Genomic DNA, 115,384 nt, shown 5'->3' with positions numbered 1-115,384 from the left:
GAACCTTGGTATCCTGAATTGCAGGTGGATTCTTTACCAACTGAGCTATCAGGGAAGCCCCCAAATCCCATAGAATCTACCAAAAAAACCCTAGAAGTAATAAGTGATTTTAGCAAGGTTGAGGGGTACATGTGTGTTAGTCGTTTAGTCGTGTCCGACTCTGTGTCACCATTAACTGTAGCCTGCCAGGATCCTCTGTCCATGGGATTCTCCAGGCAAGAATACTGGAGTGGATTGCCATTTCCTTCTCCAGTAGATCTTCCTGACCCAGGGATTGAACCCGGGTCTCCTGCATTTCAGGCAGATTCTTTACCATCTGAGCTATACAGAAGTCCAGGACTTCAAAGGGATATGAGAAAGCTTTGGGGGATGGAAATGTTTATTATATTGATTGTCATGATGTGTATATAGATATCAACATTTATCAAACTGTACACTTTAAGAATGTGCATTTCAATTATACCTGAGTAAGGTCTTTTAAATAAAAAGATTAAGTGAAGAAGGAGATCGCTAACAGGGACGGAAAAAATCAATGTCTGAAGGCTCTGAAGAGGTTGGGAAATGACCAAAGTGAGCAGTCTGTAATCAGAGAGTGGGACACTTGAATCACTGATAATCGAGGTGGGAGAGGGCAGTTATAGGAGATGACAACACCTGGGAAGTGACCAGGGGAAGTGGATAGCTGAGGTAGAGGTCATTTTTCTGCCTATTGCATACTCTGTTCTTTTTGCCTGAGCACAACCTCCCTCACTCTTTGCCTGGCCAAGTCCTATTCATCCTTCATGGCTCAGCATTCCGATCCCTTCACCAACAGCACCTCAACTGGCATTCCTGTCCCCATCTAAGTTAGGTTCTTCTCTAATGCAATCTTGTAGTACTTGCTTTTCTTAAGCACCTAACACAGTGATTACATATGTATTTCTGCAATTCCTTCAGTAGTTCTAAGCTCCACAATGGCAGAAACCACGAATAGTTTCAATTTCTCTTGTATCTCTAGCATCTGTGGTGATGCATTGCTGTTGTTGTTCAGTCACTCAGTCGTGTTCGATTCTTTGCGACCCCATGGACTGCAGCACACCAGGTTTCCCTGTCCTTCACTATCTCGTGGAGTTTGCTCAAACTCATGTCCATTGAGTCAGTGATGCTATCCAACCATCCATCCTCTGTCTCCCCCTTTTCCTCCTGCCCTCAGTCTCTCCCAGCATCAGGGTCTTTTCTAACAAGTTGGCTCTTCGCATCAGGTAGCTAAAGGATTGGTGCTTCAGCCTCAGCATCAGCCCTTCCAATGAATATTCAGAGTTGATTTCCTTTAGAATTGACTGGTTGGATCTCCTTGCTGTCCAAGGGGCCCTTGAGAGTCTTCTCCAACACCACAGTTCCAAAGCATCAATTCGTTGGTGCTCAGCCTTCTTTATGGTCCAACTCTCACATCCATACATGACTACTGGAAATACCATAGCTTTGCCTAGATGAACCTTTGTCAGCAAAGTAATGTCTCTGCTTTTTAATAGGCTGCATCTCTGACATTTGGGGCAATGCATGGTTAAACATACATCTTTCACATATTCCAACTCCAGCTTGGCTTCCTGAAGGACCTGAACTGACACATTTCATTTGAGGGTAGAGAGAACCCCTCCTTCTCCTCTTTCATGGCAAAGGTAGGAGAAAAGCCAAAACACTTGGTGACCCATAGTCAAGCATGTGTCTCTACCAGGGCCCAGAAGCACACCAGAAGCTATTTCTAGAAAGACATATAATCTCTGATGCTGATGGCATGGCCTTCCTTCAGAACCCCAGGGACCAATTCTCTTACAGGGGCTGGCCTTGAACTTGACACTGCCCATTACTGATACATCTGACACCATGAGGACTGTCATAAAGGATGGTCCACACAACTGCTTCAACTGCAGCCTGGACCTGCTGCAGGTTCCTCTCCTGCACCCCAGCTCTGAGCCTTCTGCATCATCATATGGACTGTAGCAATAACCCTGCTGTCTTCTTTGTGGTGGAGGATTCAAGATGCAATTATTTGACTTGTACTTTGGAGGGGACATCCCGGCATGCCTCTGATTACTGAATTCTTAAAAACTTCACTGAATTGTCAGCTCCCTGGATTTTCATAGGGTTTACTTCCCATGCTCTTGAGCACATGTGTCTTACAGACCCCTCTTACTCATCTTCTTCAATCGATATGATCATGTCAGTTTAACTGATCTGAGTGACGTTCTATGGGCTATCTAGATGATCCACATCTCTTTGTACTATGTTATGAGGTCGGGTATGATGTAGGGCAGGCGAGTTAACATAGCAGTGTAGTAAACTTTAAATACAGATGTCTGTCCATATGATTGTGAACTACTTCACATCCTCTTTCTCTGATTGGTTGGAGTAGAAAGGAATGTACTCATCAAATCAATGGCCACATAATATGGACCTAAGAGCTTATTAATCTGCTTGAGCAATTATACCACATCCAGCACACAGCATCCGCAACTGGAATTACTATTTGGTGAAGCCTGGAGTATACAGTCATTCTACAGAATTCATCCAATTTCTGCAGTCAGCAGACTAGCAATGCAAATAGAGATATGATGGGGACCACCACCCCTAAATTTTTAAAAATGGCTCTAATCTCCGTCATGTCTCCTGTGAGATTGTTTGTAATTGACTCTCTTGGTTGTGTGTGTGTGTGTTGGTGGGGGGGGAGGTGGGACGGGGTGCGAGTGGTATGCAGTTCCACAGACTTGCACATAACTTCCACCAATGTACAGACAATGAAACACCACCTAAAATTTGGTTTGGGTGTGGAGACCAATGACAGCCCCCCCCACACACACACACCCCACCGACATCAAGAAGTCAAGAAATGGTTCATTACTTTCAGAATCAAGTGTTCTGAAGAGAGCAGGACAAGCCTCTCAACCAGTTGTGAAGTGACTTTTGAGAGCAAGGATTAGAGAGTGGCCTGGGATTTTACCATGGAGGACAGGTGGGGCCAAAGTGAGAGTTCTTACATGTGGTTACCAGCACATATGGTTCTGATCTCCCTGTGGTGGTAAAGGAAGGAGCACCCAGGCTTTCTTCCCAGTTTACCCAGATATCACGCACAAGGGGGAGAGGAAGAGCTAGCTGAAAAAGGAAAGGCCAAATTCTACCAATGATAAGGGATGGGAGTGGTACTCTTCCCTGCACTGCTGGGGCTCTGGGAAATGGAAGCTCTTAGGGCTGGAAATATAAACCTCAAAATAGCCTGTGCTGTGCCTGGCCTTAATTCAGGGAGAGCTTTTGCTAGAAGAAATAAAAATCAAATAAGGCAGAAAAGCAGAACCTGACTGTAGAAAGGAAGACAAGAGGCATAACCATGTTAGATGTCTAAATAGAAGAGTCGGTACACTCGCATAAGCATCTGGGAGGCAGGAGGTTAGATAACAAATAGGACAGTTGAAGAGGCACCTCTCACTCATGGCTGAACAGACTGCTTGAGCACCATGCCCACCAGGCTCACCAAGGCCTTAGCAGTAGCAACTCCCCACAAACTGGAAGCAGTATATATTGTGATCATAGTAACACAGGTCGCAGGCTTAAAAGCATATCTCTACAACTTGGTAACCAGGGCAATCCTCTCAGTTCTCTTCTACTCACTTTCTACCACTGAAAAAGGAAAGGCGCCACTGCTCTGCAGATTGGACCACCCAACCGGTCAATCTCCCACCTTGACCTCTTGATGAAGACGCCCCCTCCCCCACGGAGCCCCAGCGCCGAGAGCAGGCACGTCTGCCAGGGACCCTCAGGGTTGGAGGTTTGAGCCGCCTTCCCAACATGTCCATGGGTCCTGGCCGCGGGCAACTCTGAAGACCAGCGTCCAGAGACCACCAGGGCAGCTCGCCAAACAGCCCCTTTTGATCTTTGTGGGCACCCAGCTCCCTTCCTCTCTCTCGCCTCCGCCTGCACGGTGGTGATGGTGCACTCGGGTTCAGGGGGCCTGCGTCAGCTCTAGGCCGGTGGGACCACCCAGATCTTCCAGGCCATCGGGGGATGGGCAGCGAGAGCCCATGGCGCCAGGATGGCCATCGCCAAGATGGGCGGCCAGGCAGAATTGTGATCCTTGCGCGCCATCTGGCGGCCGTCATGGGAACCGCCGCCGAGGCTTCTCGCGCCTAGGGTAGCCGGCTATTCGAAGCGTGGATGGTCGCATTTCCCGATAAGCACCGCGACGGAAGGTCGCGGCTGCAGGAAATGGCGGCGCGCACAGGCGCCGGACGCAAACGCGCAACCTCACGGAGCACAGACACGCAGGCACACGGAGGATGGCCTCACGCCCGAGAAAATGTCTCCGGAATCAGTAGTGCCTTCCACCCTGGCGAATGCACTGCTCACAGAGGGCTCTGGGGGAGCCACAGACCCGGAGTCAGCCTCTGGGCAGGAAGGGGCCATCGCTGGGCCCCTGTTTGCAGCCTTCTACTCACAGCACCGCACCCTGCCTCCTGCCTGCTCCCAGAACACAGGACTAGTGCAGGGGAGTGGGACAGGGAGAGGGTGCCCGTGCCTCTCAGCAGGCCACCCTGCCCTGGACTCAAGGTGGAGGACAGCGCTGCCAGCCTTTCCCCACCTCTGAGGAAAGGGGGCTGTGGAACTCCTGCTGGCCCACCCTCCTTTCCTTGGACATCACCCCACCACCCCGCCACCCCCTTCCCCGGGTGCCCAGAGCAGGGCTGGCCGCTATTGGCCAGCAGGGGTAGACCAATCTCAGGAAGGTGAGCAAGTACCCATGACCTGGAATCCTGTGCCACACTCCTGACAGTGGCCTTTGACCTCACACCAGGACCTTTCTATGGCTGGTTGGTCCTTGGGATGGCACACATGACCGCTCTGTGTTGTAGCCATGCATTTCGGGAAACAAACTCACTCAGAAGGACAATGCAGATAGTGAAGTGCAGTTTATTACACCAGCAGGCCAAAGGCAGAGTCTCCTCTTAGCCAAGGACCCCAATCAGTTTTTGTGAAAACCTTATATACCCAAAGTGTACGTGCCCAAACCCACCTCCCCAAATTCCCTGAAACTAGTCTGAACAAAGGAAGAGAAAGATACAATCAAAGTTAAACCATGATTCATATGCCTTAAGCCTAGGGAGTTAACAGTGGACAATTATCAATAGGCCTGTGGTCATACCCCAATAAGCATAATAGAAATTATGATTCTATTTGGTTACACAGATAATTAGGGTATTCTTTTAGGCAATGGAGAGTCTAGGTATGAGCCCTGGAGTTCTTCCATCGGGGGGCCTGGTTTTCCAGTTGGTATGTCGTTTCCATAGATACTGGGCATATAGCTCAAAGTCCACAGTCAGGCCCAAGATGTAGTCCTGCTTTCAAGATGTAGCCTGTTCTGTCTGTTTCCTCCTTCATCTGAATCATCTGGGTGCCTGGAGTCCCCACAGAGCTGCCAGGGATCTGGAGCCTGGCGTCCTACCTGCTCACCCTGCCCTCCTCCCACATCTAACCCATTTATTCCTGGGGCTCCCTGAGGTTCCTGGGAACCCAACCAGCCACAGTCCCTGCCCACAAATCCCTGTCGCCAAGCTCCGTCCAGCCCAGGGGGCCACACAGACCATCTCAGACCCTGCCAGGACCACACCGCAGTGCCAACTCAGGGTACCAGTCCACTGTACCCCCACCCCAGGCAGCCCCTCCCCTCCACTGTCCAGAGCAGCGACGAGACAGCTGAAACTTTCAGGAAACTTTATTGAAGAGCAGCACTGACTGAAACCATTGAAGACAGGGAATGACAATGCAGAGAACTCCTAACAGCCACAGATCACCGTCCTGGGCCCCCTCCTCCTCCCAGGGTCCCTAACGAGGTGCCCGCACTGCCCCCACGCAGTGGCCCTCCCTCCCCCCCCCACACTCTCCCTTCCTGAGGGCCTCTCAGGCAGTGTCTTGCCAGAAAGGTGGGCTCTGGCAATGCCCAATTCCCCCAGGGCAGCTCCTCCCACTTGGGCCCACATGCCCTATGGTGGGCACAAGTCAGTCACACAGCAGGGTACACTGCACCAAGGACGCAGAATCCCGAGGAAGCACAGGTTGGCCCAGCAGAGCACAGGTCCTGGGGGGCTCCTTGAAGCCCCACTGCAGCCCTGATGCAGATCTTCCTTCCAGAAGTCCTGGGGTGGACACTGGCCAACCCCTTGTCCATCCCCTCCTTCCCACCAGTTCCTGAGGGTCGGCTGGGGTGTCTCTGCACCACGGTGGGGGGAACTGTTCAGAGAAGAACGCACGCACATCTCCAGGAGACCAAGAAGAACTGGGCCTGAATCTGCACCGGGAAAGCACATGCTGAGCTGAGGACTCAGGACCACAGCGGGTAGGGCCTTGGCTGGTGCTGAAGCTCAGGGCACGTGGCAGGGTCCAGGGGTGGCTGACTGGGTAGGTGGGGACACCCGGCCCAGGTTCATGGGCACCTCGGGGCTCTGCAGGGGATGGGAGGGGGAAGTGGACAATGGCTTGGGAGTGTGTGTTGTTGGGGAGGGGAGAGGGGACTGGGGCAGGGAGGGGTTCCTTGAGACATGGGTCACTAGGGGGCCTACAGGGACACATCTGGACTTCCCAGGACAGGGAGCAGCCTTCCCCAGCGGGGGTGCCCCTTTGAGGGCAGGGGGAGGCCCAGGCACCATGACATGGCCCTTAACGTCTCCCAGGCCAGTGTGGGCAGCAGCTGTTTGAAGGCACCCCTCACCTAGGCATGGGCTGCCCACTCAAGGCTGTTCCCAGTTGCAGGCTTTGGGACTGACCTTGGCATTGGGCTTTGAGTGGTACTTCTCCAGGCAAGTCCTAGGTCTCCAGTGACCAAGCTCAAACCTAAGCAGAACAAAAGAACCCTCCCTCCCGCCAATGAATTCCCCTCCTTCTCCTCTTCCTCCCTCTCCTCCATCCCCCTCCTCCTCTTCCTGCACCCCCTCCTCCTCTTCCTCCTCTTTCCCCTTTTCCTCCTCCTTCTCCTTTTCCTCCTTTGGAACAAAAGTTTACACGCACACCCACTCACAGCAAAGCCAGTTGTGGGGTACTGGCCCACCAGTTACCCAGGGCCCTATCATCACCTCACAGTCTTTGCTATCCTTGTCCCTATAGTCCTTCTAGGCTGCAGGGGCCCGGGCGGGGGAAGACTGCTTGTAGGCTGGTGCTAGGTACTGTGGGCCTCTGGGTCCTTGCCCCTCAATTGCGGAAAGGCTCCAGGGTGCTGCCTCCCTGGGGACTCCCTAGGGCAGTGGAGATGATCTTGAAGACAGGCTGGATCCTGCGGTCTCCCCGCTGGAGCATCTCACGTCTGCCCCACAGCTCTTCCTTGCCAGATCTGGCTCCTTGTGGCAGAGAGGGACTCCAGAGAGGCTCCTCTAGGCCCCACGTGGCCTGGGGGACCATCAGCATCATTAGCTCAGAGCCCACGGGGTGGGCGTTTGCAGGTGGCTAGAAGCCAGGGCCAATGACAGAGCCCCCGACTACACCTTCAGCCTCTGCTATATTGGGGTCTCTGAGGCACGGGCACCCCTTTGGCTGCACCTGATGGCCCCCTACTTGGGTCTCCTGCACCTCCCTGAATTGATTTTGGCTTGATTTGTGGAGCATCTTCTAGCTGGTAGAGGCTGAGGGGACTGGACCTGGCTGCCCTGCTCCTCTGCCCCACTCAAGGCCTCCACTGTTTGCGTGGACTGCCCTTCTTCATCCTCTGCTATATTGGGGTCTCTGAGGCATGGGCACCCCTTTTGCTGCACATGATGGCCCCCCGCTTGGGCCTCCCACACATCTCTGAACTGATTTTGGCTTGGTTGGTGGAGCATCTTCTAGCTGGTAGAGGCTGAGGGGACTGGACCTGGCTGCCCTGCCCCTCTGCCCCACTCAAGGCCCCCACTGTTTGTGTGGACTTCCTCTTCCCCCGTTACACTTTTTCTGTTGCCTGCTAGCAGAGGGGGTGCCTGGATATGTTGATCCTATGCTTCCTAGGGCTTGGGGTGGTTCAATGGCTCCAGCCTCTCTCTCGTTCGCCAACTCTTCTGCTGCCAGCTAAGGCTTGGGCCTCGCAGGAGGCTGGTTCTTGGCCCTAGGAAATAATGTCTGGCTGTGGCCTTCCTCCCCAGTGTCACAGCTGAAGGACAGCCATCTGCACTTCAGAAATGGGACGATCCCTTCTTGGATGGTCTGAATGCTGCTCTCAGCAAATGACCCTGCCTGCTCCATGACCTGAGGGATCAGGACACTGTCTTCTGATGCCCTGCAGACCCTTTCTGCTTGACTCTGGTTCTCCTCGGTCACTGCCATGGTGGCCTCACACTCCTCTTCATCTCGAATGACCTTCATTAACTGCAGGAAAGTGGGTGCACACTCTCACTAATTCAGTAGCTCGAACTTGCCCCAGAGGGCAGTGGTCATGCAGGCTTGAACTAGGATGTGTTTCAGGCAAATTGTGTCTGTGCTTCTCACTGACAAGGGGCTGTGCTGCACTGCTTTCTAAATCAAGGGCTCTAACCGTACCACAAAACTAGAGATGTTCTCTCCAGACTTCTGGAAGGTCTGGGCTAACTTAAACTCTAAGGTTCTATGGTCTGCTTTAGCCCCAAATATCTGGTTCAGGGCCTCCAGGCACTCCTCCACTGCCATGGAGTCATTGCTGGCCCTAAGCACCCGCATGATGGACTGGGCAGGGTCACATAAGCTCTCCAGCAAACGCAGCGTCTTCTCTATCTCAGACACCTGCCATAGCTGCATCATCTCAGTCGCCTGCTCTAGCCAGGTTTCAAAGCTCTCTTCACCTGGGCCTGGGAGAGTGTTTCCCGAAAACATCTTGAGTTTTCAGTACCACAGGCATTTTTTCAGAGGCTGCAAGACTGGTTGCCTGACTTGAGCCAAGCCCTCCATCTCTGTGTCCTCAGAGTGAGTGCTGTGCCCCAGGGTTTTTGCCACATCTACCATTCTTCAGCCTTCATCTTTTAGGAAGTACTTCAGTCTGTTGATAAATTCCTCATCTGGGCTATGGGGTTTCACCACAACTTCCCAGGTACCTCCCTTTCCTAGGATCCAGCTGGGCCCTGTAGCATAGTTGATGGTGTCAGTCAGTTCAAGGAAAACCTGCCTTAGTGTGGTCTTCCCTTCTGAACATTGTGCCCAGCAGCCTGAGGGACTCTAAGCCTCTCCTCAGGGTCTCTTTAATTTTCACCCCACTATACTCCATGGGGATCCCTACGATTAGCAAGGCCTTCCTAGGGTCCAGGTCCATTCCTCTGCACCAGTCCTCCAACAGTCACAGCCATTGCTCCCAGTTTCTATGGACTGGTCTAATACTAAGGGCAGTAATCAGCTCACAAAGTGTGACCAGGAGTCTAGGAATTTTGGGGCAATGCCAAGTATGAAGGCAGAATCATCTCTGTTTTCCACAGTTTATAAATGCAAATGGAATGAGAACATCATTAATGCCCACCCTCCCAACCCCCAAAACCCCTCCACTACTCCCCTCCCCTTTCTGGTCACAGATATTCAGTCCCTGCTTCCCAGGGCTTCCCCAATCATTTGGTGGAGGGGTTTCTTTAGGCCCAGCTTCCCCCACCTCATCCGTACCCATTTCTCTGGGGCAAAGGTTAGAGGACGAAGAGGTACAGTTCACTTCTTTCTCAGAAAATGCCTGACGGATGAGAAAGATAACTGGAGCTCTGCACAAGGCAATGAACTGATGGGTGAAGAGAATGTGTGACAAGCTGTAATATTGCCATGGATACTGAGAACAGCATGGGCCTTGGGTTTACATCATAGAGGGGTGTCATGTGGTAGGTAAGGTTAAGGAGCAACAGGTGATGTCACTGGCCTCTAACCAAAGAAATAGCCTTTGTTGCAGGGGATGGAAGATAGGGGGTGGGCAGCAAGGATCAAGAGCTGAAAACAGGAGCCTATGGTTTCCAGCTGTTTGGAAGCTAGAATCAGAGGCAGAAAAGGGACCCAGAAAGGGTCTCCAGTGCCACACTGCAGGAACAGACGACTCTGACCCTAGGTGTGACCCTACCCTGCAGACCCTGTAAACCTTGGCAGGCAGCCCTGCCACTCCTGCTTTTTGCCAGGGTTGCAGAGGCCTCTTCCGCCTCACAGCTGTTCACCCAGCTGGTTAGGGATCCAGTGGCAGTGCAGATGCTAGAATTCCACTCACAGGCAGCACCAGACCTGCCCTCCAGCGCTTCACACAGGCAGTTCTTGGTGCTGGGCCGGTGGACACTGCTTCATTGGATCTGTTCCAGGGAAGGCCGAGGTTCTGCCTCACAAGCCTCTGCTCAGGCTGTGCCAATTCTGAGTCTACAGAAGTGCTCACAAGCACTCTGGTACAGGGCTACAAGAAACTACTCAACTGGTATTCCGCGCTAGTGCAGTTAAGATTATTGCTGCAGTGTGCGTGCTTAGTCGTGTCCGACTCTTGCGATCCATGGACCATAGCCCATCAGGCTCCTCATTTTTCAGGATAAGGATACTGCAGTCAGTTGCCATTTTCTCCTCCAGGGAGTCTTCCCAACCAAGGGATTGAACTCGCGTCTGTCTGCATCTCTGGCGGATTCTTTACCGGCTAAGCCATCGGGAAGCCCTCAATTATTACTCTGCCCTCAAGTCCAGCCCTCTTTTAAACCGTAATCTGCCTGAAATGCGGGAGACCTGGGTTCGATCCCTGGGTTGGGAAGATCCTCTGGAGACGAGAACGGCTACCCACTCCAGTATTCTGGCCTGGAGAATTCCATTGACTGTTTAGTCCGTGGGGTCGCAAAGAGTCGGACACGACTGAGCGACTTGCAGTCCCTCACTGGCTCTTAAACCTTACCCGCTGTCAAGTCCCACCTCCACCGAAGCACAACCGACGCCTTAAGTCCCACCCCTGAAGCCGAGCCTCCCTGCACGTTTGACACAGGTCCCCACCAAGCTCCACCCCGTCCAAGTCCCACCTCCAACGAAGCCCCACCTCCAACTGAGCTCAGCCCCTGATGCCAATCCCCACCTCGATGGAAGTTCTATCTCTGCCCCCACAAAGCCCCACCCCTTCCCGTGACCCAACCCCGACTCAAGTCCCATCCGTAACGAAGCCTTGCCACTACCTAAGCCCGATCCCTGCCCCCACTCAAGCCATGTCCCCACCTCTTCCCAAGCACAATGCGTGTCCTAAGCCCTGACCTCACTCAAATCCAACTACTATCCCAAAGCCTCCGCCTTCATTTCCCTGTGGTCCCCACCCTCACCTAGGCCCACCTTCCTAAATCCCTCCACCCATTTACACACTCTCTACCTCAAATACCCCTCATTCCAGAGCAGGAATAGGTCTGATCAGTGGAAGTTGGTAGAGGCCAGGAGAGAAAGGGCTGAATGAAGCCACTTTCCCTCCAGGGTAAGGCCCAGAGCTACCAGTCCCGACAGCAATGGCTGTGAGCAGGTTTAGGTGTGCAAGAGGTTCCCTGGCAATTCCGAGGCTGGTCACAATGTCTGAAAATGGCACGTTACTGGTGCCCGCCAGACCTGATCGCACGGTACTGGTGCATGCCAGGTCTGATATAGTGGGATCCCACTTCCAGGGGATCTTGATAAAAATGCAAGTTCTGATTCAGGAGGATTGGAGTGGGACTGAGATTCTGTGTTTCTCCTTTCTAGAAATCTGGGTGATTACTGAGCAAGATACTTGCAGAATCCTCTTTAAGTGCAGGTATTTCCTATGTCTGAGAAGGGGAACACAGGTCTAAATATGCCTAACTTCACTAGAAAGTACTATTGAAAGCCTGTTAAATCAGTCTCCTTCCCATGCCAAGAAAAGGTGGTTACCTGCTAGTATCAGAAAGTCACAGACCCCCAAGTGGGGCATTTTACCTGAGGGCTCTCATAACACAAGTCCACTGTGGCTCTGTGAAGCCCCCACTCAGCCACATGGCATTACAGGTATGATAGGTGACACGAAAGGTGATACCATGTGAAGAGGTGTTCTGATTGCCATCCTAGAAAACAGTGGAGGTTAAGAAACATGTCTGACAACATATTTTTTTTTCTTTTCTTTTTTTTTAAGTAATTAATTTATTTTTTATTGGAGGCAAATTATTTTACAATATTACGTTATATTGGTTTCAAGTGTATAACATAACGATATTTGCATATGTTGCAAAATTATCACCATGATAAGTCTAGTTATCATTTATCAATGCACGTAGTTTTTTTTTCTTGCAATGAGAATTTTTAAAAATCTACCCCCTCAGCAACTTTCAAAAATACACAGTACAGTACAGTTTTATCACCTGTAGTCTTCGTGCTGTACATTACATCCCCAGGAATTATTTATCTTATATTTATGTTTATGTGTGTGTGTATATGTATATAATACTTCAGCAGTATGTAAACCGTGAACTCCCAGATGTTCAAGCAGGTTTTAGAAAAGGCAGAGGCACCAGAGATCAAATTGCCAACATCCGCTGGATCATGGAGAAAGCAAGAGAGTTCCAGAAAAACATCTATTTCTGCTTCATTGACTATGCCAAAGCCTTTGACAGTGTTGATCACAATAAACTGTGGAAAATTCTGAAAGAGATGGGAATCCCAGACCACCTGACCTGCCTCTTGAGAAACCTGTATGCAGGTCAGGAAGCAACAGTTAGAACTGTACATGGAACAACAAACTGGTTCCAAATAGGAAAAGGTGTACGTCAAGGTTGTATATTGTCACCTTGCTTATTTAACTTATATGCAGAGTACATCCTGAGGAATGCTGGGCTGGAAGAAGCACAAGCTGGAATCAAGATTGCTGGGAGAAATATCAATAACCTCAGATATGCAGATGACACCACCCTTATGGCAGAAAGTGAAGAGGAACTCAAAAGCCTCTTGATGAAAGTGAAAGAGGAGAGTGAAAAGGTTGGCTTGAAGCTCAACATTCAGAAAACAAAGATCATGGCATCTGGTCCCATCATTTCATGGGAAATAGATGGAAAAACAGTGGAAACAGTGTCAGACTTTATTTTTGGGGGCTCTAAAATCACTGCAGATGCTGATTGCAGCCATGAAATTAAAAGACGCTTGCTCCTTGGAAGGAAAGTTATGACCAACCTAGATAGCATATTAAAAAGCAGAGACATTACTTTGCCAACAAAGGTCCGTCTAGTCAAGGCAATGGTTTTTCCCGTGGTCATGTATGGGTGTGAGAGTTGGACTGTGAAGAAAGCTGATCGCCAAAGAATCGATGCTTTTGAACTGTGGTGTTGGAGAAGACTCTTGAGAGTCCCTTGGACTGCAAGGAGATTCAACCAGTCCATTCTAAAGGAGATCAATCCTGGATGTTCATTGGAGGGACTGATGCTAAAGCTGAAACTGCAATACTTTGGCCACCTCATGCGACGAGTTGACTCACTGGAAAAGACTCTGATGCTGGGAAAGGTTGGGGGCGGGAGGAGACGGGGACGACAGAGAATGAGATGGCTGGATGGCATCACAGACTCTGTGGACATGAGTTTGAGTGTACTCCGGGAGTTGGTGATGGACAGGGAGGCCTGGCGTGCTGTGATTCATGGGGTCGCGGAGAGTTGGACATGACTGAGCGACTGAACTGAACTGAACTGAACTGACCCTGATGGTATTACCTAATTAGATTATGAAAGCCCTTCAAGGAGCTCCGTTATGATGGTTTAGAGATAATTAAGTGCTTTTTATGAATTGAACACTCTTAAAGTTCTCAGGAATTAATGAAATTTAATTTACTCTCACACAATTTTATTTTAGCAGTAATTATGTTTTATATATACTATGTCAGCCTTAAAGATAGTTTCCAAGATCTTTTGCTAACTTAAAACTTGACACTTATACTAAAATAACTATACAAGATGTGCAGGATACGTTTTTGTTAAGGAAAAAGAATAATTTTTTCCTAAAGTAAAATGACTGGTTGTTCCAGAATGAAAAAGATGAAAGGGCAGGACAAAACCTGAATGGATATGGTTCTCAGAAAAGGGATTTTCTTTCTTGTGGTCAAAGCTGGCTAAAGATCAACAGGTTTGTATATAATATTTTAAAAACTGAGCTATGATATCAAATAGTACACTGGTGCAAAACTAGAATTTGATTTTCTCTGTTAAACTGGAAACATTTACTTAGATTTTTGGTAGTAAAATTACTAAGGTTGTAAAATGTTTTTTCTTTACTTTTTGAGTCATCTACCTAGAAATCAAAGATTCTTTCTTATCAGAATAATTTTCTTTGCTTTATGTTGACTTTATCATGGCCTTCAATAAAGCCTTGTCAATTTTGAAAGAACTAAGGTTCTTTATAATTGCATTTCATTCAATATGTAATTTCAAAATATTTTGTCACTTTGGTTAAATAGACAAGTAGTGTTCGTTATGGACCTATTAGCTTATTTAACCCAGTGTTCAAATTTCCTGACACCTCTTTTATTTTACTTTCCCCACACTCAAATCCTAAGTGATATATTCTTTGATTTTTTTCCCCTGCCATGCCAGGATGCTTCTGGTATCTAATTTTCCTGACTAGGGATTGAACCCGGACCCTTGGCAGTGAAAGCACCGAGTCCTAACCACTGGACAACCAAGGAATCCCCCTGAGTGATATAATCTTTATTCTGAAACCTTATTTGAGTTTTCCCAGAGAGACCCTGGAAAATCACAAAGGATCTTTCACCTTGTAAAAATTTTATTTGATATATTGAGTTTCGTGGGAGGCTTTGCCAAATCACAAGAGAGGCCTAACCTTCCCTAGGATACATTTATGTGGACAAAATGTTATTGAAACGAATGTTTCAAAAACAGTATGAATTTCCTGGAAGTTTGTCAGTGCCCTTACTGTTTATGATATGTCCTGGTGCTGCTTTGCCTGATATTAAACTGTTCAAATTCATGCAAAGATGGAAACAATAAAGGAACAGAAACAGCAAGGACCTAATAGAAGCAGAAGATATTAAGAAGAGGTGGCAAGAATACACAGAACTATCCAAAAAGGTCTTAATGACCCTCATAAGTCATAAGTCATGACCCACGATAGTGTGATCACTCACCAGGAGCCTGACATCCTGGAGTGTGAAGTAAGTTGGGCCTTAGGAAGCATTACTACATACAAAACTAGTGGAAGTGATGGAATTCCAGCTGAACTGTTTAAAATCCTAAAGGATTATGCTGTTAAAGTGCTACACTCAATTTGACAGCAAATTTGGAAAATTCAGCAGTGGCCACAGCACTGGAAAAGGTCAGCTTTCATTCCAATCCCAAAGAAAGGTAATGCCAACAAATGTTCAAACTTCCATACAATTGTGCTTATTTCACTAGCTAGGTAATGCTCAAAATCCTTCACTTCAGGCTTCAGCAGTACATGAACCAAGAATTTCCAGATGTATAAGCTGGATTTAGAAAAGGCAGAGGAATCAGAGATCAAATCGCCAATATCCATTGATCAAAGAGAAAGCATGAAAATTTAAACACACACACACACACATCTACTTCTGCTTCATTAACTACACTAAAGCCTTTGACTGTGTGGATCACAACAAATTGTGGAAAATTCTTCAGGTGATGGGAATGGCAGACCACCTGACCTGCCACCTGAGAAACCTGTATGCAGGTCAAGAAGCAATAGTTAGAACCGAACATGGAATAATGGACTGGTTCCAAATTAGAAAAGGAATATGTCAAGGCTGTATATTGTCACCCTGCTTATTTAACTTATATGCAGAATACATCATGCAAAATGCCAGGGTGGATGAATCACAAGCTGGAATCAAGATTACCAGGAGAAATATCAATGACGTTAGGTATGCAGATGATACCATTCAGATGGCAGAAAGCGAATAGAACTTAAAAGGCCTCTTGTTGAAGGTGAAAAAGGAGAGTGAAAAACCTGGCTTAAAATTTAGCATTCAAAAAACTAAGATCATGGCATCCAGTTCCATCACTTCATGGCAAATAGAAGGGGAAAAATTAGAAACCATGATTTTATTTTCTTGGGCTCCAACATCATTGTGGATGGTGAGTGCAGCCATGAAATTAAAAGACATTTGTTCCTTGGAAGGAAAGCTATGATAAACCTAGACAGCATATTAAAAAGTAGAGATATCACTTTGCTGACAAAGGTCAATATAGTCGAAGCTGTGGTTTTTCTGGTCTTCCCTGTAGCTCAAACAGTAAAGAATCTGCCTGCAACACAGGAGACCTGGGTTTGATTCCTGGATTGGTAAGATCCTCTGGAGAAGGGAATGGCAATCCACTCCAGTATTCTTGCCGGGAGAATCCCATAGACAGAGGATCCTGGCGGGCTACAGTCTGTGGGATCACAAAGAGTCGGACACTATTACTACTATAGCTTTTCCAGTAGTCATGTACGGATGTGAAAGCTGGACCATAAAGAAGGCTGAGCACCAAAGATTTGATGCTTTGAAACTGTAGTGCTGGAAAAGCCTCTTGAGAGTCCTTTGGACTGCAAGATCAAACCAGGCAATCCTAAAGGAAATCAACCCTGAATATTCATTGGAAGGACTGATGCTGAAGCTGAATACTTTGGCCACCTGATGCAAAGAGCTGACTGATTGGAAAGGACCATTATGCTGGGAAAGATTGAGGGCAATAGAAGAGGGGGGCAACAGAGGATGAGATGGTTGGATAGCATCACCGACTCAATGGACATGAGTTTGAGCAAGCTCTGGGAGATAATGAAGTACAGGGTGGTCTGGCATGCTGCAGTTCATGGGGTTGCAAAGACTCAGACAGGACTTAGGCTTGAACAACAACAAACAGTGTAGTGTTATCAATCATAATTCTAGTTATCTTTTTAAATGTTGCATGCCACAGAAACAACCAAATTTCCTTGTCAGTTGCATTATTTTTGTGTTGAACTCTCATCAGATCTTTAACTATGGGCATTTTAAATCTTTTGTCTTGCACTTATGCTTCCCCAAAAGCGCTGGCAATCACCTACAGGCCACAATGCTTTATCTTCAAGAAAAAGGGACTATCTCAGACCCTCAGGAACAGGACTTTGCCAAATGTTCTGAGGCACAAGTTTCTGATGCCATTACTTAAATAACTTTGAAATCCTATCACTGCAGTGAGCCAGAGTTTCCAGAACTCTAGGGAATAAGCTGATAGATTCATGAGGCTGCTAACCCCAGACTGAGCAGAATGAGAATTAATTACATTGGACTTAACGAACTGATGAAGGATGATTATGGGTTTTGTTTGGAACATTGCTGATGCTTTCATGCTCTATATTCTGGATAAAAGAAACCCTTTCTCATTTATATTAAGCTATCTGTAACTCTTAACAATATATTAGGCACCCAGAGGAGCAGGTCAGCAGACAGGAGTTCCTGGGCAGTGGGGGATGGGATGAGGAGGGAACACAGGGAGCATTCATGAGTGGGGCTGTGTTCAGAGGATGTTCAGAGAAAAAGAATCCTGCAGGTGTCATTAGATAATGGACCTGGCACACAAGGTGCTTCCTGGACTACAGCACTGTGCAGAAGGTGTTCAGTGTGTATAGTGAGGAAGGCCTGCAGCGGGGATTTTTCATGGGACAGATGGCATGGTGCAGAAACCACTCACAGGCAGGGTATACAGTGCAGAGGAAGGCTGGGTGGAGATAGCATTAACAGGGTAGCCCATCAGAAAAGCAGTGCCACTCTTTCCTAAGCAGGAAGGGTTGAGAACAGGAGATCAGTGGCTTTCACAACCAGTAGAAGGTTGGAGCAGTGAAGGGGAGGGCGGCTGCTGCTGATACACTAGGAAAAAGCCCCCAGTGATTTCAGCTGCAGGCAGGACTGTCATGGATGATTCTCAGGAGGTTTCTGAGAAGTTACTGGGAAAGAAACCAGGTATAACCTCTTAGTGAGACTCCTTAGTGCCCAGTGCTGCTGCCAGAGAATAAAGGCTTCTTCTTCTCTCAAAGTACTCTAGTAGCTGGATAATCAAACCTGGAGGCACTTTGATGAGGGATTCTAGAACATGTAGTTCCTAGGACTATCCCATATATTGAGTAGAAAATGTACAAAGGGGCAGAGATGTGGCCTAGTGCTAACAGCCAATCCAGCACGGTCCACCTCTTTGACCACACATCATCCATAATACTCTTCTCTCCTTGATTTTCTGCCAAATGGTAACAGTAGCAACACCATGCTTCTGCTTAGCATGATGCAACCATTCCTCATACAGGTGAATGCACTTCTGTCTTCTCCAGGAAGGCGGGATGGCAAAATCACAATAGATACACTCTCATTCTCTGGGGGATGTCTGTTCCTTCTCCAGTTCTTCCATAATTGCACTTTGATATACTGTACTGTATAGGTTAAATTATATTATTAAGTACCACCCACACAATTCAAACACAGCATTTGGAAATGGGAGAAATAAAAAATAATGGGCATGAGATTCAACCATATAATAACAAAGCAAGACAAAATATGTGTAGCTTCTATAGTTGTTATTTTGGCAACTGACCATGAGGTCATACTCAGTATTTATAACTTCCTTCTTCCACTAGCACTTCAGTTCCCTATGATCTAATTTTGTTGATTGTGGTTGTTTATGTGGCGGTAAGATACAAATCTTTATTCCTAACCAATCTGATCCTTTATTGATCCTGCCTACGTGAGTCATTATAGTCATCAGTTACCTTATATTATTTGATATGGGAACACTAAGAGACACTTTCATTTTTTTCTCCTAGGTTCCAGATATGGTCCCTCTTGCCTCCACAGTGTAGTAGTAACTCAATTCCCCCTCAATAATCAGGAGCAGTCAGCCAGCAGGTAAAATAACACCTGTCTTGTTTATTCAGTGCCAAGAGGGGCCCCAAATGACCAGGTGGCAATCTCAACTTCGAATTCAATATAACCACTGTTGGGTCCCCTGGTGGAAGATTTCCTCCACTGGGAAATTCATGGGGAAAAGATATTGTGCAGAAAAACAGGACAAGAGGAATGTGTTGTGTGGAAATTCACAGGTGGAATACATTCATAAGTAGAGTCCCCCAGAGGACCCCATGTGGGGTGTATGGGTTGGAGGCCCTCATAGGTGTGGATCTGTAAAGGGGAAGGAGGAATAGCAGAGGCTGAGTATGGTGATCAACTGGCTTGCTGGGAACCAGCTCTGCTAAGTCATTTTTCAAAACAACACTACCCTATTTGGGTGGGGGGTGGTGTTTGTGTCACTTACTATCACCAATAGAGTCCTAGAAACATCTGGTTAGGAGCTATTGTTATAGTTCTTGTCCTTTGAATTAGTAAAGTGTCTTCTTCAATTCCTAATGGGACTCACGTGGCCAAGATGGTGACTGAGGCTGTGGTGAGAATGTAACCACAGGGATACTAGTTCAATATCTACTGATTACTGGGTCCCAGCGTCCCTGCTCAGTAGTGGAGGGATTTCTCTGACATGTCTTCTATCTTTGGGTTGATTTGCTGATCAACCCTTTTTGGCCCCAGGTGGGATCAAGACATAGATGGCATGTAAATTATATTTTTGGGTACAAAACTTGGAAGCATGGATCACCTGATATGCAGAATGGCTGTTCAACAGGATTCTGACAGCTTGGGCCACTGGCCCTAATGAACAAGATGAGAAGTCTTTCGTGTTGGTACACATCTGGAGGAATGGGTTGGGATGTGTGGTTGAGGGGGCACCTTTGAGGAGGGTGTTTGAGAGATGTCTATTCAGAATTACTGCCAGAGTTGATGGGAACAGGGGTGTTTAAATGGGAAGAGTTGACAGAGGAAGAATCCAATAAGCATATTTACATAATTTAGAGGCTAGCATACAAGAGAGGGATTATAGATTATCAGTGGATGATAGTTAAAGGAAACAGGTTGTAACTGAATTGAGCAATGCATTTCCAGAGACCGAATGGGCTTGTAAGGGACTGTGCTCCTGGTCATTGCAAGTACTCAATAAGTACGAAGCAGCCACCTATCAGCAATGAAAGGATGGACCCAAAAGAATAAAACATTACTCATTAAGATCTGATAGGTCTAAAAAATAATCTGACAGGTCTATTGAATAGGAAGGAACTCCAAAATGGAAGGGGGATATATGTATATGTATAGCTGATTCACTTTGCTGTACAGCACAAACTAACAACACTGTAAAGCAACTACACTCCAATAAAATTAAGTTTTTTAAAAAAAAGATCTGACAGGTCTAGAATTGCACACCTCCAGTGCATGTATGCTGCTGCTACTGCTGCGTCACTTCAGTCGTGTCCAACTCTGTGTGACCCCATAGACAGCAGCCCACCAGGCTCTCCCATCCCTGGGATTCTCCAGGCAAGAACGCTGGAGTGGGTTGCCATTTCCTTCTCCAATGCATGAAAGTAAAAAGTGAAAGTGAAGTCACTCAGTCATGTCCGACTCTTCGTGACCCCATGGACTGCAGCTTACCAGGCTCCTCCATCCATGGGATTTTCCAGGCAAGAGTATTTCTAGATAATGCTGAGCTTTTTTTTTTCTCTTTATATTTGATACTTCTTAAAAGTATTTATTTGCTTTTGTAAAGAGAATGGCTTCAAGTAATAGGAGAAAATTAATCACACAGTCAAATGCACCAAGTTATTACAGTTAAAAAAGGAAACATTAACATTTACACATGAAGTATCTCACCATTTATTATGTTTGTGTACGTTACTGTGAGTCAAGCAAGTATGATTAAAAATTCTAGGCAACTAAAAAGAAGCAAAGTGTAATGCAACTACCTCTCTTTCTTAAGTCTGCAGAATTGTGAGCCATTTCAACCATGAAAGAGATTTTTTCCGATTAAAATCAGTATCTTGCACATTGGTTCTAAAACTCCCTTAAAGGCAGAGTGTATCTTGAAGGTGGGGAAGCCAGCCTATCTTGGACCTCTTTCCCTTTCACTAACTCATTCAGCACCAATGTGTCACTCCCTACCATGTGCTAAGTCCCAGGCTGAGGGCTAGTCTTGAGGAAAACCAGCTCATATTTTGTGTCAGGACATGGCATGCTGTGCCAATTTTCCCCTCCAGAGCAAATCTGATGCACATCCATGTAGATAAATGGAATATTCTCTGATCATTTTGCAAGAAAGACAAGTCCACCATCCAATGTGCACAGGGCTCAGAAACTGGACAGAGATGGAGAGACATTTTCTAATTAAATCAAGAGAAGGGGTGGTCCCAAGATGGTGGAAAAATAGGATGGGGAGACCACTTTCTCCCCCACAGTCTCATCACAAAAAATATTATTTGAATGTGGAGCAACATCCACAAAACAACTTCTGAACGCCAGCGGAGGACACCAGACACTTAGAAAGGCAGCCCAATCTCTTCGAAATCAAGAGAAAAGGCCCTCATTTTTAATCAGAAAAACTGTCAGTTTGTCCTTTTGTGGAGCTTACACAGTGAAAGTAAAAGTCACTCAGTCGCATCCTACTCTTTATGACTCCACGGACTACCCAGTCCATGGAATTCTCCAGGCCAGAATACTGGAGTGGGTAGCCTTTCCCTTCTCCAGGGGATCTTCCCAACCCAGAGATCAAACTCAGGTCTCCCGCATTGCAGGCAGATTCTTTACCAGCTGAGCCATAAGGGAGGCCCAGGAATACTGGAGTGTGTGGCCTATCCCTTCTCCAGTGGATCTTCCTGACCCAGGAATTTGCATTGTAGGCAGATTTTTTACCAACTGAGTCACCAGGGAAGCCCAATTTACACAATAATCCTGGTCCAAAAGGTGGAGGAGCCCAGTTGCATGGACCTACATCTGTCCAGTAGGCTAACAGGAGTCCCTGTTTCAAGTTCCTGGGGTCTTGGTAGTTGCTGCTAGCTTGGGACAGAGTCTGAACTGCAAAATGGGATGTCACTGAGGGCCCTGTGCTCAGATCAGCGAGCCCACTGGAGCTTCCCCTGGGTCGACAAGCTCTTCTTTGGGAAGATCTGTGAGTCAAATCTCTTCCCAGCTAAGAGTATTTCAGTCCAGAAGCATTTTCATGGAAAAGGGGGATGACGGGGACCAGTTTGGCTCTTCTTGTATTTTACCCAGAATGCCCAGAGGACATCCTGGAGGAGGAGTACAATTTCCCACTTGCCTCTCTTTGTAAAAGTGTGCCTCAGGGAAGGTCTGAGGGGGGCAGGTTCCCCGGGAGGACTAGATTAACCTCCACACAGGCTCAGGACTATGGTTACAGTTACTGGAGAGACACAGCAATGGTTCTGACCACTTATCTGTGCCTCAATATCCTCATTTTCAAACTGGGGAGAAGAATACCCTCTGCACAAGATTATCATGGGGATTAATGCCATCACTCTGTTACAATGCCTGCTATGTAGTAAGGCCTCAATAATGTTAGCTGATTTTCTCCCTTCATAATCTTGCTGGAGTCTATACACTCTAAGACCTTCTTTAGGGGATCCCTGTGTAAAGTTTAGGGGCTGGAAATTGAGATCAAAGGTATCAATCAGCTATCAAAATTCAGACACGATGTCCATTTGGTGAGTAGGCTCTTCACAATTATATCATAGAGAATTTAAATAAACTTTCTAATACATGCCCACATGCCTGTGGGGAAGAACTCAGCTATACTGAAAGGTAGGTAGGAGGAGGTAACTAAAATCTGCTATGTAAATCAATTGAAAGCAATGAACTAGTAAAAGAATATGGAAAGTTCAAAAAATATATATGGCAAATAGACAAGCTAAACATTAGCCTATGTCGATCCCTAGCATTCAGTGTCTGCAATTTACCCACCAGGGATCATTGACATTCTTTAACCTGGCTCCTAAGAAGCTTCAGGGGGGTCTCCTTCTGCTTTCAAGTCCCAAAGGCACACTTAGGCCACCTAAACTCATCAGGAAGCTGACCAGTCTTAGGGAAGTCAAAACAGAATTATGGTTCAATGCTCTTTGCTTAAACCTGAAGTAAGATCATGGTTGGGAAGTGCTTTTTCAGCTATAAAAGGTACACACACAAGGGATTATCATAACATCATCAAGATAAGCTACTGGATATAAGCAAGTTCAACTTAAGAAGGGCAAAAACATGAACAAATCAGAAGCATGAGGGAAGAAGTAAGGGAAGAAGAGCCAGCAACTTGGGGCAACTGGGGATAGTCAAACTTGTCCAGGAGTCATCACTTTCTTCTCAGCCTGGAGGAAGTAAAAGAAAATAGAAGTATCCATGAGATTGGAAACACACACCCAATCCAATGAGCAGTCAGTGGCTCTTGGGGAGGGCGACTGCTCCAGGCATGGGAAGTAATAGTCCGGATCAATGTTTCTTCTGGATAAAAGGCAGAACAGGCTCGAAGGTGCTGGAAGGCCTGGTGGCTAACCATTCCCATCCCTTCAAGGGAGATACTCTGTCCTGTGCTTCTAGTTGAACAGGTGCTAAGGAGGAGGGGCTGCCAGGATCACCAGGGCCCATGAAGCTCAGACACTGGGGTCAATTCCACTGGTTTTTAGCATGCAAACCTGTGTTCAAGCAGAGTTGACAACGTGGACCAGAAGCTGCCCAAGCACCAGGATAGCACCATCACTTCCCACATATGCCCACTTATCCTGGCCTTTACCTGCTGCTGGTCCCCAGCTAAACATCTTGTTTTACTGAATACCTTGGCTATTGAGTCCTGATCTCATGCTATCTGAGCAATGGTGGAGGCAGCCCAGGGGACTGTGGCAGAGAAGCTGAATCTAAAGTCCTGGGTTGAGGTCTTGGTTGTGCCATCTACAAGCTAAGTGCTTCTACATGTCCTTTTCCTTTTTAGGTCTTTACTTCCTTGTCCCCAGATGGGCTAATGACCTAGCAGTGCAGCTAGGGGGCTTAGCTGAGCTGCTGCATGGAAGGTGCTCCTTGAGAGAAAGAGACAGTGGCTTCTGCAGCTTGCAAATGTCCATGGGAAAGGTCTTCATCTGTACCACTTAAGACTTCAAAGTGTCACATGGCATAGGGACACAAGGACTCAGGCCCCCTGAACATAAAGGCTAGGAGAGATAGCAGTGCCTCAGGTCAAGACTCAGGAAAACACTAGGGCACATTTCTACCCCCTAGTAAATTTCCTGCTGCTTGCCAGCACCCACCTAGAACAGCTTCTCATAGCATTTCTCACAGTGGATGGTATCACGGTGAATGAAGATCTGATCCAGAAGCTCACCCATTGGTTTACTGCAAATCCCACACTGAAAGAGAAAACAAGCTAGAGGTCAACATACAAGTGCAGCAATCTAAATGAGTGGAGTGGGCAGGCACCAAGCTGATGACTTCGAAGCAGGCAATTTAAAAATGACATAAACAGAGACAAAGCCGAAACAAAAACAAAAGCAACAGTAAAACAAAAACAAAAACTAACAGGCAGAATGATCACACAGTCATTAGGAGCCCAGGTTTCAGAATTGGGCCTGAGTTTGAGCCCTAAATTGACTGCTCCTTAGCTGGCTGAGCTTGGGTGAGTTACTGAGGCTCTCTTTCCTCATCTATTGGAGAGCTTTAATTGTGATGTTGAAAGTGAAAGGAAGGTGATATGAAGGCGCAATGAAAGGGAAGGTGATTTCAGCAGTCCAGCCCCTCTGGCCTGCCTCTCCATCCAACTTCTAAAGGATGAAATGGCTATCCATCTGCTGCAGCCTCTCCTGATATGAGAGGTTAGAGCAGAGAGGCCTGCAGACAGTCTCAAATAAGAGGAGACCAAGAATCCCCATATGTCTGGGGCTCCAGCTATCTCCAGGCACACCCTGGACAAGCCTTCTGCTTCTGGCTGTAAGTAGTGGCGATCAGCTGCTAGGATCCCTAAGTCCCTCTGCTCATTCTCACCCAGCACCTCTCTGACGTCTTTCTTCTTCTACATTTCAGTTCCTGTCTCCTGGCCATTTTTTCACTGTAAATTAATGAGCCCTCTGTCATTTTAGTTACTGTAGGCCAGGGCTTGAACTTCAACTTAGCCAACTAGTGGTGGTGATGCATTTAGAGGATAACCTCTGCAAACAGAAAAACAACAACAACAACAACAACAACCCCGGCTTGCAACGTGCCTCACACTGTGGAGAACAAGGAGCCTAAAAGGCTGTTATGATGCTGTGGATATTAAATGTCCTCTCTTTATTCCTAAGCATAGCAATAGAAACTAGTGTTTTAAAATGTTATGCCAATCTAACAGAGGTAAGATAAACCTCTGACAAAGGACAGTGACAGATGAATTTATACAGATGAACCTGAGCAGTGGAATGGCATTTCCTGGGAGGCTGCAGAGTACAGCTCAGACAACATTCACTCTGATATTGGAGCCAGGATTTTGACCCTCAGTTCTGAGTGGCTCTGTGATCTTGTGAAAGTGATATCCTTTCCACCTCTATGTTCACGGCCTCCAGGGGTGGGTCTCAGGCACCCTGCCCACATTCTAAGAATTTCCCAAGAATACCAGGTCTCACTGTTTTGCCACAATTCTAAGTTCACCTGCCCTGTGTGCAACCCAGTCCGGCAAGTTTAAAATTCCTGCCACTGTGGGCCTCCTCCTCCCATGCCTGCCAGCCTCCTACTGGCCTCTTCATTCGTATTCCCTCTGCACGCATGATGGATACCTGTTCAGCCACCTGGAAAATACCCCTAGACACGTCTTCATCTCTGACTCCTGACCCACCTCCCTCACAAAGCCTTACCTGGACGCCCACCCACTCCAACTGTACCTTTCCTCCAACACTGGGCTCTGTGGCACCAAATGTGCCAAGAGTTGCTTAAGTAATTCTGCTCTGTGTTTAACAGGGGTGCTCTGTGATTAAGGTATATAAATAAAAGTTGAAAAAGTACTCTAGGATTTTTTATTTAACATTCTTTTCCTCTGTTAGCCAAGTTCTAATTATATAATATGGTATTATTAACTACAGACACTGTGCCGTGTAGAGCTCTAGAACTAACCCATCTTGAGTACCTGACACTCTATCCTTTGACCATCACCTCCCCATTTCACCTCCTCCCCAAGCTCCTAGCAACCACCGTTCTACTCTCTTCTAAGGATTTTGCTATTTTAGATTCCTTGTATAAGTGGTACTAAGAAGTGTTTGCCCTTCTCTGTCTGGCTTACTTCGCTCAGCACAATGTTCTACAGTTTCATCCATGTTGCTGCAAATGACAGGATTTCCTTCTGTCTGTAAAGGCTGGATCATATCCCATTTTAATGCATATACCACATTTTCTTTATCCATCAGTCACTGCACATTTAGATTGCTTCCATGTTTTGACTGTTGTTGACAATGCTGCAGTGAACAGGCAGTGCAGAGACTGCAAGAGCCTGATTTCAATTCCTTTGTGTATATACATAGAAGTGGGATTGCTGGATCATCAGTTCAGTTCAGTTCAGTCGCTCAGTTGTGTCCGACTCTTTGCGACCCCAATAGCGTAGCCCAATTTCTAATATTGTGCTTGACTTGGTGTCAGGATAATGCTGGCTTCAAAAAATTAGTTTGGAAGTGTTCTTTCTTCTATTTTTGGAAGAGTTTAAAAGGATTGGTATTATTTTTTCTTTAAATATTTGTTAGAATTGCCTGTGAAGACCTGGCCCTGAGGTTTTCTTTGTTGAGAGGTGCTTGGTTACTGATCTAATCAATTTATTATTGGTCTCTCCGAGCTTTCAATTTCTTCTTGGTTCTATCTTAGTATGTTTCTAGGAATGCATCCATTTCTTTCCAGTTATCCAATTTATTGGTATTTAATTGTTGATTCCAGTTCTAATAACTTTTCACGTAAGTTCAGGAATCAGGAAAACAATGTTCTTTGGCAAACCACATGTCACAGTCTCTCCCTGCACCTCTACTCCTGAGTCAATTCTGCATCCGCGTAGATGAAAGGGCTTCCAACCACCTAGCATTTTGTCCCTTTCCTCCAATGTTCTGGGCCCCTCTCTACCTCAGCCACTGCTCTGGCCAGACTCTCTGTCGACCAGCAGCCTCAGCATTGTCTGGACTTGTTAGACAAGCCAATTCTCAGGTCCCACCCAGATGTACTGAGTTAGAAACCTTGCTGGGGCCTAGCACTCTATCTTAAGAAGCCATTCAGGGGATAGTGAAGTGTGAGTCACGTGCTCCAGTGTGAGAACTGCTGCTTTAGACCTCAGCACAACCAATAAGTCATTCGCCCCTCTCCTTGATTTCCATGTCCTCCAACTCACTCGGATAGTCTCTGCCATCGCCTCACTGTGATTGTTCCCTTGGGCACAGACTAAACCATGCCAACTCACCTGGCATAGCCTCTGTCCCAGTAAATGCAAGTGTCCCTGTTTCACCTCTGTGGCTGAGTCTGACTAGGGAATAACACACTACATGCTAACTGGTCTCCAAAGGAATGCACGAGTTCTCCCCTCAAGCAGGCTCTGCAGGGCCCATCCACCCTCCTTGTCTCTGAGACAATTTTCAAATCCTCCCCTTTCTTCTCAAGTGTCCAACACTCCTCCCCACCCCTCAAAGGTGATCCTGTTTTCTCATTCACTGAGAAAAACAGAGACCACTACTGAAGAAGGTCCTCATCCTTCCACCTGCCAACCTGGGAACCTCTCCATAACGACCCACACATTCAGCTTTTTCTGTCCCTGCCATGTGTTAACTGGGACCCATCTTTCTCTTCTCCAGATGTACATCAGGATCACCATCAGCATCCGTTTCTCCTGCATCATCAGTGTCTGCTTGCTACTCTTACCACTCCCATCAGCATAAACCCATGCCTGGCACCTCTGCCCCACTGTCCAATTGCACTGCTCTCTTATAAAGCCAACCCATCAGGAGAGTGTTTCAGAGTGACTCTGTCCATTCCCATATGAGCCCACTCCAGTCAGGCTTCTATCTCCATTACCCCACCAAAACTGTTCCAACTGAGGTCAACGACCACCATGCTGCAAAGTTCAAGGGTAGTCCTCAGGCTTCATCCCATTCGATCTCTCAGCAGCCACCGACACTGGTGACCACTGTACTCACGGGAGAAACTGTGTCACTTGGGGCATTATATTCTGTGTGACTTCTCATCCTCCTCTGTAGACCCCCTCCTCTTCCCAATCTCTAAATGCAGGAAAGACACAACGGCTCAGCGTCAACCCCCATCCCCACCTACTCACACCCTAGATGATTTTGTCAGCCCTGGCCTTTCCCTGGAACACAAATGCACATATCCATATGATCACAGGAGCTCCCCATGCAGCTCTCCTTGGAATTTCATTCATCTACACCTTCCCTTTGCTCAAACCTTCTCCCCTTCAGTATTTCCCTTCTCAGTAAAAGGCACCACCATGCTTTCAGGTAATGGCTGGGCCCCAAACTTTGAAGTGTCCTTTGACTCCTCTCATTTTTTCACACCCCCAGACTACCAGCTCTATTTTCAAACAATATTACCAATCTAGCCACCATCTTGACATCTGCCATGCCAACCCCCTAACCAAGTGACTGTTTTGTTTTCTCTATCTTCAGTCAGACCTTGTGTTTCTACAACCCAAACCCTCTAGCAGGTTCCAGCTTCATTTAGAATGAAATCTAAAGTCTCTTTGTGTCCTCCAACACCTACATGATCCAGTTCTTCAGGATCCTTGTGATTTTATCTCCTACCACTAATCTCTCACTCACACTATTCCAGCCATGTGAGCTAAAATTCTCCATGCTTGTGCCCCAAGGCCTTTACACTTGTTGGCCCTCTGTTGGGAATAGTCTTTCCCCATGAGACTGCTTTTGTTTCCCTCACAGTATTGAGCACATAGAAATGCCAACACTCATTAACTCCCTTAGACTTGAGAGCTCACTCAGCTCCCACTTCTGCAAAGCCCCCGAGATGGAGCATAAGCATACAGAAATCAAGCCTTCTCCACACTCTCTGAACCCAAAAGGAATCCCCAGCTCTGGATGATATTGTCAGCAACACCACCCCTCTTTCTTACCTTAAAAAGCAATAGTTTACCTTAAAGCAATAGTCATGGCAGCAGATGCCAAGGTGTTCTAGAGTGATCTTTGGACAGTCTCGGATCTCCTGGTTGCAGTAAGTACAGATCCCTCCACTTTTTCTGGAAAATGAAAAAGAAGAATCCACAGTCAGGCTGGTATGCAGACTACTGATGTGATGCAGCCAGACTCTGTGCTTTCATGCAGGCAGCCTTATATCTTTACCTATGGTGTGCAACTGGCCATACATAGCCTTGGGCCACACTGGACCTCAGCCCATTGTAGACCCTCACACTGTTTCCAGAAACCAGTCACATGTCTTCATCCTACTCTCTATCATCCATGTGGACACTGCAGTGTGATTCTTATTCCAGGCAGCTTGCTTCTCCCTATTCCCCTGCCAAACATATCTGCATGGTGGGCTGTTCCCCTCTAGAATGGGAAGACCCGTGTCTTCTACAGGAGACATGTCCTTATATGCCCTACCTGGCTCCCTGTCTTGATGGCCCCTCTCTTCATGCCTGGGACCACTGGGTCCTGCCTGGAATATCACAGGGACAGCAAGGACCCAAGGACTATCACAAAGTCAGTGTGGCTGTGGAGCCTTCTGGGACCTCATACTGGAGTCCTAGATACAGACTTGTAGACTGAGTATCTCCCCAGTTCCAGGATTTCTGCCTTTGTTCCCGGAGTCACCCCTGCTTTTCCCCCTCAGACAGAACTTGCTGAACATCCCTGACTGCCCTGCTGCTGGCCCAGGGCTCAGTTTCTTGACACTGTTGTTAAAGACTCCTGCCGTCGTCACAGCTCTGTTCCTCCCTCGTATTCTACCGCCGCCAGTTCCAGCTCACAGTTAGATGGCAGAGCAGTCAGGGACCTGGTGTTCGTCCTAGCTCTGTCACTGATTCACTGTGTTTGCCTTCTGGTCTTAGCTGGATTCAAAGGCTTTGGTTGCCACAAGTGTGACACCTGGACAAGGGAAGCATGCCCTATGCTGTGGTGTGACACATCACATCTGGAAATGGATCAGAAGTAGCAAAGCAGTAGACAAAAGCAAATGGACTTAATGGCTACATCTCCCTCAGCTGCTTCTTGTCTGTAGACCTGTGTGCTCCCTGGTAACACAGCAGACTTACCTCTCAGAGTATGGAGTAGCATCATATGGGAGTTTCTTCTCCATGTTGCATGAGTCCTCATTGCTGCCGATGCTGCAGGGAGTGTGATGGGAGAGAGGAGGGCAAAAAATGGGAGGCAGATCACTACTTCAGTCATTAGTGGAGAATGCTTTTCTGATTAACCCTGTGGCCACAAGCTGAGACGTGACTGCCTGACTTGCCATCATCTGTTATGCTAAATGGTAGGGGAAGCTTTAAACTTGGTGCCAGCAAGGCATAATTCTTGCAGAGAAGATCCCTTGCCTTGGGGGCAAAGAAGACCTGCCATCATGAGGAAGATGACAAGTGTGTGGCTAGGATTCTGGAGACTGTGCTTACCAGGAGAACTGTCACTTTCACTGACCAGGGGGAAAGGACCATGGCTTTTCTCCCCACATATGTGCCTGGGTAATAATGTGACAGTCACCAGGAGCCCACTCACAGCAGAAATCAGACACTAAGAATAGGAACACAAAAGGAAGGAAACATTCTAACATAATACCTGTGCTTGAGTTACAGAGTGAGATTCAGAGTGGCTTTTTTTTCCTTTTTATGTCTTTATTTTTCAATAATATGACTTCTTATATAAAAACTAATGATTAAAAACTATTTCCAAGGAATGAAAACTAGCTACAAGCTCTAGGATATGCTTTGGTGAAGCTTCCATTCTCAAAGGAGCTGTGCGATGACCTCCTGAGGTAAGTGACCTGGCTAAGGTCATGCTTGCAGTAAAAGAAGTGGACTAGAATTTTAGCCCAGCTTCTGATTTCTTTTGAGCACTAAGTTTATTTCTAAACCTCCTGGAATGTAAAGCAAAAGGGGAAAACACACTGAACTACACAATTCTAAGTGTCCAATTAAACAAAGTACTGGTGAGACTGGAAGAAGAAATACCAAATGGACAGTGTTCATAGAGGCAAAGATAGCTCTCTTGAGGGTGCTGGAGGTTTATAACAGTAAACAGTATTTCTCATATCTCATAACAGTATTTCTCATATCAAAACCTCCCTGAAAAGTCTATAGAGACAGAAAATAGTGGTGGCCAAGGGCTGTGTCTGGTGGTGTGTGTGTCGGGCAGGGGGAGGGGGAGAGCTGGTAATGGGTCTGCAGTTCCCTTTTTGGGTGATAAAATTTTCTGGAATTGGATAGCTGTGATGATCTCATAACATTGTGGATGTACCAAAAATGACTGGGCTGTACACTTTAAAGAGTGAAATTTATGATATATGAATTATATTTCAAAAAAGCTACTGGGGAAAAATCATTATAAGGAGTTACAGATGAAGAAACTGTGACTCATAAAAGTTGACCATCTTGCCCAAAATGACCCAAAATGAGGGTTGAGTGTGTACTTCAACTTGATCCCCAGGCCCATGCTCATCATTCCACAGCAGCAGTGAAAGCTGGCCTGGAATCCCCAGAGACCGAATCCTGAAATAAGGCCAGGATGTTCCTTTCTGTTACTAAAATTCTAACCCCAGAAGTGAGGGGATGTGTCATTTTAAAAAATTCCCAGGAGGACACTGTCTCAGTGTGGGTTAGTTTTTAGCTGAAGTGGCACAGAGGTAGACTTCAATACAGCTTCAAGAAGCAAGCAAAGAGAAGATGAGTGAAAAGTTATGCATGTATCTGTGTGAACACACGCAGTCAAATGTGTGTTCAAATGAAGCAAACTGGCATGCTGGAAGAAGCATGGGATCTGAAGAGAGGAGCTCTGAGTTTTGGAAGGATGGAATTAACTAGACAGTTCTTAAGGGCCTCAACAGCTCTAGCAAGAGTGATACTCTCAGGATTTCACAAAAAGAAAGCTTGTAGTCTACTGAGAAAGGCAGAAATGAATGAGGCTGGAAGTGGAGCATAGGATGAAGTAATGATAAAAGGGGAGCACAAGACATCAAGTGAAGTAGAACAGCTGGAAAGGTATATCATGTCCATGGGCAATTAAATCATCCACCTATACAATAAATGAAGGTACTCGGGCCATGTACTTAGTGAGGTACTGGGGATGCAGGAATGAGAACAACACAGGGCCTGGCAGGAGAAGGCCATGATATGAAAGATCTGGGACTTCTTACCTGCCATAGAATGAAGACAGTGGCTTCCTGGAAGAAACCTCACCAGCATTCACATACTCCTTCACAAAGAGAATTCCTTTGCTGTAGAAAAAGCATAACAGAACAGAAATAGGTATACTGGAAGATTCCAGGGAACTGGGCCTGATATAAAGCAGGAGTCCAGGGCAGGGAAAACCCCCATTTAGTGGACTTGGGATGAAATCAAAGCTCATGGGTATAGCCGGCTGTGTGCAGATTTGAGAGTGCTAGAAAGAGGCTCCCTACAGCCAGTGGTGGTACACTACCTTCATAAGACTTCAGTCCAGTGGACTTTCTATCCTCCTCTTTCACCACATTTTGTTTCCCTTTTGTCTGGGACTGAGGTTGCCTATAAGCCTCAATCCTAGATGTCCAAATCTCCACCTGCAATCTAATCTCTCCCTTCTCACTCATGGAGTTCCAGAGGTCAAGAAGTTGCCTCACCCTGGACAAGCCACTGGCATCATTGGAAACAAGGTCTACTTCATGATAGACTCACAATGACCCAAAATTTGGCCCAATTTCCATGCTCTGCACTCCAGCCTGCTGGCTTGATGGCAGTAGAGGTTCTTCCGATCTCCCCTACACACAGACACACACACACACCCCTACCTCACTAAGCCTCCTTGCAATGACTCCCTTCCTGAACTCTAACATGGCATGGGGACCGGGAGCAGAGGTGAGGCAATAGGTATGTGCCTCTTCTCACAACAAATAACGTGAGAGAGGCAGACGACATAGGCCCTGGCCTCAGAGGTATTTCTTTGGCCTTTTCAAGCATGTTCCCCAAGAGACACTAGCAAGGTCCAAAGGATAGCAGAGCCCTAGAAAGTGACACATCAGCTTTTCACTGGGAGATTCCATTCAGGCCTCCAATAGGAGTTTATACTAAGGGAACCTAAGCTACACTCTGTGGCCCTTTGACCAGCAGGCTGCTGGGAATTGCAGTAGGCACTAGAACTAATGTCAAGGAAGTAGCATGAGACAAAAGCTGAGTCCTTTAGCTCCGGGGAATAGCCCAGAGAACATCTCCAAGATGGTTCTTCTTACCTGGTTGAGTTGGGCTCCAGTTCACTTGGGGAGGCTGGCATGTGAATAGGATGCTGCTCAGGAGGGGCAGGGCTGGGAACAGAGACCATACAGCTCAAGGGGTTTCTCATCCTGAAAGAAGTGGAGGGAGGGGCAAGTACGTCAACATTGAGAACTGATGTGTTGCAGAGTCACACAGGGTTATCAGGGGCTAATGCCAAAACTGCCATGTCAAGGAGTTATAAAAAATGCAATGTTTTTTAAACAAACCTTGAAGATCACTCAGCTTCTGTTCTTTGAGGCTCTTGAAATCAATGGGTAGAAGCACTCATTTTGTAAGTCAGAGGCAAGACCCCAACCTTCCAGTGTGTGCCCATAACTACTCCTACAGCCAAGGGCCTTGGCCTGTGATTCACTTGGTTATAGCATAGCTATAGGGCTAGCACAGACTTGATAGACTCAGCCCCTTCCTAGAATGAGCTCCCTGCCCCGTTCCTCCAGTGAAGTCTCTGGAGAATACAAAGCTGAGGAAGAGAGGGACAAATTAATTTAGGCATTACCAAGGAAGAAATGTGGATGGACCTCATTCTGGAAGTCACCTGCCATAAGAAGAGGAAGAAAACTTATGGGTATAATGGTTTTTCTGAATCTCAACCCCTTGGTGTAACACACAACGCTTGGCCTGGAATTGGACCTCCTAGCCAGCTCATAGGGTGTTTTTCTGGCCAGGCCATTACTTGCTTTTATTCTGCCTGTTCCTGGATCAGCTGTCCCATACCAAAAGCTGCTGCAGCTGCCTGAGTGTTACAGTTCAGGGAATTCCTTTAGGTTCCATCCCTGAGCCTTCCCCATTTGTGCCATCGCCTCATGTCAGCCCCCTGTCTAACATTCTCAGCTCAGCCTTATGGGAACACACTGCCCTGGGTTAATTCTGGCTTCTCTCCAACATGGTGCCACTCAGATCATGTCCTGAGTGTGGCTTCATCCACCTGCTCTAGCCTCTGGGCTACCACCCCTTTACCAGAGAATCCAGTGCACAGGACTTCAACTAGTTTAAGAGTGGGGATTGTAGGGAACAATCATGAGCTAGCACCTGCCCAGCTCCCAAGCCCCATCTTTGGGGACTATGTCAAATGTACTTCTCTGGTACATTTGCACACGACATCACCACCTGCCTTCTCACCCCAGGCTGGGCGAGATTCCCTGCCTCAATGTGCCCAGTCACCCTGTGCTAGTCCTATATCTATCTAGGACACAGGAACGCACTGTGGAGACTGGAGGAGGTGGACTGGCTGGGAGGGGAAGCCCCATGGGAACCTGGAAAGACAGGTTGGGGGATAAAGTATAGAACCAGACAGTGAAAAGAAGACTGAGTCCAAGAGGAAGGAAACAGCATCCATTTCTGATTGAGCAGCTAGCAAGTGTCTGGCATCCACTTATCCACACCCAACACAGTAGTTCAGGCAACAAAAGAGCTGAAGCAGCAAGGAGACCTGAAGGATAAGATGAGCCAGTTTATTAAAAATGGAGAGGTTGCAGATATGACATGGTGATTAGCAACACAGGCCCTGGGCTGACTGTGTTTTAATCCCTATTAGGCCACTGCCTGGTTGGATGACTACTGGCCAGCTATTCAACCTACCTCTGCCTCAGTTTCTTATCTATAGAACAGATAATAATAGCATTTCTCCCATATGGTTGGTATGAGAATTAAGTGAATACACATAAAGCATCAGAAGGATGCCTGCACATTCTCAGCTTGAAGCAAATGCTAATGGCTATTACTGTGGTGTTACTGCTGTAGTAGTTGGTCATTAGTTCACTGTGTGCTTCATGAGGGTGGGGATAGAGGGCTGGCCATTTTGTTTGCTACCTACAGCTGGCTCACATGGAGTATTTAGGCTCTTCTGTCCATGGAATACCCCAGGCAAGAATACTGTAGTGGGTTGCCACTCTCTTCTCCAGGGGATCTTCCCGACCCAGGGATTGCACCTAAATCGCCTACACTGCAGGCAGATTCTTTACCATCTGAGCTACCAGGGAAGTTCATTTGTATATCATTTCCCAAACTTGTGGCCACTCTGGGGAAAGATCTCTGGGGAGCTAAGGAACATGGATATGCTGCCATGCAAGGCCATCCTGGTGGCTGTGGCAGTGGAAGAATTTATTCACATTCTAGCACACTTTCCTCAGAAATCTTCCACCCCCACAAGTGGCAAAGGCACTCTGTATCCCTCTGCCAACCCAGGTCTTCATGCTCCAAATAGCTGTCAGGTTTGGTGCAACAGATCTGATGCTGTGGCTTCAAACTCAAGCCCACAGAGACCTACCCCAAGGATGTTCATTGCTGGTCAGCTTCACAAGGATTCCTAGCCAATAATAACTGCAGAAGGTAACGGGCATGACTAGTGTGTTAGGATTTGCTTTGGGGTGTGGCCCCTGACAAAACTCCAGTTCAGGCAGGCTAGCAGGAGCCCAGCACAGAGTAGCCTTACCTGTTGGCCGGGCTGTCCACTTCCAGGCGCTGCTCAGGATTTCTGGGACTGCTCTGCTCCGAGGCGCTGGGGTCTGTGCACTGCTGGGTGGGTGCAGCTGGGTCTCCTTGATCATCTTTCAGGACTCCAGGCCTCCCCTGCCACGTCTCTCCCACCTTGGTGACCACATTCTTCTCCTCAAAAACAACCAAGGTGCTGAAGAAGAATGAGTCCTGGGTCATCCACTGCATACCCATATCCCCTCCTGTGACCATAGCAGGCTCTTCTCCTGGGGGGGGTGGGGTTGGGGGACACAGAAGAGCCTGGCATGGCCCCCACCTCAGGGAGTGTTCATGTCCTCCTCAGGAGGACTCCAGCACCACTGCTCCCCTCCCATCACAAACACAGTCCCCAAGAACAACTGATGACTTCAGTTCAGTTCAGTCGTTCATTTGTGTCCGACTCTTTGTGACCCCATGGAGTGCAGCACACCAGGCTTCCCTGTCCATCACCAACTTCTGGAGCTTACTCAAACTCATGTCCATGAAGTCAGTGATGCCATTCAATCATCTCATCCTCTGTCATCCCCTTCTCCTCCTGCCTTCAATCTTTCCCAGCATCAGGGTCTTTTCCAATGAGTCAGCTCTTCATATCAGGTGGCCAACGTATTGGGGTTTCAGCTTCAGCATCAGTCGTTCCAATGAACATTCAGGGCTAATTTCCTTTAGGATGGACTGGTTGGATATCCTTGCAGTCCAAGGGACTCTCAACAGTCTTCTCCAGCACCATAGTTCAAAACATCAACTCTTCAGCACTCAACTTTCTATGTAGTCCAACTCTCACATCCATACATGACTACTGGAAATGACTACTGATGACCTCAATGATGTTTTAAAAGGCAAAGACCTCTCTTAGCTGGAAACAGTGGCATTTCTGTCCCCTTCGTCCTGTTGCCATTGCTCCTTTCTCCAAATTTCCCCAGTCCCAGTTCACCTGTCCTGCTTAAAAAGTCCCAAGCCAGCCTGTCTTCTCCCCAGGATGAGGTGCTCAGAATGCCTGTTTACAAAAATCTAGCAGGGCACCAGCTCTCTGGCAAGAGGCTTCTCCCCTCAGCTGCCTTGGCTGGCTGTGTGTGTTAGTAGCTCAGTAATATCTGACTCTTTGCGACCCCATGAACTGTAGCCCGCCAGGCTTCTCTGTCTATGGAATTCTCCAGGCAAGAATACTGGTGTGGATTGCCATTCCCTTCTCCGGAGGATCTTCCTGACCCACGGATAGAATTCTGGTCTCCTGCATCACAGGCAGGAGATTCTTTACTGTTTGAGCTACAGGGAAGTCCTGCTTTGCCTGGCTGGGGCGGGGGAGGGGAGGGGGGCAAAAGAATGGGAAGAGAATCATCAGGGCTCACTACATTCTCAAACAGACTGATGACCCTGCAATGGGGGGGGGAAGGGCCATGAAAACCAAAAGGCTTCTGAGCACGCCCAACAGGTGAGGCTCAACCCATTGTTGATCCTTGCTTGCCATCTGCTGGCTAACATAGGCAAAGCCCAGAATAAGCCCTGCCAAAGCTGAGCACGCCCAGGACAGCCATTTTCTTTATTGGTAGTCGTATTTCACGACGGACATCGCGGTCAGAGCTCTCAGCTGCAGAAAATGGCAGCTGTTGCAGGCGCACACCTGCCAAACTCCACTGAGCATGAGCCCGAGGCACACGCACAGGCTCAGGCACAGACGTACTACTCGTTGTTGCCCGTTTGTTGATCGCAGTTAGGATCTCCTTGTCTTTTTTATTGCCGAGCAGTCACAGTTATTTTTCACGAAGTAATAGCATTTTCATTTCCCCCCCCACACATGAAAATTATGGGGTGAGGGTCTGCTTGCAGGTCACAAATTGCTCTCAGGATGTAACTTCGACTACTGTTCCCATCTCCAGTCTGACCAAGTAGCTGCCACTACACTTCCCATCACTAAGTCTGCGGATGGAAGTGGGATAAAAGCAGAAGCATGGGCTAATAACTTAGACGGCCCGTTTAAGGCAAACAAAAAGGTCTTTCTTAACTTCAAACACTCCAACCGTACCCCAACTCCGCGGCTTCTCTCCCCCCTGCGACAGCCAAGCTTCTTGAAAGAGCTGGGTGCACTAGCTCTTGTCGCTTCTTCATTCCCATCTCCCTGTCACCTCTCCACAGAAGCTACTGTTGCTTCCCAATATCCCAAACTATCTGTGATGAAGGACTTCTCTTCCCCTAAGTGTCTAGGACAAATATAGTGCCTTCTAGGTCCTGCTTCCACTGGCGGGGAGCTCTCCGTGGTCACAAAGCATAAAAACAACATGCTGAAAAACCTAATTGGAAATGCTCTAGATATTTTGTCCAGGTAGATAACTTTTAAGATACCCCAACTGACTAGTTTCTCCTTGGTCCCTCACCCAAAATTTAGTCTATAGTCTCCATAAGATTATATATCAGGGCAAAAGAAATTAAAGCCTCCTGTACAATATTAGCAGGAAGTTTTAGCCTTCATGTTGAGCAGGTGACCTCAACTTGTCCCATCTGCCAGAAACAGAATTCTGATAAAAATATAAAGTGTGTGGCAAAAAGGAGAACCAGCTCTTATACAAACCAACGAGTCTTCAATTTGTGTTTATACCTGACACATGGCTGAAATTTTAGAATTAAACCATAAGATCTCCATTTGAGTCTATCTGAACATTTATGTACAAGTATATGTTATATATCTGTAATATCTTTTTACTTATGAATAGAATTACCAAGTAAACTTACAAGATCACTTATCCTTTATTCCAGTTGACTTGGGGGTAAATAAACACTTATATAAATTAAATATTTCTAAAACTCATTAAAAATGTTCTAGTACTTTGAATGTACAGTAAAAGTATTCTTTTATAAGAATTTTTATAAACTAACAAGAATTTTTTAAAAATTCAAATTCAAAGAATTTAGGTAAATCCTTGGCAAACAAAGCTAGTCTAATATTGTTAATTTAATAAAAAATCTGTCTTGCGAGTTGTATATTTGTATTTTATACTGTAAAATATAAAATATACTTTATATTATATAAATTACATGAGAAGCACTAATCCAATAATAATAAATAACAATAATAATAATGCAGAGCATTTCCTAAATTTAATGGGTAAAATTTTAATTACATAAATATTTCAGAAATCATATAAAATTCTTAGAGATTTGTCAGTGCCCTCACTGTTCATGATATGCTTTTATTTCTCAGAGTCCCAGTGCTGCCCTGTATTGCCCGATGTTAGAAAACAACAGTGCAATGTTATCAGTCATAATTTCAATTATTTTTAAAATGTTAATTTGGTTGCAATTTTACTTTTTAAAATTTAAATTCAGGTATTCTAAGCCAGTGGGTTTCTACTGGAAATTCTTACCACTTACCTATGGAATTTTGTTAATATACATAATTCAAGACCTTTTCCCTCACTGGCAATTTGATTTCACTCATCTCCTAAATCTCATGATTTTAAATATGTTCTTACTACCATGTCTGTTCCTTCACTGGCTTGAAGCTTTCCCTTTTAAAAGGGCCATTGCAACTACTGCTGCTAAACTTTTGTTGAAACAAGTACTCCCTCATGAGGAATTCTGATTCTTTCAAGTAACTAAGGAATAAATTTCACCAGTTAAGACATCCAAGAAATCCAAGGTCTTCCTCTATACCCCAAATTACATTGTTTTTGTTATACTCAGGCATCGGAAATCACAGAGCTATAAAATTATTCAGTTCAGTTCAGTAGTTCAGTACTGTCCAACTCTTTGTGACCCCATGGACTGCAGCACACCAGGCTTCCCTGTCTATCACCAACTCCCAGAACTTGTTCAAACTCATGTCCATTGAGTCAGTGATGCCACCCATCCATCTCATCCTCTGCCATCCCTTTCTCCTCCTGCCTTTACTCCTTCCCAGCATCAGGGTCTTTTCCAATGAGTCAGTACGTCTCATCAGGTGGCCCAAGTATTGGAGCCTCAATTCAGCATCAGTCCTTCCAGTGAATATTCAGGACTGATTTCCTTTAGGATGGACTGGTTTGATTTCCTTGCAGTCCAAGGGACTCTTAAGAGTCTTCTCCAACACCACAGTTCAAAAGCATCAGTGCTTCAGTGCTCAGTTTTCCTTACAGTCCAACTATCACATCCACAGATGACTACTGGAAAAATAATAGCTTTGACTAGACAGAACTTTGCCAGCAAAGTAATGTCTCTGCTTTTCAATATGCTTTCTAGGTTGGTCATAGATTTCTTCCAAGGAGCAAGCATATTTTAATTTCAGGGCTGCAGTCACCATCTGCAGTGATTTGGAGCCCCTCAAAATAAAGTCTCTCACTGTTTCCATCGTTTCCCCATCTATTTGCCATGAAATGATAGGGCTGGATGCCATGATCTTAGTTTTTTGAATGTTGAGTTTTAAGCCAGCTTTTTCACTCTCCTCTTTCACTTTCATCAAGAGGCTCTTTAGTTCCTCTTCCCTTTTTGCCATAAAGGTGGTGTCATCTGCGTATCTGAGGCTACTGGTATTTCTCCCGGCAGTCTTGCTTCCAGATAGTGCTTCATCCAGTCCGGCACTTCGCATGATGTACACTGCACATAAGTTAAATAAGCAGAGTGACAATATATTACCTTCATGTACTCCTTTCCCAATTTGTAACCAGTCTGTTGTTCCATGTCCATTTCTAACTGTTGCTTCCTGACCTGCATACAGATTTCTTAGGAGGCAGGTAAGGTGGTCTGGTATTTCCATCTCTTGAAGAATTTTCCAAAATTTGTTGTGGTCCACACAGTCAAAGGCTTTGGCATAGTCAAAGCAGAAGTAGATATTTTTCTGAAACTCTCTTGCTTGTTCTATGATCCAACAGGTGTTGGCAATTTGCTCTCTTGTTCCTTTGCCTTTTCTAAATCCAGCTGAACATCTGGACGTTCATAGTTGACGTACTATCAAAGCCCGGCTTGGAGAATTTTGAGCATTACTTTGCTAGCATGTGAGATGTGTGCAACTGTGCAGTAGGTTGAACATTCTTTGGCATTGCCTTTCTTTGGGATTGGAATGAAAATTGACCTTTTCCAGTCCCGCGGCCACAGATGAGTTTTCCAAATTTGCTGACATATTGAGTGCAGCACTTTCACAGCATCATCTTTCAGGATTTGAAATAGCTCAGCTGAAATCCCATCACCTCCACTAGCTTTGTTTGTAGTGATGCTTCCTAAGGCCCACTTGACTTCACATTCCAGGGTGTCTGGCTCTAGGTGACTGATCACACCATCGTGGTTATCTGGGTCATGAAGATCTTATTTGTAGGGTTTTTCTGTGTATTCTTGCCACCTCTTCTTAATATCCTCTGCTTCTGTTAGTTCCATACCATTTCTGTCCTTTATTGTATCCATCTTTGCATGAAATGTTCCCTTGGTATCTCTAATTTTCTTGAAGAGATCTCTAGTCTTTCCCATTCTATTGTTTTCCTCTATTTCTTTGCATTTCTTCCTCAAATTTTCTTATCTCTCCTTGCTGTTCTTCAGAACACTGCATTTAAATGGGTATATCTTTCCTTTTCTCCTTTGCCTTTAGCTTCCGTTCTTTTCTCAGCTATTTGTAAGGCCTCCTCAGACAACCATTTTGCCTTTTTGCATTTCTTTTTCCTGGGGATGGTCTTGATCACTGCCTCCTATACAATGTCACAAACCTCCATCCATAGTTCTTAAGGCACTCTATCAGATCTAATCCCTTGAATCTATTTATCACTTCCACTGTATAATCATAAGGAATTTGATTTAGGTCATACCTGAATAGTCTAGTGGCTTTCCCTACTTTCTTCAATTTAAGTCTGAATTTGCCAATAAAGAGTTCATGATCTGAGCCACAGTCCACTCCCAGTCTTGTTTTTGCTGACTGTATAGAGCTTCTCCATCTTTGGTTGCAAAGAATATAATCAATCTGATTTCAGTATTGACCATCTGGTGATGTACATGTGTAGAGTCTTCTCTTGAGTTGTTGGAAGAGGGTGTTTGCCATGACCAGTGCATTCTCTTGGCAAAACTCTGTTAGCCTTTGCCCTGTTTCATTTTGTACTCCAAGGCCAAATTTACCTGTTACTCCAGGTATCTCTTGCCTTCCTACTTTTGCATTACAGCCCCCTGTGATGAAAAGGATACCTTTTGGGAGTGTTAGTTCTAGAAGGTCTTGTAGGTCTTCTGAGAACTGTTCAACTTCAGCTTCTTTAGCATTACTGGTTGGGGCATAGACTTGGATTACTGTGATATTATCGTTTGCCTTGAAAACGAACAGAGATCATTCTGTCATTTTTGAGACTGCACCCAAGTACTGCATTTCGGACTCTTTTGTTGACTATGATGGCTACCCCATTTCTTCTAAGGAATTCCTGCCCACAGTAGTAGGTATAATGGTCATCTGAGTGAAATTCACCCATTTCAGTCCATTTTAGCTTGCTGATTCCTAAAATGCCGATGGAGACAGGGACCAAGACCATCCACATGGAAAAGAAATGCAAAAAAGCAAAATGGCTGTCTGAGGAGGCCTTACAAATAGTTGTGAAAAGAAGAGAAGCGAAAAGCAAAGGAGAAAAGGAAAGATATAAACATCTGAATGCAGAGTTCCAAAGAATAGCAAGGAGAGATAAGAAAGGCTTCTTCAGTGATCAATGCAAAGAAATAGAGGAAAACAACAGACTGGGAAAGACAAGAAATCTCTTCAAGAAAATTAGAGATTCCAAGGGAACATTTCATGCAAAGATGGGCTCGATAAAGGACAGAAATGGTATGGACCTAACAGAAGCAGATGATATTAAGAAGAGGTGGCAAGAATACACAGAAGAACTGTACAAAAAAGATCTTCACGACCAAGATAGTCACGATAACATGATCACTGACCTAGAACCAGACATCTTGGAATGTGAAGTCAAGTGGGCCTTAGAAAGCATCACTACGAACAAAGCTAGTGGAGGTGATGGAATTCCAGTTGAGCTATTTCAAATCTTGAAAGATGATGCTGTGAAAGTGCTGCACTCAATACGCCAGCAAATTTGGAAAACTCAGCAGTGGCCACAGGACTGAAAAAGGTCAGTCTTCATTCCAATCCCAAAGAAAGGCAATGCCAAAGAATGCTCAAACTACCGCACAATTACACTCATCTCACACACTAGTAAAGTCATGCTCAAAATTCTCCAAGCCAGGCTTCAGCAATATGTGAACCGTGAACTCCCAGATGTTCAAGCAGGTTTTAGAAAAGGCAGAGGCACCAGAGATCAAATTGCCAACATCTGCTGGATCATGGAGAAAGCAAAAGAGTTCCAGAAAAACATCTATTTCTGCTTCATTGACAATGCCAAAGACTTTGACTGTGTGGATCACAATTAACTGTGGATAATTCTGAAAGAGATGGGAATACCAGACCACCTCACCTGCCTCTTGAGAAACCTGTATGCAGGTCAGGAAGCAACAGTTAGAACTGGACATGGAACAACAGACTGGTTCCAAATAGGATAAGGAGTACATCAAGGCTGTATATTGTCACCTTGCTTATTTAACTTATATGCAGAGTGCATCATGAGGAACGCTGGGCTGGAAGAAGCTCAAGCTGGAATCAAGATTGCTGGGAGAAATATCAATAACCTCAGATATGCAGATGGCACTACCCTTATGGCAGAAAGTGAAGAGGAACTCAAAAGCCTCTTGATGAAAGTGAAAGAGGAGAGTGAAAAGGTTGGCTTGAAGCTCAACATTCAGAAAACAAAGATCATGGCATCTGGTCCCATCGCTTCATGGGAAATAGATGGAAAAACAGTGGAAACAGTGTCAGACTTTATTTTTGGGGGCTCCAAAATCACTGCAGATGCTGATTGCAGCCAGGAAATTAAAAGATGCTTACTCCTTGGAAGGAAAGTTATGACCAACCTTGATAGTATATTAAAAAGCAGAGACATTACTTTGCCAACCAAGGTCCGTCTAGTCAAGGCTATGGTTTTTCCCATGGTCATGTATGGATGTGAAAGTTGGACTGTGAAGAAAGCTGATCGCCGAAGAATTGATGCTTTTGAACTGTGGTGCTGGAGAAGACTCTTGAGAGTCCCTTGGACTGCAAGGAGATCGAACCAGTCCATTCTAAAGGAGATCAATCCTGGGTGTTCATTGGAAAGACTGATGCTAAAGCTGAAACTGCAATACTTTGGCCACCTCATGCGACGAGTTGACTCACTGGAAAAGACTCTGATGCTAGGAAAGGTTGGGGGCGGGAGGAGAAGGGGACGACAGAGAATGAGATGGCTGGATGGCATCACCGACTCTGTGGACATGGGTTTGAGTTAACTCCGGGAGTTGGTGATGGACAGGGAGGCCTGGTGTGCTGTGATTCATGGGGTCGCGGAGAGTCGGACACGACTGAGCGACTGAACTGAACTGAACTGAACTGAAAATGCCAATGTTCACTCTTGCCATCTCCTGTTTGACCGCTTCTAATTTACCTTGATTCATGGACCCAACATTCCAGTTTCCTATGCAATGTTGCTCTTCACAGCATTGGACTTTACTTCCATCACCAACCACATCCATAACTGGGCATTGTTTTCGTTTTGGCTCCATCTCTTCATTCTTTCTGGAGTTATGTCTGCATTCTTCTCCAGTCGCATATTGGTCACCTACTGACCTGGGGAGTTCATCTTTCAGTGTCCTATCTTTTTGCCTTTTCATACTGTTCATGGGATTCTCAAGGAGAGAATACTGAAGTGGTTTGCCATTCCCTCCTCCAGTGGACCATGTTTTGTCAGAACTGTCCACCATGACCCGTCCGTCTTGGGTGGCCCTGTACGGCATGGCTCATAGTTTCATTGAATTAGACAAGGCTGTGATCCATGTGGGCTTCCCTGGTGGCTCAGAGGTTAAAGCGTCTGCCTCCAATGCAGGAGACCCGGGTTCGATCCCTGGGTCGGGAAGATCCCCTGGAGAAGGAAATGGTAACCCACTCCAGTATTCTTGCCTGGAGAATCCCATGGACGGAGAAGCCTGGTAGGCTACAGTCCACCGGGTCGCAAAGAGTCAGACACGACTGAGCAACGGAACAGAATGGAACGAACGTGGTCCATGTGATCAGTTTGATTCATTTTCTGTGGTTGAGTTTTTCATTCTCTCTGCCCTCTGATGGATAAGGATAAGAGGCTTATGGAAGCTTCCTGTTGGGAGAGACTGACTGTGGGGGAAACTGGGTCTTGTTCTGATGGGTGGGGCCATGGTCAGTAAATCTTTAATCCAATTTTCTGTTGCTGGGTGGGACTGTGTTTCCTCCCTGTTGTTTGACCTGAGACCAAACTATGGTGGAGATAATGAAGATAATTATAAAATATAAAAATTAAAGCTTGCTAAACTGATGGAAAAACAATCTCCCACAGCCTGAGATTTTACCCTTGGCAGTGACTGTCCTCTGGTCCTCTTCTGCTGGGCCATACCAACTGTCCCTATGTGAAATTATATGCAACCCACACATAAGAATTCTCTATTCTGTCTCAGCTCTTAACTACTCTAACTTGGCCAATTCAGACATTCTAAGATGTTGATTGGATGTTTTCTATCCTCCATCCAACTCTCCCTCACAAATTGGCTGTTACTGTTGCCTGTGTCCTCGCAGTTCTCACTCTGCCCTCTTCTGTGCTTCTTGGAATCCCAGGATGGTCGAGCCTCATCCACTAGAAGGTGCATAGATTACCTTTCCTTCTGACATATGTCCAGGCTGGGGCTGAGGAATTGATTGTTACTTGAGACTATGAGGAGTAAGCGATGCTTAATTCCCTGGCCCACACACTCAAAAGGCCACATTTTCTGATAAACCTAGTCTGTTGAGATACCATGCCAGTGACTGGACCCAAAGACTGGAAATGGAGAATCATTTTGATCTGTAAAGAGGGCTTGTCCACAGCCACACCTGGAAGCCAGAGCCTTGCCTCAGGTGCCCTTGTCTGTTGACCCGTTTGAGACTGCTTCCTTGGTTGGTATGTCTGTGAAGTGGGCATTTGTTCAGATGGCTCCAGGAAGTGCAGTGGCAACTTGGAGAGTTGCCCCACCACATGAGCCAGGAGGGGTCACATACTCCACCTAGCCACATTCTTTCTGACTTGACACTTCCCTCTTCCTCATTGCTCCCCAAATTCTGGGTTCATTATTCTTATTAAACAGTTCTGTCTCCATCTCCACAGCTGCTATCCTAGTCAGGGCCCCATCATCTCTTACCTGGAGCACTGGAACAACTTCCAAGCTCTTCTCCCTTCCTGTACCTGCCCATTTCAAGTCCATTCTTTTCATTGACACCATAGAGATAGCTGTAAAGCACAAATCTGACCACATCAATCATCTGCTTAAAACTTTTCTGGCTCTGTAGGTGGGAATGGAAAATGCTGCAGCTGCTGTGGAAAAACAGTACAGTGGTTCCTAAAAAAAACTTAAATATAAAGTTATCATATGATCCAGCAATTTCATCTCTGAGTATATACCCAAAAGGACTGAAAGCAGGATCTTGAAAATATATTTGTACACCCATATTTACTGCAGCACTATTCACAATAGCCAAAAGGTGGAAACAACCCAAGTGTCCACTGACAGATGAACAGACAAACAAAAAGCAGTATGTCCACATTATGGAATATTATTCAGTCTTAAAAAGGAAGAAAATTCTGATATGCTACACTGATGAACCTTTAAGACATTAAGACTAAGAGAAAGATGCTAGTTACCAAAGGACAGATGCTGTATGATTCCGCTTCTATGAGGTATCTATAGTAGTAAATTTATAGAGGCAAAAAGTAGGATGGTAAGTGCCAGGGGCTGGGAGTAGAGGGCATGGGGAGCTGTTGTCTAATGGAAAAGTTCTGGACATTAGCTGCACAACACTATGAATGTACTAAATGCCACTTAACTGCATACTTTAAAATGGTTAAGATGGTAATTTTTATGTTATGTGTATTTTATAACAATTTAAAAAGAAATCTTCTCGGCTCTTTGTCCTCTACAGAAAGTCCAAGTCCTATGGCATAAGGTTCTGACCCTTGTAATCACAGTTTTTGTCCTTTATTGGATTGATGTAGTGTGCAGTGTGCTGGCATCTCTAAGACCACCCTCAGGGTCAATGATTCACTAGAACTCCCAGGACTCAGCATATAGTCATCCTCATTATGACCTTATCACATCTCTGCACATCAACCCCGACTAACCTCACCAGCCGTCAGCTAGTTCCTATCAAACCTTGGGGCCATCACTACACACAGTTGCTCAAACGTGAAATCTCAGGAGCAGCCTTGGCTACCACTTTCCTTCACCTTTACCTTTGATAAGGCAACTTGTCTGCTATCTCTTGGCTGGGAAAACAGCCTCTTGACTGGTCTCCTCCCTTGTGTTGCTGTATATCCACCCTGCTTGTCATGTCTGGTCTTTAGACTCTCTTTTGCAAAACCTGTCAGTGGCGCCTGGGACCCTCAGAAGGTGGGTCATGCTCATCAGTCTAGGAGTAGGTGCCTGCCCAGCACTCATCACTTCCCACCAAGCCAACCATTAACTCTTCCTTCACTGCAGCCACCCTGAGTCTATATTTCTGTCACAAATGTATCTATCTTTCTGGCAAAGTCTTCCAGCTTCAACCTCATCCCATCTATAAAGAAAGACTCTCCTGACATCCACCGTAACTCCCCCTGCCAAAAGCCCGATCACCTCCTCCTTTACCTACATGTTGCATTTTTTACACCCTGTCTAACCAGAAAGCACACTGAGTACTGTGGCGCAAACTCCAAAGTTGTTCATTCAGTATCTTGGTCTGGGCCTCTATAAGGCCTGGAGTCAAAGATGGGCAAAAGGAATCAAAGACCAGTTGGATATTCTTTAAGAAAACCTGTTACATCTAACACGTGAGCCTGGCACTAAAAATATCCTATTTAAGTATGGAACCTCCATGTATAAGAACCCCAGTATCATGAAGATTGTTGTTCAGTCTCTCAGTCATGTCCAACTCTTTGCAACCCCGTGGAGTGCAGCATGCCAGGCTTCCCTGTCCTTCATTATCTCCCGGAGTTTGTTCAAACTCATGTCCATTGAGTCGGTGATGCCATCCAACCATCTCATCCTCTGTCACCTCCTTCTGCTCCTGCCCTCAATCTTTCCCAGTATCAGGGTCTTTTCCAATGAGTCAGCTCTTTGCAACAGGTGGTCAAAGTACTGGAGTTTCAGCTTCAGCATCAGTCCTTCCAATTAATATTCAGGACTGATTTCCTTTAGGATGGACTGGTTTGATCTCCTTGCTATCCAAGGGACTCTCAAGAGGCTTCTCCAGCACCACAGTTTGAAAGCATCAATTCTTCAGCACTCAGCCTTCTTTATGGTCCAGATCTCACATCCATACATGAATATTGGAAAAATCATAACCATGGACCTTCATCAGCAAAGCAATGTCTCTGCTTTTTAATACACTGTGTAGCTTTTCTTCCAAGGAGCAAGTGTTTTTTAATTTCATGGCTGCAGTCACCATCCATAGTGATTCTGGAGCTCAGGGAAAATAAAATCTGCCACTGTTTTCATTTTTTACCTATCTATTTGCCATGAAGTGATGGGATTGGATGCCGTGATCTTAGTTTTTTCAGTGTTGAGCTTTAAGTTTTTATTTTATCTGTCTCTGCAATAGGAGCCACAGCTACTGTTCCCTGTTTCCTTGGTTGGTGAAACACTCTAGCATTTCCCTTCTAGCATTTCTCTCTTGCTTTGATCTGCAGAAGTGATAAGTCCTTTAATTTGCTCTCCATGAAATTTCCAAGCAATGCAAACCTATATTGTTTCAACCATCTGTCAGCACATCCATAAGCTTTATAGGGCACGAATGTAATGTTCAGCCAGGCAGATGCCATCAGGAAAGCCTTGACTTGAACACCTCACACCCACACCACAAGGTCACCTCTAGTGACAATTACACCTGCCCTGTCACTCGTGCATACCACACACCAACACATCGCCAACCATAATCCCACCCCCACCTTTACTGTCAGTATCAGGACAACTCTCTAATATGCTTGCACTCTCCCGTTTTCTCCCTGTCACTGTGACCTTCTCTCTCTGCTTCACCTTGTTGTACTCTTTCACAGTCTCCCTTTCCGCCATCCTTTCTAATTTTCTGTCAGAGCCTTTTTACACACATATATAGCCCTCATCTTACCTGGGACCACCCTCACCCCGACCTGTGGTGTTCCTATACTCTGGGAGACCTCCTTCCTCCTCCACACACAAGAAATTAGTCAGGGTTTCTTAACTCTGGGAACAGATGACTGCCCCCATCACAGGCTCTATCTCAGTTCCTTCTGCCATAGGAAGCCCCTTGACACTGTTCCATGCCCGGGACTCACCGTTCTAACTGCATTTACCAGGCAGGAACCTGAGTATCTAGGTTGTGCAATGTGCCAGGCACTGGCATGGATGTGGGGCAAAAGTGGGTCCTACCTTGGTCATGGCCCCTGACAAAACTCCAGTTCAGGCAGGCTATCAGGAGCCCAGCACAGAGTAGCCTTACCTGTTGGCCGGGCTGTCCACTTCCAGGCGCTGCTCAGGATTTCTGGGACTGCTCTGCTCCGAGGTGCTGGGGTCTGTGCACTGCTGGGTGGGTGCAGCTGGGTCTCCTTGATCATCTTGCAGGACTCCAGGCCTCCCCTGCCATGTCTCTCCCACCTTGGTGACCACATTCTTCTCCTCAAAAACAACCAAGGTGCTGAAGAAGAATGAGTCCTGGGTCATCCACTGCACATCCATATCCCCTCCTGTGACCATAGCAGGCTCCTCTCCCAGAGGGGGCGGGGAAGGAGCCTGGCATGGCCCCCACCTCAGGGAACGCTCATGTCCTCCTCAGGAGGACCCCAGCACCGCTGCTCCCCTCCAGCTGACAAAGGCTGTCCCTGTATAAGATGAAGCCTGAGCCCAGATGCTTTTACCACCCTCTGAATCCAGCAAGGAGGCAGTGGCCTCCCAGCTGTCCTCATTATCAAGTTCTTTGGGAGATCTTCCATCCTTCCTGGCCTGACATCACACCTATACTTGCACATCCCTCCCATTACCATCCCCATCCTGGCATGCTTCCAAGGGCCTTGTTCTCATCATTGGTGCCTCCTCCACATCCTGTGTGATGGTGCTCGTGCCTGATGGCCTCAGGCACAAAAGATGTCATACACCCACTAGGCCAGTGGCCAAGACTGAGTCAGGTTATTGAGAACATGAGCCTAGCATTCCAGAAAATGACTATCTAGTTCACCATCACCTTGATCCTGGTCCATCCTGAACTCAACGCTGCCAATCAGCAGCCTGCCTCCAATTGCTAGTAGGGCTATATTAGGGCAAGAAGATCATACCACCAGCTACCTCCAGCCTTGGGACTCTTTATTCATGGAAGTTAATTGCATAGTAGGCAGACTCACTGCATTCAAGCTGGAATAACAAAAGGAGTGGAATTCATAACTTTTGGAGAGTATGCTCTTCTCCAATAGTGCCACTCCCTTAGCCAGCAGAATACCCTGACACACTCATCCCACCTTTGCCTATGACATATAGGCTTGAGTCAACGACAAACCAAAAAGGCCTAAAGAGCATGTTTCCTGACTCTGGAACCCTTGAGCTAGCTTTCAGTTCAGTCTCACAGTCATGTCTGACTCTTTGCGACCCATGGACTGCAGCACACCAGGCTTCCCTGTCTATCACCAACTCCCAGAGCTTGCTCAAACTCATGTCCATCAAGTCGATGATGCCATCCAACCATTTCATCCTCTGCCATCCTCTTCTCCTGCCTTCAGTCTTTCCCAACATCAGGGTCTTTTCCAATGAGTCAGTTCTTCATATCAGGTGACCAAAGTATTGGAGCCTCAGATTCAGCATCAGTCCTTCCAGTGAATATTCAGGACTGATTTCCTTCAGGATTGGCTGGTTTGATCTCCTTGCAGTCCAAGGGACTCTTAAGCGTCTTCTCCAATGCCATAGTTCAAAAGCATCAATTCTTCAGCACTCAGCTTTATCTATAGTCCAACTCACATCCATACGTGACTACTGGAGAAACCATAGCTTTGACTAGAAGGACCTTTGTCGGCAAAGTAATGTCTCTGCTTTTAATATGCTGTCTAGGTTGGTCTTAGCTTTTCTTCCAAGGAGCAAGCATCTTTTCATTTCATGGCTGCAGTCACCATCTGCAGTGATTTTGGAGGCCAAAAAACAGTGTCTCACTGTTTCCATTGTTTCCCCATCTATTTGCCATGAAGTGATGGGACTGGATACCATGATCTTAGTTTTTTGAATGTTGAGTTTTAAGCCAGCTTTTTCACTCTCCTCTTTCACTTTTATCAAGAAGCTCTTTAGTTCTCAGTATTCTTGCCTTGAGAACCCCATGAGCTAACTTTACTTAATCAGAGTCCTGTACCAACCCATGGCTCCAGTAGAATTATGATAACAGAAGTTATCCTCACCAAGTTTGTGAATAAAGCCAAGATTCTCAGCAAAGATCAATTTGAATGTCCACTGTGACATAGGGACAAGTAGATGAATAAAGCTGCTTTGCCCTAGGCCTCAGAGCAGAGTCACTACAATTATAGAAGGTATAACCCGCCTGACCCATGAAAAATAAATTTTAGTAAAACAGTTACAAGAAGTCTTGCTGAGCAATATAACAACCCAGAAGTCCTCCTGGCACCTCATAAATTGCCTAGAAGTCAAATGTTTAGAGATAGTAAAGGTATTATAATACTTTTGGCTGTAACTAGATAAAAAATCTGGAAGCCTAGTCCAGCTACTGCCAACCGTGGACACAGTCATGTTCTTCACATAGAAGACAACAGCTCCTTCCACTCTTGTGGAACCTCCATAAGACTCTGCCAATGATTGACAGTAGCTGTCCACAGTGAATACATGTGCTTAAAGTTCACCTGTTTCTAATGCAGAGAGAACATAAATCTGAAAAGCCCAGACTTGCAACACAGAGGAAAACAGCATATGCTTTAGATGTAAAGTCTAATGACAAAAATTTAACGGGGAAGGGGTGAGCGACTCTGTGTCTCATTAAATGAAGTCAGGCCAATAAACCTGGAAAAGAGGAGCAGGGGCCAGCATTCCGCATGTCCTTAAATAGTTCTGGTGGAAAGAGGTATTCGTCTGGGGCTGGTTATTTAGCTTTAACTTTTAATAAAACGAGACTCCAACATGTATGTAGTACTTTGTGCCAGGAAATTACCTACACACAAAACCATTTAACCCTCACAACAGCCCTGCGTGGTAGGATGTATTTTTGCCACTATTCTACAGGTAAGGAAACTGAGGGACAGAGCTTACATTAGAGCCCAGGCACAGTAGTACATGCTCACTACACTATACCACCTCTTCCTGTACCTGTCATGTACTGTGATGAAGCAAAACCAAAGTCAGATTAGCGCAGTTCTTCAACTTTGGGACAAAGGCACTGCTGTGCAGACTGGACCACCCAACCGGTTCACCTCCCTCCTTGACCTCTTGATAATGACGTCCTCTCCCCACGGAGCCCCAGCACCCTGAGTTGGCAGGTCCGCCCAGGGTCCCTCGGGGTGGAAGGGTCGAGCCGCCCTCCCCTCGTGTCCATAGGTCCTGGCCGCGGCTAGCTCTGAAGACCAGCGTCTGGCGTCCAGAGACCACCAGGGCAGCTCGCCAAACAACCCCTTTGGATCTTTGCTGGCACCCAGCTCCCTTCCTCTCTCCCGCCTCCGCCTGCACCGTGGTGATGATGCACTCGGGTTCAGGGGGCCTGCGTCAGCTCTAGGCCGGTGGGACCACCCAGATCCTCCAGGCCGTCGAGGGATGGGCAGCGAGAGCCCAAAGCTCCCAAGATGGGAGGTCAGGCAGAATTGTGATGCTCGCGCGCCATCTGGCGGCGTTTGCGGGAACCGCGCCAAGGCTTCTCTCGCCCAGGGTAGTCATTTCGAACCGTGGACTGTCGCATTTCCCGATAAGCACCGCGACGCGAGTACACGGCCGCAGGAAATGTCAGCGCACGCAGGCGCACAGGATCTGGACGTATACGCTCACTCCCTCCCACATCCCCCCGCGGGGCACGCACGCGCAGGCGCACGCGGGAAGGCCTCTCGCTGGCCTAGAGCCGAAGGTGTGCAGGTGTGCGCATGTGCAGGCCCATACGTTCTGCGCCAACTGCTCGGATACCTGCAGCGACGGTTGTGTGTGCGCCGTTTTTTCTTCAAAGCCCGTATCTTCTGACTCCGTAGAGATCAACTTTAGGACAGCGTTTGTCGATCTCGCCGTTATTGAAATTTTGAACTGGATAACTGATGGGAGCTGTCCTGTGCCCTGTCGGCCATTGGGCAGCATCCCTGGTCTCCACCTACTACTTGCCAGTAACACCCTTTCCCATTTGTGGCAATCAACAGTGTCTCCAAACATTGCCAAGCGGTTGGAGGTGGAGGAAATGCTCCGGGTTCAGAACCAGTACCCTAGAACAATTAAGTCTAAATCTCTGCATGGGTTCTGGATACTTAAAAAAACAAACAAAAACTTCCCAGGTGGTTATCAAGTGCAGCCAGAGTTGTGATACACTGATCAATAAAGTTTGTTTTGAGTTTGCAAACTTTTAAGCAGAGTAAAGTAGTTGCAAACCTTGGTTCTAGAGTTAACCATGTGAAAGTGTTAGTCACTCAATCATGTCCGACTGTTTGAGACCACATGGACTATAGCCTGCCAGGCTTTTCTGTCCATGAAATTTTCCAGGCAAGAATACTGGAATGGGTTGCCATTCCCTTCTCCAGGGTGTCTTCCAGACCCAAGAATTGAACCTGGGTCTCCTGCATTGCAGGCAGATTCTTTACACTGAGCCACAAGGGAAGCCCAGAGTTAGCCGTATCTGAGCTCTAACCGTAGCTCTGCTCTTTACAGGAGCCCTCTGTTTCCTCCACTGTCAAATTGCATAGCAAGAAGCAAGATCCTTCCCTAGGTTTGAGGAATATTACATAAGATAATGGATAATTCAAGCTGATGTCTAAACCCCACCCCAGACGTGTGCCACTGTGTCCGAGGAGAGCTCACCAATACGCTACAAAATAACCACACTTTTCCAGCTCTAGCACATGTGCCCTAGGCATACAGTCCATACAAAGCCCACAGGGGCTTTTTCAATTCTGGCACATGTGCCCTTGATGTGCAGGTGTGTCCTCAAGTAACCTTAGGCATCCAGGAGTCCAGTGAGGGTTCATAAATATTCTATACATACATACATCTATACACACATATATTGTTATAACAGACAATTATGGGAAAGAATGTGATAGAATCTGTTGTTAGGCAACTTCCAACTGTCAATCAAGACTGTCAGTCCATGCTGGCCTAGGTGAATATGTAAAAGCCCTTTGTCTTGAAAAAACCCTGTACTTCATCATTCTGTTGCCAGTGCCTCTCTTGGCTTGGCCCATGTCTCAGTTGAGGTGTTCTTTCTGTTTTTTCCTTAATAAACTTTCTTTTGCCTTGGGTAAGACCTCAGATTCTTCTTTGGTTCCTTACCAAGAACCGAGACCCACAGGAGGGTCCTCTTTAACCCTTCCCAAATCTGGTAACAGGTGTCAGTTTTTGTTTTCACTCTGTTAACTTTCAGTGCAATTCAAAACAAAAAAATTCACATAATAGGGCCTCATACCTTAGAGATCTGTTGCCCACCCAACCCCCAGCATCGTGGTTTATGTAGGGGTGACAAATGTAAAAAAAAGTAGCTGTAATGAGGTGTGACGTTGCAGGAATTCACTCACTTTTTAAACACCTAAATCAGACCATGTCCCTCTCTGGCTTAAAAATTGAAATAAGATGCAGTCTCCCTCTCATGGCTTACCGGGGCCCAGTTCCATCTTTGATCCCCCTCACCAGGTTGGCTCCAGCTACTCGATGCTTTGGAACCTGCTAAGTGTGTTCCCACGTCAGTGTTTTTTAGTTTGTTTCCCCATCTCCAGTTCTTTTCTCCTTGCTCTTCCTACAGTTGTTGGTTCCTTCTCCTTAGAGGAGCTCTCCTGAGTCATCGCCCTACTCCACTCATCTAAATAGTACCCTCCTCACCACCATTACTCTCTTATCTTAGCAACCTGGTTCTTTATTTCAGAGCACTGTTCTTCCCAGGAGTCACAGCGATGTGACTTCTAGTCCTTTGTTCTTCATTATAATTAGGTGCAAAGCTCACAGTTGTGGAGAGGACTGTATGAGAAACTAAGTACAGGTCTGTGCACACAGGAGGTTCCCCAAAGTGAAGTAGCTGTTGTGATTATTGATATCTGATACTAAAAGGCCAGTCAGCCCATGCCTACTGTGACAAACCTGTTCCACACTCAGCTACATACAGTGCCAGGTAAATACCAGGTTGTTTGGAGCCTTATGTATATACTGTTCCCTTTGCTTGGAGAATTCCTATTCACCTTTCAAAATTCAGATCAAAATAATCTGTTGCACAAGGCTGTGTTCGGCCCCACTTCCCCTATTCCAGTCTGGGCTGGGATTTGTCTGTGTGCTCCAACCTCCAGGACAAGGCAGGTGCCATCCAAGTGAGTGCTGACCGAAAGAGTGGGTGACTTCCTGATTATGGAAGACTTCCTGGCTAGATGCAACAAGGTGTACTGGGAGGCTCTGTGGCCTCGGAGGCACAGGCCAGAGGTGTGTAGCTGGAGCTTCAGCCCTTGCCATGTCCCTTTGGCTAGTAGGTATCACTAATCTCACCTTCCCAGCCAAGGGCTAATGCATACCTGAGCTGCATCTCTCCACCACAGAAGCACTGTTGGCTGATGCCTTACCCTTTTGGATTTGTCTCCATATCCTCCAGGTCTGCCAGGCTGTTGCTCTTCCTGTTGGCCAGGATAGCAGAGGCCGAAATGGCATCAGAGCTGAGGGAGGAAGCACACAGGCCTGCTGAAGCCTCAGACTAAAGAATACTGGGGGCCCGGGTCTTCCCTTTCCTGGCTGCATTCTCACAGGAAAGGGGGACCTACGTGTGCCAATAAAGGCTCCTGTGAGTTAGAGCATCCTGTGAGCCCTGGCTGTGGCCTTAAAACCCCGGTTCAAGACTAAGCACTGGTCATGACCAGATTGGACTCCCTAGGGAAGTGTCCTGCTAGTTTTGGGTTCCAGCATCTTTGCATGACTTACATTTCCTGGGGCTCTGTGGAAATCCAGAAATATCTTTACTTACTAAATGCTCCACAAATCCATAGCAAAATGGCTTCTCTCCACTGGTGGATTGGTAGATCAAATAGGGCAGAGAAGTGTGCAGCCTGGGAATGTACAACCTCTTCCCATTGCACCTTTGCACCTCCCCAGCCACCTCCAAAGGCTCCCTGAGACTGAGCCCTCTACTGGCTGTCCCTGGGATTCTTCCCCTTGACTCCTCCAGAGCAGGGTCTCTTTCTAAGCTCCACCTCCAAATGTGTTCTTCCCTGCCACCTCAGCTTGAGTCCCTGTGGCTATGTGCTAAGTTGTCTGGGTCACCTGACTTATCACCTGTACCTCCTCTCCCACTGCTCCCGGTGGGTGGGTTAACCTCCATGTCAGGGCCCCTTCTAGGCTTCCCTGTCCTGTGGTGATTGCCTGATGTGAAGATGTCATAGAGCTGAGAAGTGCGAGGGGGAACCTGAGGTGCCAGAGGCAAAGAGGTTGATCATTGGGCAGTTGGCCCACCCTTACCTGGTGGTTGTTGGTGCAGGCTTGCGAGGTTGTGAGTTGGCACTGGGCACCTCCTGATCATCCAGGCGAGGGGTGAAGCCAGGAAGGGAGCACGGCCTGTGGAAGGAGGCCAAGCCTGGTCTTGGTTCAGGATTTTTTGTCTTTATGTCTACTTTCCCCAAGAGAGTGCCTTTTGAAATGGGGTGATAACTGTGTCTGCCTCATACGTTTTCTGAGAACAGTGTGTGTGCGAGTATGCTAAGTCGCCCAGTCAGTCTGACTCTTTGCGACCCCATGGGCTGCAGCACGCCAAGCCTCCCTCAGTTCAGTTCAGGTCACTCACTCAGTCGTGTCTGACTCTCTGTGACCCCATGAACTGCAGCATGCCAGGCTTCCCTGTCCATCACCTACTCCCGGAGCTTGCTCAAACTCATGTCCATCAAGTAGGTGATGCCATCCAACCATCTCATCCTCTGTCATCCCCTTCTCCTGCCTTCACTCTTTCCCAGCATCACCCTGTCCCTCACCATCTCCTGAAGTTTGCCCAATTTCATGTCCATTGCATTAGTGATGCCATCCAGCCATCTCATCTTCTGATGCCCTCTTCTCCTTCTGCCCTCAATGTTTCTCCTTCTGCCCTCAATCTTTCCCAGCATCAGGCTCTTTTCTAATGAGTTGGCTGTTCACATCAGGTGACCGAAATATTGGAGCTTCAGCTTCAGCATCACTCTGGGCCCTAACATGTGCTAAAATGCTCCTGTGATTATTACTGGGCCCTGTGGCTATCTGTAGAAGCAGCAACTGTTTGCAGTCTGTCTGTGCCCGTCAATTTGATACAGATTCAGTGGGTGCTATCTTATGCAGCCTTCCCAGGTGTAGGCTGAGTTTTCTGTCTCTGCATGAATCACAGCACTCCGCAAAGTCAGGGCGCATGGAGCACCTGGTCACCTGTAGTAGCCTGCACACTCCACCTTGTGTTTATTCCCAAATCCACCATAATCACTGACTTCAATTATTAAGTAAACTCAGGAAAGTGAATTGCAAAGGAGAGTGCTTTTTTGTTCATGGCAAACAACTTTTTCTTTGGAAAGTTCATAAAAGTAAGTCTCTTAACAGTCATTGTCAAAATAACTATAGAAGAGACAGTGTAAAACACTGCATTAAAAGTCATAAAAATCTAGAAGATTCTTCAGATAATTCTGCAAGTTAATATGAGGTTCAGCTTCATTTTAAGGAAACTGAAAACAGAAATCAAAGACTTCAACTTGTCACGGGGCATGCACAAGAAGGATGATCTGGATAAATATCCGAAGATGAAGTAATCAAGAACCAAGTCCAGTAATGTTGGACCAGAGAATGGTGTCAAACTGCAAGACCATACTGGCCAGCACCATGACACTGGCTGCGGGTGTGGGGCTCTTGCACAGCCCTCCCCACCAGGGGAAGCTCAGAGAACCAAGGCCCTGGCCCCATGGGCTTTCCTGGCACCAGAGGCCCCAGCCTGCCATCCTCTTCCAGGTGGGCTTGTGCTCCTGATTTGGAAGTGGGGGTCAGGGTTCAGGCATCAGTTGCAAACTAGTAACCGTAGGGAGGGCAGGGGGTTCCCAGTGGGCTCGGACAAGTAGGGGCAGCTGAGAGGGCCAGTTGGGAAAGCAGAGGAGTCCCTCCTCGGACAGACTGCTGTAGGGCAGGGGTGCTGGCTGGCAAGTGCTTTAGTGGCTCTCTGTAAGCATCACTTTTGCTATTCCTCTCTGGCCATCTGCTCTGAACCATGAGGGCTCTAGTACAGCTTGGAGCTGAACTATCTCCGCAACATCTGCACAGCTGGACTTTTCCCCCCAGGAAGAGTTATGCTTGGTTTGGAACCACTTGGGGACAGGTGGGACCTTGCCACTCCACAAGTCACCTGAGAAAATGGGCCCTGACTTCATCCAAATCCAAGAAATCAGAGCCCAGGTGGATACACTCGTCTCCCACTTTTTCTCTCTGGGCCACTGCTCTTCCATTCACTGAACCTGAGAACAGAGCTGGCCAGCGGAGGAAGGTGGGGCTAGGGAGGAGGCTTTGGGGCTTCTGGAAGGGAATGGAAAAAGCAGAGATGAAGGACTTCCTTCTAGCTTGCCCTTAGAGTTCAGCTAAGAATCAAGAAGGCAGTGATTCACCCATCATTCTCTCCTTCCCACAGATCAACCTAGCTCCCCATGTCTACCTTGTGCCTACTTGGGAGGAACTTGAGAGCCAGTGGAAGAGAGTAGGAGAAGAAGCAAGATTCAAGGAGAGGTAAATCTCAGGAGTGGAAAGTCCAGGGACAAAGGATGTGGTGGTGGTGGGAGTGCTGGAGATGGGAGAAGCGGTGGGCAGGACTATGGAAAATGAGCAGTGCTCTGCTCCCAGCAACCCAAGCAGCTGTGGAGGCTTGACCCTGGACTGTCACCAGGAACATGAAAGAATCAGCAACTTGGGGCCACTGGCCTCCCCAGGGTAGCTCACCCTCCTCTCCCAGAGCTGACGTCTGCTCCAACCAAGTCTTCAGCTGGGGAGCCCATGGGTTCCGATCCCATGTTGCCATCACTTGACTGTACAATTGATCTGGATGGGAAAAGAAACATTTGCTGCTTTACTGGGGTTTGATTTAATGTAAATTTGATTTGATGTAATTTAATTCAGTTCAGTTCAGTTCAGTCGCTCAGTCGTGTCCGACTCTTTGCGACCCCATGAATCACAGCACACCAGGCCTCCCTGTCCATCACCAACTCCCAGAGTCCACCCAAACCCATGTCCATTGAATCAGTGATGCCATCCAACCATCTCATCCTCTGTCGTCCCCTTCTCCTCCCGCCCTCAATCTTTCCCAGCATCAGGGTCTTTTCCAATGAGTCAGCTTTTCACATCAGGTGGCCAAAGTATTGGAGTTTAGCTTCAACATCAGTCCTTCCAATGAACACCCAGGACTGATCTCGTTTAGGATGGACTGGTTGGATCTCCTTGCAGCCCAAGGGACTCTCAAGAGTCTTCTCCAACACCACAGTTCAAAAGCATCAATTCTTCAGTGCTCAGCTTTCTTTATAGTCCAACTCTCACATCCATACATGACCACTGGAAAAATTGGCTTTAATTTAATTTTACTTAAATTAACATAAATTAATTTAATGTGCTTCCCTTGTGGCTCAGCTGGTCAAGAATCTACCTGCAATGCAGGAGACCTGGGTTCGATCCCTGAGTTGGGAAGATACCCTGGAGAAGGGAAAGGATACCCACTCCAGTATTCTGGCCTGGAGAATTCCATGGACTATATAGTCCATGAGGTTGCAAAGAGTCAGACACGACTGAGTGACCCACACTTTCAGGCTTCCTGAAAGCAGTCCTCAAGGACCAGAAGCCCAGGCCTTCAGTTGCCATCCTGTACTGCTTCAATGGAAGCCAAGATAATACCAGCACTATTTTAGCTTTCATTCCAAACGTGATGGGCTGGGAGCAAAAGTGGAGCCAAGAAACAGAGCAAGGGGGCACAATGGGAGGTGGGCGGGGGGATGACCAACAGAACAAAGGGCAAAACGGTTGGGGCCACTAATAAACCACAGAGCCCAGGGCTGAGGTTCCACAATAAGAAGATGATGGCAGGTGGACAAGCCTGTGGGCTCTTCTCCATTACCAGCTACCAGCTTCTCATTGAGGACATGCCCAACTCTCAGCCCCTGCCCACCACACCCAGGCTCCCCTAGTTAGGCTTCAGGGAGAGGTGAGCTGGATGGTTGCATGATGTTGGGCACAACCAGGCCCTCTGGACTCATCATTCGCTGCTATCATTCTTCCTCCTATCCCTGCACCCCTTCCACATCTCCCTTTGTCCACAGGCCATACTGGAAGTGCCTGTGAGATGCTCTGCAAGGGCCCACGCATCCTTTGATCACTGACTTCCCTAAATCTCCAGCTCAGTGGCCTTGCTTGCCGTGACTGTCCACAGGGTTGCTTCCCATAGAGTAAAGGCACAATGAGGTTGGGTTGAGGGCTGGGGTTGGGGTGGCCTGGCCTACAGTTTTGTCCTCCTCTAGAGTTTTGTCCAAGTGGCTCCCTGAGGGATCTTGGCAGGGGCCTACCACTCTCCAGGCTTTATGCATTCCTTCATTCATTCATTCTTTCAACAGATATTTATTGAGGACCTGCACCCCAGACACTGGGGACACAGTGAGGAATGGAACAGCCCTGGTCCCAGCTCCATCCATTGACCTTGGATGGGGGGGCCACATGGGCTCCGGTCCCTGCACTGAGTCACCTTTCAGAGTCTGCATCAGGGCTCCTGAAGGCTCCTTCACTAGTCAAGTTTCTCTTGGGCTCTATGGGGTGAGGGGCCTCTTTGTCTTTGGAACCTGAGGAAGACCTATAGTGGAAAGAAACAGAAGTTAAGCACCCACAGTTAAGTGGGGGCAGCTACCTCATCCCCAAATTCTAACTTTCTCCAAAGAGCTTAAATCCTGATAATTGGCTAATTATCAAAATCTACTAACAACTACTATTGATTGACAGTCAGACCCCATTCTCATGACTCCGCATGCATTAACTCTTCATATCAACCCCACAACATGGTCACTGATCTTATCCATGCCCACTTTCCAGATGAGCAAACTGAGGCACAGATGGCCTGGAGTGACTCGTCCCATGTTCCACAAGTAACAAGGGGAAGAGCTGAGATTTGAACCCAAGCAGTCTGGCTTCTTCAGAGTTTTGGACTATAATCTTCTATGGGGTAAAACTGATCATACCCTCTTGATTCAAACTCCCTGTATGCTCTCTGAGGTCATCAGGGAGTCTCATGGTGCCAACCCCAACAGAAACACTCCTGTCATTGTGAGCATTCAGGACCACTGACCCAGTGGGTAACTCCCACCTTTTCTCCCAGATCCATCCATCATGACTCTGTGTCACTGCTTCCTACTTGCCTTGCCACACCTTCCTTATCTCTTCCACCTATTTCTCCTCTTCTGCCCCTTAAATATTGGTGTTCCTGGCAATCCTCACCATCTGCATGCTTTGCCACTGACCTTGGTCACCTCCTCTGCTCCGATGGTGTCAACTGTCATTCTGAAGCCAATTTCATCTGCCTTTTCCCACTTCTCCATATACCCACTACTTCCTGGACTGGCCCTCAGGAAGCTCACCCTCAACATGGCCAGAAATGACCACCCTCCCCAGCTGCCTCCAGGGGAATGACCAGGCAGCCACAACCTCCACAATATGGTCTGTGCTCAGTTTGCCGGCTCCTCTCTCCTCGAGCCCCTTGACATTGTACCCCATGTAAACATCAAACTTGAACCCCATTACTTCCACTCTCATCCCTCCGCATAGAACACTGAAATCTCTTTGAGCCCTGACCTCCCTCCCAAAGCTCAACATCAAATTCTGAAAGGCCTCCTGGTAAAGTCATCATAAATAGTAATTTGTAAAGTACTAAGTATAGCATCCCTCCCTGCCCTCTACCCCTAGCCCCCACTACTGTAGTGAGTTATGGAGCAAAAAGTGTGGGGTGGGAGTCAGGCAGGCTAGGTGGGAATTGTGGATCTGCCTGCTCTCGACAATGGGACTTAGCAGTTACTGAACCATTCAGGGTCTCAGTTTTCTCATCTGTAAAATGGACACAGTGGTTGCATCTACATCCTGCATGGGGACATGGGTTTGGCTGTTTGGGGCAGAGCAGGGCTTAGTGAATTCTATTAAGAGTTTTCCCTCTTTCTTCCTTTTCTCCAACTTGACTTTCTGTTGGAAAGTGGGAGGGGGCACTCCAGGGCATCTCAATGGGCTGTTATAGCTTTGTCACTTCCAGACAAAATGCCAGAGGCACACAGTGCAGACCTTCCTCAGAGACAGCCTGGCTTCCTCCTGTATCTCTCAGGGTCACTTTGCCCTTGTTTCCCAGGTACTGGTCACCTTAAAGAAACCAGTGAAGCAGCTTCCAGTGTTTCCATATTAAAGACATTGTCACACTGGGTAATTCTCAGTTATTCCAGCAATAAATGGTACTGTGGTCCTGTTCTGGGACAGGCTCTGGGCTCTCCAGGAACTTGGGATTCTTGGGGCAGAACCATCTGTGTGTGGAAAATCGTGACTCTGTTTGGAAGACTCTCAGTGTGAGCTCAGCATGGAAAGCCCTTCACAGAAAGACACACAGGTGAAGGAGGTGCAGCAGATGGGAGACATCCTGGCTGAGACTGAACAATGCAAATGGGAAGGGCATCCCCAGCAAAGCCTGCAGCCTGCACAGCCAAGTGGGGTTGGGGAAGGCTGGAAGGCAAGGTCCAGGGAGGAGGGTATATAAGGGGAGCCAGAAGGGGGTGGATGGGCCCCATCAAGCAAGGTAGAGTTCAGGCTGCAGAGCCTAAAAGGAAGCGGGTGTTGCAGGAGGTTTCCCCAGGCCTGGCAGAGGACTACTGCTGCCCTTTAGAAATGGCACCCAGGTAGAAATATGAAGATTCTGGGATGGGGTGAGTGATAGAGGAGACCTGGCCCCAGGGAAGGGAGTAGGGACAGAAATATCTCAAACAGAATGGACGGGACTCAGTGCCTGACTAGGCCTGGGGTGTAGAGAGGGAGGAGCCAAGGAAGAGAGTCAAGGGACCCACAGATCCATCAGGAGTCATTTTGGATGTCAGTTCCTCCAGGAAGCCTTCCTTAACTACCCCCACCACCATGTGGGTGAGAGGACCTTGCTTGGAGCCCCCACTGACCCAAGGATTAGTCTGGGCATGCAGACTGGCCTCCCTCCCCAGACTTTGGCCTCATGAGGTGGGGTCCCAGTCTGTCTGCTTCACTGCAGCCTCCCAGGTGCTGGCATGGAGGCAGGTGAGTAGCTAAATGAGCAGGAGTCAGAGTGCTGCAGAGTAGCTCAGAAGTCTCCCTCCCTCTGCAGGTCTCCCCTCCCTGCTCAGATTTCCAATTGCTCCCACCTCAGCTTTGCTGGACCCATCCCCCTATCCCCCAAGCCCTGCCTGCATGTTACCTGACTGACTGCCCCCTACCTCTGAGTAAGCCTGAATCCACTGTGCTCCCTGCTGGTTGCGCACCTCCCTGAACTGCCCCCGCTCCTGAACTGTTGAGGTTGATCCAGTGACCCCGCCCCATTCCTGGTGGCCCTAGTCACACACAATGGCCTTAGTGGCCTGGGGGGGCGGGGCTCCACAAAGCCCAGCTCCCCACCCAGTACAGCTGGCTGCTCCCATCCTCAGGACCCAGCAGGGTGAGCCATCACCTCCAGGGGTTCCTGGCACATGGCTAGGTCGGCATCTCAGGCCTGACCTCACATGTGTCTGTGTCTGCCTTCCCCCACCAGGCAGACAGTCAGCAACTCCAGACAGGGGGTCCCCAGGGCGGTGTCTGTTCTCCCGTGAAACCAAGTGCTTGCTCCCAGGAGTTCTGGAGTGAAATGGGATGGGGCAAAGAATCCAGGTTGCTCATTTCTCCCACTAACCAGCCTGCAGACCTCATCACTTGCAGCCTGGCCCTGCTGCTCCCATCTCTAGAATCGTGTGTACCTCATTCCTTCCAGGTGTGGGGCCACCAGGTGGAGCCCTGCCCCAGGTGTTGTGATCTGCGGGCAGACAGTCTCCTCGCCTCTTGCACTGCAGCCAAAAGAGAGAGGTAGACAGTTGCTCGTAAGAAAGGCCTCCCCTTCTCCATCTGTGCTGGGGGTCCCAGGGTGCCCTCTCTCAGGAGCACCCAGACCTTGCCCCTCCCTTTTTTTCTCTTGTCTCCTCAGACTTGAGTCTTCTTGGTGCCACAGCTGAGCTTGGGCCACTGTCCTCCATGTCCCAGAGGAGGGGACCAAATCCCAGCCTCCTTGAGACACAGTGAGGGGCCTTCTGGGTACAGAGGTGAGCCCTGTCCATGGCCGCACTGCAGCATCTGAAGTGGCAATTTGTGAGTTCATGGGCTGATGTGAACACATGGTGAGCAAGATGCCCAGGAAACCTACACGCCGAATCTGGAGTGACAGCCAGTGAAAGGGGAGACTCAGGGCTTGAAGGTCAGAGAGCAGGTGCCCATGAGCTGGAGCCCGGGCAGGATCAGACGTTCTCACCCCTCAGAAGGTCCCTTTGAGCATTCCCTTGCTCAGAGTCTGGTTGAGAGTGACTGCACACAGCCCTCCAATTCCACTGGATTTTGTGTCCCCACTGTAGGGCCTGACAACCAGGAGGATCTGGCTGTGCTGATGGTTAGGGCTGGAGAGAATCTAGAAGGTTCTGGCTTTGTGGGGTTCCCCTTCACTCCAAATCACACCTATCAGGTCCACATTACAGCCACTCACTCTTTCTTTTGGTTGTCCCTGGCCACTGGGGTACAGGTAGGGGTGAGTCACAGGCCTGCCCTGGTGAAACTCCTGGCCCAGCAGGGAACAGGATGAGGGCCAAGTGGCATGGGTGCTGACACAAGTAACCTGTAGGGCCATGCCCAAATCAAGCCTCAAAGGCACCTGGAAAGTTACATGGAGGAGTAGCTCAGCCCAAACTCACTGGAGGGAGACAGGGGAAGGGGGTAGAGGCCGGCAGGGCTCTTAAAGACAGAGACCAGATCGACTGTGGCAAAGAAAGTCCACAAGATGTGTTTCAGGTGGGGGTGGGGATTGACATGATCAGGCACGTCAGAAAGGACACTCAGGGGTCCCAGGAGGAGGAGGAAGGGTGCGTGGGGGGCAGGATGGAGACAAGGAACCCCTGGAGGGCAGGTCAGTGAGCTGCTCATCTCTGTCCCTTCTGGACACTGAGATAATGAGAGGAAATGGAAGGGCTGCAGCGGACAGGGCTTCTCTACACACGAAAGCCCAGAGGGGTCCTGGTGCACATGGGTAGCTCTGATCTCAGCCCATCTCCATTCGTGATGACCATGAAGACAGCCTGTTGCTCCTTTGTGCCAGGTAGCAGGGACACATTCCACTTGGGGATGTCAAGGCAAGTAAAGCATACCTTCTCCCTGGCATTTCTAGTTCTGTCAGACAGGAAATAGGAACCAAGTGCCGCCCCAGCTGGCGCCTCTCCCTCAACGCTTGCCTCCTGAGCGATTTTGACTTAAAGGCTCAGCCCCCATGGGTCCTGCTATGGGTGGCATTTTGTCCCTCCTAAAAGATGTGCTGAAGCCCCTGGTATCTGTGAATGTGACCTTATTTGGAAATAGTGTCTTTGCAGAGGTAAATATTTATGATGAGATTGTACTAGAGTAGAGCAGGTGCCTTATAGAAAGGGGAGAAACACACAGAGGGAAGACAGCCATGTGATGGCAAAAGCAGAGGTCGCAGTGATGCATCTACATGCCAGGGGGTGCCAAGGACTGAAGCTGAGAGAAAGGCCTGGAACAGACTCTACTCCAGAACCTTCAGAGGAGCACACAGCCCCACTGACACCTTTCTTGATTTAGGACTTCTGGCCTCTAGAACTCTGAAAGCACTCATTTCTGTTGTTTAATCCATCCAGTTTCTGGAACCCTTTCATGGAAGCCCCAGCAAATTCAAACAGGGGCGTTCCAGCCTCTCCTCCTCTGCAGCCAGTAGCCTCACCCCTCTCCAGACCCTCAACCACCCACAGCTCTAGTTCAGTCTGAAGTGGTCGGCCAGGTTGAGAGCTGCTGGAGGCCGGAAGCTCTTATCCAGTGAGGCCGCAGCTGCATGTTGGAATGCAAGTGGCCTATGCCAAAGGACTCATTCAGCTAAAAGAGGGAGAGAAGTCAGGGAGGGAGGACAGAGGAGCGCCTTCTCGGCTGCCCATGGTGGCATTTCCCTCTCAAACCAACAGGGGGCAATATTGGCCTTTTCATTTGATGATGGACTTCCCTGGTGGCTCAGACAGTAAAGCGACTGCCTACAATGCAGGAGAGCCAGTTCGATCCCTGGGTCAGGAAGATCCCCTGGAGACAGAAATGGCAACCCACTCCCATACTCTTGCATGGAGAATTCCATGGAAAGAGGAGTCTGGCGGGCTACAGTCCATGGGGTTGCAAAGAGTCAGACACGACTGAGCGACTTCACTTTCTTTCACTTTCTTTCACTTTCTTTCTTTCTGCAGCTCAAAAAGCACCCAACCTTACCAGCACCAAGGCACTGCACAAAGGACTTCACGTGCATTATCCCATTTAGTCTTTTGGACAGCCTCTGGAGGTAGGTATCACTGCTACCTATTGCTCCCTATTTTACATATGAGGACCCTGAGGCACAGAGAGGTAAAGGGACTTACTCAAGGCTACACAGCCCATAGAGGGCAATGCAAGGGTTTTGCTTTGTAGCAGAAGCTGTGCTCTTACTGATGGCTCCTTAGTTCCTCTGCCAGGCAGCATGCTGGGGCCCAGCCTCACCTGATCAGGTGAAGCAGAGAGGCAAGAAAGCTTGAGCTGTGCTGTGATGGGGGCAGCAGCCAGGCCTGGGGCTCTCACACACGCTAGCGTCTCTGAGAGTGGGTATCCGAGAGAGTGCACTTAGGAAGGTGGGCAGGAGTCACCCTTCACGTCAAGAGTGGGGAAATGAGATGAACCCAAGAAACTAGGCCACATGGTACATGGAGGCAGGGCCACTGCCACAAGTGGTCTGTTGAGGTGGGGAGAGAAAGGGACGGAGGTGATGGTGGAGATGGGAGCTCAGATTTGGACACTTGGTACTGAGGGGCCTTTGGGACACCCAGGCAGCTCAGGAGTCCAGAGCGGGATGGCATATCCTGCTGTGGCACTCTTTCTGTTCCCCTGTAGGGTTTGGTGCCTGAGATGGGGGTGCCCCTCCTAGTTGGCCACAAACCAGCTATTTTGTTTCAATTCCTGTTCCCCAGTGGTCTGGGCTCCTTCAGGGATACAATCAGGCCTGGAATTCTAGATAACTAGGCAGGCAGGAGCTGGGCATAGGGGGCTCATGGTGACCCCCTGAGTCACTGCAGGGCCTCATGGGAGTAGCGTCAGACAGGAAGACTGCCTGGGACCAGCCAGCATTTCATGAGGAAGCTACCTTGTGGTTTGCAAACACTAATGGAAGAGCCTTCCTGAGCAACCACTATCGCATACTTATGGTGGGGGACTTGGTTATGGCGGCCCGACCAAGACAGACAGCCACTTTGCTGTGACAGCCAGGTGGTGGGTAGTAAACAGCCAAAGGAGTTTTCTGGAATAAATGTTAAAATGCCTGTCAATTGATAGCACAACCTAGTTCTCCTCCTCTGTGCTTTAAGAAAGAATGTGAAACCAACATTAATTGCTTTTTTTTTTTTTCCAAAACAGAAATTAAGGAGATCCCTGGGTTGGGGATCTTGAAGAAGAGAACAGCTAACCACTCCAGTATTCTGGCCTGGAGAATTCCATGGACTGTATAGTCCATGGGGTCACAAGAGTCAGACGCGACTGAGAGATTTTCACTTTCACTTTTCAGAAATGTGCTTTGTTTTTGGTAAATTGTGTCCCCTCCAAAATTTATATATTTACATCCTAATACCCATTACCTCAGAATGTGAGCTTATTTGGAATAAGGATGTTTCAGATAAAATTAAGATGAAGTCATATTGGAGTAGGGTGGCTCCTAGTCTAATATGACTAATGTCCTTATAAGAAGAGGAGGTCAGGACACATACACACTGAAGAAGACCTTGTGAAGAAATTCAGGGAGAAGACAGCCATTTCTGCACCAAATAGAGAGGTCTTAGCAGAAATCAACCCTGCTGACATCTTGATTTCAAACTTCCAGCCTCCAGAACTGGGAGACAATATATTTGGCTATTTGCGTCAGCCAGTTTGTGAGCCTTTGCTGCAGCAGCACCGGCGCACTAAGCCGCGTATATTCCATCAGTCGCCATGCCAATCACTGCTGCCTTGGGGAGAGCTCTTCAATTTCCCCGTTGCTCTGGCTGGGACCTGCGGCTGGCCTTGAACTCCTGCAGTTTTCTCTCTCCTCCACCAGTCTGGGCTGTAGCAGGTTATCACCTCTCTCTCTTGGCACAGAAGAGGTGGCCCCAAGGCCCAAGGTCACATACAAATGGTTGAGGGACTTGAGTCAAGGAGGGGCGTGTGGACATGCAGTGGCATTACAAGACCTGTGACAGCCCCAGGGGCAGTGGCGTTCTCGCAGGACTTAGCGTGATTCAGCTCAGAGTACAAAGAGGTATTGATTGCCCTGTGCCTGCAGACAAAAGAGAGCACCATTATCTGCCCAACACTCTGGGGTTCAGAAATCAGGGCAAATCAGAGCTCTGCCTGGAATGAGATCACCTGCGCTCAGACTGCCCCTGCCCTGTCACCCCACTGACAGAGCCTCCCATCTCATGGGCTCATGGGCCAGAGCCAGTTCCTGGCACCCACCTGGGCTCAGCATGAGCTCCACCCAAATGGCCCGCGACACTTTGGCTCTGCCCCTGTATGCACTGGCAAAGAAGGAGGCGGAGGCCAGCGTTGGCAGGGTGAACTCGACCAACTTACGGGACAGCCTTGAACGAGTACCCTGGCCGCAGACCATCTCACATCCCACAGTTGGCCACTACAGTGCTCAGTGGTGCAAGGGTTAAGTTGACACAGATAAGCACCAGACAGACAAGACTGAAGCACTGTCTCCCAGAAGACCAGGCTGTTTTGCTCCTTTCAACCTCAGGACATTGAGCCAGACAGGCCCTTTCTGATTTTGGTGTCCCATCCTGTCACTGGGCACATGGGCACACTGACCCTGAGGTGTCACTGACCCAGGGAGGTGACCTGGCAGTCACCAGCCATGGGCAGAGGTGAGCAATTGATTACCTGCTTGAGCCAGCAGGGAATCTCGCCAGAGCAGGTGGGTCCTGGCTTTTCTCAGAAGACCCATCCTCATCCACCACGTCAATCCTTTGGGCAAGAAGAGAAACAGATGCACTTGGGACCTGAATGACATGCTTTCTTCCAGTCACATTGGTGGCTGAGTGACTCCAGCTTGGGATAAGGACAGGACACGGGGTTGAATAGTGTCCCGCCAAAATTCATGTCTGCATGGAGCCTGGCAACGTGATCTTATTTGGAAATAGTCTTTGCAATCAACTTGTCATCAAGTTACAGTGAGGTCATACTGGGCTAGGGTCAGCCCTAAATGCAACAACTGGTGTCCTTATAAAAGGGAAACTTGGACACAGACACATAGAGAAAAGAAGGTGTTGTGACAGTGAAGGCAGAGGTAGGAGTGATGTGTCTACAAGGCAAGGACTGCCAGCGAAACCAGAAGCAGGGAGAAAGGCCTGGGAAGGCTCTATGAGGTTCCTGAGGCTGCCATGACAAAGTACTACAAACCGACTCTCGGTGGGAACTTGTCTGCAAGATCAGCATTTGTGGTCTTCCCACCTCTGAGGGTCTCTGGGCCCTCTGCCTGGAACACTTGGCATGCCAAGTTCCCCTTGTTTTCAGTCCTCAGTCTGTCATAGATGTCTTCCCTCTCTATCCAACAGAATAGCCCTAAAATTCAGCTTTCCAGAAGTTTTTTTCCCTGTCTCCCCAAGTACTCTCCTCTCCCAGAAGACGTCCTGTCCCCTCACTCAGCAGCAGCATCCTGATGTCCTGATCGTGGCCCAGTGGCTCTTGTTCAGCCTTTAGGACCCATCTCCAAAGTCATGGTCACTCCCAAGGGCCTGGTCAGGCAGGGGCTCTCAATTACCCCTCTTGCCAAAGCACTGTCCAGCCAAACCCTGGTAGGGTGGGAAGGAGTGTAAAGGAACAACTGCTTTCTTCCCTGGTACTTATTCTTGCTGCAAAACCCCAGTGTTTCCAAGAAACACTACAGCTCCATCTTGGGTCAGGGACCTGGTCAAATTGGCCACTGGCAATTGGAAGTTTCTCGTCACCAGCTGTGTTCTCTGAGCCAGGCTCCTGCCTATGCAGCATTGCTTGCCAGGGTCTTCTGTGCCACCATGGCCAACCATGGGCTTCCTTGGCTTCCAAACAGAAGCTGGCAACTCTGCACAACTCCCTCTGCTCAGGGATAGCAACTCCATCCCCCCTGCACCCACTCTCCGCACACTCCACCCCTATGAGTACAAGAGCTTCCCTCCTTTTGCCCACACTTACCTCTTGGCAATGAACGGGGTCAGTGTCTCCTGGGCAGGGCTGCTGAAGGAAGCAGAAAGGTGACGTGTTCACAGAAGCCACAGACATGTGACATCATCCCAGCACCCTGCCTGCCCTGATGGCAGCAGCCAGACCTCTCAGGTTTCCAGAAAGTACACGTGGGGTCACTGTCAACCCACTGTCACAGGCAGAGGAAGAGCAGAGCCCTGAGGGGAAAGGACCTGGCCCAGAGTATGGAGCAGGTGGTTGGCCCTGCTGGGTCCCCTGCTGAGCTGCTCACCCGGCGTTCTTCTTGGCCGCTGACAGGACGTAGGAGTGCTCCCGGGGAGCTGTCTTCCTCACCACACTTCTGGCAGCCTCGGACCTGGGGTGGCACAGAGAAGGGGAAGCTAATGGATGAGGCAGGGCAGCTACTCAGGAATCAGAAGAAAGCTTTAGTGACCTGCCTGAGAGCCCACACTTAGCGGGATGCACAGTGGGAAATCAATGCCTGGCAGCCTGGCCCTGGAGCTCTTAGCTCTTCCCTCTGCTACTGTTGACTCTGCCCTTAGCATTGCCCGTCTGTTGGGCCTTTAGCATGGGGGCCTTCGGTGCATTTCCAACATCAAAAACAGGCCAGCAGATGTTGGCACTGGGGAGCAGGCTGAGGGTGGGGCCTCGCTGTGCCTAAGCACCCATCCCTCACTTTGGGACAAGGGGCACGAGCCCCTCTAGAGCCTGGCCCTGTCCCCAGCCATATGCAGGTGGCTTGTCCCTGAGCACCGGGCACTGCCTACTTCGGTCCAATTTGCTCAGGACCCTTTTGAACAAACTGATAGAGAAATTCCTCATTACCTCGGTTCTGCCCTTGTATAAAGTTCCTAAGAGGGGGCCCCCGGGCAGGCCCAGCGCTGAGTGAGTGGTTCAGGGACTCCAGGAATGCTCCCTATTGCTGGCGGCCACCCTCCGCCAACAGACAAGACAGATGCTCCACATGTCATGCACGATCCCTGTCTGCCCAGGCGGTGGAGACTTGGGCCCTGCCCTGTCCGTGGGACACCCAGCAGGTACCGTTACCTCTGTTTCTGCTCATCAGAAGAGAAGCGCACCTCCTCCTCTTCAGCAGCTCTTGATGCTGAGCTGCGCCTGATGTTGTAAGGGGCCCTGGGGTGGGGGATTGAAGATGCTGTCAGTCATGGCCCCTCCTCCCTCGACCACCCTCACACCATTCCCTGTCATGCCTCCTAACTTACAAGAACAACAACATGTGTTGGCCTGGCTGCCCCTCGACTCTGTTCAAGCCACTCCTTCCTTTTGGAAAGTTAGACTTGCTATCTCTCCCTGTTCCCACCCTTACTGTCCCCCAAGACCCAGTTCAAGCCTCATCCCCTTCTCCAGAGAGATTCCCTAGTTGCTTCATGTCAGTGGATGTTGGTGACAGGGTTGGATGTTGGTGACAAGCAAGATAAAGATGTTGGGCCCCTGGGAATGCAGGCACAATCCACATATGTCCAGACCTTGCCCTGATGGATCCACAGGAGGGGGCCTTGCGTGGGGCCACATGGGGAGCTCCAAGGGGGACCCCAAAAAGAAGCAACCCACATTTAGTTACAAAGTGCCCATAGCTGACAGGCTGCCAGGGCCAGCAGCACACCTGGACTCATCAGGTGCTAGGCTAGCCCAGCCCAGTCCAGGAAACAGTCAGGGCCATGACCCAAGATGCTTTCTCCAGACCCACCAGCTCCTTCCGCAAGCTTACTACAGCCCCTGCTTTGCCTGAGATCAGAAGTACAAGGTACACACTGTCCAACTTTCTGGGGCTCGCCACCCTCTGGTGGGGTCCAGGCCACAGTGGCAGCTGGCAGGGAGGTCAGAGTGGCAGGACAGCAGTCTGCACCGTGCTCAGAGGCAAGCAGGCAGCTGCTCTCAGCGAGCCCCGTGTTCGGGCCCTGGGAAGAGGGAACCAAGTTCGGTCTGTGGTTGCCTACTCACAGCTTCTTGTAATCCTCCGTGGTCATCTTGTAGCCAGAGGAGGAGGGGCGGGGAGAGCCAGTGGGAGCTGCTTTCCCCAGACTGGCCATGCTAGAGAGACAAGGAGTTTTCAGGTGTATACCCTCAGGCCCCCGCTTGCTTCCCCATTTGCCTACATGCCCCAGCAGGCACGTGGCAGGTGGACAAGTGGGTGCTGGTGCCCTTTCCTCCTTTGTCTCCTGCCAGACACCCAGGACACGTGCAGCACCCTGAGCAGGGCCGCCCTCTTGTCATAGACAGCCCAGCTCCCTCGGCCCTGCTTTTCTGACACCAGGGTCAGCCTGCTGTCGGCCTGTTGAGAAGACCGCGGCCCAAAGCACACAACTCAGCACAGCTGATCAGCAAGTCTGGGCTCTGCACAGCCTCTTCCCTGTGACTCTGTCCTGGTGACCCTGTGCCACAACTGGCACAAGGACAAGGGCACTGGTCGTGTGGTCCAGGGCCCTTCCTTACACAGGAAGAGACCTGACACCTACCACCCCCTCAGTGACAGGCAGTGGACTCCCATACATCCCAGTGGACAACTGGCCAAGCACCCTGTGAACACACCTTTTTGGAGCTCCATTGGCCTTGGGAAAGTGCTGGTGAGGCTGGGACGAGCTGTCCACAGGCTTGGTGAACACTCCGCTGAAAGAGAGTCCGGGAGAAGCAGCCTGGTGAGCCCCCTGGGAGAAGCCAGGGCCGTGTGGGTGGGCATGGGGAGGCGGGTGGGCTCCCGCAGTCACCTACCGGATGATATAGCCGGTGGGAGCCCTTGTGCTCAGGGGCCTGCCAAGGGAAAAGAAGGTAGGATGTGAACTGAAGCCTCACGGGTGGGCCCAGGCTGCCTGATGACAGTAAAGGGGGTGGGCTGGTGGGTGTCCCAGTGTGGTCAGAACAAGGCGAGCAAGAGGCACCGGTTGCTTCTCAAGACAGCCAGCCACATCTGCACCCTTAGCCAGGGTGCCTGTCCTGGTCTGCCTATCTCCCTCATGCTCCCCAGGAAAGGCTGATTCTTCTGGGCCCTGGCTCACAGCTGGTGCCCAGGAAGGTATGTTCCATGGCTGGGCATGAACACAGAGGTATCCCATCCAAAGTCGGGTTTCTCCCTGTTCTGCCAGGCCCCAGTGCTCCCTTGAGCAAGTGTTCTTCTGAGATGGATGACAATACTCCCTACCTCTACCCTCAGAGCTGACCCAGCTCAGGCTGGAGGCTCTATGGTCAGAGGCTGGGGGCTGAAACCATGTCAGGTAGAACCCCTAACCTGATCTGATGCCCCACTCTGCCCAGTTCTCTTCAGGAAAACTCATGAGGGCCCAAGGGGTGGAGCCCAGGCAGGAGCCAGCGAAGGCCAGCTATCCTTTACCTCCCACTCTGCTCCAGCCTCCCTCCTCCAGCTGGTGGGATGCCTTCACTACCCGCCTGGGGTCAGGGAGTGCTCAGAGGAGTCGGGTGAGGGATGTGGGCAGGGAAGATTAGGCTGGAGTAGCGTGGGATGGTCTTAAAGGGACCCACACAGGCAGGTGGCAGGGGCACTGCCCTCCATCCCCACAATTCACTTGGGCTGGGAGCAGAGCAAAAAAATGTCACTTATCCCTTGTGTTTTCCAAACATACTTCCAAACCAAAGCCCAGGCTGAGAACTGCACCCCCAAAGTAAACATACCCCACAATGAGTAGATTATCTTTGAACTGTGCTCAGGCCCTTGCCAACTTCTGACTGCTATCACAATCGGCAATTCTATCTTTTAAGCTCATCTCTCTACTTGGGTCAGGCCTCTTTACCCTGCTAGGATGTCAGTTCCCTGAGGAAAGGGTTGTGTCCTCTGTGCCCAGTACAGGACCTGGTAGGTGACAGGTGCTGAGTTATTGAGAGATTCTGGGCCACTGTGACCAGAGGCAGCCCGTTGGGCTAGCACTGAACTTGGACCCCACCCTTCCAGCTGTGGCCACTGTCCTCAACCGCCAACTGCTGGCTCTTTGGAACAAGGATCAAGGCTGAATTTAGCGCCCCCCCAACCTCAACCTTAGCGCCCCCCCAAACCTCAACCCTAACCCTAATTCCCTATCCCCTAACGCTAACCACCTACTTCTTAGGAGTAGTTCCCCCTGATCTGGGCAGGATGTGCTGACACTTCAGAACCACCCTGGACATCTCTATGCAAAAGTCCTTGAAATATAGAGGAGAGCCAGCTGTCAAAACATGTCATCTTGAACTTGGAGACAGTTGGAGCAAGTGTCTGAGTCTGCCCTGGCACTCTGATTACCTATGCAAGGGAGTCATGTGTGACTCTTGAAGGCCCCAGAGGATCTCAGAGACATTGTCTGCACCCCTTTGGGGGTGTTCAGTGACAATTTTGGTCTCAGTTCACAGCTGAAGTCACGGAGGTGTAGCTGGAGAGGCAGCTGGCCCCAGGTGACCTGCATCCAGTCATTCCTGTGCTCCTTTTCCCAGGAAGTGGAAAAGCCATCTTTCCAGTTGAGTTCAAAGGCCTCCCTGTCCCCCAAGGACTGCAGTGCGGGCCCACCCACCTGCCATCTGGGCAGCACCTCTCACCTGGCCTTCGGGACCTCCCCAGTTGATGGAGGCGAGGTGGCATGAGTCCAGCCAGAGGGCAGCTCACTGAGCAAAGAGGAAACACAAAAGGGGACCGCTACACGTACCTCAGGAACTTGGCCCACCATTCCCATCACACCTTCTCATTCCCCAGCCCGCGTCCACATTGCACTCTCTGGCACTGGGCCTTTCCCACCCTGGGACTCGTTTAGTGTAGCCCGTGGAGTGCCATACCACGCCCAACCTGTCGCCGCCGGCCCTCCCAGCCACCCAGACTTACAGGGTGCGGCCCTCCGATTCATCCTGTTTAGTGATCCAGCTCTTGTCCCCCTTCAGCGTGGTGCGAACCTTCATCTGCTTGAGGACAGTATTGCGCTCCTCCTCGCCTGCTGGGAGAGGCTTCCCTGGCAGTGGCAAGGCCAGGCAGCCTCAGCAGGGGCACCCCGCCCCAGGGCCCCGAGGCCTGCTTGCAGCCCTCCCCATACACTGCTCTCACTCTGCTACCCTGTGGCCAAGTCCAGGCCCAGGGGGCGCCCAGATCTCACCTTTGCTGCTTCCTCCAAGAGCTGAGATGTTCATGGCGTTCACTCTGAGCGTCCCTTCTTAGTAGATTCAATAGGGCTCCTGGGGGCAAAGGCAAGCACACGGTTTGTCACTTCTTGTATTTATAATGACTCATCACCATAAGGTCCTTGGCACACCGAGACCTTCCAGACTGTCCTCTGGGGATGGGGAAGCCAGAGCTGGTGATGTCTGTCCAAAGGGCCCCTCTGGGTGGCACATCCTGCATCTGCCCAGGGCCACTTACCTTGGAGAAAACACATGGCCTGTCTGTTGGGGAGATGGCTGAGACAGGCAGGCCACCAACTCTCTTAGAGAACTCTGATGGCCAGGCTCCTGCCTGGTGAGTGTTGGCAGCAGTGGTCGACACTAGTGGATCCAGGAGGAGGAATGCGGGAAGGATAGAGGCTGGGGGACAGTCGCTTTGGGGTTGGGCTGTCTCTCTCACTCCTTAGTGGCCATCTGACGGACCTTGAATGGGTCATATAACCTCTCCCTCTGACTTGCCTCAGTGTCCTCATTTATAAAATGGGAATTAAAAAAAAAAGTCCACCTTTCAGGACGGCTGTGAGGACAGAAGACACCAATATTCTTGCAACTGCCCAGCACAACCTAGCACAGTGATCATTGTGACTCAGCCTGTCCTTAGTCAGCACGGCCTGGAGGTGTCAGCCCTGTGTGGCTCGAGGGTAGGCTCTGTGTCCAGTGGGCAAGCCTTTGGGCACCAGGTGAGTTGTCCTGTGCTCTGATTTTTCTTCCTCACTGTCTTCTAGCCTCGTTGTTGCCTCTCTGCCCCTGAGGCAAGTGCTGCCCTTCCGTGGCCTGTGAGGGCTAGGCCATGGTGGTCTCTGAGGCCTCTTAGGTCGAGGAGGGGCTGGAGAAGGGAAGCCAGCTCTCCAGGATGGAACTGACCGAAGATGGCTTGAGTCAAAGCACTGACCCACCACAGCCTGTCCCTTGGGCCTCAGGAGAGGGGCAGGAGGCTTCGGTGAGTGGCCATGACAGGAAGCAGGACCCCTGGCTCTGCCCGCACAGTCCTAGGCACAAGGGTCTCCCTTTTAGAGGCCCGCCATCCTCTGGGCCCCTGTAGGGCCAGGGCCTGAGCAGTTGGGCCATGCTGCTAGCTGGCAAGTCCAGGACATGTTTTCACAAAGGTCAGGGGCACACTAAAAAGGGCAGGGCAGGGCGCCAAGAGAAAATCAAATTTGCCACGTCAGCAAGGGCTGGATTTCCCATAAACTGCACTGACTGAGCAGCCAAGGAGGCCCGAGCCTGCCGCGTGCCAGGAACGGCACCTCATCACTGTGAGTGGGAGCCCCGCGTGCCTAGCCCTGCACTAAGGCTGCCACATCATAGCTCACTCCAGAGGTGATCCTAGGACCACACTGCCCACTGGCCCATCCCAGCAGCCCCTGGAGCAGCCCATTGAGCCGCCTGAGATCTTGGCCTCAGGCTGGTGACTGACTGACAGGCCTTGGGGTGGGGGTTGGGCCCTTACCTCTTCTGGGCCTCAGCTCAGGACCTCCCACTACTTGGTTGGAAACTCATCAGTTTCCCATTGACAAGACTCTTGGTTACGCTGCCTAGAAGTTTTCTGTCAAATCAGAACCAAACAAGCCACTTACTTCCCAAATCAGGTCAGGTGCAAGCACATGCCCAATGATACAGGCAGAGGGGCCACGGGGGACTCTCAGGCCAAAGTGGCAGGGGCACTCACAAGAGCCCACGACAAAGGAGTGGAGCTGGGTGGGTCCTGCTCCAGACTCCATCTTCACAGTTTCTTGTCCTACCTCATCAGGCAAAGACCAGGACGGATGTTTCATCTCAGAAGTCAAAAGTCTTTTTGATAGGACTATAAATTTGAGTCAGGAAGAAAAATCTTCTCATGGGACTGAAGATGGCAGCTCTTTATGACATGGAGACTTTTAGGTGATGAGTCCCAGCCAGATGGATGCACACCTGAGGTCTGAATCCGTGTCCCAGTCAGTTAGCTTCTCCCTCCACTTTACCACTCCCCTCACACCTACAGCTCACAGGCCACAGTCACTACCAGCTGCCATCTGTGCTTCCTTCTGGCAGCACTCACTGCCCCCTGATTCTTCCTGGCCCACATCAGCCCTCGCTTCTTACTCAGCTTCTGCTGGCTCCCTACCGTCTTTAAGACTGGGGGAAAACTCCCCTGACCTAGTCACTCTTCTCACTTCAATGTCAACACTGTGCTCCAAGTGGACCATACGCCTCAGCATCCCTGGAAGTTGGCCCTGCCAGGTCAGTCCCCTCCTGCCACCCCCTGCCCCCTGCCCCAATTTATGACACTGGACTAGAGGTTGCGGGGGCATGCTCCTGATTTACACAATATCACCACCAGTCTTCTGACCCAGTTCTCCTCTCAGACCCTCCCTTAGTCTGACCCATCTCAGAACTCAACCCACACTGCAGACAGGGGCAGCTTTGCAGGATGGGGTGTGGACCACTCAAGAGGGCTCTTTCCTGGAAGGCTCTCAAACAGGGTTGGCTGGTGGGTCAGTCAGGGCATCATTTTGGAGGACAAGTCTCCTTGTGTACTGAGAGCCTCAGAGATGGCAAGGCCATTGATCCAGCCATTCCCTCCATAGCAACCTCTCCTAAGGAGACAAGCACATAAGTAGAACTCAGTATACAAGAGGGTATCATCTCGGTGTTGAACATGATGGTGAAAATTTGGCAATAATATAAATTCCCAATAGTTAATAGTTGTCTTTAAACATATGATCTACAGTCGAGCAAATAGTAGGCAGCCATTACAAATGATATTGACATATGCGATATTTCACAAACTTTCATGTATATTGGTTTCTATATATTATTAAGTGAAAGGCAGCTTTTAAAACAATATCTATAGGATGTTTTCATTTCCTTAAACTATGTTTACATAAAAATGCACAGGAAAAGAAACATCTAAAGGACGTATACAAAAACATTTTACTCCTCTGTGTATGATCATCTTCCACACCCCATCCTGCAAAGCTGCCCCTGTCTGCATTGTGGGTTGAGTTCTCAGATGGGTCAGGCATGCACATGGCAGGAGACACACTCCTAGAAGCTCAAAACCACAAGGACACAGTAGGACAGAAGGAGCACACTCAGACGCAGGCTCTGACACCAGGGCAACCCGCCCGCAATAAGTATGCCATCCTCCTGCTTCATTATGAGCAAACTCAGCTGGGGGAGGTTGGGCAAGTGGGTCCAGGCCACACTTCCAACACTTTCAGAGGGTGGTGGACCCGGCTAGAACCTAAGCACCCAGCTGTGGCTGCACAGTAGCCCTGCTGACCTCAGGTATGACATCACAGAGCCTGGGGTCCAGGTGGCCAGGCACAAATATGGTTCTGGCTGCACAGAGGAGACCTTGAACTTGGATCAGCCATGCACATGGTGCCTGCCCGGCCTCTCAGCCTCAGGACTGACTCCAAGCCCCAGACCCCAGCATCCTCTCTGAGGTGGGCAGCTAACGCCCTGCAGCCCCAGCCTCTAACCTTTCCATGTCCAACACACCAGGGTCTCTCATGGCCAGGGCTTGCACTTGAATTCAAGAAGACATGGGAAGAAAGAAACTGTTCTAACTGCAGACCCATGCACCTCCCCACTTATCCCATGCAGAAGGCGGAGAACAACATCACCCAAAGGCTCTACCTCCAGCCACCTTCAAAAGGCAGGAAAATTCCCGCCTGATCAGGCCTTCCAGTCTTCCTCCTTCTCTGGGCACTTGGGCATCTTCCAAACTCTTCTAGGCTCTCCTGGCCCATGAGTCCCACTCTCTGAGCCCCATCTGTGAAGTGGTGCTGAGCCACCAAACCTGTGGCAGGACACCCCCAAGCCAGACGATGTGCCTCTCCCTATAATTTTGTGCCAGTTCTGTCCCATGTCATGGCTTGGGATCTGGATGCTAGTGGGTGTTCTCACTGTGTACCTTTTCAGGATGACAATCCTGAATCTACCTTGATAGGGAGATGGCTTCTCATTTCTTAGGAAGTGTCACATCACCCTGCCCAAGCGCCTGTCTTGGGCCACCAAAGGAATGGGTGGTTTCCCTACCACCTTCCATCCTCTCTCTCAGCTCCACTAGGCAGGACCCTTTCCCTTGCTAAATCCGACCAAGGCCCTACATCCAGACTTATTCCAGGTCAGCTCAGGACCAACTGCAAGTCCTCCTGAGCAAGTCAGGCCACCCTCTGTGCCCTTTACTCCCTTCTCCCTCCCTCTTCCATTCGCCTGCACTTGTCTCTTGGGGCAGGCCGGGGCAGTGTCCCTGGCAGGACTGGCTGAGGGAGTTGAGACAGGCTCTCTCTGACGCAGGTAGCTGCCCCGCACCTTCCTCCCAGCTGCCTCAGCCTCACAAGGCCACCCGGCAACCTCCCAGGAAAAGAGCTTCTGGCCTTGACTGGATAGAGAAAAGTGAAGAGCCAATGAGGGGGTTGTGCGGAGCCTGTGGTCCCAGCCACAGTGAGCCCGGAGGCATCTGAGACCATCAGCGAGTGGGGTCAGAGCCGAGGCAGAAGAGCTGGTGGAGGCAGACTAGTGGCAGGGAGCATCCTGGGAGAGCTGGCAGACAAGGACACCAGTGCTTGGTTGATGTATGAGGAGACAGAGATGGAGAGAGAAACAGCACGAGGAGGGGTCCATCACCCCACAGGCACACTCTCTGCCCCCAAGGTGAGAAAACTAACTGGGAGAAAGTTTTCTGGAATCCCCAACCTACCTGACTCCCCATGTCGTGCCCACCCACTCTCCCAAGCAGGCTTCTGTGTATCCACCTTTGACAAAAGGCCTTGAGCTTCAGCCCAGGCGGTGCCTCTCACAGGAGCCCTCATGTCCCCATGGGGTCCCTCTGTGCTGTTGCTGCCCCCACACTCTTCCTCGGTGCTCCCTGGCCCATCTGGGATGGGCTGCCTTCTTCCAGACAACGGGAAGAACACCATGGTGGGGGCAAGGTGGCGGGGCTCATGTGAAAGTCGACAGCAGGCTGAGTGACTGCCCTTCTCCCACCCTGGGAGGCAGGTGCTGGGTGCCAGGCAGGGACCTCCCAGGTGAACTGGGAGGGAAGAGGAACAAAACACCTTCAGCCTTGCCTTCCAGGAGCTGCAGCCAGAGGGCACAGGAGTCAGGGCTTGTCTGCATGTGCATGTGCTGGACTCTGGCCACCGTGAGCAAGCATGAGTGGGTGCATGACTGGCAGGGGAGCGAGGGGCAGGCCTTCCTCCCAGAGAGGAGTTGGGACACTCTACACCCAGGGAGCTGACAGGAGGTCCAGCTGTGTTTCCGCATGTGTATGGACCTTTTGCAGGGCCCCATCTCTGGCTGGCAGGGATCAGACACAAATGCAGTCTCTTGGCACCAGAGTCCTTGGCTCAACTCCGGGCAGACATGTTAGGCATGGCTCAGAAATCAAGAGTGAGGAAGCAGTGGGACAGGGCAACAGGGCATAGCTGACTGTGACCCATGCGGCCAAGCCCAGTAACTGAAAACAGATGTGACAGGGACATCTGGATGAAGTCACCGAGGCCTTGGGCCACCCAGTGCAAGGGCTGGTTGCTGGGTTAACTTGAGGCAATGTTTTAGTAAAGCTCTGTCTGTGAGCATTTTTATGGGGCTCTGGCTCCCCCACCATCGGATGAAGGTGTCGTGACTAAACCATGGAGAAACAAAACCCGCAAGGAGGACTCCGGCTGTCACACCTGTCCCCTCTGGCCCTCTTATGACAAACTGCTTGAGGATCCAGTCAGCTCCCCTGGCCACAGTCCCTCCATGCCTACCTCCTGGCTGAATTCAACCTGGGGGCCACCACCCTCAGTGAGAAGGGGAGATAGGGAGGCAGGGAGGACACCTGTGCATGACCCTTGCGGCTGTGCAACAGCTCAACACACCAGAAGACTGGCCCTGCCGATGGAGGATCTGGGCCCAGGGTGGGGCTGGTACCCATGTACTCCATGAATAAGAGCCTCCAGAGGTCCCAGCATTGGGGAATAGGCTCAAAGAAAAGTCCCTGTGCCTTATAGCCACCTCCCAGAAGAGACAGCTGGGTCCTCTTTGGTTGTGTTTCAAACAAATGCCTCTGAGCTTTAAGATGAAGGTTCACCCTTGTGTGTGAATGCCTGTGAGAGACCCCTTTCAAGGTCCTTCAAGGTAATTATGTGTCCCAGGGGACGGGTGACAACGAGGTAACCAAAGCCCACCTGCTAGAGAGCCCTGCCTCTAGCCAAGGGGCTTCCTTAGCAAGCTTCCCTCTGCAGGCGGCCCGGCAGCCCTGAGCCTGAAGGGAGGGGCAGCAGAAACAGAAGCTGACAGGACAGTGGGGACACTGCTTGTTTGGAGATAAACTGTCTGGGCCCACTATCTGTCACTTCACAGGAGAGGCACACCTGCTGTCTCTTCCAACTCATGTGCAAAGGAAGGAACAAGAGACACAGAGCCCTAGTTCCTTGGTGTCAGAAAAAGTCACCGGACCCATCACTTACCCTGTCTGGCTGAGGATGAAGCCCAGGTCTCAAAGCACTCTCAGACCCCTGCGCCTGGCCATGAGGGGGCAGCACCGGCTTCAGTGCAGCTCATAACCAGGGTCATAGCCTCCCATCCTTCCTTGGCAGCATCCCTGGAGGTCAAAGGCCCGGCACCCTAGCGAGGACCTGCACCCAGACAGACAATGTTGAGGCCCCAGGCAGGACATGACAGGGAGCAGGAAAGGGGCTGGGGATCCCTGTTTGGTTATCCTCATCCGGTCCTTTTCTCAATGCACAAACTTGGCCAAGTATCGAAGTTTGGACCCCAGTCAACTTAAGCCGCCACTGGGTCAGCTGACCTGATTCCCCAGGCCAAAAGGGCTGGAACGATCAAACACCCCATTTTGTGAGACAGTCTCCCGAGACCAGCTCCCGGGAACGAGGACATCCTGATTCCCGGTCCCGGCAGCTGGCGAGAGGACAGTCAGCAGAGAGGTTGTTTTCCTCCAGGGGTTCCTGGGATCCAGAGATTCTTGGCAGCAGTTCAGGGGAAAGGGGCCCCTCAGAGGCCTTCCAGATTGATGGCTGAGCAGCTGGGTCATGTCCAAGCCCCTCAGTCGGCTAAGCAGCACACAGCTCCCAGGAGCCCTGGCCAGCCTCTTTGCCCTGTGCGAGCAGCAGAGCGGAGCACCTTGCCGGCCCGTGATGCTCCCATTCTAGGCCTCATGCCTGGAAGCCAAGGGGTGGCAGAAAGGAAGCGCACCACGTGGAAAAAAGAGCTGGAGGAGACTTGGGTTAAAGAGGGGGAAAATGTAATATGGAAAAAAAATGCATCGACTGGGGAGAATATTTGTAAATGTGCTTTACAGGTAAATGACTTCTGCATAGAAGTCTGGAATTTTACCTCCCCTCATCCCAACCCTCAACACCCCAGAATTTAGACTTCTTGGCATCAGTACCAGAAGGGCTTGGGGAGGCAGATGTCTGAGGCTGGCCAGCTCCCTCCAGGAGGTGGGGAGTTCAAGCCCCAGTAGGACACAGCCACCTGGCCACCCGTCACTTCTGCGCCCCTTTTCTAGCTCTCAGCAGGCTGGATATAAGCAACTGCTTTGGGCAATCGGGCTATTGCAGAGGTGGCTTGGTCTCAAGGGCCAGCAAGGGCTTCTGGGCAAGACCCTCTGAGATGTCTCTGTGGAGGCCAGGGGGCTGAGCAGAATCAACATGCTGGGGACCCTTTGCCAGAGCCACTGACAAGAGCTATCCCCAGTGTGGCCACCTCCCCTGCTGAGCCTCCCAGCACACACTCCAGGTATCTCTGCAGCCTGGAACCAAGGTGGTCTTCAGTTCATTCCAGTGGGGCCCACAGACAGTCAGGGGGGTTGAAAGGGACCCAGGGGTCATCAGAGCCTCCACCCAAACAAACTCTCTCCACCCCAGGAACACCCCTGCACCCTTACTCCTGCCATCTATTCAGCCTCTGCTAGAGCAGGTCCAGTGACAGGGAAGTCCTCTCCACTTGCCCCTGGTCATGGGAGATCACGAGTGAGGCTGCCATCTGCCTTCCCAGCCCCTTCCTTCCTCACTCTTGTCCACTGCAGATCCCGACTTCCCACATTTTCATTTATGGACACATTTTCACTTATCCCATAAAGCTTTTCAGAAAGTTGAAGCCCGACCCGGTGCTGGGCCTTTGGCTTGGGTCTTTCTGAAAAAAAAATGCAAGAATGAGTAGGAGCTCGCTGGGCAGAAGTAATGAGTCAAGTCCTGGTTTTGCATTTTGTTTTGTTTCAGTCTTAAACCAGGCGCTGCCTGATGTGAGCATTTGTACTCGGGATACCCGTTCTGGTGGTAGGAATCCTCAGGCCTGATCAGCGGGAAACTGACCGAGTCATCAGAAAGTCACGTGCTGAGCCAGCAATCCCGGGGACCAGATCAAGGAGACACACTGAGCACCCACGGTGCGCCCACGATGCAGCCAGGGACTGCCAGGGACAAGCAGCAGCAGCAGTGGGGGGCCTGCCCACCATTGCTCCCAGAGACCAGGCCTCCTCTCAGACCCAGGCTGTGGCCACAGAGCCACAGAGCCACCTCGGCTGCCACCACCTCTTGCAGTGGATCGTGAGCACCCTCCCCACAGGAAAAGCCTAGGGAGTGTTTCTGAAAGTGGCCTCTAGGTCCCTCTGGCATGTAGTTCTCCCGGGACGTGTGATTAAGTTGCAGGTTCTGGCTCCCCTAATTCCTTATAGAGTTTGAGAATGACATCCCCTGGGCCACTGGTCCTTTCATTGTCCAGCCAGTCCTACCTCCTGACCCTGCTGTGGCCCCTGGAAGGTGACAGTTACACAAGTGCTCCCACATCAGCATCCCCCTTCCTGAAGAAAATGACCAGAAATGTTCACAGTGCGGGATCCAGATACGGGGGGTCTTGGTACCATTCTTACCACTTTTCTGTGAGCTTTTGATTACTCCAAGATAAAAGTTAAATACTCAAGTGAAAGTCGTCAAAGAAATCAAATCAGATGCTAGTTAGTAGGTATCCGGAAATGACCACGAATGAAGTGTACTGTGGCAAATCACTTAACTGTGGGTACACACAGTATGTGCATCGTTGGCACAGACTAGCAGAGATTTTAAAATGGTTTCTCCTCGGGTGGGGAGGCCATATCCCTTCCAACCTGGCCTCAACCTCACTCCTGGTGACCATGGTTCCTGGAGGAGGATATGGTGACCCTGACTTCACTGACAGCCCTGAAAGAACAGAGCTCCTGGCTTCAGCCTCCCTTCTGGACAGGTGACACGGTGCCTCCAGAGCTTCCATAATGTGCTCAGGTTTGCACAACTAGACTGTGTCCAAGCTGGGGTCTTAACCCTGTCTGGTGTCCCAGCCGCTTTCCTACCACTTGACTGTAAAGGTGCCTGCGTGTCCCATCTCACACCCTACAACCACCGGTCAAACTCTTCTGAGGGTCACTTTCAGGCACGCGGTCTCTGAGTGGCTGCCATTGTCCTAGCATCGGTCAGTTCTCTGAAAGTGCAGCAGGAAGGAATGCAGAACCCCTGATGGATCCCAAACTTCAGGACCCAAAGACCTGGGGCGCCATATGGGTTGCTGTTCAGGACTCTGGAACCATGGAAAGCAGCTCTCCTCTCCCGCAACCACACTCCTGTCTGATGCCAGGGGCAGGGGCTGGCAGCTGGGGCAGCCTCATTCAGCAAGCAGAAAGCAAGCAGGTATTACGCATGAGCTGGCACCTTATGAGCTGTGGCCTGAAGCAAGATCCAGTCCAAAGGGATCAGTCAACCATGGAGGCTGAGTGGGGAAGGGAGATAGCAGGCTTCCAGCTTCCAGAGTGCATTGGGCCAGATTTTAAAATTTTCTTGGCATCAACTGAGGGCAGTTCAGGGACCAGGTGCCAATGCCTACCATGGGCAGGTCCCAGGCCCACTGTTGGGGGCCCAGACTCTCTGTCCCGCTGAATCTTAGGCCACAGGGGTGCTAAGCAGAAGCACAAGGCAGGCTGGAGGCCGAGGTGAAGCGTTGACTGCTCCTGGGATCAGTGCCCTCAGGTTGGGGCACTCCATCTGGAATCTGGCTCGAGTTGAGGAGAAAGGGAGGTGGACAATTTCAAAGAAGAATGCGTGGGCCTTGACCGGGCAGTTCCTGAGCTCCTGCTGCTGCTTCCAAGTCCTCCTCCTCCAGGAAGTATTTTTTGATCCTCCCAGCTTGGCCTGCTCCCCCATCCCAGGCTCCCACAGCCCCTTGAGCTAATGCTACTCAGGAAGGCAGCCCTCAGTGTGGTCGTGGTCCACCTCTGTCACTGAGTTGTGTGTGTCCAGAGGGTACAAACTAACAGATCTGAGCACTTGTTATGTGCCTGGCCCTGTGCTGGGCGCCTCACATCAGCTCCCCACAGTTGAGTACAGAGGCCCCAGCGAGGTCCTGGCTTCTGAAGGCACAAGGGCTAGGTCTGGGAACTGATGGACAGTGGGGGTAGGGCAGGTGAGATGGCTCTGCTCCTTCCCATCCTGGGGTGGTCCAGGGGTGATGAGGTGAACGGCACAAGTACCAGGGCCAACCTACAGGCTGGCTCCTGGTCTGTGCGTCTATGTCCTGGCCCCTTGCTTTGAAGCAGTAAGCAGGGCCTCTGAGCTGGTCTCTGAGTTGCCCCTGATTTTCCAGATGAGGCAGTGGAGACCCTGGAAGGTAGGGCACTCTTCCTCCCCCACCTTCCAATGCAGCTCTAAGTGAGCTGGTAATGACGAGTGGGAATGCAGAGCTCCTCCCAACTGTGCAGGCCTGGTGGCCCATGAGGTCCCGTTTTCTGTTCCCAGCCAGGTACCATGATCAGAAGTCCACAAGGTCATGAGGCCTAGGTGGGACTGGGTCCAGGTGCCAGGGGTCTGGACAACCTCTGGGTGGGTTGTGAGGGGCTCTCTCTCAGGGTTTACTGAGTGGTACTGAGATGTGGCTGTGTGGCCTTCCACAGTGTGAAGACCAAGTGCAAATGGCTCAGCGTGAGCAAAATTCCTATTGCAAAGCCCTGGCACGTTCACCACCGACCTCATGTGAGCCCCCAGCAGCCCTGGGTGGGAGGCAACCAGGCGTCTTACCCTCTTGGACACCCCCTGCTCAGAAGTAGCAGAGTAGGCAGAGGAGTTGGGCTTTTAGTCTCTTTCCAAGGCAGAGGTATCATTGTGCCTTTCCAAAGAGGACAAGGCTCTTGGCTCCCCTGCCCCCGAAGCAATCCAGCCACAGAGCCTGCTCATGGCAGATCCTGTTGATAACACCCAGGGGCGCTTGATTCGGCACCTTCCCAGTGGCCCTTCAGGAGACTGCCCAGCACACGCTCATCACAAGTAACCGGTGAGCCTCCTGGTCTGGGCGCCAGGATAAGCCAGACTCTGGGTCTTGGTTTTCTCATCTACAAAATGGACACAGGGAGAACTAGCTGATCTCAGATTCCCTCATTCCCGCGGCCTGCAATCAACTCTCAGAGCACCCTGGCCCCAGGCCATTTACTAACCATCACACCCTCTCGGGCAGAAAGATTGGTGGGCCAGGCCAGCCTTAGGTGCCTCTCTTCTTAGTCTCTTCACTCACAGCGAAATCCGAAAACTAAGTATCGTGCCTCAGCCGGCAGAAGCCCTTAGAGAGAGTAAAGATTATGGATGGGGAAACTGAGGCCCCAGGTCGTCGCTGTCACCCGGCTGGGGTCTGCCCGAGTTCCCTTCCACCGCGGACTCTGCCGGCGGCGCCGATGGCGGCCGGCGACTCGACAGCCCTACCTGGCACAGGTGCCCGGCTCGCGGGACGGGCGTAGGGTCCGGCGGCGCGGGCTCCCTCCGGTAGGCAGCGCCGGCCGGGCCGGGCTGGGGAGCGGACGCGGGGCGCGGGGCGCGGTGGGGAGCGCGCGGGCCGGCGAGGAGGCGCGGACTGGGCTCCGCCCGCAGGAGAACAAACAGGTTTTCTCCTGTGCCCAGAGCCTCGCCCCTCGCCCCTCCTCTCGGCCGGCCCCCTTCCTCTGCCCTCTCCTGGGGTAGGTAGATGCGCCTGGCACATTCCGGACATTCCCCCTCCAAGGTCCTCGGCCCGCAGGCCGCTTCCCGGCCCCGCCCCTCGGGGCCGCTGGAGAAATCAAGGCCGGGGCTCCCCGCACCGAGCCCTGAGTAAGCTCCCGAAGGCTCGGCCGCGGTGGCAAGCTTCCAGGCAAATTCCTCCGGGCTCGCGGCCCCCGGGTTGGGAGGCCGCCGCCACGTGAAGGGCCCGGGCTGCCCAGTTGCGCCCCAGCCCGCGCCCGGCCCGATCTGGCCCCGGTTCGGGGGGATGACTTGGGCAGATGCTGCAGGTTCATTCTGTGGAGAGCTGCTGTTCCTAGATCCATTTTACAGATGGAAATACCAGACAGGGGTGGGGAGGAGGACGGGGGCTGTCGGCTCAGATCATGCAGGAAGTCCGGGAGGCTGGGAAGGAGAAGAAAGGCAGAGAGCCAACTACCCGGCGGCGCCTGAGTTCTCACGCTGGGAAATCCTCCTGGGAAACTTGGGGTTCCAAAGACACTGCAACGAACACCCTGTCCGCCTAGCCAGGGCACCCCCGCAAGCTCAGTGGGGGGATACAGCCAGATCCTGAGGTCCAGTGTGGTTTCATAAGTGTCATTCATTCATTCCTGCTTTTTGAGTACTTGTGTCATTGTTATGCTTGCTGAGTACTGGTGACAGTGAAGGCTCTGGGCTAGGGGCTAGGTTGGGCTGAGTGTCAGAAGAAGCCCCTACCCTTACCTGTGGGGCTTCTCTCTCCAAGAGACCACACAGAATTGGTCAGGAGATGGTCTATGAGGATGAGAGCATCCAAACCACGGAGCTACGGGTTCTCCTTCAACAAACAGTGCTGAATCTAGGTCCCAAGGGTCCTCCAATCCATCCACTTCTCTCCACACACACTGCCGCCACCCTAATCCAAGCCTGGGCTATGGGACCAGCCTCCTCATTGTTTTCCCCGCCTCTGGTCTTGCCTTCCTCCCCATCCAGTCTCCACACAGAAGTCAGTCGAGGACTTTGCACATGGCTCCAAAGCTGCCTGTAGCTCTTTGATGGCCTCCCATCGCTCTCAAGATAAAAGGCAACCTCTTTAAGGGGCTCAAGGATTTGGCTGCAGAACCAGCCACTCTCTTCCCTTGGTTCAATATGTTCCAGCCACACTCACCTCCTTCCGCTTTCTGAATACATCCTGTCTCCTTGACACTTTTACTCCTGGTGCTCAGACTCCCTAGAATGTCTTTTGTCCCCTTGTCTGCTTAGTGAGTTCTTAGTCATTCTTCAAAACTTTCCTCAAGTGTTTGTAAATTCTCTCCTGACTGCACGGGTCACCCAGGCAAGTAGATCACTTCCTTGTCTGTGCTCCCCCAGTTCCCTCTGACTGCATCAATCAAGCATAGTGGCTGTCACCTTTTATTGTTCTAGATGGTGAGCTTGGGGAGGGCAGGGCCCTGTCTGAGTCATCACTGGGACAGGGAAACCAACCTGGGGGGTTGGGGAGGATTGGGAGGTGATTGACACTCAGGAAGCTGTCCTTGATCTTCTCGGGCTTTATCAGGTAGAGAGGAAGCGGCCCTATATCTGAGTGAATATATGTGTGGGGTGTGGGAGTAGGGATTATATCTAAAGTATAAAGTCACTTCAGCTCATCTGTGTCTCTTGCCAGCAAACGTTTCTCTGCTTCCAGTCTGGGGACCAGCATCTAACACCTCCCCACCCCTGATCTCAGATTGCTGGTCACCATGGATTTGACTTGGCATCCTAGCTCCTAAAGATGATACTCACTATATGTCCTTGGATATGTCTCACACCCTCCCTGGGCCCCCTTACCCTTCCAGAGACCCTTACTTAAAGAGGTAGAAGGTAGAGGTCCCAGGGAAGCAGTAGATATAAGGATGAGAAAGAGGGTGGCCCCCCTTTTGAAGGCCACCAGTAGGAAATGGAAAGCTCACTCCAGAGAGCACAAGCGAGAGTGGTGTCCAAAGCCAACAATGGCCGGTGAGCAAGGGCTGCCTGGGGCTGGGTTGCCCCAGGGCCTCACAGCTCTTCCCACATACCAGGTGATTCAGCCCCCACTGGGTCAGTCTCACCATGACAGCACCAGCCGGAGGGATCGGCCTTTCCTTAACTCCTCCCTCTCTGCCAGGCTGCCAGGCCCTGCAGCTGATCTTGCCTGCAAACGAGTTTGACTTGAAAAGTGACTGCCTTGCCCTACCTTGCCCTGCCCTGCCCACCTGCTCACTGCCCCAATGGAGCCCCCCCACCCCCGCCAGGGCCACGCCAGGGCCACCCCAGGGCCACCCCCAGCCACCTCAGTCAGGCTTCAAGGCCCTTGCCAACTTCATCAGCCTCCTCTTTGACTCCTTGCTCTTGGGCATGTGGACCCAGACACACCGAGTGCTCTTGTGCCACCAGGGCCCTGCACAAGATGTCTCCTTGCTGGTGAACTGCTGTCCATTCTTAGGCAGAACACTGGGTCCTTTGTGAACTTCCCCTTGGATTAGAGCTGGAAGGCCAAGACTCTGGTGGCTGCTGGTTGCCCCCAGACTGGGCTCTACCCCTGCCTGGCTTGAGTTTGGCCCTGTCCCTTTCTACTCTCAGCTCCTCTTGTGCCTTGACCACCATCTCTAGCTCCAAGGCTGACCAGCCCTCCAGGCTCTGGCAGAGTCCTCCTGGAGTCCCCCTGCTCAAGTAGTCCCCCCACAACAAGGCCTTGCTCTGAGGGTAAAAGTGCTGCCTCTAACTCTGATGGGCTGGAGGGTGCAGCCAGTCTGGGCTGCCTGAAAGAGGCAGCAGTGGGCAAGTGGTGACCCCCTATGCTGAGGGGAGCCATGAACCAGGAGCAGGCAATGGAGGTGAGTTCTTTGGGAAGCAATCAGATGACAGGGGGATAGGCGGCAGTCTGGAAGGAAGTGGCCAGCAGGGCTCATAGGCTCCAGGAAGGCCCCATTCAGGTCTCCAGGGCTGGGAACAGAACCCAGGCAAGCCAGTCTAGCCCAAGATTTCCCAGGTTAGGGAGGGGGATGATGGGTAGGGCCTGACAGTTTTCAGGCTGAGGTTGAACCTGAAAACAACCAAAACCAGCCCAGGCAGTGTCCTCACACCGGAGGGGACTGGAGACCCATGCCAGATCCAAACCCTGCCATGGTGCAGGTGGGGAAACAGGTCCAGAGAGGGATGGACTGTAGCCCACAGGGGCCACACAGCCATTCTGAGGCAGAAATAGGACTAAAACCAGGGCTCCGGTTGCTGTGGATGGAACACCATCCAGTTGGGGTTCTCAGGTTCACATGTGAGAAGGGCTGGGCTCCTGTTTGCACCCTAATCCCCCCCTGCCCTCCCTCTTTCTAGGGCCTGCCCTGACACCTCATCCTCCTAAGCTCTTCAACCAGTTTCCACTTGTTGGGTGACTCCACTGGCTCCAAGCAGGGTGGGTCCCCTTATGACAGGGGTCCCCTGGCGTGGTTGTAGCCAGAGTGGCCCCTATGGAGCCCCAAACCTTCAGGCCCGGCCTCTAAGTCTATAACCAGCTCTCCATGTGTCTGGGAGCAAGACCCCGCCTTCCAGGTATGGCCTGTGAGGCCCCTTGACCTGCACTGCCAGCTTAGGGGCTGGGCCCCTCCAGTGTGTGACATACACACTTATTCTTACTCATCAAATGCCCCCTTTAAGGCCTCCTTTCCCCACCACACTGCCACCTGCACCCAGAGACCAGTCAGACCCTGAAGTGGCTCCTGGTCTGGTGGGGAAGGCAGATTCCACGGCGCGGAATCCACGCCCAAGCAGGTGGACAGTGCCCCCACCTCTGGGAGCAGAGAGATTGTACAGGCAGGCCTCCTCGGCCGCATGCGCATCTCCCACCCTCACAGACTGAACTCCCCCGCTACCTTTAGAAACTACTACTTTGAAGAAGCCCAGGAAACACTCAGCAATCGGTCTTGGCCTCTGTGACCTGATGTCCAGAACACAGACTGCCTTTTGTCTCTGGCTGTGAAGCAGCCCTGGGCCAGGCCTCCAGAGCACGAGTGCATGGGCTGAGCCAAGGCCTCGCTGGCAGATAATCCCCACATGCCCTGAAGAATGGCTTTTTGCTGCTTTAAGAATCATCCACAGGGCAGAAAAAGAATGTTCTAATTGGAAAACCTTCCCACCATGGTTTTCCGGAGTTTTAGTACAGTTGGCCGGCAAGGAGGCTCCTGGGAGGAGGAGGAAGGGAAATCATGAGGAGGAGACAGTGGGCGGGCTGCCCAGTGCCCCCTCGTCCCCAGAGCTCAGCCGCTCTCAGCAAGGGGCCATGCCTGGGGGATCTGGGGGCTGTCTGGTCCTCATGGGCCGGGGCCCAAGCCCTGTTTTCCCCCAGAGGCCCTACTACTGCCCCAGAAGCAGCCCAGGTCCCTGGACTATCTGGCAGGCCTGGTGCCCACTGAGCGTGGTGATCACAGGCCAAGAAGAGGAAAGGTGTGAAAGCTACCACCTGCTCAAGAAACAGGAAGGTTCCCTCCACCTGAGTGGGGCCCTGGGCTGGGAGACCTAGCAGGGCATGCAGGATGCACAGGAAAAGTGACTCTTGAACAGCTGGATCCATCCAGCAAGGGAGGATGCTCTCGCTCAGGGGCCCTGCTAAGCCTGACTTGGCTAAATCGCTAGTGGGAGGAGCTGAGGCCACAGCAACCTGAAGGTCTGTCCAGCTCCAAGAGTTGTTGATTTGTTCCTTCACTAGGGGCCATGCCCACCTGGGAAGGGGAAATGCAGGAGAGCCAAGTTACTGTGACTCACCTTAGTTTTTCCAGAAACCTCCCTGGGTGCTTAGCTGCCTTGATTTCCTCAAGGGGAGCAGCCTTCGAGAGATTGGGGGTGGAGGGGGACAGTGCAGAGGCCTCCTCCTCGTCCATCTGGGCAAACCACCCCCTCCTCATGGAGGAAAGGGAATCACAGAAGCCTGAACTTGGAGACTATGAACTTGCCACATGGCTTTAGGCTCCCTGGTATTGTACCCTCCTTCATGCCCCTTTCTTCCCCAAGGTCTTGTGACCTTCAGGACTGCTACTCCCACACTAGCATACCTCTCTAGAGCTCCACTGGCTACTCATGGTTATTTCAATTTAAATGTATTACAGCAGGATAAAATTGAAGCTTTATTTCCTCAGTCACAAGAGTCACATTTAGCCGCATGTGGCCATGGGCTCCTGTAACAGACAGCACAGATAGACAAGTGTTCATCCCCGCATCAAGTTCTGTCATACAGTAGCAGTCTAGCTGCATCACTTCTCCTTAGAAGGAAGCTCTCAACTTCCCCCTTAACTGAGCCTGGGGTCCCTCCGGTAAGTGAGGTCCCCCCGCAACCTCAGCCAAGGAAGGCATTCCCTTCTCCCACACGCCACTCGGAGTAGACTAGTCTGTCTTTGGATAAACACCTCTCTTCCTTTGAGACTCAGGCGAATATTCAGGCAAGTGTTTGCACAGGACACATTGTTCTTTTCCACCCAGATCTCACTGCATGTGAGAAGGTGACTGAGAATTGAAGGGGGTGCGATGATGTGGAGCAGTGAGTGTGGGACTACAGCATCCCTGCCAGTGGACCATCCATCCTCCTCAGGCCTCCCAGTTCTTCAAAATCACTGAAGAACCTGTCAAGTCCACTGCAGCTGCCTCTTCCCACTTGGGCAATCTACATCTTGTTATCACCTCTGGAGCCTGTATTGCAAGGCTTCCACTTTCTGACCCCTGTCTCCTCTCTTTCCAGTGGGCTTGTTCACATTAGTTCTACTTCCTGATGAGACATATAGTCAGTTCTCTTTCCGGCTCATGGGGATCTCCTGTCTGTTGGTCTGCTTTCTTCCCATCCATTAGCTCTTTCCTCCCTTCCTGGCCCTCTCTGTCCATCACAGAGTCAATGGACCATCAGTTTAACACCTGTTTTGTTAACATCTGAATTTCCCTCGCACCACAGACCCTCTGTCACCTTCACTTGACACTCAGATCTGGACAAATCTAAACATCTGCTTTCTTCCTGTCCACCCCAAGGTGATGACGGGTCTGGTAAAGGTCACATAACTGCAGAATGGTGCCAATATCCATTTCTAGATCATAATCCTTCTCACTTCCCGTCTTTGTAATTGTCCCTTTCTTTCTGCATCATAAGAAGGTCCACTTTATTTGGAGGATATCCATCAATGTTAAAAAAAAAAAAAAGAAGGAAAGTCGTCTCACTTGACCCTGCTCTCAGCTCCACTTAGTGTCTCTTTTCTCTTCTCCTCTGCTGAGCAAAACTCCATGAAAGAGTTGTATATAAGGGCTGTCTCTGCTTCTCATTCCCTCATAAACCCATTCCCATCAGAATTTCAACGCTACTGCTTCCTTAAAATTGTTCTTGTCAAGGGCACCAGTGATTCTCCATGTTGCTCAACCCAGTGCTCAGGTCTCTGCCTTCAGTTAACCTCTTAACCACAGTTGATCACTCCTTCATGCCGGAAAAACATGATTCCCTTGGTTTCGCTGACTCTCCACTTTCCCAAGTGTATTGAAGGTTCACTTCAGTTCAGTTGCTCAGTTGTGTCCGACTCTTTGCAACCCCATGAATAACAGCACACCAGGTCTCTCCCTGTCCATCACCAACTCCCGGAGCTCACTCAAACTCACATCCATCGAGTTGGTGATGGCATCCAGCCATCTCATCCTCTGTCGTCCGCTTCTCCTCCTGTCTTCAATCTTTCCCAGCATCAGGGTCTTTTCAGATGAATCAGTTCTTCTCATCAGGTGGCCAAAGTATTGGAGTTTCAGCTTTGGCATCAGTCCTTCCAATGAACACCCAGGATTGATCTCCTTTAGAATGGACTGGTTGGATCTCCTTGCAGTCCAAGGGACTCTCAAGAGTCTTCTCCAACACCACAGTTCAAAAGCATCAATTCTTCAGCGATCAGCTTTCTTCACAGTCCAACTCTCATATCCATACATGACCAGTGGAAAAGCCATAGCCTTGACTAGATGGACCTTTGTTGGCAAAGTAATGTCTCTGCTTTTTAATATGCTTTCTAGGTTGGTCATAACTTTCCTTACATGGAGTAAGCGTCTTTTAATTTCATGACTGCATTCAGCATCCGCAGTGATGTTGGAGCCAAAGAAAAGTAAAGTGTGCCACTGTTTCCACTGTTTCCCCATCTATTTCCCATGAAGTGATGGGACCAGATGCCATGATCTTAGTTTTCTGAATGTTGAGCTTCAAGCCAACTTTTTCACTCTCCTCTTTCACTTTCATCAAGAGGCTTTTTACTTCCTCTTCACTTTCTGCCATAAGGGTGGTGTCACCTGCATGTTTGAGGTTATTAATATTTCACCCAGCAATCTTGATTCCATCTTGTGCTTCTTCCAGCCCAGCATTCCTCATGATGTACTCTGCATATAAGTCAAATAAGCAGGGTGACAATATACAGCCTTGACGTACTCCTTTCCCTATTTGGAACCAGTCTGTTGTTCCATGTCCAGTTTTAACTATTGCTTCCTGACCTGCATACAGGTTTCTCAGGAGGCAGGTCAGGTGGTCTTGTATTCCTATCTCTTTCAGAATTTTCCACAGTTTATTGTGATCCACACAGTCAAAGTCTTTGGCATAGTCAATGAAGCTGAAATAGATGTTTTTCTGGAACTCTCTTGCTTTTTCTATGATCCAGCAGATGTTGGCAATTTGATCTCTGGTGCCTCTGCCTTTTCTAAAACCAGCTTGAACATCTGGAAGTTCATGGTTCACATATTGCTGAAGCCTGGCTTGGAGAATTTTGAGCATGACTTTACTAGTGTGTGAGATGAATGCAATTGTGTGGTAGTTTGAGCATTCTTTGGCATTGCCTTTCTTAGGGATTGGAATGAAAACTGACCTTTTCCAGCCCTGTGGCCACTGCTGAGTTTTCCAAATTTGCTGACATATTGAGTGCAGCATTTTCACAGCATCATCATTCAGGATTTGAAGTAGTTCAACTGGAATTCCATCACCTCCACTAGCTTTGTTCATAGTGATGCTTTCTAAGGCCCACTTGACTTCACATTCCAGGATGTCTGGCTCTAGGTGAGTGATCACACCATCGTGATTATCTGGGTCTTGAAGATCTTTTTTGTACAGTTCTTCTGTGTATTCTTGCCACCTCTTCTTAATATCTTCTGCTTCTGTTAGGTCCATACCATTTCTGTCCTTTATCGAGTCCATCTTTGCATGAAATGTTCCCTTGGTATCTGTAATTTTCTTGAAGAGATCTCTTGTCTTTCCTATTCTGTTGTTTTCCTCTATTTCTTTGCATTGATTGCTAAGGAAGGCTTTCTTATCTCTCTTTGCTATTCTTTGGAACTCTGCATTCAGATGTTTATATCTTTCCTTTTCTCCTTTGCTTTTCGCTTCTCTTCTTTCCACAGCTATTTGTCAGTCCTCCTCAGACAGCCATTTTTCTTTTTTGCATTTCTTTTCCATGGGGATGGTCTTGATCCCTGTCTCCTGTACATTGTCATGAACCTCCGTCCAGAGTTCATCATGCACTCTATCTACCAGATCTAGTCCCTTAAATCTATTTCTCACTTCCACTGTATAATCCTAAGGGATTTGATTTAGATCATATCTGAATGGTCTAGTGGTTTTCCCTACTTTCTTCAATTTAAGTCTGAATTTGGCAATAAGGAGTTCATGATCTGAGCCACAGTCATCTCCTGGTCTTGTTTTTGCTGACTGTATAGAGCTTTTCCATCTTTGGCTGCAAAGAATATAAATTTGATTTCGGTGTTGACCATCTGGTGATGTCCTTATGTAGTCTTCTCTTGTGTTGTTGGGAGAGGGTGTTTGCTATGACCAGTGCGTTCTCTTGGCAAAACTCTTTTAGCCTTTGCCCTGCTTCATTCTGTGCTCCAAGGCCAAATTTGCCTGTTACTCCAGGTGTTTCTTGACTTCCTACTTTTGCATTCCAGTCCCCTATAATGAAAAGGACATCTTTTTTGGGTGTTAGTTCTAAAAGGTCTTGTAGGTCTTCATAGAACCGTTCAACTTCGGCTTCTTCAGCGTTACTGGCTGGGGCATAGGCTTGGATTACTGTGATATTGAATGGCTTGCCTTGGAAATGAACAGAGATCATTCTGTTGTTTTTGATATTGCATCCACGTACTGCATTTCAGACCATGATGGCTACTCCATTTCTTCTAAGGGATTCCTGCCCACAGTAGTAGATATAATGGTCATCTGAGTTAAATTCACCCATTCCAGTCCATTTTAGTTCACTGATTCCTAGAATGTCTACGTTCACTCTTGCCATCTCCTGTTTGACCACTTCCAATTTGCCTTGATTCATGGACCTAACCTTCCAGGTTCCTATGCAGTATTGCTCTTTATAGCATCGGACCTTGCTTCTATCACCAGTCACATCCACAACTGGGTATTGTTTTTGCTTTGGCTCCATCCCTTCATTCTTTCTGGAGTTGATTCTCCACTGATCTCCAGTTGCATACTGGGCACCTACCGACCTGGGGAATTTCTCATTCAGTATCCTATTATTTTGCCTTTTCATACTGTTCATGGGGTTCTCAAGGCAAGTATACTGAAGTGCTTTGCCATTCCCTTCTCCAGTGGACCACATTCTGTCAGACCTCTCCACCATGACCAGCCCATCTTGGGTGGCCCCATACGGCATGGCTTAGTTTCATTGAGTTAGAAGGTTAGGAGCACAAACTCTGGAACTGGACTGTGTGGGTACAAATCCTGGCTGTGCCTATTAATAGCTGTGTGACCTTGTGCAAGTCACTTGCCACCTCTAGGCTTTCACCTGTATTAAAGAGGTGAGAATACCAGCATTTACCTCTTGGGGTCATTGTGAAGGTTACATTGGTAACAGAGATTGCTGAGAATAGAGCTTGTTACATTGAGAGACACTCAATGAAACCACCACATTGATGATGGGGTTTGAGACACGCTACTAGCAAATATGCCATGTTGAATATTTTAAGATGAGGGAGTTTGAGAAAATGGCAGAAACAAGAAGGTCTCTCTGACCTTCCCTATACTCCCACCTTTCTCCTGGAAGCAGTTCATAAGACTCTCAGGTGAGAGGTGCCCCCCTGATACCTGGACAAAAGGAACGTCCTTATCTCTAAGACAGGGATAAGGCCAAGAAGAATCCGAACACAGAGGCCTTGCTAAGTTCCCCTGAATTTACTGCACTTTGCTCAAAACTCTTCATCCTATCTTGGCTCTGCATGACTTTCCGTTCTTCATCAAACCTAGAAATAAAACACTCAAGATTAACCATTTCTTCAGGTCTTCATTTTCTTATGAAGGCTCTCAACCTTATATTAAATAAATGGGTACTCTTTTCTCTTGTCAGTCTAATTTTCAGACCTAGCCAGGGACTCCTACAATGTCCAAGGGTTGACTGAAACTAAACACATCAAATAAAACTCCACACCCCTCAAACTTCTCTTCTCTTAGGTCTTCCCCATCAGTGGCACCTCCCAGCTGTGCATGCCCAAAGGCCCAGGCACCTGGCTGTCATCTCCTACATCCAATCAATCAACAAGTCCTGATTATGGCTCTACTTCCAAAATATACCCAGAGCCTGATCACTTCTTCCCGCTTCCACTGCCACCACCCTCTTAGTCCAAGCCATCACCCTGGATCTCCCCGCCCCCACCACGGTCTTCTGGCTTCCACGCTTGCCCCATTACATCTATTGTCCCCCTGTATTGTCAGTCTGGTGACTTCACTCACCCAGCTGTCCAAGCTGGAAATCGGGGTACCCTCTGACACTCCTCTTTCCCTGTCACACTCCACCTCTGATGCCTGTTGTGGTTCCAGCCTCTTCTCCCAACTTCCAAGCTCCAGGCTCCCATCACACTGGACTTCTTGCTGATCCTCACAGAAACCTTGTTCTCTGTCTCCAAGCCTTGGTGTTGACTGAGGTCCCCCTGTCCTGGTTAACTCCTACTCTGCACACACCTCTAGCTGGAAGTTGTCCCGAACCATCAAGACCAGTCAAATGTCTTTTCCTGGGCTGCCCTTCAGCCCCAGCACTCATTACTCTACAGAATCACTGTCTTCTGTCTCCTCCCTTCCTCTTGGATGTAGGAAACATGTCTCATGCTTGCCTGCTCACTCAAGCACCTGGTAGGGTTCCTGAGTGGTCACACACGAAATATTTGCCAAATGAATGAAAGAAGGAATAAAAGTTCATGTCAAATGTGGTAAGTTATCAAATGATACACTGGCTTTTCAAATCAGGGATTAAAACTGTATCACTCAGTAGATGACATTAGAACTACTAGTCATGTGGAAAAACAAGCTGGATTTCCTACCTCAAAATCCACACTGAGATAAACTTCAGATGGCTCTGAACTGTCATGTAAAAAAAATGAAACCATAAAAGTACTAGAAGGAATCCTGGGATGGGGACAGCCTTTCTAAGTGTGTCATGAAAACCAAGAACCATAAAAGAAAAGAGAGAAATTAAAAACTTCTGTATGCCAATACCCATCATAACTGTCATTAGACAACTGACAAACAAGGAAGACTTATTTGAACTGCATGTGACAGCAAAAGACTTAATCTTCCAAAAATAAAAAAAGGGCTCCTTTCAAAGCCAGCAATAGGAAACATAGGCCAGCAAAGAAGAGAACAGACAATTCACAAAACGAGGTTTGCGGGAGCTCAATTAACATGTGAAGGAAATGCAAATACAGTCTCAGAGAAGTTAAAGTTACACTGGATCTACAAAACCCAGGGTTATCCGAGGTGTGGAGGTGTAGGAAAATGGTCAGCCTTAGCCTCAAGGGTCCTAGAGGTGGGAGCATGAATTGTAACTTTTGTAGAAATATGTAACAAGAACTATGAGGATTCCCTTTGACCTAGCAATACCAACATTCAAAAATTCTTTTTGGGAATTCCCTGGCAGTCCAATGGTTAGGACTCTGTGCTTCCACTGCAGAGGACATGGGTTCGATCCCTGGTCAGGGAACTAAGATCCTAAAAAACCACATGATGTGGCCAAAACAAAAAAACCAAAAATTGAATCACCATGCTGTATGCCTCAAACTAACACGACATTGTAAATCAACTCTGCTTCAATAAGCTTACTTTTCAAAAATTAAAAACATGTTTTTATTATCTGATATCTATAAAGTGGTATATATGTATATTATATAAAATGTGATGGATATAAACATCTGCCAACCAGCCAGCACCATTATCTATGACTTTTGTCCTGATACTCAGGATGACTTGTCCTGGCTTGGGCCCTTGACCCCATCTCCTACCACCTACTCTGGCCTGCTAATGTTTTCTCTACCTTTTTCTTGGGTCATCAATTATTTCCACTTGGTTGGATCATTTTGATCAAAATGCAAGCTACTCTTCATTTCTTTCCCTCCTCCATTTCTCAGTAGCAACCATGAAGAGAAGAACCTACACTTTCTCTTACTCCTCTTCTTCCCTTCTATCTCATGGACAGCACTTAACAGAAAAGGCTCTTTTTAAAACCAGTGCTCTTATATTTTTGAGATTAATTCTTTGTCCGTTGCTTCATTTGCTATTATTTTCTCCCATTCTGAAGGCTGTGTCTTCACCTTGCTTATAGTTTCCTTTGCTGTGCAGAAGCTATTTTAATTAGGTCCCATTTGTTTATTTTTGCTTTTATTTCCAATATTCTGGAGGATCCTGCTGTGACTTATGTCGGAGAGTGTTTTGCCCATGTTCTCCTCTAGGAGTTTTATAGTTTATGGTCTTACATTTAGATCTTTAATCCATTTTGAGTTTATTTTTGTGTATGGTGTTAGGGAGTGTTCTAGTTTCATTCTTTTACAAGTGGTTGACCAGTTTTCCCAGCACCACTAGTTAAAGAGAATGTCTTTTCTCCATTGAATATTCTTGCCTCCTTTGTCAAAGATAAGGTGTCCATAGGTGCATGGATTTATCTCTGGGCTTTCTATTTTGTTCCATTGATCTACCAAATGGATAAGAAAGCTGTGGTACATATACACAATGGAGTATTACTCATCCTTTAAAAAGAATACATTTGAAACAGTTCTAATGAGGTGGATGAAACTGGAGCCTATTATACGGAGTGAAGTAAGCCAGAAAGAAAAAGACCAATACAGTATACTAACACATATATATGGAATTTAGAAAGATGATAATGTTAACCCTGTATACAAGACAGCAAAAGAGACACAGATGTATAGAACAGTCTTTTGGACTCTGTGGGAGAGGGCGAGGGTGGGATGATTCGGGAGAATGGCATTGAAACATGTATATTATCATATGTGAAACGAATCGCCAGTCCAGGTTCGATGCATGAGACAGGATGCTTGGGGCTGGTGCACTGGGGTGACCCAGAGGGATGGGATGGGGAGGGAGGTGGAAGGGGGGTTTAAGATGGGGAACACATGTACACCTGGGGCAGATTCATGTCAATGTATGGCAAAACCAAAACAATAATGTAAAGTAAAAAAAACCCCAGTACTCTCCATCTTGCTATGTCCAGTGGTCAGCTTTTTTTCTAATTTTACTGGACATGTTAGCATCACTGGATACAGGAATCACTCCGGGAAAAGCTTTACTCTTGATTGACCCTTTCTCATTGTCTCCACTCTTTCCAATCTCCTACTTTGGAAGTTACCAGGACTCAGTCCTTGGAACTCTTCTAGATATTCTTTTTTATGGTGATTTCTATTCATCATGCCATCTTGTGTCTTTAAACACCATCGGAAGGCTGATAACTCCCAAACTTACATCTCCAACTCAGGACTTTCCCCTTAATTTCAGATTCCTATATCCCAAGGCCTATTCAATGCACATTGATTAGGCATTATATTTGGTGACCCAAATCAAACTCCTTATCAGCCCTTCCAAACCTGTTCCTCCCACAGCTGTCCCCAACAAAGTTGGGGCTACCGAGATCTGGCCACTTCTCCTCATCTCTACTCTTTGGTGAGTTTCTGATTGTTGTGCCATTAAGAACAAGGCTGCTCTGGAATTCTTGTACACATCTCCTGACCACATGGACAAGAGATTCTTGAGGTGAGTGGTTCCAAACTTTCGTGGGCTTCAGAATCCCCTGGAGGGCTTGTTAAAACAAAGAGAGCTGGACCTCACCCCCAGAGATACCAGTTTGGCTAGGAATGCATTGGCATTTCTAACAAGAACCCAGGTGATGCTCATGTTGTATAAGTGAAAGTGTTAGTCGCTCAGTCATATCTGACTCTTTGCAACCCCATGGACTGTAGCCCGCCAGGCTCCTCTGTCCATGGGATTCTCCAGGCAAGAATACTGGAGTGGGTAACCATTCCCTTCTCCAGGGGATCTTTCTGACCCAGGGATCAAACTAGGGTCTCCCACATTGCAGGTGGACTCTTTACCATCTGAGCCACCAGAGAAGCCCAATGCTCATTCATGCTACTGGTGGGGAAATTACACTTGGATATTCAGAGCTCTAGGGTGCATTATGGAGAAGGCAATGGCAAGCCACTCCAGTACTCTTGCCTGGAAAATCCCATGGACGGAGGAGCCTGGTAGGCTGCAGTCCATGGGGTTGCGAAGAGTCGAACACGACTGAGCGATTTCACTTTTACTTTTCACTTTCATGCATTGGAGAAGGAAATGGCAACCCACTCCAGTGCTCTTGCCTGGAGAATCCCAGGGAGGGCAGAGCCTGGTGGCATGCCGTCTATGGGGTCGCACAGAGTCGGACACAACTGAAGTGACTTAGCAGTAGCAGCAGGGTGCCTTATACCCAAGAGTAGAAATGCTGGGTCCTAAGATATGGGAATGTTTGACCTCACAATAGAACAGTGATTTTCCTTTGGGTCAGCAGTGGGCGAGAGCACCCAGTGCTCCACATTCTGGCCAAGACTTGACATGGTCAGAGGCCTTACGGTTGCCAATGCAATGGATACAGAGGTGTTACTGTTGCCAATAAAATGGTTTTTGAGCTACTGGCATTTATCTTCAGGTGGCAATTACATGTGGTTGGGAGAGATAACATGAGTACAAGTACGCTCATTGCAACGTTATTTTTGATATTAAAAAGCTGGTAACAATGTAGGTTTCCATCCGTACATACAAAGTTTATAACAGGATAATATGAAGCTGATTGAGATGATGATTATAGGTCTCTAGATATGAACATGGAAAATGTCTATATTGTTAAACAAGAGGGAGAAAGTTTCCATGAGATACATGAGAGCATGTATAGTGTGAGTTCATTTCTATAAAATTGTTTGAATGCATTGAGAAACACCTTGGAAACACTTGGTATGTCTAGGAGATGGATTTTGAGTTACCTTGACTTTCTTTTTTGTGTGTATTTTCTGCAATGCTTGATTTATTTTAAAATGTGCATCTGCTTTTTGTTTAAAAAAGTGATTTTCAACAACTACATCATTATATTTCTGTTTGTATATGCTATAAATTATCTAGAAGATTTCACACAAAAATGATCAGAACGGCTGCCTCTAGGCAGTGTTTGTGTGGGCTGAGTGGGAATGTACTTTAAGTTTTCTATTTATTCCATTCTGTACTTTTTGAATTTTTATGGCAGTGCATTACTTTCATAATTAAAAAAAAAACACTAATAAAAACAAAAAAGAAAAGAGAGCTATTCTTACCACACAAGCAAACCCTGCCAGCCCCTGCCTCTACCAGCCCAGCCCAGCCCACCTAGCCATGCTGAGGCCCCAGTGACTTCACAAGGAGCCCACTCAAGTTGTGCCAGGCTGCCTCTGGCCTGAGAGCTTTCAAGCTGTGGGGCCAGGGCCAGTTGGTGGGCTGCCCAGGAGAGACTTCCTCCTGTTTCTGGGTGCTGTTTTGAGGCAAGCCATGTATCACTTCCAGAAAGTGTATTTCTGTGGCCTCCCCCACCATCTGTGTTGGAAGGAGAGGACAGCCCCTCAGAGGGTGCACAGAAAAACCATTAACACAGCCAAGGAAGTGAGTGGTTGTTGAGGCATGGGGACAAGCTCCAATAGTGAACAGCCTCTGTCTCTAATGAAGTGCTTTTCATTCTATAAAGGTCAGACCTAGGAAGAAATAAAGTCTACAAGATGAGAAAGGCGTAGAAACACTGAACATGGGAGCATCTACAACACACTTGGATGGCAGAATCAGGGGTTAGCTGGAATGAAGAATGAATTAATTTGATCTAAAACAAAAAAGATCCTCTGGAGAAAGGAATGGCTACCCACTCCAGTATTCTTGCCTGGAGAATCCCCATGGACATAGGAGCCTGGCAGGCTACAGTCCATGGTGTTGCAAAGAGTTGGATAGGACTGAGCGATTAACACTTTCAAAACAAAAAAAGACTTCACACAACAGGTACTGGATGAACAATGGATGCTTTCTCCTCATAGTAGCTCCTCTGAGCTGTTGGCCACTGCCTTGGCAACACACATGGCTCCGGTTCTTCCTGGACCACATCACGTGGCAGTCACATGGTTTGCCTCTGCCTCCCCCATGGCCCAGGAGCTCTAGAAAGGAGAAACTGGCTCCCATTCATAACCCTCCTCTTCACGACAGGCACGGGGCACAAAGTGCTCAGTAAGTGTTGGGTCAACAGAATGGGATCACCTCCAGTATAGCAACAAAATGCTGATGCCACTTTGCACACGCTCATTTTCAAAATTCAAAGCAGATGCACAGCTGGATGTGTCCCGGCATCACGGTCCCACCATCAGAGAGTGGCTTAGCAGAGGCAGTGCTCTCTTGAACACATACTATCTCTGTAATGGAATAGCCATACAGCACACAGTGTGGGAGTTCACCGTGTCCCTCCCCTCCCCCACCTGGGACGGCCTTGCGTGATGACTACTTTTGGCCACTCTTAACATGTGTGTGAAAGAAAGAAAGTGAACTCGCTCAGTCGTGTCCAACTCTTTGCGACCCTGTGGACTGTAGCCCACCAGGCTCCTATGTCCATAGGGATTCTCCAGGCAAGAATACTGGAGTGGGTTGCCATTTCCTTCTCCAGATCTTCCCAACCCAGGGATTGAACCCAACGGATGTGTGAGAATAGTACTTATTCACAAGTAGAAGCCCAGTAAATACTTGGTGTGTTTAGAAAACAGGTTAGATTGTGCTTTTTAAAGGATGGGAGAGGGGAGGGAGGCTCAAGAGGGAGGGGATATATATATATATATATATAATTATGACTGATTTGCATTGTTGTGTAGCAGAAACCAACACAACATTGTAAAACAATTTTTCTCCAATTAAAAATAAAAAAAAATAAAATAAAAAGTTACATCTTAAAAGTCTCTGTATGAGTTCATCCCAGAAGGTGCTCCCTGAGCCTCCTCCCCCGCCCTCTCCCTGTGAGAGAGGACAGGCTTCAGGGGAAGACAAAGCTGTCTAAGAGGCTTAACAAGTCACTGAGTCCTGAGGCGAGAACTAGTGCTGGAGGGAGGAAGATCCACTGGGATGGGGTGGGAGCCAGTGGGGAGGGGCAGAGCGTTGCTGGGGGGCAGGAGGGGGCAAGTGAAAGAGATGGTCCTGGGAAGATGACTGGAGGGAAGCCTGACCTCAAGGAAGGAGGAGGCAGAGGCAGCAGGTGACATCAAGTCTCCCTGGCGTGGTGGAGAGCTCTTTCGGGTCACAGGTCTGGGCCCCTGGCAGCACCCAAGGGACATGGGCTGCTCTGTGGGTATTTGGTAAAAGAGCGACAGAGGGAGAAAAGGAAGGAAGTAGGAAATCTCCTGTCAATAAAATGGCACCATCATCAAGGTTCTTTGAAGTTTGTTCCCTACAGGTAAAAGTTGGACTCACAGTTTTTCCAAGATGAATGTCTTTATTCTTCTAAGATATTCCCCTCGGGGAAAAGGTGGGGGAGGAAGAGGGGGGAGCCTGTGTTCCAGAGTAACAGAAGGAACAGATAAGAATCTCAAATGCCAGGAACCAACCGTAATGTGGGGATGCAGTCGAGAGGGGGCTGGGAGGGAGGCTCCTTGTCCAGGAACTGGGAGAGTAGGGGGAGAGATCAGGGAAATGTCATGGGCAGGCTGCCCTCCCAATGAAATCAAGGCCCCACATAAAGCTAAGTAAACGTGGAGTCACGTTTGTCCGTCTTCTGTTAGTTCATCTTGTGGCCACTTTGATGTAGGTTTGTTGCAGCAGCAGAAACATTCCTATGTGGCTGGGATATACTTCATCTGATCTTCCCCTGGCCTCATTCCCAGCTTCAACAAGGGAGCCCCCACCATCCCTGTGCTCCCAGTGTTCAGAGGAGTTGAATTGTTGGGTTCATCCACAAAGAGAGGGGCAGATGTTTACTGATATTAGAAGAAGAAATGGGCTGAGCCCAGAGGGAGCTTGGGTTGGGAATGAGAGAGACACAGAGAGGGTGCCCGCTTGCTTCAGTTACTTGCACACATCATTTATTCAAGAAGCCTCATGATACAATTAAGGAAGGAGGTTGGGGTAGGAATCCACTCTTCAGGAGTGCTCTTCTGAGGGTCAGGGAATGAAACTTGCTTGGGACGTAGTGAGACTGAGGGTCTGTGTGGCAGCCAAGTGGAGGAAACTGACATGGGATAGTACAGGGCTGGGGATCAGAGGGAATTTGCAGGGTGGAGGCCAAGCATGTGGGAGATAGTTCGCAATGGCCACTGGAGGCCACAGAGAACATTGCATCCTCTGGCAGCATAGGAAGGGTTGGGTGTAGAATAACGGAGGCCAGTGAGGAGCCCTGCTCAGCTTAACCAAAAGTGAGCCCCCGTGAGGAAAGAGCCTGTGAAGAAAGGGTCAGAGATCAGGCATCAGCAATCACATTTGTCAAGAGTCATCTAGTGGCCAGGAGCAGAATAAACAAGACAGCCGGAGCAGAGGGGAACAGGATGCTTGCGGCTCTGTCCTGCTTGCTCCCAGGGCTGTTTGCACACGACTGATATGTTTTCACTAAGAGCTTGAGCTCTTCTATCTCTGCAGACAACGAAATGTGAGGCATTAAGGGCCCTCACAGTCTAGGGGCATCTGCCAGCTGTGGCAGCCAGGTACCCTCCACTGTCATGTACAAAAGGTACATACAGGCCTTGTCATTGTCACCAGCCACTGCCACAGCCCCTCCCCACCCCTACTCCTCTCCCCTCTTGGGGAAAGAAATAGCAGGGGCTGGCCTGTCCATCCACGACAGGGAACTGACAGTGGACAGGCTCCCAAAGAACCCTTAAAAGAGCTCACAACACCTCCCACTCCCTCATGAAAGAGCCAGCATCCCTTAATTTTTCTGAAGACAGCACAGTGGCAGGAGGGTCTCAGAGAACCTATGGTCTCAGGGAGGCTGCACTGGGTGGGAGGTAGGGAGGGGAGAGTAAAATCCAGTTTGAGATTGACATTTCAATAACCAGAAAGGAGACACTTCTGAAACCTGCCCCCTGAGGACAATACTATGATTATTCCCATTTTACAGATGAGGAGATTGAGGTCCAAGTTCGCACAGCTAGTGAGTGTGGGAGCTGGGATTTGAGCCTGGGTTTTCTCCAGGGCCTGGACTCCTAACTTTAACATCTATCACCTCACTGGGTTCAGACTGGGGAAAAGAAATTCCCTTGGGGGTCTCACCTCCCTTCTTTCTGTCAGTTTCTAAGGAGGCTTTCTTCCTTTGGCCAAAACTAAATTATTTGAATCATGCAGCTTGTAAATAAACAAAGCTGATGCAACCTGCTGCTTATGCCAGAGTTTAAACATCAGTGCAAAATGCTACATTTGAAAGAAAGCATGTGTTTGACTCTTAGCAGGATATTTCTAGAAAGATCAGGGAGTGACTTGAATTTGGGCACCAGGCTCCAGCCAAGTTCTCCATGGGTGTCTGTTTTTGGTTAGGGGGCACTCCTTGTGGGTCTGAGCAGGGCAGAGCTGCTGCCCTGGCCCCCAGGTTGCCTGAAAAATGCCCACCCTCATTCCCCACTGACTGCTGCCAGCACAGATTAGATGTCTCACCTGAAGGTCAGAGGAGCTGTGACCCTTTCCGCCCCCTTTAGGCTATGGCCCAGGACACTTAGGTCATTTGGCCAAGGCCACACAGGTGACAAGTGGCTGACTCTGGACAGCAATCTGAGGCAGCTAGAACCCTCCAGGAAAGTGTCTGCTGGATCCCACGATGTTGCCCCAGAAGATACAGCTGCCTGGCTCTGGAAGCCGTCAAAGACAGTACACACATGTGGACGCAGCTTTGGTATTTGACAGATTCTACTACTCCTCTCAGTAAAAGTGTAAGCGAAAGTCGCTCAGTCGTGTCTGACTCTTTGCAACCACAAGGACTATACAGTCCATGGGATTCTCCAGGCCAGAACACTGGAGTGGATAGCCTTTCCCTTCTCCAGGGGATCTTCCCAACCCAGGGATTGAACCCAGGTCTCCTGCATTGCAGGCAGATTCTTCACCAGCTGAGCCACCAGTGAAGCCCAAGGGCACTGGAGTGGGTAGCCTATCCCTTCTCCAGCGAATCTTCCTGACCCAGGAATGGAACCAGGATCTCCTGCATTGCAGGCGGATTTTTTTTAATGAGGGCTCAAAGTTTGTCTTGAGAGGAGCCTATCTTGAGCTGCAGCGAACCATAAGGCGGCTCCCAAGGCAGGTGTGCAGGTGGCCTGGGGAAATCTCAGGAAATGATCCAGGCCAGCTCATTAGGCTTAGGTCCTGGGGCATGAAGGTCATTGAAGGATGTGCATTGATTTCGAATTCATTTCATTAGAAAGTTTGACTGTTGGTGTGCTGCTTACTCCTTAAATTGGATTTTCATTTACAGACATATGAGTTGTCCCTGCAAGATGCCAGCATACTTGGTCAGGATATAGGATTCTTTGACTGTGGCTATTTGGCTAATATTTTGCTGAATGTGTATGGGTGTGTCTATATGTTTATTGTAAGCAGAATTGGTCTATTTTCTTTTTCCATTCTATTATTAGGGAGTCTTCCTTCTTTTCCTAGTGTCTGGAAAGTATTGCTTTTGTCAGACTGGAATTGTTTCCTTGGATGGTTGATAGAGTTCACTACAGAAACCATCTTTGCCTGCAAGTTTTGTGTTGGGGAGGGGCGAGTGTATCAGTCAGGGTTCAACCAGAATCAGTAGGAGATGTATAAAGAGATGTAGTGTCAGGAATTGAGGGCTGGCTAGGAAGCCTAGAATCTGTAGTGCAGGCTGTGAAGAAGGACAGGCTAGAACTTTCTGGCAGGAGCTGAAGCTCTGCTCTTAGGGCTTTTCAATGGATTGAATCAGGCCCACCCAGATTATCCAGGATAATCTCCTTTAAAGTCCATTGATTATAGACTTTAATCACATTTATAAAATACATTCACAGCAACAACTAGAAGAGTGACTGTGTAACAGGGTACTGCTTCCCTGGTGGCTCAGAGAGTAAAGCATCTGCCTGCAATGTGGGAGACCCGGGTTTGATCTTTGGGTTGGGAAGATCCCCTGGAGAAGGAAATGGCAACCCACTCCAGTATTCTTGCCTGGAGAATCCCATGGACAGAGCAGCCTGGTAGGCTACATTCCACGGGGTCGCAAAGAGTCAGACAAGACTGAGCGACTTCACTTCACTTCACTTCATAGCCTAGTCAAGTTGGCACATAAAATCAGCCATCATGGGGTTGGGAAACTTTCAAATGCTCATCCCATTGTTAAACAGTTATAAGACTATTTGGACTTTTCTAAGTTGCATTATTTCTATGAATTGTATTTTATTTCAAACTTTCTGTTTTTGCTCATAACTTACTATCATTTAAAGTTCATAGCATTTATAATTACAGTCTCTATTCCATTCCTGTAACTTCTGTCTTCTTTCTTGACTAATCTCACCAGTTTTGCTACTTTTCAAACAATAAAATATTGGTTTTGTTCACCCTCTGTATTGGTTGTTTTTCTTTTTCATTAATTTCTGTATCTTCATTCATTCATTTTTTTTCGGGGGGGCAGTTATTTTCCTCTTCTTTTTCTAATTTCTTGAGAGGGATACTTAGCTCATTAATGTTAGCCTTTTCTTTCATAACCACACACATTTGTGGCTAGTATTTTCCCCTAAGCACAACCTTGACTGTATCCCACAAATTTTGATATGTAGTAATTTCCCTATCAAAACATTCAATATATTTTCAACTTTCTATTATGATATTTTGACCTATAGTTATATAGAAGCATGTTCCTTCATTTCCAAACAGGATGTGGGTGAAAATGTCAAGACAGGAATTTGGGAGTAATATTATTCAACTCATAGCCCTTGATAGTGGTTGGGATATACTTTTATTTCCTCTTTCCCTGGCCCCTACTCCCAGCTTCGATAAGGGTCAGAGAAATATACATATTCAACTTTAGTACACAAGGTCAAATAGTCTTCTAAAGTTCTTGTACCCAGTAAGCCTCCCTCCAGTCATGCATAAGAGTTCTAGCTGCCCTCACATCCTTGCCAACATTTGGTATTCTCTGTTTTTTTAAAATTCTAGATCAGTTCAGTTCAGTCACTCAGCTGTGTCCAACTCTTTGCGACCCCATGGACTGCAGCACATCAGGCTTCCCTGTCCATCACCAACTGCTGGATCCTACTCAAACCCATGACCATTGAGTCAGTGATGCCATCCAACCATCTCATCCTCTGTCATCTCCTCCTCCTGCCTTCAATCTTTCCCAGCATCAGGGTCTTTTCCAGTGAGTCAGTTCTTTGCATCTGGTGGCCAAAGTATTGGAGCTTCAGCTTCAGCATCAGTCCTTCCAATGAATATTCAGGACTGGTTTCCTTTAGGATTGATTGGTTGGATCCCCTAGATCTCATAGTTTTAATTTGTGTTTCCTGAGAACTAATGAAACTGACCACCACACAAAACAATAGTGTGTCCTGATGAACAGAAGTTCTTCATTTGCATGTAGTTTTATCCTTTTTTAAAAATTTTACAGAGTGTGACTGCATATTTGGTGAGAGGATCTTTACAGAAATAATTAAGGAAAAATGAGGTAGTTACAGAGGGTCCTAGTCCAATATGGCTTCTTAAAAGAAGAGGAGATGAGGCCCCAGACACACATAGAAGGAAGATCACGTGAAGACACAAGGAGAAGTTGAGTGAGAGAAGCCAGACATGTAAGAGCACATACTGTGATTTCATTTATGTCAAACATAAAAATGGGAAAACCTAATGTCTGCTACTAGAAAGCAACAGAGGGGTTCCCCTCAGGGAGGTAGTGATTAGGAGAGGACCTGGCAGACAGGCTTCTGGGGTGCTGGCCAGATTCTGTTTCTTGACCTGGGTGCTTTTGCACAGATAATGTTCTCTTTGTGAGCTGACATCAAGCTGCACATTTATGTATGATCTGCACATTCATTTTAGGATCTATTTCACTTCTACACAAAGTAAGAAATACACAAGGACACCAAACTTAGAGTTTTGGGTTTTCTCATTTTTTTTAATAATCTGAAGGATTGGAAGATAATCAGGCAGGAATGGCCTTCCTTTCTTTGTCACTGGACAGCATCAGCTTTTTATTTTTCCACTGATGGTGTCACAGGGCACCCTCTGGGATACACACACGAGGGACTGGCAAGAGCAGAATCACCTGGTGCACAGAGCGCCTGGTTGTTCAGTGGGGAACGAAAGGGAGCCTGCATGCAGTCAGGGAAACCTGGTTAATCCATGGCAGAGTCCAAGTTAGGACTCCAACCCCATCCTGGACTCCATGTACTATAGCATGCGCACTGTCTAGTCCTCGAGGCCCCCAGTGCAGTGGGGACAGTGCCAGCCCTACCACTCCTTGCGTCCAGTGGGCCTTGGTCTGAGTTTCTCCCCACTCTGACTTGGGGTAGGCTCCTGACTCGCAGCCTCACAAGCAGCTACTTGCCCAGCTCAAGTACTGCTTGCCTGCTGAGGTTGTGAATATAAAGGTCAGGGAAATTCTTCTCTTTGGGCTCTAGAAGTCAGGAGGTGCATAGGCCCTGAGGGTCGCAGAGGCCCACAGGGCCATTCTGTGGGATACTTGAAGGTACATGTGAGTGTCTGCAGGCTGTAAGACAATTTCAGGGCTGTGTGGTTCTCTCTCTCTCCCTCACAGACACACACACACACACACACACACACATGCTTAATCACAGAAACCATTAGGGTCACGTGTGCTTGATTGGCTAAGCGTGCCCACGGCTGGCCATTTTCTGAAGCCCGTGGAGCTGAAGGGGGGAATGGGGCCTCCCAGACTGCTGCTCTGGGGATGGTTGTGAAAGGCACAACATGTTACCACAAGATGAAGCTCACAGCTCAGCAGTCACCAGACTTTGCTTGTGGCTAGATCTGGGCACACAATGGAGATGATGTCACTAGAGCTTCACGTTATTTCATCCAATTAACCGAGAGTTAATTAGTATGTCCGGAGTGCTTTGAAGCTGAAGAGCGCTGTTTATTCACGACTGGGGTGGAAGCAGTGAGCTGAGAGGCAGCACCAGAAGCACGGACACTGGAATGGGAAGATGGGCCAGGTTTCTGCCCCTGATTGGCTGTGAGGCTACTAGGAGACAGGTGTCAAAGTGTTTGTAGGATTGTTCTGAAGCTGCCACAATAAAGTGCCACCCATGGTGGGAGTAAGGAGGGAGCTTAAAACAACAGACATTTATCTTCTCAAAGTTCTGGAGGCCAGAAATCTGAAATCAAGGTATGTGCAGGGCCATGCTCCTTCAGAAACCTCTTGGAGAGAATCCTTCCCACATCTTCCAGGTTCTGGTGGCCCCAGGCTTTCCTTGGCTCGTGGCTGCATCCCTCCCACCCTCTGCCTCCATATCCACATGGCAGTCTGTGTCTCTCCTCTCATTAGGGCATCATCTTATTGCATTAGGGTCCTCCTGAATGTCCTCATCTCAACCTGCTCTACCGAGACCCCATTGCCATGTCAGGTCATGTTCAGAGGTACTGGAGGTTAGGGAGGAACACAGTGGCCCTTGAGTGCTTCATTCTTGTGACTTTCCTTCCCTTGCTACTTCCCTCAGCACAGGCTTCTAGAAGGAGCTGGACAGAAGACTCTAGGAGAGGATTATCATTGTAACAGGTATTCTTTCATGAATAGGCCTTTCTTCTTAGACCGATCTCAGCCATCCCTGAGTGTTGGCCCCTTATCTGATGAAGGGGCTGACCTAGGTGCCCTCACTCAGTTACAGACCCTGGAGGAGAAAGCTCGGCCAACTGGGTGCTAGAGTCTGGCCCCAGAAGACTGCTACACAGAGCCTGGCTCTTCCCAGGCAGTCCTAGGCCAACTAGGATTCATGGAACATGGTCCTGGAGAATTTCCTCAGCCCTGGGTTATGCCTATTTTCTCATTACTGTATTGCTTGGTTTTCATGCCAGTGGCCTCCTACAGCAGAGGCCTTCTCTGGCTGATACCCCAGGAAGTTTCTGCCTCCCCTTCAGTTCCATTTAGCTCAGCTCTATGGAGCACTCACGCTGAGGTGGGGAGAGGCAGGCTCCATGGGGCTGGCACGACAGGGGTCACAGGGAGCTTCTGAGCAGGCCCTGTCTTGGAGGACTCCTTAGTCTAGGGGAACACAGGGAGAAGAGCCAGGAATCTTGGGCTAGAGCCATTGGTGGAGGAAGCAGGCACAGGGGGAGCTTCAATCGGCCAGGCTGCCAGCCCAGAAGAGACTTGTAGGAGTCTACCAGCAAAGGGGACAGGAGGCATTTCAGGGAGGGGCCCTTACATGCTGCCATGGGTCTCCCAGTCCAGGGAGAGTCCCTCTAATGATCCCTGGCCATAGATGTCAGAAGTTCTCTTGGGACCCTCCGCACTGAAAACAGCCACTCAACATCCAGCGGTCTGAGCCAGAACTGGATTTGGAAAAGGGAGTAATCTGACAGTCGTGTTAACAGGACAGTGACCTCTGGAGCCCTTGAGCTGCAGTGGCACAGGGTGCCATCTCCCATCTCAGAGCCATGGGACCTTGGGGCTTGTCCCTGCCTCTCTTGCAGGGCCCAGTCTCTACAGGCTTGGTCTCGGTACCACCAGGGCTCATATTGGGAGCCCCTTCAGTTCACTGTGGCTAGATGGCCCTTGGCTGAATGGCCTTAGCTCAGCCTCTGAGCTTCTCTCTCCTGAATACTAATTCCAGCCCCAAATGGGGCATAGAGAACATGTCCAAATCCCAGTCCCTCCCCTACTGGGACACGAGGCCCAGCCCCAGGATCAGAGGCCTAGTCTTGGACCTGGAGGCAGTGCTGAACAAAGACTTGTTCACCAGGGCAGTTGGATTCTCAGGCCTTTCTGAACCTACCCTACAGATCCACCCACATTTCTCAGCACCTTCTAAGCCAGTGCCATCATACTAGTGACCTCTGTACAGGTTTGACAACCATCACTTGGTGCCAAACTAGCCCAGTGAATGATCTGAATAGTATTTGGCAGACAGGGCTCCAGGGATCTAGCAGTTTGGTCAAAGCCCTTGGCCCATCAGAGGCAGGTTAGAGTGTTAGACAGGCAGCCCTTTGGTGCTTTACCCAGGGCCTCGCCTCTCCAAGCTCTGTGGAAGCTGCCCCACCCTGGATTCATGGCTGCTGAGCCTGCCAGGACTTGTCTGCCCTTTGGCCCCCTCTTCCAGATAGAGGCCTGCCACATACCAGGGCCCAATACCTTCTCTGCCTCAATGGCCTGCTCGGCACCCTCTGTGTGCATCTATCCACAGGGCTGCAACTCTCCCTGACCACTGCTTAAGTGAGTTGTCTCACTGTCTTGTCCTCGCCTTCAGATAGAACCTCATGCTTGACTGGTTTTGGCAAATCTTAGAGGACCAGGACACTCCTGCCCCAGTGATTACCAGGCCACAGTAATCCTTTTCGGGATCCCGTGTACCTCATTAGCTACTGTGATAGGTTGATTGATGGCTCCCAAAGATGCCTACATGTTGGGGAGAAAGAGATGTGGCAATGGAAGCAGAGACCTCCACTTTGAAGATGGAGGAACCGGCTACAAATCAAGGCTTACAGGCAGCCACTGGAAGCTGAAATAGGCAAGAGAATAGGTTTTCCCCCTGATGCTGCTGCTGAGTCACTTTAGTCATGTCCAACTCTGGGTGACCCCATAGACGGAAGCCCACCAGGCTCCCCCGTCCCTGGGATTCTCCAGGCAAGAACACTGGAGTGGGTTGCCATTTCCTTCTCCAATATGTGAAAGTGAAAGTGAAGTCGCTCAGTCGTGTCTGACCCTTAGCGACCCCATGGACTGCAGCCTACCAGCCTCCTCCATCTATGGGATTTTCTAGGCAATAGTACTAGAACGTCCAAAAACAACCACCCTGTTGACACTTTGACTTTATTTCAGTGTAACTGATGTTGAACTTCTGACTTCTAGAACCCTAAGAGAATAAGTTTGCATTGTTTCAAGCCACAATATGTAAATGAATGAACATAGTTGTGTACCAAGAAAACTGTATTGACCAAAGCAGACAACAAGCAAGACTTGACGCTGACTTCACAGTTTGCAGACCTCTGCTCTTGAGGAAAGGAACATTTGAGTTGTTACTTTGTCTGTGGGACTCTGAGTAAGGGCTCTATCTTGGTCAATTGTGTATCCCCTTTGGACTTAGCAGGGAGTCTATTAATAGTTTCTGAATTGATGGTCCCCAACCCCTGCCCTCCACCATGGAGAAGAAAGCCAACGGCTTGTGCATCTCCTAGTACCTGCTAGACAAGGCATCTTGCAAGAGTTGGGAGATAGGCTGCAGTATAAGACAAAAGGAGGGACACTCCTCTCCTTTTCTCCCCTACCTAGATCCCTCTAGAAAGTTCTCTGGGCTGCAGGAGCTAATGTGAACAAAACTCCTGGGGCTGAGTGAGAGTCAGGTCCAACAAAGGGAAGTCTAATTTGGAGTCTTCTGAGACCATCAACTAGGCAATGCTTGTGAAAAGAGGTGGATGCTGGTGAGGAAGGTTGTAGTGTC

General features: G+C 49.0%; 2 protein-coding genes across 17 annotated transcripts; both read right to left on the bottom strand.

Annotated features, from left to right (window-relative positions):
- Nucleotides 1-8,055: 8,055 nt before the first annotated feature.
- On the bottom strand, nucleotides 8,056-9,286 carry PNMA5 (PNMA family member 5; the record flags this gene model as incomplete). Its single annotated transcript, XM_055437685.1, is given in 2 exon segments — nucleotides 8,056-9,117; nucleotides 9,119-9,286. Coding segments are annotated over 2 exon segments (1,230 nt in total), but the record flags the coding sequence as incomplete, so codon positions are not given.
- Nucleotides 9,287-20,514: 11,228 nt separating this feature from the next.
- Nucleotides 20,515-87,397, bottom strand: ZNF185 (zinc finger protein 185 with LIM domain). Of its 16 annotated transcripts, XM_088834195.1 has the most exons (26): nucleotides 87,239-87,376; nucleotides 81,971-82,138; nucleotides 77,909-78,100; nucleotides 75,461-75,539; nucleotides 75,196-75,319; nucleotides 74,916-74,981; nucleotides 73,110-73,148; nucleotides 72,930-73,007; nucleotides 72,342-72,431; nucleotides 71,427-71,513; nucleotides 70,651-70,734; nucleotides 70,371-70,412; nucleotides 69,081-69,164; nucleotides 63,869-63,955; nucleotides 60,619-60,723; nucleotides 58,836-58,934; nucleotides 56,367-56,462; nucleotides 55,481-55,570; nucleotides 49,219-49,413; nucleotides 35,659-35,853; nucleotides 33,185-33,295; nucleotides 32,117-32,197; nucleotides 30,024-30,095; nucleotides 28,907-29,009; nucleotides 24,064-24,162; nucleotides 20,515-23,133 (listed from the first exon to the last, which is right to left on the bottom strand). In XM_088834195.1, exons 4-25 carry the CDS (start codon nucleotides 75,492-75,494, stop codon nucleotides 24,064-24,066), a joined length of 2,061 nt encoding a protein of 686 aa, XP_088690321.1. In that variant the 5' UTR covers nucleotides 75,495-75,539; nucleotides 77,909-78,100; nucleotides 81,971-82,138; nucleotides 87,239-87,376; the 3' UTR covers nucleotides 20,515-23,133. The 16 variants fall into 16 exon arrangements, with proteins under 16 accessions (XP_088690321.1, XP_055293781.2, XP_055293777.2 ...); XM_055437806.2 differs by lacking the exons at nucleotides 77,909-78,100; nucleotides 81,971-82,138 and adding an exon at nucleotides 86,977-87,098; XM_055437802.2 differs by lacking the exon at nucleotides 77,909-78,100.
- Between the last annotated feature and the right edge of the window lie 27,987 nt (nucleotides 87,398-115,384).

The sequence above is a fragment of the Moschus berezovskii genome, chromosome X (genome assembly GCF_049115385.1).
Source record: "Moschus berezovskii isolate FMDL1 chromosome X, NW_MosBer_1.0, whole genome shotgun sequence".
NCBI lineage: Eukaryota > Metazoa > Chordata > Mammalia > Artiodactyla > Moschidae > Moschus > Moschus berezovskii.
The sequence above is the reverse complement of the archived record's forward strand: the minus strand, read 5'-3'. Positions and strand labels throughout refer to the sequence as shown.

Coding starts and splice junctions, on each gene's coding strand:
- ZNF185 (XM_055437801.2), bottom strand. CDS start 75,494: ATGAACATCTCAGCTCTTGGAGGAAGCAGCAAAG. Junction 70,735..71,426: donor TCTGATGAGCAGAAACAGAG/GTAACGGTACCT, acceptor GTGCCACCCCAG/GTCCGAGGCTGCCAGAAGTG. Junction 24,163..28,906: donor GCCATGACTATTGCTTTAAG/GTAAACTATTGC, acceptor TTTCTCTTTCAG/TGTGGGATTTGCAGTAAACC.